Raw genomic sequence first — 144,179 nt, forward strand, 5'->3', positions numbered from 1 at the left:
ATCCTAAGTCCTTCTCCCCCATCCCACTCCTGCTTTTTTCTCTGCTGGCATTTAGATCATAAATTTCCTTCTTGGAGGACTTGCCTGTGTTGCTGTGTTACTCTGCCAAGTGCAATTTACCTGGATGGCACTGAAGACATAAATTATCAGTATGCTCAATCAATATATACAGTCTTTCAGAAATTCATTGTTGATGAAACCTATAGAAAGAAATGTAACTAGTAAAGCACATAAATGACAATGTTAGAGTTTTATTACAATATTTTATTATGTGTCTCTGTAAGGAAAAGACCAACAACCATATAAAAGCTTACAAAGATGGTTAACCTCCAACACTATAAATGTGTTAATGTGACAAAAGAAGCTCATGATTCTGCATCTTTATTGACTTTTACAGAGGGAAGGAAGAAAAGGCCTCAGCAATGGCCTACCAACGATACAACTTTCGAGGAGAGACATTTACAATTGTTGTCAAGCCTTGATGTTTTAATGCAAGCTAATAAACCTGGCTTGCAGATTTAGATGTGAAAATCACACAACTAGCACCATCACATTAATCTTTTTACACTTCCCTAATTTTAGTGGTCTTGACCAGCAATGACAGGAAAGTATAGGAGCACCCTTTTTTTAAAAAAAGCAACGCAGTCCAGCAATAACATTATATTAGTCTGTTGACTCTAAGGGCATTCACTTTTTCGGATGGACTGTACTCTCTTCATCATTAATCAGTACAGAAACAAAACAATTTGACCAGATGTAGTCATTGGTTCTTCCAACTTATTTCGATTTAGCTTTCTCTGTGTGAATCATCAAACCCATCCCAGTTTCTGTCCATGTTGAGGTAGTTGAAACGGGGAATTCTCTCTAGCTTTGTGAACTGCATCTTACAATGGAGGGTAAACTTGGATGCTGGAATCCGTCAGTGCTTGACTGGTGGGCACGCGTTCAACTAAAATTACAGTTTTGCTGTACTGAGTGTTGAAGTTGTAATGTAGCACCATGGAGATATTGTTGGAAGATGAATGTTCAATTTTGGTGAAAGAAAATAGAGCAGAAGGCATTTTGCTGTATTTTGTGTAAAGAGCAAAATAAGAAAATGGTAACCCTTTTTGTCAATTTTTCCTCTTTTTTTTCCCCTCTCTAGAATTTTTTGCAAATAAATAACTGGGATACAGTTCATTTGACTCTTAACAGCTGACACAGTTAAAACAAGAAGAGCAAAGATGGAGTGTGAATTTGTTTGTTGGGGTTCAGAATGAGCATGATTCTTGGTTTATAAGAAGCAAACTGGGCCAACGTCCACACCGAATTCCTGATTGGGAGCACCGATATCAAAGGGTGCAATATCTATCACAGGCAACCTCATAGTCTTGCGTGTTCTGTACTCGAAGACTGTTTTACCCCATTCGTCAGTGTGTTTCTGTGAAAGTAAAACAGAAAGTAATTTCAAAACTATTCTCTTAGAGACACTTCTGAATAATATCTATTGGATGTGGACCCATTTTTAGACTGTGTAACACAAAGGTCTGCACCAATTTTCTGTGTTTGGTTGAAAGTGCTTAGAAAGCTCCCTGTGAAGAGAAACCCCATCTTTTACAATCATGGGAATGTTTCTACATGCATTTTGTTGAATGCACATTGAAACTCTGTGCAAATTTCTGCATCAAATGCACAAAAGTCTAAAAAAGAAGCTTGTGCGCCTATGGACATTGTGACCAGGGCTTGTTGCACCTCCCTGCTCTATCCACAGTATAAGCCCATACTGGTGCAGGGAATTGCCAGAACGGGGCTCAAGTTGCTATTGTTTATGTCTAAAGTAGGGGCACAGCTGTGAATTTCTACTGAAACAACAAAAGTTGCAGTTGTTGAAATGCCCTATAACATCCTTCTCCCTTCTTTGGAGAACATATAGGTATAGATCTCAAATGGTGTGATCCAGCATAGTATTCTGTCCATATAAGTAGTAGTCTTGAAGGTTGCAGCCTATACTTTTTGAGGCTTCAGTCTCCCAACTATCTCATAACAAGGTTGCAAGAGGAAGGATGGAAGAGGAAGCACACGTGACTTAATATGTACAAGCTGGGAGCAAGACCCATTGACCTACCTCATTGAGTAGACATGCATGGGCACTGCAAAATGACTAGAACTAAAAACTAGGTATGCAGAACTATTGAATTCTGGGTACAATGGTAACATGCTTACTTTTTAAGAGTTTTTTCTCAGTGCCAGAATTAGACTACATATTGTTCTCAATCTCAGAGGAGTACCAGTCAGAGCACAGCCGAGCCACTAAGGGCTAGAAGTGAGCCCAACACTGCGAATGGTTGCAGTTATGCCAGGACTACTGGCTGCCCCTACAGCTCACTTGCATCCACTGCCAGAGCTCCTGCAGCTGCCAGAGAAGTGGAGTGGAAGGGAATTGGGGAGGGGATCTGGAGGTAAGTGGAAGAAATGGGGACTCGGGTAGACAGAAGAGGGTTTGGGGTGAAAGCAATCCAAATATGGATTGACATAAAACTAAGCCCTCTTTCCCCTGTTTTTGGTAAACATTGTCTGATCCTACCGGATCAGACCAAAGGTCCATCTAGTCCAGCATCCTGTTCTCACAGTGGCCAACCATGTTATTTATTTATGTATATGCTACTATCTAATAAAATAAAACATAAAACACCATAAAATGTACATGCCGATGGGAAGCCTGCAAACAGGACATGAGTGGAACAGCACTCTCTCCACTTGTGATTCCCAGCAACTGGAATTCAGAGCATATGACCTCTGATAATAGAAGTCATACATAGCCATCATGATGTAGCCATTGATATCCTTCCCACTGATAGCCTTATATGCCAATCCAATTTGAGCCAATCCAATCTGATCTGGAGGTAGCTTGCTTTTCACTAATCTTAGACCTGTTACAGAAGATGGGATGTGTCTATACACAAACCTACGTGTGGAATCCTGAGTAAAAGTTTTTGCCACCCTCCTAGCCAACGCTGTACTAATTGTTGAATTGGTGTTCCAATTTTGACTCTGGGAACATGTGAAAATATTTTGCAAATGCAAATGATTAGGAGTTTTTGCATCAGCGTAGGTGTGTAAAATGAAATGCATAATGGAAAAAAGGAACTGAATCTCTGTCTACAAAAAACTATTTTTTTGCAATGCTGAAGTTCTGTTTACTTACAGTACAGCCATCTTCCAGAACTGTGTATGTGAATTTGCTGTTTCCTTCTGCCTTGATTTCGCTGTCAGTAGAACTCATAAGCTTAAGTGCTCTCTTTACATTTCCACTGGCCTCATCCATGTAAGCTATACTGTTTTTGCAGTGATAGGTGATATTCTGAGAGGCTCGACTAGAAAGAATTCTAAGGAATGCCAATTGAACATCTGCAACTTCTTCTGGAAGATCTGGATCTCCGTAGCTGAACTGTGGTGCAAACACAAAAGGTTGTTTATTGTATAACAACTGATTCACTGAAATCATTCACTCGTTCTTCCAGCTCTAGAATTCATTAGACTGGTGGTGCCCCCATACCTGTGGAATTCATTCTCCCATGAAATGTGTGGCCCAGATCTTCAACAGTTTTAAGATAAATCCTTCAGATCTGCCTCTGCTATCTCCCCCGCTTTTTAAATCCAATAATTTAAGTTTAGAAATGAACACAAATATATGAATACATATACACACAATACTATATCTAAAATACATAGTTATTTATATTAATTATATAATTAAGTCTGATAAAAATGTTCACCCTATCAGTATCAGAGCCCTGATATTGGCAGGGCAAGGGCCACAGAAGCTGTTGCAGTGGGAGGGAGAGGGAATCCGACAACCAAGATCAGAGCTCTCTACTCACTTGCGCGCGCACACACACACGCACACACGCATGCACGCACGCACGAACGCACGCACGCACACAGACAGAAAGACAGACAGACAGAGAGGAAGATCTGATGCATACTCCAATGCATGGATGCCCAGGGGTCATTGGATCGCAGGGCCCATAAATCATTCAACTACCTATTTATTTAATTTAATAAGAAATGGATACAGAATTAGCTTTCTTGAGAAGCAACTTAAATACAGTCTCTAGTCAAGGCTACTTGTCCAAATTATATAGTTCTTCTTACCTGGAAGCCTCCATTCATAGACTCTCCAAACCAAATATGTTTCTTTTCAGGTCCTGTGATTGTCCACCAATTCTTCTTGGGAACACTAATGGGATTGGCACTGATGCATGATTCTCCAGTTTCCATATTGCAGTATACTTTAATTGCGTCTAATTTGCAACCTTGGTTAGGATCAATCCAGTACTCCCCTAAAGTGGCATAGTAAAAAGACATTCTTTACTTGACCTATGTAGGAATTAGATTCGTCATTGTTTCTGAGGCAAATCCCTCCGTTGCCTAAATGGTTAAGGTGGGAATAATGCAAACCTAAACAATAATATTACTTTACACTTGTGTCTTTTCTTCAGTCTGATTTCACTGAATGACAGCCATCCCTCTTCCTCCTTTTTAGTTTTTTTCTATTACCAGGCACACTGAGTACTTTGGTTACATGGTCACAGGATCCTAAGCCCAATCACTCTCCGGATTTTCCCTCAACCAGGCCCTGAAACTACACCAGCCCAGGAGCTAGCATAGTTAATTCCCTCCCACTGTGGTTAGTGGGAGGGTAAAAAAGAAATGGAAAGAAAAAAAAGTTAGAAAAAGCTGCCCTCTCCTGCCCTGGCACCTACTAGCCAGCAGGGATTGGGATATAACAGTTGCTCTGCCATGGATTCTAACCCCATCCCCCAAATTAAAGGATTGCTCTGTAAGTCTCCATCAATGTGTTCATTACAACGCTGTGAGGAGAAAAGCACATGCAAGCATCCATGCTCTCTATTGTTTAATTAGATGTTAACTTGTATTTGTGAGAATTGCAAGTCTTTTCGCATATTGTATCCTCAGGGCAAATTCATTGTTAGACAAATCAGAAACAATTTTGCAAAGTGTAAAGTTCTGCTTGCTCCCTCTGAAAAGTTTTCTCAATAACCTTTATAACTTTTAGCCAGCATTATCTATCTATAATCTGCCCTATATCCATGCATCTGCTATTTCTAGGTATATCAGTAAAACCACCCAACTAAGTCATACTCACAGCAGACCCATTGAAATGAATGGACTTAAGTTTGTTATGTCCATTGAATCCAATGTGTCTACTCTGAGTATGACTGAGTTGGAAACAATCTATTATATCCAAGACACAGATAAAATATTATTACTGTGATACTATATTAATTTGGCACCCATTAGGCATCAGCCGCTAGGCAATTTCTCCTTCTCTCCTCTTCATGGAAATATCTAATATTTTGCATTACATGGTGCAACATTGTTGATTGTCATTGATGAAGAAACACATGGTGTACTGAGGGCATATCACATTTTGTATTACTTGATGTTATCAGAAAGAGAAGAGAGAGAGATACACGGAGTGGTGACAGGTCTGCATCTGCAACAATGCTCGGTTCTTCACCTTAGACTGCATATTTCTCAAGGGCCATTTCCTTCTCTATATTCTAGGTAAGAATAGAAAGGAACATACCACTCTTAAGTTCAGGATGACAGAACTTCAGATCTCTGCAATTACGGGCTGGGTTTTTCTGTGTGCCGTCGGGGCTAATGATGTTTTCAATTTGGTTATTGATTGATTTCAGTGAACTCAAAACTTCACTCATGGCGATTTTGTCATCATCTGGCTGATCTCTGTAGTAGCTTGGTCCTTTCTCACCAGTTAAACCCATGATATCACCGCCGCCACCACCACAACATGGACCAGGAGCTCCAGGTTGACCAGGAGGCCCTGGAGGACCACCATGACCAGGGGGACCCTATAAAATAAAATCATTCCCCCAATAAATCCAAGAAACACTAAAAAAGAGATTCAATGTTACTAGCACTTTTAGCCTTGTTCTGCAAAACATCATACTGATTATCCCCACAGAAGTTTGGACTCAATATTTATTCATTTATCAAGCTTATTTTTGCTTGATCTTGCATGTGGCTCATTAGATAGGAAGGGCTTCAGACTAGTCCTCTTTCCAGTAACGTGTATGTGCAGAACTGTACCTTGTTCAGCGTCATCCAATGGAAAGAACAGATAAAATAAAAATAGCGTTCCAATATTGATGAAATAGACAAGAACCTTCTGACACCTGAGATGATCCTTAAGATCTATGAATCTATATAAATTTGAATGTTGCAGTCAACTGAGTGAGACACTTTCACTATCGTTCTAAGTGGCCCTGCACACATGTGTGGTCATCTAAATTGGTTATAGGGAGGTAGCTGTCTGGCTAGCACCAATTACTTTCCACACTAAAAGACTGGTTGTCATAACTGTGGTCCTGCCTCTTTTTTATAGAGCTATTAAGGCAAAGATATTTGCCTGCATTTCAGTATAGTTAGGTGTGTATACTAAGCTCTGTGGCTTTTAATTTCATCACTCTTTATTGCGCAACGTTGTTCAGATCCTTTTTAGCATGGCCTTTATCTCACTCGTTTTGCTTATCAAGTCTTGTGCTAGGTTCCCTGACTGGATATACAGCTTTCCAGATGATGTTTCTCACTTTTCATTGTCCTAAAGAGTGTTGATTCCCTTACCGAAGCTCCAGTTTCACCTCTGCCTCCACGAGGACCTGGAGGACCAATGGGACCTGGGTATCCACTTGTACCATCTTTTCCCGGTGGACCATTTGGTCCAGGGGGACCCTAAATAGTACACAAAATCAAGCATTATCTGCAATGACCATATATTGTGAAGTACTAAAATGAAATGACATAGGTTTAGAGGCCATCAGTTGTCTCTTATTTATCTAGCCATAATTTGAGCATGCACGATCAGTTTAGACTGAATAAGGAGACTACTTACTCTAGCACCTGCAGGTCCTGGGCTTCCATTTGGACCTTGGGGACCCAAGGCACCCTGTCAAAAACAAGAATGACATTGAGGTAGTAAAATCCAGTTTTGACATTTCTCTCCCTATATTGCATCACCTGCTTTTTTGCACTTGCTACAAGATCTGCAATCCATAGAGGATGAATATATATCAGCAGCTATTAGCCATGCTAGGAAAGTGGAACCTCTAACTCCAGAGGCAGAATCACTCTAAATGCTAGATTTTTGGACAAACAGGGGAGGAATGCTCTTCTTCATATAAGCTTCTAAGAAGGATCGCTGTTGGAACAAAGGTAGTAGCTTATCAGCAAAGAGACTGAACTATGGATCTGGAAGTCTCCGGTTTGCCTCTGCCATGAACTCACTAAGCGGACTTAGGATAAGCTTTGTTGTACTGAGCTTAAAGGTTTTCCTATCTTCTAAATATTAAAAGGAAGTCTGCAGTGCTGATGAAAGGTGCTGCAGAACAGTTATTGTATGAGGTCTGTGCAAATTAACTTGCAAAGAATAGGCACGAGAAAATTCCAAGAACAGACCTTTTTCCAAGTCAGGAAATTTGTACTCAGAATTCTCATCAGTGCTGGACCCTGGCAGTGCTGGACCCAGTGCTGGATCTCTTGCCAGTGCTGGACACTGGCAGGGTCAAACATAAATACAGGGGTTCTCTATTTTCATTATTATGGTTTTGTATTGATCCATAAGCTCTGATAATGGGCATGATTTAGAGAGCCAAATGTTCTCAAAATCAGCAGGACTGTAATGGTACCAGTGGCCTTAAAGGGAGATCACACAGGGATTATCTCTTGGTTTCAGGGTTGGGCTCCTTTGAGTTTTGTACTGATGTCACTCTCATCAAAGAAAGCTGGTCGCTCTTAAGTCCTGTTAAAATCAACAGGACTTAAGTTGGTTGTGTGACTAACTTTTTACATTGATTTCAATATGCAGTTTTCAATGTTAGACCTACTCAGGGTAGACCCATTGAAGTTGACGGACATGGCTAACTTGGGTTCATTAATTTCAGTGGGCGTACTCTGACTAGAACTTAGTGGAATACCACCGACTGGGACTTATGCATAATTAACTTTCTCTGGGCTGGAGGCATGGTACATACATGGCATCAGAAAACTGAAATGCCATTTTAATTTCTTTGTATATATTTTATTGTTTTAAATATTCTTATGAAGATCTTATGAATGGGTGGTCTATAATGCCAGAAATAAAATAAAAATAAATACATAAAATAAATGTGCAGTAAGGAATTTCTTTCATGCATTGCTTCCAAGGATTTAGGAATGTGTCAGAAGGTTCACATTTACTCCTACAAAAATGAAACAATTATATTCTAAAGTGATATTGCTAAGCATGTTTCGAATGTGAAACATATCTGAGACTCAAGCAACAGAGTGGGAAATCCCAAAATATCTGCAATCTCACTCCTGGTTTCTTCCAATTAAACATACAACTGTGTATCAGTTTTAAGATGAAAATTGCTGGATCGTGCATCCATTTTAATATAGGAATATTGAATATTAAATATTCTTGTCAAAGTTATGTATTTCACTTATCTTTGGGATCATATAGACAATCCAGCATTTTTCTCCTATGCAAGAAAAACAAGAGAGTTCTAAAAACTTACAGCTGGACCAGGGGATCCTGGGTTACCAGGGAATCCTCGATGACCCTTGAGCCCATTGCTACCACGTTCGCCAGCTTCACCTTTGTCACCACGTGAACCAGCAGGACCCTTTAGAAATACATTGGTAAAGAGTTTTTTAAAGTACATTTAGGATCAATGAGAATTAGCAATATATGATGAGCTGAAGTTCTAAAGTGGAGACTTACAGGACCACCACGAGCACCAGCAGGGCCAACAGGGCCAACTGGACCAGAAGGTCCCTATAAAACAAACAAACAAACAAACAAACAGACAAACAAACAAACAGGATGTGCATTAGGATTACATCTACGTCCAGCATAAATTTTCTGGATATAAATTGGGTGTATCAGAGTACAGGGTAAATATTTAAATCCCAACTAGTACCATTATGCTCCTAAATATACCATTGAATATAATTTGCAGTTATTGCTTCAATGACTTAGATTTTCAAAGGCATCTACATATCATAGTTTTACACAAAGCATACTTATATCAGTTTGGAGTATATCACTGGATTTAGCTTTGCATAGTTTGTTATTGGCAAAAATGATACTAGGTTGTTTAAGAAACCAGATTAATTTATTTCAGTGGAGGAATGTTTTCAGCATTTCAAAGGAAATGGCATTACAAATATGTAACTCAATTTGAAACTTGAAAATCCCTGATTACAGATATTTGCAGGGTCCCTCCCCCAGTATGTGATGACTCTGTAATTGCTTAATAGTGGGACCAACTGGAATGAGTTCACCTAAAGAAAATCCACAAGCACTGAATGGACAAACTAAATCACTTTGTAGAGTATCATCCTCTCTGTGGCATTGCTGATAGGTTTTCCCTTTTAAAATTAAAGGTTGCAATGTCAGGTGAGGGTGGATAAAATATGGCATATTGTTAATACTCTGCTACTTTACTATCACACAGATGATAAGCAACAACATAGAAGGTGGCATTGTTTTCATACTTACTGCATGTCCTCTTTCACCTGGTTTTCCAGCTGGACCACTGTTACCTGGGGGGCCAAGATGACCTGGAGCCCCTGGTAAACCAGGAGAGCCATTTTCACCGCGATCACCCTGAGGAGAAAATCAATCACAGCCAATGTGAGGAATACATTTATTTTCTAAATGACAAGTCAATTCAACTCAGGCAAATGCTACTGTTGATTAGGCCTTGCAGCAGCAGCCACAATCACTGAGATCTCAAAGCCCTTCTCACCTTTGGTCCTGGAGATCCATCCCGACCTGGCAAACCATCTGATCCAGAGTTACCCTGAGAAATATTGGATAAGAAGTGTTTAAATGTAAGAATAGAGGCCCAATGGGAAAAACTACAAAAAAGTAAAGACCTAAACATTTGACAGGTGGTATTTCTACAAAAAGTTTAACTTTGAAATTATCATGGTTAAAAAGACCAATCAAAGATGTTGCCACTGCACTTCTAAGATTGCTCACTTCAGGATGAATGCAGCATCACATGGTGTTATGCATGTGTGAATAGGTTGTCACAGATACATCCAAAGTCAAACTCATTGAATCCATTTACATATTCAGCTGTGAGTCTGAATTAAACAGTAATCAAATGTAGAGAAATCAAATGTAAAGGTGCACAAACCAGCCTTTAAGGCCCAGGTCAACTTTCAGGCCCTACCCTACCCTCCACAGAGCTAGCTGGTGCAGCTGATTGGCCCCAGAAGTGCAGGATGAGCCATACCACAGCCAAGCAAAACCCACATAGACATACCAGAGGAAACGTCTCCAGGTCTTCCTCCACCCAACTCTGACAGACATGAATGGGCCTCCAGTACGCAAGGACCCTTGTCTTATATAGTAATAAAATTTAAATAAGTCAAGCAATGTATATGCATGCGTGTGAATCAGCCTTCAGCTTCCTACAAAAGGAACTTTAAGTACTTTGTAGTCTCTGTATTAGGATGTACAACAGGATGAGTGAATGAGATAAATTTGTCTCACTCTGGGCGGACAGCACTTCTAGGTACAGTGAGTGTTTATCCCTAGGATACCACTAATATGAAAACATTCACTTACGTCCCTGCCTGGTTCTCCAGCTGCTCCATTAATGCCAGGTGGACCTTGTCCACCGTGAGGTCCTCGTTCTCCTGGGCTGCCATTGGATCCTGGTTTGCCATCTTCACCCTGCATTGGAAAAATAGATGGACTGATGACATACTGACTTTTGTTAAAAAAAAGGTTCTGGTAAATTCATAAGTTGCTGAGATGCTGTTATTGGACAGAGCAAAAAGCTAGTTGCTAACAACAATTAACAACATATTCATTCATCTGAAGTGACTGAGCTTTAGCAAAAGGTGGAAGAGAGCTAGCTCATGCACACATCAGTTCAAGCCAAACATTCAAAAGCTCAAAACTTTTGTTCTGTTAGATATTTTGAATGATTTAAAATAATGGAATAAGGCCTTACCTTTGGACCAGATTGACCAGAGGGGCCTGGTAGACCTCTCATGCCTGGCAATCCTACAATACCACGTTGCCCAGGCGGACCCAAAATTCCCGCAGGACCTGGTGTACCCTATGGAACATAAATCCCATAAACAAATTTGTATTTGTATTTATTTACTTATCGTAAATTGCTCTGGACAATGAATGCAGGGCAATACTGTAAATATTTAGCTACATATGTAGAAAATGGGTTTTGAGGCAGAGTATTATCTATGTTTATATTGCAGAACATGTTCAGCTGAGCAGAGATAGTATATGTGGAAGTGTACTCAATGCATTGCAGAGCATAAAGGAGACCATTTACAGGTGGACACGGGCACACAGAGGCTTTCCCTGGCACCACAGAGTCCCCTTCCCTCACTGAAATTAGGCTTAAAAGAAGCATTCCATTATAGCCATTAGAATAGGTTGCAGTGTGTGCTTGGTTGTAGTGTGTGTGTGGTTGTGAGGCAGGTGCGTGCAGCGTCCCCCTTTAGCAATGGGAATAAAACAGCCAACAATGGTCTGTGGGTGAAAACAGGCCACAGCTTTATTGATTAAAGCACATAAACAGGGTTGGCATGGCAGTAGGGCAGGGATCTGCTTCATTCCAGCAGCCCATGCTGAGGGAATGCTGAGTTATCCAACGAGCAGCTGGCAATCACTATTGAAAGTTGGCCAGCATTAGACTCAAGTGGGTAGCACCCAAGGGACCTGTGGTCCCGCTGACCAACCAGTTGGGGGTGTGTGAGCTGGATGAGGTGATGCCCCTCCTGAGCAAAGGCCATGGCCAGCGAGTACCCCACTAGGCCCTTTATTGGAGTCCCTATTCTGGGCGTTCCCTATATGTTTGATCCTGCCCAGTCCCATTTCCACAGAATTTGTGACAGAAGCATAAGAACACCTAACAATTACACAGCAAACCTCTGAGGGATAGGCAAAAAAGCCTGCTCAATTGAGGCCTGATTTGATTGACAGGAAAAAATCCTATCTGCCCTGTCAACCTGTGAGCCTGTTAGAAACAGCTCAGTGACACACTAGAACTGAGGGAGGGAGGGTGGATGGGAAAGCCAGTGCACGGAACTGGTGTTCGGCAGTTCCGGTCCTGTCCCCGCCTCTTTGTAGCTCTCACGGGATTGCCAAGGACTACAGGCAGCCCTGCGAGAACATGCATGGTTGGGAGGAGGAAATTCCTCCTCCTGTCACTAACTGGGGCTGCACTCTGCCCCACAAAAGCACCCTGCGCCAAGGGCACAAAGGCTTGGCTTCTCACAACAGTTTCTCCAGTGCGCAATTTGACTTAACCTGAGAGGCTCATATTACAAAGGGTGAGTGATATAAAATAAAATATTCAGAGAGGAAAAATTAAGATTCCTTTATGAGGTATTCTAACTGTATTTTTCTATAACTTACTCTAGATTTAAAACATCAATCGACCAGTTCTATACCGAGTAGGATACATATATATTATATGGTATAGGTGTGTGGGTTTTTCTGCAAATATATACATTTTTGTGTGTATATATATATATATATATATATATATATATATGTAAGTAAGTGCAAATGGTCATACTTGACTTTCGCTCTATCTATAGGTCATATTCACTATATTCATCTATAGGTCATATTAATTAAAGTCAACACTGAAAAGGAGCTAAGTAATATACAGCCAATAATTATTCATATTGTCCACTGAAGAAGACCTGCTTTTGGTTAGAGACTTAGTCTAAGATTAGACTGTCTTGACAGTGTGCATTGTTCTTTTACAAAGTCCTCACAATAGGACTCCCTTGTGAAGCTGCCATGTTCAGATACATAGGATAGTGAGAAATCATGTTTGCTATGCAGGCTTTCCATCTCTCTATGGATTGATATTTTGTTTATTTTGGTTGTTTCAAATCATGTTCAACTGTGTTATTTATTAAATTTACATTAAAATTATATTAATCATTTTCAGGAAAACTGTACATATTTCACTGTTTTTTTAATCTCTATTTTTAAGTAAGACTCAAATAATGTACTTACTGGTTCTCCTCTTGAACCTGATGGACCTTTTTCACCGGGTTGGCCAGGCTCACCTTTGGGACCAGCACCACCTGAGGGACCAGGGGCACCACTAGAACCAGCTGGACCAGGAGGCCCATCCTTGCCTGAAGGGCCTGCATTGCCAGGTGGCCCGGGGCTACCCTATCAAGCAATATTTGAAAGTGATGCTTGAAATACAATATTTGAATTAACACTCATAACATTTCAAAAGAAAGGAGAATATATGAGTAAAAGAGATAAACTTCCTCGATTTAGACTGCCCTCTTCCCTCAAAATAACTCGAACATAGTTATGATTGTCGTCTGCAAACACATTAGCAAGTTTCATATATAAAAAATACAGAAGAGCTACTTTTAGGGCTACAGGAAGAACAACATAATAGTAAATGGGCTTTGTTAGCAGAACTTAGTTAGCTGTTTTTAAAAAACTCTCTTTTTAAAAATATATTTGGTCCTTGTCCTAAGTCCCACTGGAATTGGCTTCAGGGATCTTTTTTTGTTTGCAGTGTGGATTGAATTCAAGCTGGTTTGCAAAAGGAACATTTTCCTTTACAGAAATGGCTTCAACTCAAGCTGGGTTGCAAAGAAACAAAGGAAAGAATTGGGACCAGACTTGGTGTGCACTCAAAATTCTTGCCTTGGATGTTAGGTCACCTGATATCATGACTGACAGGTGGACAGCCATGTCTGTCTTTCAGGGTGGCCCATGGAGGGTGGGTGGGGGCTTAGAATCTGTCCTGCTGGCTGGTTCCTGTTCCCCACCCCTTCCGAAGGGCACCTCTTACTTTCTGTTTCTGGCAAACCATAACATGAACAGAATTTCAAAGGTTTGCCTTCCTATGATTTGTGAGTTATGAACTTTGTAAGTACTGCATTTTTTTTTTTTAATACAGGTAGGACAAGAGACTTTTCAGGGGAATTGGGCATGATGACTTGGAAACAGGGATTTGTTCCTCACAGCTTTGATGCAGGTGAGTCTAGGAAAGACCTAAGTTAATATTTGAGGCTCTGTAGTTTGGGGCCAGAATGTTTAATAATTTACTAAACCAAATCAGTTGATGAAGAATTCAAGAGCGTATGTGTTCTAACACATGCAGCTTCTGTGCAAGTGAATTTTCATATTTATTTCCACGGAAGAGACAGCTGGACCCCCCACTTGAGAACTCTAGGTCAGAGGAAAGGCATCTGAAAACATTTGTGGCATGGAAAGGATTAAGAAATGGTAGATATTCTTACATTGTTACCCTGAGGACCAGGTAAGCCGCGACCACCAGGAAAGCCAGCCTGACCCTAAAAAACATTGGTAATGCTAATGTTAGCATGTCATAAAACATTGCTATTTTCCAATATGGAAAAGGTAGACATCAAGAAACTGGGATATCCTTAACTACATAAGTAAACCACCTATATTTGACAACGATGTTAGAAGTTACTACATGAGGGTGAAAAATAACCACATCTTTTGAATGGCAACTAACCGAGAGTCAATTAACTGAATGTATATGGTAAACATGCCACTCAAAGACAGCTTCCACAGTGAAGAGTCTCATGGCACCTTAAACATGGATGTATTGCAGCAGAACCTTTCACAGACTACAGTCCATTTTATCGGATGCAAAAAGTGTTATCCTCAGTTGGCAGATACAGTATATACTCAGACAGATACTAAAGCAATATGCAGACATTTTGTGAAATGCTATAAATACATTTCCTTTGTATTTGCATGTATGAACCACGTTAATATTTTGCAATGGAAAAGTCTAACTGAAGGGCAGGTGACAAAAGTACTTTGTCCATTAGAGTTTTCAGGACCAAAATGGCAGGTGAATTGAAGCACACCATATTAAAACTACTTTCTTACTTTATCTACAGCTCTTTGTCAGAATTTGGTATGCTGTTTTAAGATGATAGCATAGTTTAGAAATCATAGCGGTTTACATCTAGCTGGGCCTGGAACATGCAATAGGATTACTTACTGACTGAAAAAGTAATACTCACTGGAGGACCTTGGCCACCTCGCTCTCCTTTTCCTCCTTGAGGACCAGCTGGACCCTAGACAGGATGTGAGAATGTTACATCATAATGCCAGAAAACAACAGGCCAGCAGCACATTAAATTCTATGGAATCAATGTATTGCAAGGAGGGTTTTTTTAATATAAAGGATATAAGGACAATGAAATGACAGAACAGTACATTACAATGGAATACATACTGGTGCACCAGGGCCTCCTGGTGGACCCGCAGCCCCTGAGGTTCCAGGTTCGCCTCGTTCACCAGCAGGGCCTTTCTCTCCTTTTCCACCAGGTTCTCCATTTTGTCCCTATATAAAAATTAGTTGTTAGACATGTTGAACTTTAATATTATCATTATGAGACTTAGTAATGTCTGCTATTCAGTGACTAATGAGACCTAATAACAGCTAAGACCTGATTTTTTTTTGGTTAGTCCTGCCAGGGATAGTGCAGGTAGAAACTGGGATTGAAAACTAATTCTCTGTCAGGTTCATTGTTGGTTTTGCTATTGATGCAATTAAAGATACTTATCAGAAACAAGTGTGCACAGTGTTAATGTTTTGCTAATCGCCCTGCCAATTTCACTCAAAGATTTCCCTTTTCATAGCCTATGATTCATTCATTGCTCCACATCCCCCTCCCCCAGCATTTATTACCTGCAGAGAATCTCAGCGCAGGAAGGATAGAGTTGTCTAAATAAGCTACTGGCTGCAGCAACATTGGTTGGACTATAAAGAGGCATTCAATTATTATTTTTGGAGGAGTTCTCAAACTCTAACTGAAGACATCATTGCAGGGATTATTGCAGTTTACATGTCACAAGTGTTTTGCCATTTGTTAAATCACTGTATTGTTAGAAGCAACACCCATTTTATTCAGGGAACAAGCAACTAATAAATGTGATAATGATGATAATAATAATATTCAAAGGGTCGCCATAAGTCGTAATCGACTTGAAGGCACACAAATAATAATAATAATAATAATAATAATAATAAACAATCTATAAGTGGAAGCAAACATTTCTGAATTACTGTTAGACAAGTGGGGCTTGTGCCAAAAGGTTGCAGTGTGTCCTCCCTCCCAAAAGGAGTGCTCTTGCCCAGGTTTCTAGGCAGCCATTCTCACAGTTGTTCAGGGTTTTAGTCAGCTGTTCCTTTTTTTCTTTTCAAATTTTACTCAACCTTCCATGGCTCCTGAGCATGCTCAGTCATGACTAGTACTTTTAAGAAATATTTTTGTACTTCTGCAAACCTCAGGGTTCCACAGAGCATGCTCATACCTCCCTCTTGTTTCTGTGGCTTCAGTGTAGCTATAGTTCTGTTTGCACTCACTGCCTGCGTTTGTTATTGGAAAGAACATAATGCTTCTATGAATCATGCTATGCAGAGGAGAGAGTGAAGATGGGGTAATAATGATCTTCTTAATGTATAGGTGAAATACAGAGCTTATATAGGACAACAGGAAAATGTGAAACTGTCTGTCTGTGTCTCTCTTTCTCTATACTTACAGGAGCTCCAGGGAAGCCAGCTGGACCAGCAGGACCTTGTTCACCTCGATCACCCTGCAAATATAAAGAGGGTTAAGAATGAGCAACCCACCATAGAAGCTTGAAAAATATTTGTTTGGGGATATTCTGCATTTGCAGTGTCCTACCTACTCTCTCCTCTCAGACTTCAAACAACTTACAACATCCAAGAAGGTCTGAGAAAGGTTAGATGTCCTTTTGCAACTGGTTCTGTTTTGTTAGCTTGGCAGCTTCTTATGGAAGTGACTTGATGGAGAGTAGCAAATGCCTAAAACCGGACTGTGCTTGATTGCCCCATACACCAACGCTTTCCACCTGTTGTATTATTTATTTCCTTTCTTATTTCTTTATCCTTTTCATATTCCTATGCAAGTAAGCTACACATTTCCCACCACCACCCCCTTGTGAGATTTTGGTATGTCACATGTGCTTTATGAGGCAGGAAAGTGAAATAAACCCACAAGGGGGCATTCTAATAATGAATCATTATTGAAAAAGCAGCTACCCAATGACCAATGATATTTCATACTAAGAAAGAAAATTAATGTCTCTGATAGGGAAGAAAAAATAAGAGGCATAAATGGGAACCACATGTACATCATCTTAGGCTTCATGATGGAAGAAAGGTGGAATAAAAATGTAAGAAAATAAAATTAAAATAGATGTTGATCATATTCCTGTACTTGACTGAAACCTCATACATGGCTGTTTTGCTAATGATGTTAATTTTGACAATTATCAATGCTATGTGTTAGATGTAGATTTTAGTTACATGATTTTATGTCATCAGTGGAGTTAAAAGTTTTAAATGCTACATTAGAGATCAGCATTTGGGTTCATTATAAGAAAAATGAACCAGTCAAAGTTAAAACTATAAATCCTTAAATTTGTTTAAGTGTAAAATATAATGGGAAAAAAGGGAAAGGAGAGAGAAATACAATATTTGCAAATAATGTTTTTGAAATACTTATACAAGTTCTTAATTGTTATTTGTAAAATTATGCATAAAATACAACTTGATACAGAAGAAGGATCAATGCTTTCAAGTTTTAAAATCTATTCAGAAAAGTAAAAATGTTCTACCACCCTCCATTATATATGGATTTCTTCCATCAAAGTAAAAGTCCATTAACATATAATCTAATGCCCAAACCAACTACAAGTCTGTGAGGTCAATGGGTTCTACCAGGCTACATTTCTTCTTGAGTAAAATATATTAAGAGCAGCACAAAATTATCTAGGTCTGAATTATGATTGCACATAGGAAAAAAAAGGATCTCTTACGGGACCACCACGGGGACCTGTTGGACCATGAGGTCCAGCTGGACCAGACTCTCCCTAAAAGAAAAGAAGAATGCTTTTGTTCAGAATTTGACTCTTTAGGATGAGCACAGTTAACTTTTACAAATGAATAACAGTTGTCATTTTGGAATGAGACCTATACCTTATCTCCAGGTTGACCAGATGGACCAGGGGGTCCAATGGAACCTACAGGACCCTGCAGAATTAGAAAAGAAATACTCAGCATTATGACAACAGTAGAAGATATGAACACATCAGTCAACAAAGCCTGAAATGCAAAAGCGTTCATTATACTCCTCTTCTCCAAAAAGATAAAGTTAGATCTCAGGCAGCCTATACCACATTTATTTGAATGCAGCAGGGATCCAAGGGTCTGACAGTTTTGGTTCTCTCCATTTTTCTAATCTCCAGTTCTCCACATTTCTGCAGTAACTGGTAGGGGTTTTTTTTAATCCTCATGAAAATTCTCTAGCATTTAAGTGCAAATTTATGCTAATAAAATTTTTTGTTTGCAGTTTTGACTAATGTACACAGTTTTGCAAGAAAACTATCCTAACAGAATGCATTTATGTATATTATTTTCACTACTATATTCATGTTATGCACACCTTCCCCTCAATATATGCATCTTTGTAAACACTGATTAAGGCATTGCTTTGCACAATTTGGATAAGTGCAAATTTTAAAGGATGCCTCTGTTTAGGTTCTCATATTGTTTTGCAAACTGTGTATTTGATAGATTCAGCTTTATATGCAAACTGAATCAAATGTCTCCCTCATCTCTAGAAAGCAGTACTTCCAGTGGCAAAAAGCCCCCATTTCTTTCAGGGGATAGATTGGGAGCAGGATAATATCATGTCAAATAAGCATGGTACAATCCAGGTAGTTTGTTGCTGCCTCCCTAGAAGGGATTGGGATTCTTAACAGGCAAATTAATATTTATTTCTGGTAAATAACATTTGAACTAACCCCGTGAGAATCCTTTAATATGGAATGAAATGAATAGGAATTTTGCTGTGACATCTCCTTAATCTTAAATAGAATAGAATAGAATAGAAAAGAAAAGAGCTGGTACAAATGAACTGGTCTTGAATTTGATCCGCTTAAAGTCCAATTGCTCTTGTTATGAGAATGAGTGATGATGCTGAAATTCAGAACTGGGCAAGGCACAATGAATTCTCCACGTTGGAAATATCAAGCTGAGCCCAAATCGCTCCAAACTTTGGATCTATCTCAATTAGACTCACCCACTCCCAGCTGTCCCAGCTGATCCTCCTTCCTCACCCCCCCACTCCTGCACAAATATTAAGTAAAGGACTAATGGCTAGGAGGGTTCAAAGCAGCAACAAAGGTCTGGACACTTGTGTGGAACATCTGCTAATACTAAGTAGCATGAGATATATAGTAGCTTACAAGCTCTCCCAACTCAGGAGCAGAGCTTGGAAAAGTTACTTTTTTGAACCAAAACTCCCATCAGCCCAATCCAGTGGCCATGCTGGCCGGGGCTGATGGGAGTTATAGTTCAAAAAAGTAACTTTTCCAAGCTCTGCTCAGTAGCTTCCACTGCTGTAGGTGACCATGGGAAATGTGGGTTATAATGCCTGCCAGCTTAACCCATTGAGCTGAGAAATATAGGAAAAATACACTCCTCATGCAATAAAGGCTCCTGAGCATGCTCATGATTGTCCATTGCCAAACACGCGAGTCCTCTGCTATTGCTACCAGCTCCCTGTTGCCCTCTGCGGCTGCTTCCTGCCCTGCTGGCTGCTGGTCCTTCCCTTGACAAGCTAGAAAGTGGGTGAACTGATGGGGAAGGTTAGCGAAGAGCTGGAAGAGAACTCTGGACAATTCTACCCCCTCCCCAAGAGTTGTCAACTAGGAAATACCAGGTCAATTATGAACTGAGCGAAGCAGGGTTCACACTTGGCAGCCAGTTCACTATGGATCTCATATCCCCCTCAACCAGCTCCTTTTGTGGAAGTCATCAACAGTCCTTCCTATCTGAAACTCAACAGATGTTCTGACAGATTCGGTTACATGATTTTTGTTGTTCAAAATGAGGTGTAGTAGGTAAGTTATCAAAAAAATGAACATATTCAAATGGCATGGGAGATTTTACTCACTCGTACACCATCTTTACCAGGTAAGCCATCTCCACCTCTGCCGCCAGGCTCTCCCTGTCAAATAAAAGGCAAACATGCTTACATACTTACAACAACAACAGCAACAGCAAAACACCTAAAACGGCATCACTGTTACTTCTTAGTATTACTAAATCACCTGGAGTCTGATAGCTGCATTCAACTGTTTCACTATGACTGTCTTTATATGAAACAGGACAAGCATGATTGGGCCCTTGTAGATACTTCAAGCCTTCTTGCGGAGTCAGTGTCAGGCTGCCTAGTGCCTCAATGGGGGATAGAGCCTTTGCCCCTCCCACAATGGTACCCCCCCAAAGAACAATGCCTTTTCTTTCCCCATGACAGCTAAAAAAGGTAAGAAAAGGGAAACATTCCATATTGTAGGGTGAAGGGGTAGATCTCATAACAGTCTTGCCAGTCGAAACCTCTCTACTTTCTCCCCCATGTACAAAACTAGAGCTTTTGAAGAAATACTGAAGAAGTTAAGTAGGCTACAGCTGTCACTGGGGAATCTCTCCTTCCCCAAACATTGGAGATCTCGTCAGGCAGTTTTTATTATCTCCCCTCCCCCACAATAAACTTGTCTCATAGGAGCCATTGGGTACTGAATCTACCTTATCTAAATAGTGCCCCCTATGGGCATCCTAGGATGTGAGAAATAGAGATTACTCAGGAATTGGCAGAAAATGCTGGTTTTCACATCATAGTTTAAAATCATACAAGCACGGAATGGGTTTATTTTGAAGCATTTAGACTTGGGAGTATTTAGTATTAAGACAATTTGGAAGGCATAGGTAAGAATCAGAACATTGAATCAGTCATGGAACTCAAGTGAGGATCTCTTCAATAGATTTAGGGTTAAAAGAGTCAAACTGAACCAATCCCACTAATATAAAGATAATGATGGTAATAATGTTGTTGTTGTGATGTGACTTCAAGTCGATTACAACTTATGGTGACCCTATGAATCAGCGACCTCCAATAGCATCTGTCATGAACCACCCTATTCAGATCTTGTAAGTTCAGATCTGTGGCTTCCTTTATGGAATCAATCCATCTCTTGTTTGGCCTTCCTCTTTTTCTACTCCCTTCCGTTTTTCCCAGCATTATGGTCTTTTCTAGTGAATCATGTCTTCTCATGATGTGTCCAAAGTATGATAACCTCAGTTTCATCATTTTGGCCTCTAGTGATAGTTCTGGTTTAATTTGTTCTAACACCCAATTATTTGTTTTTTTTGCAGTCCATGGTATCCGCAAAGCTCTCCTCCAACACCACATTTCAAATGAGTTGATTTTTCTCTTATCCACTTTTTTCACTGTCCAACTTTCACATCCATACACAGAGATTGGGAATACCATGGTCTGAATGATCCCGACTTTAGTGTTCAGTGATACATCTTTGCATCTGAGGACCTTTTCTAGTTCTCTCATAGCTGTCCTCCCCAGTCCTAGCCTTCTTCTGATTTCTTGATTATTGTCTCCATTTTGGTTAATGACTGTGCTGAGGTATTGATAATCCTTGACAAGTTCAATGTCCTCATTATCAACTTTAAAGTTGATAATTACTTTAGTTGTCATTACTTTAGTCTTTTTGACGTTCAGCTGTAGTCCTGCTTTTGTGCTTTCCTCTTTAACTTTCATCAGCATTCATTTTAAATCATTACTAGTTTCTGCTAAGAGTATGGTATTGTCTGCATATCTTAAATTATTGATATTTCTCCCTCCAATTTTCACACCTCCTTCTTCTTGGGCCAATCCCGCTTTCCGTATGATCTGCATATAGATTAAACAAGTAGAGTGATAAAATACACCCCTGTCTCACACCCTTTCCGATTGGGAACCAATCGGTTTCTCTATATTCTGTCCTTACAGTAGCCTCTTGTCCAGAGTATAGGTTGCGCATCAGAACAATCAGATGCTGTGGCACCCCCATTTCTTTTAAGGCATTCCATAGTTTTTCATGATCTACACAATCAAAGGCTTTGCTGTACTCTATAAAGCACAGGGTGATTTCCTTCTGAAATTCCTTGGTCTGTTCCATTATCCAACGTATGCTTGTGATATGATCTCTGGTGCCTCTTCCCTTTCTAAATCCAGCTTGGACATCTGGCATTTCTCACTCCATATATGGTAAGAGCCTTTGTTGTAGAATTTTGAACATTACTTTACTTGCATGGGATATTAAAGCAATAGTTCGATAATTACTGCATTCCCTGGGATCCCCTTTCTTTGGAATTGGGATGTATATTGAATGCTTCCAGTCTGTGGGCCATTGTTTAGTTTTCCAGATTTGTTGACAATTTTTTTGTCAAAATTTGATGGTGATAATAGACCAGTCCTAAACCTTTTTTTTCAGTTAGAGTCCTACTGACTCCAGTGGTAGCTATCTCCATGTACGTATACTTAATGGTACAGGGGAGAGAGCTATGCTACCTGAGGATTTGACTCAATAGTTTCATGTGTTACTTGTATGTGAAAAATGGCTTTTTGGTTTTCAGGAAAGATGAGTACTTGCAGCTTTCAGCTGCCTCACCTGGAAATGCAGTTTTTCAATAAACCTATAAATTATTTATGTCTTTATTTAATTTATATCCCGCCCTTCCTCCCAGTAGGAGCACATTGGCCATAATCAGGCCAATAGTAATGCTAGCCAGTTGATCATTATGATTTCAGAATGATGTGCACTATATTATTATTCAGCTAAGTACAAACGTGCATTACCTTTTCCCCCTTGGGTCCAGGACTTCCAGAGCCTCCTCTCTCTCCGGGCATTCCTTGTAAACCTGGTGATCCCATACCCCCAGGAGGACCTGGAGGACCAGCAGGGCCCTAGAGGAATATTTTAAGGAAAAGCTATTGAATGACAACAAAAAGAAAGATCTGAAATATACTTTGAGCCTTTAATTTTACGGTATGCACAAAAATCAATAAATCTCTACGTACCTTTCCACCTTCTGGTCCAGCAGGGCCAGCTCCACCTCTCGATCCTGGGGGACCTTGAGGTCCTTGTGCACCTCGTTCTCCTGGGACACCATTTTCGCCCTAATATAAATAAAATCATTTAGCTTGGTGGTCTCCAAAGTCCACAGCATGCATTTGTTTGGTTTTTCCCCTGTTCCATATTTTAAGAAGCATTTGAAAATTTACCTTGGACCCTGGGAGACCAGGAAGTCCATTTTCACCTCGTGGACCCTGTTATGAACCAAATGCAAATAGATTACTTAGAAGTTTCATGAATTACATATTAATTAATATTCAACATGAACCTAGGATTTTCTCTTGAGCTGTCTATGCAGTCTATTACCTAACATATGCAGTCAGCATACAAATATACTCAATTAGAAAGAGATAGACCTTGTCACCTTTTATCATATTGATCCATTTTAATTATTCTGTATTAATCTAGAGCAGCCTTTCCCAACCGGTGTGCCTCCAGATGTTGTTGGACCACAACTACCATCAGCCTCAGCCATTGGCAATGCTGGCTGAGGCTGATAGGAGTTGTGGTCCAACAACATCTGGAGGCACACTGGTTGGGAAAGACTGATCTAGAGACTAGTATTGTCAGCTGTTTACACTTTTTGCTGAAGTATTATTAGGAGACATTGCAATACAAAATTAATTTGTGGGCTTATTACAATATTTACTGTTGATATTTGACAATAGCTTTAGTGTTTCCAATTGTTCCAATCCCTTCTTAAGTTTTCTGAAAAGTAAATTAGAATTAAATGTCTATAAATCTTTGTCATTCAGAGTAAATAATGCTCCTAATTACAGCATGTTCTCGACTTCAAATTGACCAATTTTTAAAGATCACTGTTTTAAAATTATTTTTAAAGTTATGGACAGCTAGCAAATCTGTCTTTTCTTTGTAAGCTTTTATACCATCAAGTGTAAACATTATCTGTCCAAATAGAAAAGTTATTATAATGTCTTTAATTAGTATAATGGACAGCTTTCAGACTTACTAGGAAGCAATTTGCAATGAACACAGAGTCTTACTTGCAAGTAAACATGTATAAGATTGCATTGCCAGTCATCTTAATATAAACTGGCAATACAACCCTGTATGTGTGTGTTTAGAGAGAGAGAGAGATTGATTTATGTACCACTTCATGGCCAGAGCTATCAGATGATGGATTGCTCTTACTTCAGTGCTAAAGGTTCTGTGAACAGTACAAACAATAAACTATACAATCTTTTAATTGTCTCACAGTGCATCTAATTGTCCAATATTCTGGCTTTAAGTAAACTATACATTATCTGGATCCAGAAATAGAACCAGTACTGAATTTCTTTAAGGTTTCAAAAAGAATTTATTAAAAGCCTTCTTGACATGTGGGAAAATGCTGACATCCCCCTTTCTGTCCTCATGTTAATAACTTTCTGTGTCTTACAGTTCAAAAGGAATCCTGTCAGATCAAGATTAAAATAGAATGTTATTCAGTTAAGAACAACCAAAGTAGTTTAATTCCATTAATTAAAAATGAATTCCAGGTTCTGGGAGCTTTAATGCTTCTACTGTACAGCGAACTCTTTTTCTGGATATGGCAAGAAGTTTTGATGAACAGTGCTTCCAAAAGCCATTTCTAGTTCATGGTTCATGTGCACTCTCTCTCCCCCCCCCCCGTGAATATTAGGGACATGCTTGGAAACTCAAAGCCTTCCAAGTTTTTAAAGTTCTATTTCAGAGTAATGCTCTATAAATCTCTTATATGTCAGCATACACTCAGGAATGAGGAATCATTGTAACAAACTTGGAATTTTCTTTGTATCTCAGGTCTGCTAGGGCTGATGTTACTGCTGTAATGTGTGTTACCAATTCAAGATAATATTTAGTCATGACTAGATCGCTGGTCTGGTTGAAGAGTACACAGCTGTGATAGTATATGAAGAAGGATAAATGGTTTCCCCCCCACCAACTAGTATTGTGTATCTGAACATCATTTTTTTCATTTGATTTCTGAAGAAGGAGGAGGAGAAAAGACAACTTACACCGTCTCCAGGCTTTCCATTCTCTCCAGGTGGTCCTCCAGGACCAGGCAGTCCCTAGGGGAGACAAAACTACTACTTAAAACATATTCCTGTATGCTTTTTCAACACACACAAAACCCCCATGGGATTGCATAACATTTTTGAAAAACAAAGCAGAAAGTATTCTGAGACTAGTTTATTCTACTTGTGAGTTCCATCTGAACATATAAAGCTGTATTGTACCATGTCAGGCCTCAGGCCCGTCTATTCATTTATTGATTGCCAGTGGGCCTTAGGATATCTAAGATTCTTTAGCTAGAGATGCCATGGAATAAACCTTAAGCATGCAAAGCAGCTGCTCTGTCTCTGAGCCATTATCATTTCCCTTCCATGATAGAACATAATTGTGCAGTTTGTGAGTAACCTTGACAAAGAATATATTACAGCTGTTCGCTAGGATTTCTGTATACACTCAAATATGAGGCTAATGTGGAGGACCTGTGTCAAGCATAACATATGTAGGAAAACCTACAAGAAATTTTATATGACTGGATCATTGAGAAAACTTTTTCACTTTACTAATAGGGTCTACTCCTTGTAGATGATCAGGAGCTAAATTTAATAACCTGATGGTCTGTTCCTGCTTGGTTAGTTTAGGAATGTAGAATAGGGAAGGGCATAATACTTATACATGATATGGAGGGGTATGACACATTGGTTGTTTTTTATGGTAGAAATCTTGCTCAGAGTTCGGTTACTCAGATCCTACTGATTTTGATGGGATTTAAGCAAGCTGAGTTCAGGATCGCAGAGTTGAACTTCACAAAATAATTCAATGGTCCTAAACAGTTATAATTACATTTCCGTTTTTCTGACTTTTCATGAAGCAATAACAGGGGAATGTCAAACTACCTGGAATCCAGATGGTCCTGTTGCTCCTGGCTCTCCCCTTTCACCAGTAGGACCCTAGAAAAAAAGAGAAAAACAGTCATAATACTTTGCCATCACACTCTACCATTCTGTCACTGGCACATTTACATTGTGTTGTGATAACTTCTCTGTTCCTGAATCTGTTGAGTTGATGAAACAATAAGAGTGCAATACCAAAGAGTGCAAAAAAAAAAAGGGAAAAGTTAAAATAATATTATAAAAGTATTCAAGTAATGAGCAATTCCCTGCCCTGCTGCCCCTGCATTCTAATTCCCAGTGGCCTTGTTTCAAATCCCAAAGTATCAGAAAATAATTTCCATTGTTTCCAAATGAAGTTTGGACCCATTGTCCACTGATGGGGGTCAAGTGGAGTTCCAGCCAGCATTGCAGATATCGTCAGTGATAAATTTTCCAGTTACTAGTTTAGTACATATGATATTAATAGTGAAGTGGCCAAGTTTGCTGACGACACTAAATTGTTCAGGGTTGTTAAAACAAAAAGGGATTGCGAAGAGCTCCAAAAAGACCTCTCCAAACTGAGTAAATGGGCGGAAAAATGGCAAATGCAATTCAATATGAACAAGTGTAAAATTATGCATATTGGGGCAAAAAATCTTAATTTCACATATACGCTCATGGGGTCTGAACTGGCGGTGACCGACCAGGAGAGAGACCTCGGGGTTGCAGTGGACAGCACGATGAAAATGTCGACCCAGTGTGCGGCAGCTGTGAAAAAGGCAAATTCCATGCTAGCAATAATTAGGAAAGGTATTGAAAATAAAACAGCCGATATCATAATGCCATTGTATAAATCTATGGTGCGGCCGCATTTGGAATACTGTGTACAGTTCTGGTCGCCTCATCTCAAAAAGGATATTATAGAGTTGGAAAAGGTTCAGAAGAGGGCAACCAGAATGATCAAGGGGATGGAGCGACTCCCTTACGAGGAAAGGTTGCAGCATTTGGGGCTTTTTAGTTTAGAGAAAAGGCGGGTCAGAGGAGACATGATAGAAGTGTATAAAATTATGCATGGCATTGAGAAAGTAGATAGAGAAAATTTCTTCTCCCTCTCTCATAATACTAGAACTCGTGGACATTCAAAGAAGCTGAATGTTGGAAGATTCAGGACAGACAAAAGGAAGTACTTCTTCACTCAGCGCATAGTTAAACTATGGAATTTGCTCCCACAAGATGCAGTAATGGCCACCAGCTTGGATGGCTTTAAAAGAAGATTAGACAAATTCATGGAGGACACGGCTATCAATGGCTACTAGCCATGATGGCTGTGCTCTGCCACCCTAGTCAGAGGCAGCATGCTTCTGAAAACCAGTTGCCGGAAGCCTCAGGAGGGGAGAGTGTTCTTGCACTCGGGTCCTGCTTGCGGGCTTCCCCCAGGCACCTGGTTGGCCACTGTGAGAACAGGATGCTGGACTAGATGGGCCACTGGCCTGATCCAGCAGGCTCTTCTTATGTTCTTATGTTCTTATAGGATGCTGCAGCAGTTAATAGACGGTTGGACTAAATGGCTATTAAGGCCCCTTCCACCTTTGAATCTAGGAAATGGCTGTCAAGGGTCTCACTGTAGTTAACTTACAGCAGGTCCTTGGAGGCCTGGTGCTCCTGCTTCACCATCCTTTCCAGGTTGTCCCTGTTAAATAATAAGAATTGGTTATTATAGTCAACATACATACATACATACATACATACATACACACACACACACACATATATATATATATATATATATATATATAGAGAGAGAGAGAGAGAGAGAGAGAGAGTTTGGAATTACTAAAAGGTTGATTTATTCTACTCACGACTCCACCAGGCGGTCCAGGTGAACCTCTTTCTCCGTTTTTACCTGGCCCACCCTAAAAAAGGCAAAATATATGTCATAGTTGAGATGTATCTCTGAAATCTATTTTCTGGAAAGTTGCAATGGCTGGAGCAATAAAAAACTACTGGACTATATTATACTTATCAATAAAGTGATTGTACTAAAATTAATGACCAATCACTCACATCTATGGTGCCATGCTAAAGGTAGACTTGGATATTCTGTTATCAGCCCCATTGGTATAATGGTTAAGCTCCTCAAAAAGCAAACTTTCCTTCCATTTATGATTACTGTTAGCACATCTTAAAATAGTTGGACACATGGTGTCCCACATGAGATTACCATGTGTTAATAGAAGCTGTAAATGTGGTCTCTACAGTATCTATTCTTTAGATTATACTAACCTCATTACCCTTTGGACCAGGAAAACCCATCACGCCTGGTTGACCTCGTGGACCTGCTGGTCCTGGGGGACCACTTCGCCCTGATTCTCCTGAGGGACCCTGATGCAAACAAATGATAATTGGAGGTATAGTGGCATATAAAGAAACAATTGTATGAAGAACAGAGAAATAAGAAAACCCACAGGGGTGATATTGCTATTGTGAATTAAACTAAGACAGTTTTAGATTATCCTGTCATTTTAAATGTATCTGAACGTGTGTTTTTTTAAACTAAGATACTGAAAATAAACTTCCATCTAATAATATTTGGCGTACCCATGAACACTATGTAAGTAAGGCTGGTAATGCCAATAAGTAAAACACAGAGTAAAAGCTTTGCTAATATAACTTCAGAGCAAATCAGTATATTCAGTGAATTTAAATAAGCGACAATGTTTATCTTAGTCTAGTAGTTGATAACAAGGTCCGGGATAGTGATAGGAGAGGCATGTAGTGATTTACATACGGAAGGGCCTGGTTTTCCATCTGCTCCTGGGGCTCCTGGACTTCCTGTTAAGCCCTGCACAAGAAAATAAAGGTAGTATTTGTGCAAACAGTATATTTTGTCGGACAACATTTTAGGGATCTAATTCATTTTTCCTTCTGTTACAGCATTAGCTTTAAAAACAAGTTTTATTAAAGGGCAATGGAGTTTAGAATAAAATCTGGAGACATACAACTGGCAGATCAATAATATATAAGAATTCTTTTCTGTGCAGCAATGTTTGAACAAATAGGTTTAGGTACTAAAAGTAGTGAGTATGCTTTTGCTTTTTTTTTTTTAAAGGAAGCTGCTTTAGCTGAGCTTTGGAGTCAATTACATTGATCATGGGATGCTTGCCATCAGTTAACAAGGAAGTAGGCAAGACCTTCTTGTTTCATGTTCTTCTTTCCTCTTATTTAAGGACAACACCCCGCCCCGATCTCTCAGAGCTATATAGAAAATCAGAGAGGATTTATCTGACACTTCCATTATGTGTGTAAGGTAGCTTACAATTCTTTTAAGCAATTTTAATTTTTTAAAAAGACATTTCCAGACATTAGTTACACTAAATTCAAATGTAAGCAATTCAAAAACATATGAATTTACAAATATCTTACACTAATATGATTGTGGGTCAAATTTTTAAGATATATTGAGAAACAGAATAAAGAAATTAAAGAAAACAAGAGAAGAAAAGGAGGAATAGCAACCTAGAAAGTGTACAGTAACCGTTCTGGAACTAATAAATGTATAGCAGACACATTTAATTGATTATGAAGCTTCAGCATCATTACTTTTTGAACTCTAATGAAAATGAGTGGGCTGATGAAGAACTCTGAAATGGTACAGTCAAGAAACAGGTCCATCATTTCCACTTTATACTGAAGCACAGCTCTTTATAAGCATCAACCACTAATGAGAAAGGTATATATGGATTCCAAAGACTTGAAAACTGGTGGGAAATACCTTAAAAAGATGCTTATGTGATTTCTAAATATTTTAATGTTATATATAATAAATGTGTGAAATCTAAAAATTAGGTATCTGGGCATTAGCACAAGAAAGTATTGGCACTGGGACTCTTTATATCTAGTTATTTCAGCCATCCCTAATAAGGATCATATTATTTTCTGTTTCCCACGCAGAAGTTTTAACTTACTCTCATTCCTGGAAGACCAGGGCCGCCATCACGCCCTGATTCACCAGGAGCACCTCTTTGTCCTGGACTGCCTGGACCACCTCGTTCACCAGGAGCACCCTTAAATGATATTGGAACAAATTACAATATAGGATTATTAATGAAATATGGAAATATAATTTGAATTATAATCTGAACAAAAAGCAATAAACATTCTAATAAGAAGGGAAGGCTATACCTTTTCACCTGGAGGTCCATTACTACCACCAGGCCCACGGAAACCTGGAGCACCCTGATGGAGAAAAAACAAACATAAAGTTTCATTTTGTGGGTCAAGTAATAGAAGGGAAAGGTCTTGAACAATTTCCAAAGGGATCCATTGAAGTGTGTCACATTCCAACCAAGCAGAGGCCAAAATGAATTTTCAGTTTTTTGCACTAAGATGTCCCTATAACAATATATATGAAATATGAGATGTATATGAGATGTAGTTAAAAGAATAACTGTAAGTGACATTTCATCTTGGCTAAAACAAACCTAACTTAATAATAATAATAAAATAATAAATTTAATTTTTGTGTCGCCTATCTGGCCGAAACCACTCTAGGCGACGTACAACATTAAAGTTCAAATACAATATAAATACATAATAAAATACAGTGCAGTCAACAATAATCATTTTAAAAGCAGCAGTACAGAACAGTTTAGGGCCATCAATAGACAGTTTTAAAACAATATAAAGAAATTAGCCCACCCCGGGGATCCCAAAGGCCTGTCCAAAGAGCCATGTTTTCAAGGCTCGGCGAAATGTATCTAGGGAAGGGGCATGGCGAAGATCGAATGGGAGGGAGTTCCAGAGAGTGGGGGCCGCCACTGAGAATGCCCTCTCTCTAGTCCCCACCAACCTAGCTGTTTTTGTTGGTGAGACGGAGAGAAGGCCCTGTGTGGCTGATCTGGTCGGGCGGCTTAGTTGGTGGTACTGGAGGTGCTCCTTCAGGTAAACTGGGCCGAGACCATATAGGGATTTAAAGGTTAAGACCAACACCTTGAATTGGGCCCGGAAAACAACTGGAAGCCAATGTAGATGAATTAACACCGGCGTGATGTGATCACGGCGGCGGCTGTTTGTAAGCAGGCATGCCGCCGCATTCTGCACCAGTTGTAGTTTCTGGACCGTTTTCAAGGGTAACCCCACGTAGAGCGCATTGCAGTAGTCTAATCGAGAGGTGACCAGGGCATGTACCACCAGTGGGAGCTGATGAATAGGGAGGTAGGGTGGCAACCTCCATATGAGGTGTAGTTGATACCAAGCTGCCCGGCTCACTGCCGAAATTTGAGCCTCCATGGACAGCTTGGAATCAAGAACAACCCCGAGGCTGCGGACCTGATCCCTCAGGGGTAATCTTACCCCATTAAGATTCAGGTCAGCAACACCCAACTTTCCCCTGTCACCCACAAGTAGCACCTCGGTCTTATCAGGATTGAGCTTCAGCCTGTTTCTTCCCATCCACCCACTCACGGATTCCAGGCACTTGGACAAGGTCTCTGCAGCCAACTCCGGTGAAGATTTAAAGGAGAGAGAGAGCTGCGTGTCATCAGCATATTGGTGACATCGCAGCCCAAAACTCCTGATGATAGCTCCCAGCGGTTTTACACAGATGTTAAATAGCATGGGAGAGAGGATAGAACCCTGTGGCACTCCACAAGTGAGGGGCCAAGGGTCTGAAACCTCATCTCCCAATGCTACCTGTTGATGCCTGTCAGAGAGAAAGGAACGGAACCACTGTAAAACAGTGCCTCCTATTCCCAATCCCTCCAGGTGATCTAACAGGATACCGTGGTCGACGGTATCAAAAGCCGCTGAGAGATCCAGGAGGACAAGAAAGGTGAATTCTCCCCTGTCTAGTGCCCTCCTCATATCATCTACCAGAGCGACCAAGGCTGTTTCAGTACCATGTCCAGTCCTGAAACCCGATTGGTATGGATCTAAATAATCCGTTTCATCCAAGTGTGCTGACAACTGGTTAGCCACCACTCGCTCAATGACCTTGCCCCAAAATGGCAAATTCGAAATGGGGCGAAAGTTGTTCAAAATTTGGGGATCCAAGGAGGACTTTTTTAGAATGGGTTTTATAATTGCCTCCTTGAGGGCCGGTGGCATTACACCCTCCTTCAAGGATGCATTTACCACTGCCCTAATCCCTTCGCCCAATTTCTCCTTGCAGTTCATAAGGAACCATGATGGGCAAGGATCAGTCAGACAGGTGGTAGGCTTCACCGTTGAAAGTACCTTGTCCACATCCTCAGAAGGAAGAGGCCGAAACCAATCCCACTGAACCGGATTACAACTGGTCAACTCTGGATCCTCTACTGCATCCACAGCGTACGGAATCGAGTTCTTCAGATGTTCGACTTTATCGGCAAAGTGCCTAGCCAATTTGTCACAGGAAGCCTTTGAATGCTCCAAGGGTTCCTGAGTGACTGGACCGACCAGGCTTCGGACCACTTGGAACAGCTTCCTGGGACAGCACTCTGCAGATGCAATAGAGGCAGCAAATAAATCTTTCTTTGTTGCCTTTATTGCCACCTGGTAGGCAGCTATTGCTGCTCTAACCTGTGTTTGAGCATCTTCAGAGCGGGATTTCCGCCACCGGCGTTCTAGTCGTCTCACCTCCTGTCTCAGACTACGCAACCGAGGTGTATACCATGGTGCTGTCTGAGTTCTGTTCAGGGGGAGAGGACGTTTCGGAGCCACCCGGTCTAGTGCCCTGGTGATTCCCTCGTTCCACTCCGTCACCAGGGTTTCGACCGGACGACCTTCAGCAGTTTCCAAATCCCCAAGCGCAGTCAGGAATCCATCCGGATCCATCAGGCGTCTGGGGCGGACCATTCTAATAGGTCCTTTACCCCTGCGGAGGGTGTGTGGCATCGAGAAGTCAAAATTCACCAGATAGTGATCTGACCATGACACGGGGGTAAAAGAAAAGGCCCCCAACTTCAGAACACTCCCCACCACTCCCAGGACAAATACAAGGTCGAGAGCATGACCGGCTACATGGGTGGGCTCAGTGTTACTAAGGTGCAGTTCCCAGGAAGCCATGGTTTCCAGGAAATCCCGAGGGGCTCCAATGAGAGTGGTCTCAGCGTGTATGTTAAAATCCCCCAGTACTAAAAGTTCTGGGGTCAACTTTCACACATCCGAGACCACTTCCAGCACCTCGGTCAGGGAGTCTGCCGTGCAGCGGGGCGGGCGGTACACAAGCAGGATCCCCAGACTGCCCTTCGGGCCCAACCTCCAGTACATGCAATCAACAAACTTGGTCCTTGGGAGCAGAGGCCTGGTGAACATCAAGGACTCCCGATAGATGACTGCCACTCCCCTCCCCGCCTTCCCACCCTCGGTTGCTGCGCATAGCGGAAACCTGGCGGACACATGGCCTCAAGAGTGGGAGCTAAGGCCTCGTCCAGCCAGGTCTCCGTAATACATACCAGGTCTGTGCACTCATCCAGTATCATATCATGGATGACAGATGTTTTAGGCCTCGTCCAGCCAGGTCTCCGTAATACATACCAGGTCTGTGCACTCATCCAGTATCATATCATGGATGACAGATGTTTTATGTGTCACAGACCTGGCGTTACATAGCAGCAATTGAAGGTCGGTGGGAATCCTGCTTCCCCCAGTTAACTTCTGGGTATTACGCATCTATCCCCTGTTCTTCTGGATTGACGTGGTTTGCCCTTAGCATCAGTCCAGCGCCTGCCGCCCAATCTTGATATAACTTGGCCCCCATCCTTCTCTGTTCCATCCCCCCTTGGTTTACACATGCCCCTATCCCTACAGCCTAATGGACAGGCCTACCTAAGACAATAATAAAGGCAAGACCCACCCCATACACCCCGGAGACTACCAGCCACTCCTTTAGGACTGCAATAAAAATGAAATGATTTAAATCATAAACTATCCACTTATATGTGCAACCAATTTATAAATGCAAACATACACACTCACTCACAACACACACTCATATGCACATTCACACCTCCAATTCAAACCAACACATCAGACATAGTCCCATACTCTGTGCACACAAACGTCGGCTCCAGAATCTCTCTTCTTCCCATGACAATGCCACCCTCGGATATCCAGACAATAATGGTGGCAAGGAGGCATGGGCCACCAATTTATTTATTTATTTTATTTCATTTTTAAACCGCCCATAGCGAATAGCTCTCTGGGCGGTGTACAAAAGATTAAAAGTACAGAAATACAAAATATCACAATAAATAAACTGAAACAAAGAGATTTAAAATTGTAACATTAAACGCTTTAAAATGCCTGGGAGCATAGCCAGGTCTTAACCTGGCGACGAAAAGATAGAAGCGTCGGCGCCAGGCGTATTTCTTCGGGGAGGCTATTCCACAATTCGGGGGCCACTACAGAAAAGGCCCTAGATCGAGTAACTGTCCTCCGGGCTTCCCGATGGGTTGGTACCCGGAGGAGGGCCTTAGACGCTGAGCGAAGTGACCGGGTCGGTTCATAGCGGGAGAGGCGTTCCACAAGATACTGCGGTCCCACGCTGTGTAAGGCTTTATAGGTCAAAACCAGCACCTTGAATCTGGCTCGGAAGCAAATAGGTAGCCAGTGCAAACGGGCCAGAACAGGTGTTATATGCGCTGACCGGCTGGTCCTCGTCAGCAGTCTGGCTGCTGCGTTTTGCACTAGCTGAAGCTTCCGAACTGTCTTCAAGGGCAGCCCTACGTAGAGCGCATTACAGTAATCCAACCTAGAAGTTACCAGAGCATGAACAACTGAGGCGAGGTCATCCCTGTCCAGATAGGGGCGTAGCTGGGCTACCAACCGAAGGTGGTAGAATGCATTCCTTGCCACCGTGGCCACTTGCGCCTCCAGAGACAAGGAAGGATCGAAAAGAACCCCAAGACTACGAACCTGTTCCTTCAAGGGGAGTGTAACCCCATCTAGAACAGGGTAAGCATCCACCATCTGGGCAGGGAAGGCATTCACCAACAGTGTCTCAGTCTTGTCTGGATTGAGTCTCAGTTTATTAGCTCTCATCCAGTCCATTATCGCGGTCAGGCAGTGATTCAGCACATCCACAGACTCACCTGTAGAAGATGAAAAGGAGAAATAGAGCTGCGTGTCATCAGCGTACTGGTGGCAACGCACTCCAAAACTCCTGATGACGGCACCCAGAGGCTGCATGTAGATGTTAAAAAGCATGGGGGACAAAACCGACCCCTGAGGGACTCCACAATGGAGAGTCCAAGGAGTTGAGCAATGTTCCCCAAGTACTACCTTCTGGTGACGATCCGCCAAGTAGGAGCGGAACCACTGCCAAACAGTGCCTCCAACTCCCAACTCCGCGAGTCTCCCCAGAAGGATACCATGGTCGATGGTATCAAACGCCGCTGAGAGATCAAGGAGAATCAACAGAGTCACACTCCCTCTGTCCCTCTCCCGACAAAGGTCATCATACAGGGCGACCAAGGCTGTTTCAGTGCCAAAACCAGGCCTAAAACCGGATTGAAACGGATCCAGATAATCGGTCTCATCCAAGAGCACCAATAAAAGCATAAACCGCAACGGCGGGGACGGAAAGAATGTTTGTTGTATATCTATTGTTATATTGTTCATGTACATGGCACTTGATCCAGCTAACGAAAAGACAAGGTCCTTTCCCCAAGGGGCTTACAGTTTAACTGAACTGATAATGAAAAGTGTTATAGTCAGGATGCAAATCCTAGGGATCAGCTCAATTTCCTGCTCTATCCCAAGCCTCTTTTATCATCATTGACAGTCTCATTGGCATTGACAATCTCCAGTAAAAAACCCTCTTTCTGCCTTTCATTCTCCTGAATTTTCATTCTTCTGAACAGTCCTTTCGACCTCAATGACATTAAGATGGTCACAACTAATGTTTCATTGCTTCATTGGGACTTAGACGGCAATCCTATCCATACTTAGCTAGAAGTAAGACTGCTGAACTCAATAAGACTTACTTCTAATTGAGTAGACATGGATGGGGTTGCGCTGCTGTAAGTAATTTTAGCTTGATTGGGACAAGTGTGTTTCTCTTTGTCAAAAATCTGATGTATTGAGTGCTTACCCTTTCCCCTGGACTTCCGGGTATGCCATTTGTGCCAGGTTGACCAGGACCCCCTGCCTTGCCTTCTTCCCCTGGAGGACCAGCAGCACCAGGAGTGCCATTTTCACCCTTAAAATTAAATGCAATAAAACACTGTTAACTGGCAAAGCTAACAAAGTTCCACAGATACAATCTCATTGCAGCAGTATATCTTCTGAAATCAATATTCTTCATGAGAAGGAACTGCAGGTTTTCCCCAATCCAAACCTACTAGGTACAGGGTCAACAAATACTCACACGTTCACCTCTTATTCCTGGCTCTCCTTTTGCGCCGTTCTTACCAGGTTCACCCTGAAGAGAACATAGGGTTATTCAAATCCTACCAAAAGGCTTATTAAACACGAACTGTTCCAACAGATGAAACACAAGCACCTACAGTGTTTTAGAGTCATACAGTGCTTTAGAACCAGCTAGTGGGACAGCATGTTTAGATTTAAGTCATTATCTTTACATTTAGGTTCTTCAGGGTTAATGGCTGAGACAACAAAGTCTCGGGAAACCTTGAAGACAAACAAATGTATTATGGAATAAGCTTTTGTGGACCAGAACTCACTTCATCAGATGCATGAAGTGCAATCCTTCATAGACAGGCACATATACACAAGGGTGTAATTGAAAAAATATGTAAATTCAAGAATACAATGGCAATGAAATACAAAAAGTATGATAAATTCAATCAGAGTTTACATGCAAAATAAGCGTATTTAAGCTATTACTAAATTGCCATAGACTGTCCTTTATGCATTTCATTACCATTTAACTCCAACTGCTACATTTTCCTCTTTACACCCATGTGTATATACATCTACTCCTGTCAATACAGGATTATACTTTATATATAAAGTATATGTACTTTATATGTAGAAGGCACCTACCCTGTGGAATTCCCTCCCCTTATATATTAGACAGAGAGCCAGTGTGGTGTAGTGGTTAAGGTGCTGGACTACGACCTGGGAGTCCAGGGTTTGAATCCCCACACAATTATGAAGCTCACTGGGTGACCTTAGGCCAGTCACTGCCTCTTGGCCTCAGGGGAAGGCAGTGGAAAAAGCCCTCTGAATACCGCTTACCATGAAAACCGTATTCATAGGGTCGCCATAAGTCGGAATCGACTTGAAGGCAGTCCATTTCATTTTTTTCATATATTAGACAGGCGCCATCTCTGTTATCTTTTCGGCGCCTATTGAAGACCTTAAAGTAGAGACCTTAAAGACAGTCTGTGTCTGTGTTGGAATTGCTTTTTAATATGTTCTTAAACCTTTTTTAATATGTTTTTTAATCTTAGAAGATCTTTTGAGAGCTTTTTTAAGAAAGCTTTTAAAGATGTTTTGTTTTAATATATTTTAAAGTCTGTTTTTATGATGTTTAAAAGTGTTTTTAGTGCTTTTGTTTGCCGCCCTGGTGGGAGGAAGAGCGGGATAGAAATCAAATAATAAATAAATAAATAAATATCTGATGAAGTGGATTCTGGTCCACAGAAGCTTCTGCCATAATGCATTGTAGTCTTTATTAGTCTACACAGCTCTTTGTTGTGCTGCTGCAACAGACTAACACATCTACCCCTGTGGAAAAGATTAATGGCTGTTTCACACATGCATGTTTGATGCTTGACTTGCACATTTGAATGAGCCAGCGAAGATCAAACATGGAAGTCACACCTTTAACAAAATCTCACTTCATACTGAATACAGCAGGTTGGACTGAATCATAATTAGAGTAGACCTAGAGAAATTAATGGGACTTGAGTTAGTCACAACTAACTCTAAATCAACTCTAAGCATGATTATGTCTGGATCCAACTCATTGTTGTTCAATGCACTTGGGTCACACATTCAGGCTTAAGTAAGGAAGTGAATAGAAATCAAGTGATGCTCATGTAAGCATGAATAGACCCACCCTAAAGTTAGAAATTACTCATTAGAAATTATAATCACTATACCTTTAAAATATTTTCTTATTAATATTTTGAACATCTAGTGCCATCCCTATTTGCATTATATGGATAGTAATAATAACATGGCAGAGATCAGATGTAATGGCTTTCAGATTTCAGGAGGAAACATGGAAAGTGGTAAACTCAAATGTTAATAATCCCCCCCCAATTATGTCTACATCATATCTTCCTGCCAATATGTACTCTATAGGTTTTCATGGTATTCCAGTTGTTTTCCTGAATCCAGTTTTCATGTGAACTTGACAAAAAAGAGCCAGCTAGTGACTTACACCTGGGCCTCTTTGTCCTGGGATTCCATTGGTACCAGCAGGGCCAGGAGGACCACGGCCTCCGCTGAGTCCGGGAGGACCAGACATGCCAGCAGCGCCCTGTGTGTAAAGAAAATATGCTCAAATTTTAAAAATCCCAACTGATATTGAGCAGGGCTCAAACTGCAGCGGGACTGAAGCCAAAGCCATGTTAAATATGGCACAACAGCAGTATTACTTACAGGTAGACCTCTTGTGCCTGGACTTCCATCTCTTCCTGCAGGACCCTATAGAGATAATAAGTAACAATAATGACATTTATGATAACAGAATATGCAAGATTTTAGTGCTTTTGAAATGTCATCAATTTAATAAAACAGACTTTAGTAGGTTGCAAGTATGTATGGTTTTGTAAAGTATGTATTACACTTACGGGAGGACCAGCACCACCAGGCTGCCCTTGAGCACCAGGTTCTCCTCTTGCTCCAGGGGACCCACTGGAGCCTGGGGGACCAACTGGACCATTTTCACCCTGAAAAGCAGAGATCATGTGATCAGTTAAATGGACTGACTGCTTTATTAATCACATATCCTGGGGGACATTTGAATCTGCTGCTGCTGAATATCCTTCTTGAGCATAAGTGTTGTCAGCAAATACATCCCAGTGTGTGTCATGATCTCACACTACTGCTACTTACAATGTGAGAAAAAGGCTATATGGAATTATTTTCCAAATGGATAAAGGGAACTAAGGATGTATCAACACCATAAACTTACATTCGTGTTTACTATTTTAACTGACTTCCCTCACAAAGGGATATTAGATGACGAGGTACTGAGAATCCTCTCTTAGATTATCCACAGAGTGCCTTCCTATGATTGCATCAATCAAGAGGATTTTAAATCTAGAGCTAGGCCATTTGAAGCTACAAGTGTAGCAATTAAAATCATAGTGTATGATTTGCGGGGAGGGCATACCTTTCTGAAAAATATGCTAGATATGAAATACCTACAGTAGTTAGTGAAAAATCCATACCCAAGAGCTACTCTAGCACTCCCATCCTAACTTAATCTACTTCAGTGAAATGTCTTCAGGATCACAGAAGCATATATGAAACACATATTTAAAGAAGAACATGTAGAATGAATAGATAGATAGACTGATACCTTAAAACCTGGAGAACCTGGAAATCCTGAAGGTCCAGGAGGGCCTGGTGGACCCTTAAGACAACAGCAAAACGTCATCATTATTATTATTGTTATTATTATTATTAAAATATTGATTGTCTCACATCATATTCTCATGTGAATAACTAGTTGCTAACAAAGACAAACAAACGAGAGACTATGTTTTAGAATAGGCTTGCACAATATTTTGCCGATGCATGGGCAAAATGTTTCCCTTTCTGAATTTGTGGCCACAGAGGTTTGTCCTTACCAACACGAACTATTACCCACTGAATACAAGATGGTTGCAGGAAGTGACCTATCAAGCACGGAGCTTGTGCCTGCTCCAAAACAAGGTGGCTGAGGGAAGTGGTTATAGCGTGAGCCCAAGAGCCTATTCCAAGATCTCTCACAACACCACATGCTGTATTTGATTACCCCTAACCATCGAGAGACTTCTCTGTGGTTGCACCTAGGCTGTGGAATTGCTCACCAAGAGAGGCTCACCTTGCTCATCCCTGATGGCCTTCTGTCATCTTGTTAACGTGATTGTTTTGGGGGCAGGCTTTGGAAGTTCATTCTTAGTACATTGTTGAATAAAACAGAAGATTACGGGTGGTATTCAATGCTAGTTCTACAAAGAGTAGACCCATTGAAGTTAATAGACATGATTAACTCAAGTTCATTCATTTCAGCTGATTTACGCTGAGTAGGATTTAGTTGAATGAACCCCTAAGTATGAGGATGTGGAATGAATACGCAGTAGCGGAAGATATCAATGTGAAAAACAGTAGGTTAGTGCATTGTTTTAATGATTCAGATTGTTTGGCACTTCTGATTCTCGACAGCGAACATAATAGCTGAAGTGGAATTTAGGTGGCTTGAGAACCATGAGTTTTACTTCAGCCATTACCTTCCTCTTGGAAGCCAAGAAGAATGAAGCATCTGTGCTTTTTGACTTGCCCGGAATTAATCTGCATTTAAAGTAATGTAAGAGCCAGATGTAGGCAGAGTTATAAAGAGGCCAGCATTTGGGTACATGGCTCATAGCTATGTAAAGTAATGCTACTTACAGGTTGGCCAGCTCCTCCAGGAGCACCATCGTTACCACGACCACCCTGTCAATGAAATTTCATACATTAGAAACAAACAAAATCTGGCAATGAACCATATTAACATATTTGCCCTTTTTAAACAAGCAAACAAGCAATCAAACCATCAAACAAACAAGGAAAAAAGCCCTATGTCTGGAGTGCTGTTATCCTTTCATGAGCACTGAATTTGTTCCCCAGTTGAAGCCTTGGAGGTGGGGAATTTTATGTGCATATCAGAGCTCTAGTTGAATCTGGAACTGATTGATTTGGGAGGGGGCAAAATCTACAATAAATACAGTTTTAAAAATGCCTTTTAGATAATGGCTGGCAAGAACATCAAGTAAACAAGCTGTAATCTGTGGTACATGTGGGACAGGGTGAGCATAAGTGCATTCTTACTCCAGACACGGGATATACAGGAAAAAAATAAAACACAGAACTTGGGGACAACGTTGCAACGGGAGTTGAGGATATGTAATTCATTCACCACTCTTGACAGTCAGTGGCCAGGCCTCCAAGAAGGATATCATGGAGAATACAAACCTATACAGGAATGTTCCTAGTCCCCCCCCCTTATTATGAATGTTATGGTATGTGTGTATTGATTATATTTTAATAGTAATATAACAAAACAAATAAATCTCTGTGCACATAACATGTAGAGATTCATTCTATCTTCACTGAGCTGTTTGGGTCATTCTCCCACCTAGCATAAAGAGTTTTCCTCCCTAAATATTTTTATTCTTCTATGATCCTTGAGGTTTCCTCTGAAATTCTTGGGGTTACTCTTGAGATTGCCAATACTCCCCCCTTGTGCACAGGTGGTACTTTTGGAATACACAGGTACTTTCTCCAAACACACCCATGCCACTCATTACAATAATGGGCAATTTACTGCTTACTTGATTAACAAGATTTGTATATGGCTTCATCAATAAAAAACTCTAAGAGGTTTACATAAATTACTAGAAAATAGGCAGGTCTGGTAGCAGAAGATGGCAAGGTTGGGAACTTGCTGGGGCTCCAAGAATGTCACAAATCTCACTTTGTACAGGGCACCCACGAAAAGTAGAAGCACCTTGAGAGCATTCTTGGGCTGCTTTCACACATGGGGCTAATAGCGCTAGTTTAACGGATTAAAAAGGTAGCGCTTCATTCCGGATTTCAAAAATCCCTTTCACGCTCCAGTACCTGTTATCCCGGCATTTTGCGCAACAGTCTTTCACACACAGAGCAGAGTTTTTCTCCCCCCCCCTTCATTCGGCCTCACGCGACACCGGGTGAGCAGGTCTTCATCTACCTTTGGTTTGAGGCCTGTTCTTTCGGTGTGTGGGGGGGTTGAAAGAGGCACAATCGTGATTGTGATCAGCTGAGAGGTGCGGCAGCACAGCAGCAGAGGCTCTGGTTGAGCACAGCAGCAGCAGCACAGGCTGAGCGAAGGCTGCATGCTGGGAGGGCTGTTGGTAAGGGAGGGAACGCACTGCATGCTGGGATGGCTGTTACGTGAGCAGTGGCAGCTAGCGCAAAACTCCCGCAATCTTCCAGGTTCCCAGCCTGCTATCAGAATTTTTCTGGTATCATTTATTGCGGAAATTAGCGCTAAACTTCCACTACATTCCACCAGAATTCCGGAGCTACCTCTTATGTCATGTGAAAGCTCAGATTTAATGCGCAAATTAACAGGAAATAAATGGTCAGAATAACGGAATAAAGTGCAGTGTGAAAGCACCCTTGGATTGCGTGTTACCTTCCAAGATTCTGAAGATGCCCTGCCTGAGGGGCTAAAAATATCATTCAATATATAGCTTTGGTCCAGTTACTTACAGCAGCTCCTGGAAGTCCTGCTCTTCCTCTTTCCCCAGGTTGACCTCTTGGACCCTAATGAACATATATTACATTCAGGGAAGGAATGCCAATCAAACAGAATTATTCATCAATGAATGGATAGCTCTGAAATCTATATTAAAGAAATATCGCCAATGAATCCTAAGATTTTGGGTCAGTAGCCAAGACTGTTTTGCTTTATGTATTGGGCTGCACATAGCAGCTGGAATGGAATAGAGGCAGCAGTGCCTATGGATTGAATTTAGGAGAACACCACTCCCACACTTCCATCTTGCCATTGTTTTCTAGATCTACCACCTCTATATATTCACTGCTAAGGAATAATTGAATGTGTAGTAGGAAGCACTTTCAGACATGAAAAGATATGGGTACCAGACAACAGATATGGATACCAGCATGGAATCTCTTCACTAAGGGAAAGACATACAAAGTCAAGAAGACTAGCAGATTGGAACATATTTTACTGGTTCTTAAACATCTTCACTAGTTAACAGTCCATTTCAAAGAGCAGGTGCTTACCTTTGAATTCCTACGCAGCTTGGGTCATGGAAACCTAAAGAAATGCCCTGCCTCCACATGAGCCTGTCCATGAACTGATACCATCACCGTTGGAGGCCCTCAAATGGATATCCCCAACCTTTGAAGTAAGGCAGGTGGGGAGATGGTTTTCTCTGTTGTGGCACCCCATTTATGCAATCCTCTTCCCAGATAGGCTCACCTGACACTTACTTTGCTATTGTATTGTACCAGGAAAATCTATTTTAATCTGCCAGGTTTTTAATTGTTCATATAATTGTGATTATTTTATATTTAATGTTCCTAGTTTTATTTACAGGGGTTCCTCCCCCCCAAAAATTATTGGATTTTTTTCTGATTTTTTCCCCTCAGGCCTTCACATCTCTGGGTCAGGCACACAATAGGCAGCATCCCTGCCTTCTGCACTTACAGGTAAGTCCAGCCAAGAGTGTCATAGAGGTTTCAGGAAGTGCAGGTACCCAGGAAGGCTACAGAGTGCAGACCATTAGAGAGAAGATTTGTAGAGTAAAAGAAAGAACACTCCCAAACACCCTTTGGCCACCTTGAAAGTAAGCTAAGCTCAACAAAAACTTTGCATTCTTTGCAAGATAATTTCTCTGAAATGCTCTCTTCCCTTTGATAATTTTTAAATGCAGTTTCTGTTCTCATTAATTGATGCACAAGGACTGAAAAATGCAGGAAAATGTTCTGCAGAGCACAGAATGTTTGCTCAGTCTGGCTGTGACACCAGAATTGGGCAAACATATGTTTCAGATACACATGATTGCCCCATATGTCTCATTTGGCCAGGGCTGACATCACTGCCTGGGCAACCTGGCTAGCTATCCATTATTCAGGCACATTTCTATTCTTGGAACCCCTATATTCACAGTTCTGGGGGAGTGTATGCCTTCCTAGCTAGGTGGCAATGCAAGAACCAGTTCTTTATTATCTGAGAAATGTCACAACAGACTTGTTTCCATTCATAAATTTATTAAATATGAAAAAGGGTCATTTAACAGAATCAGAGCTTAATTGTCATTCATTATATGAATGCTCTATTATGTTTTTTTTATCTTGAAACTTCCTACTCAATTATTTTGAAATAAAGTAATTACCATTGGTCCGGGGGATCCATTTTCTCCTGGAAGACCGTTTTCACCCTATTTAATAAAAAGAACACCTGATTAATATACAGCATGTATTATTTTTCACATTTGGGATGGTGCATCTTAAAAGCCATCTTTTCATATCATTAAACATTGTTATTCTGATCCAGCAGGGACAAGAAGTGCATGGATCCTTTTTGGATCAAACCGCATATTGAGAAAAAAAAAGTGATGCATAGCGTATGCCTGCTTGCACCATTTAGGGCTGTATATGAAGTGAGTGATTCTTGCTTGGGTAGTGTCTGCCGGGAAATTGAGTACAGGCACCTTCTTTCCCCCTTCATTCCCACAACAAAATGATCAGCATTGTCAAAGAAGTCAGGGCGCGTGTGTAAAGAGATAATTGTGCATTGTATTTATTAATTCTATTTCTATGCTGCCGTTTGGCCAAAAGGCCCTCAAGGCGGCTCACAAGGTCGTGGATCTGCAGGACACTATGGCTACTTGTTCCCCTGGCACTCCTCCAAAAAGCTCCTTAGAAGTGGTGCAAGTTAATTCCCTCCCATTGGAAGAGCAAAAAACAAACAACAAAACAAAAGAGAATAAACTACCAACCCCACCACTTCCTGCCCTGCTTGCCCCAGATCTCTGCCCCCATCCCTTCTCCTCCAAGTAGGTAGGCTTCCTCCCTGAAAGTGCTCTATGCTTTGCAATCCCCACTCCCTTTTTCTTATATATGCCACAAAATTTCACAGCTGGAGCTTAAGCAAATTGCTTATTAGAACTACAAAGGATTTATAGTTTTAAAGTAGTAGTGGTGAGCCTTCTCCTTGATATGCTGGTTTTGTGTGTGCAGAAAGGAGGAAAGGAGGAAAAATCTGCAGAACTTGGATTCTAAACCAGACTCACTTGATTCTATCAGGGTGGCTCAACCCAGTTTGGATCATGAGTCTACTTGTACCCTTAGAATCTGCAGATCTCATGCTGAGGGGGTCTGAGAACTCCAGTGCTACCTCTACCTATTTTTTTTTTTAAAAAATGGTTTCCTTTTAGAAAGCTCCAGCAGCCTTCCAGCCAGTCATAGCCTAGAGCAGCTAGCACAGGGGGCTTCTTGCCACCATGCACATTGACCAGAACAGAGGGGTCCCCTTGTGAGAGATGGGACTTGAAGACTTTCAGGCACTCTGAGGGAATTGTATGGGGAAAAAACTGGGGGCAGTCAGTTTTTTTCTCTGCAATTGCCCCTGAAAGCGAGAGAAAACCATCGAGTCCCGTTGCTCCCAGGGGGGCTTGCTTTATTTTATTCGAAGGTGCAGTATAAAGTCGTCATCCCCCCCACTAGCTGCTGCAGGCTGTGAGTTGCTGAAAGACCTCTGGAGCTTTGTAAAAGGATTTTTAAAAGGGCAGATTCAGTTCTGGACTCATAGGTACTTTTACTTGTTTTACATTTGTGTTTCCACACAGTTACCCTTTCAAATTTGCACTTTGTTCCGTCCCCATGCAGATCTGGGATGGACCAGACTGTAATGGGTCTATCCATCCCTAGCAGGAAACTTTTAATGTATATGGGAAGCATCCAGACATCCAGTTTAAGGATAATTATTGCATGTTTTAGCTCCCTTTCACTTGCTTCACACAGTAACAGAAGCAGATCCTGTAATCAACTGTTACGTGGCTCTGGAATATTGGAGAATATATTTTGAATATTGATTAAAAATACAGGCTCCAAAAACTGCCAACTCAAAGTGGGCAATGACATTCTCCTTCATTTACATATCTTGCCATCAATCCTGTATTTCCTTCTACAGGTCAACTTGAGATTTGCAACCTTGGTAATGTCATGTGTTTGTAAGTGTAGAAGAAGAAGAAACTTCACCAGCTCAATCTTAGCAGACTTTAAGCAGATCTTCATGGGGAAAAATGTATCATATATGAAGCACATTTGCCCTGGAGTCTTCAGGCTCTGTATAATGTAAACTGTTAGTTTCTGTATGATATATAATATATAATATATATAATGTATCATATAAGCCTTTGTTATACACAGGGATCTCTGGAATGAGAATCTAGATTGAGATAGTAAATATCCCATTCTACTTAAATCAATTACAGGTGTGTGGAGATGTTCAAAAAATAATACATTTAGGTGGAAAAATAATGAAATAAATAAGGCTGTGTATTTCTTACTACAGTACAATCCTATACATATACTCAGTTGTACGCTCCATTGAGTTCAGTGGTACTTGCTGCTAGGTAGGGATGGTCAAATCTGTCAGTTTCACTTTTTTTCTCAGTTTCTCATTTTTCCAATCTTAAATTCAGTTCACCACATTTTTGTATCACTTTGAGATTTTCTTTTCAAATTGATTGGCACATTTCTCTTAATAATTTCTCTTGATTATGCACCATTTTGAATGTAATTTTGCCTAATACACACATTTTTGCAACCAAACGTTCCTTGATATAATGCAATTCTGTGTGTTTTTCCACTAATATATGCATTTCATGACACTTTCCTATAATATAGACTTTTTGCACACCTTTTTTGTTGTTGTCGGAGGACTGTACTTCAAAACTCAGAGTAGAACAAATTTCCAAGGACAGTTGAATTTTGGTTCAGGTATTCTTTTGGGAAGTACGAATGACAGAATATGAATCATACTGTATTTTTTCCCTATCCCTGCTTCCAGGTAAGTGTGTATAGAACTGCTGCCTAATGTTCTATTCAGGCATTTCTAAATCTGTGAACGGAGGCGATGTGGGGCTGTGTGTGCTGCCCTGCCCCCTCCACCCTAACCGTGCATTTGGCAGAGCATGCTTACAGTCCTCCCTGTCTTTGGTAATTTATGTTTAGCCAAATGCATTTAAAAATCCCATCTTCAGACCTTCCAGCTCAGTTTGAGAAGGATGGAAGTGATTAAGTGAAGGTTGCCATGCCTGGCCCCATGGCTCCTTCATGGATACTCTAGCATACATTTGAAGCAGTGCTTAATCTGGTAGAAATATCTTTCTATAATACATAGAACAAACATGTTTTACCTTCAGACCAGGAGCTCCTGAATCACCTTTAGCACCATCTCTTCCATCAAAGCCCTTTGTGAAAGAAAAGAAATAATATATGAGTTCATCACAATGGAAAATGTCATTTTTCAAATTTTTGAAAAACCTGGACAGTTGAGTATGCTGTGTCCCGTTTTGCCTACATCTGAGCAGAACTGTGCACCAATGATAATTCTCCACTCCATTTGCATGCAGGGAGAATGAAGATACCATTTCACTGAATTTCTATTTATTTATTATCTATTCTACAGGGGGAGGTAAAGTTCTCCAACAGTTTCTTGGGGATGGGGCTCACCATTAGCAGCGGTGACAAGAGCACAGGTTCTCTCTTTTCCCCCCTAAAAAAGTGTTTTTGCAACTGTGTTGGCAGACTGACCACAATTTCAGATTGTCCATAATGCACAGAACCTAGCATCATTCTAGGGGATTGTGGGAGGGAAACAGCAGCCAAAATAAAATAAAATAAAAGGTGGGGAATCTTCAGTGGAAATTCTGCAAAATGACCTTCTTTGTTTGGGGATGGAGAGCAAAAACTATCTTCGACCTTTACTCAGAAAAAATTAGGCTTAACTCTAGAAGAATATGCTTGTTCTTAATGTCAGAGAAAATGTAATGCAAAACTCAAGGAAATGGGCTTGCATTTCTCAAAAATCAATCTATATGGAAAAAAGAATTCTCCATACTGAACACTATAGCATAAACACAGCAATGCAAATGAAAAATCATACTTTCTTTAGGAGAGTTCCACATTTCACTGTCTCTGCCTGTGAATGCTTACTAACATAACTGGGCCCAATCCAGCTAAGGTTAATTGCAGCTACCTTCTCCTAACTAATGTGACTGGTTGAATTGGGGCCACAGTGTTTTGGCTTCAGTGATTGCAGTGATGAGTTCAGTCAGAAAAGCGTTTGAGTTAACAAACATCTCATTGGCTTGAGTAAGAGTCTGCTCTATTGAGGTACTTGGATAATGATTGCTTGTTGATATACCTTCAACCAAGCATTGGTTGAAGTTAAAATAATTTCCATTAAAATGTTTCTTTTAAAATACTTACTCTGTGACCTTTCATTCCGGGCAATCCAGACATGCCAGCTGGACCTTTGTGGCCCTAAATAAAAATGAGAGGTAGCAGACGAAGAAACCCAGAAGATGAATGTTAAATGGAGAATGTTACATAAATATTAACAGAAAGAGTTTGTATTGTATTCTCATTTCTGTGCTAAACAGCAAAAGTTTTGTTTTTCAAGACTTTTTTTAAAAAAACCGCAGCCCACTGAACATCGTATATATCCAGATAGTGTAATGTATGCAGAGAAACAAGGAACATGGACAAATCTATATGTGCCCCTATGAAAGGAGCAATGAAATAAACTAACTAGGTAAAAGCAAAATAATGAACAATTCAACAATTCAATATCACCCACCCTTTGAAAAGATTCTGTCTGAACACATTGTTATTTGGAGTTCCCACATTTCAAAAGATGGAATTTGCCATTAGACCGAAATTAATAGTTTTCATGCAGAACACATATCTAGTCCTTTAGAAAGTTATGGCTGTTTTCAAGAATTAAAATTCAGATAGTGATGGATCTCTTCATGAATTGTTTAGCAGCTAAGATATCTTCATTACCTGGTAAAAAATTGGGCTTCACTGAATTTTGATATTTGAAGCACAAGTCACCTCACAGAATACTCACATTGTTTGCATCGTGTTTTGTGCCCTTTCTTATTTAACATCTGCTTCATTTGCCCTCACAACTGATTGATTGTGTTGGCCCATATGTTTGAGGTATTGTGACATGGCTTTATTTATTTATTTAATATCAATATTTATATATCGCCCGTTGCCTTATAGTGACAGAGAGGTGTACAGAAATTAAACATGTACACACTTCATCACAACTGTACCAAACTGGCAAACTTGCATGGCTTTCCACAGCCAACCAGATTAAATGGCAGGGAGGACAAATGAATCTGAGAAGAAGAAAAATAGACCTAAAAAGAAGTGGTAGCCAGGGGGCCATTAGGATGCAGAATAGCAGTGGGACAACAAGGAATGGTCTGTTTGAATAAGGAATTGAATCAAGGCATCTTGTTTTGCTTCTCCCAAACAGGTGATCATTTGTGGCTAGTTATTGTCTGAAGCCGCATGATGGAGTTCTGTGGCTGAAGCTAAGTTGTTTTGACCCTGTGAGCTGCCTAGGAAAGACGTCACTTTGGGCTCTTCAGAGGAAAAATGGGATAAAGGCATAATCAGTAAATCATTCATTTAATAGAGAAAGGAGAAAGGAAACCTTGCTCATAGCAATAGCTCTGAATTATGCTTCTGTGGAAATAAATCTATGAATTGGGGAGTTTTGTTTTCCATTGGAACAATTCTGAAAGGCATGGCTTCCAAAAAGGGGTTCAGGCAACCCTGCAATGCAATGAAACAATGCATGAGGGGGATTTCAGGGGTATGTGGGCTAGCCTTGTCACTGCTTTCATACAGAATAATACACACTCTGGTGTCGGACTACAACCTGGGAGACCAGGGTTCGAATCCCCACACAGCCATGAAGCTCACTGGGTGACCTTGAGCCAGTCACTATCTCTCAGCCTGGAGGCAATAGTAAACCCCCTCTGAATACCGCTTACCATGAAAACCTTATTCATAGGGTCGCCATAAGTTGGAATCGACTTGAAGGCAGTCCATTTCATTTCATTGTCACCTGCATGTTCGGCCAGCATGTGAAGGGGCTTTATGCACCTAGTAATGTTCATTTGTAGAGGTTCTCCTTAGGAGGGAAGACCTTGATTGGGCCAGGATTCCCCTTCACGCTGAGGAGCTCTACATGCTTGGCTCAGTACATGAGTAGAGCTCTTTCATATGCTTACTGTCCAGGTGGACAGTGATGGCTATGGCTGCTGCATATAACAGTAGTGGAACAAGTCATGTTTCACAAAGATGGCAGCACACATCTGAATAGTCCTAATGATAATTGGTACTTCAAGACTTTTCTCAGATACACCCAGACTGGACCATGTTTCTAGATTCATCCATACTCAAAACCAAGAAGATTTTTTTCCCCTTACAGGAGCGCCAGGTAATCCACGTTCACCAGGTCTGCCAGGTCTTCCAGATTCTCCCTGAAGAGAGAGAAAATAAATAAATAAACATTTATATTGTCTTGCTCTAGTGTCTGAATAAATTAATGACAGCAAAGGCAATGGGTTGTAGCATCTGCCATCATATGATACTCTTCTGTGGGTGCTTGTGAAGCAGGCACATATGCCTTTTGGATAGTCTATGCAAACACATAATTGAATGTCTCATGACCACTCATTGAAGTGTCGGTATTATAGGCTAGCAGACCCAAACACCTTGCATACATCACCATAAGTATTTATGCTATCTTTGTTGCCAAGATGGAACCCAGAAAATCCTCATCTCTCTTTAACAGCCCTGCAGCTGCAAAGGAAGAAGCAGGGGCAGCTTTTCATGCTCTGCTCCTTTCCATGTTCTCCAGGTCACTGCCTAGCAATGTTATACATTGGGTAGAACTAGGTGCCTTCTAGGTATTTTGTGGCAGTTATTCATTAACAGTGAAAACAGACAAAAACATACAGCTGAGGCCTTGTGCTCAGTTACATGTAGAGGAGTTCCATTGAAGTTAACTGGACAAGTGTAGCATCTGCAGGATTGGACAAGTGTAGCATCTGCAGGATTGTGACCCAACTGAAATGCCCATTTGAAAGAAAGAAAGGAAGGAAGGAAGGAAGGAAGGAAGGAAGGAAGGAAGGAAGGAAGGAAGAAAGAAAGAAAGAAAGAAAGAAAGAAAGAAAGAAAGAAAGAAAGAAAGAAAGAAAGAAAGAAAGAAAGAAAGAAAGAAAGAAAGAAAGAAAGAAAGGACTTTGGATTGGATCCAGAGATCCTGTGAGTGGATCAAGATATGTGGCACCTCAAGCAATGGATCTGAGGTTTTGAAGATCTGAGGGCTCACAATGAAGTGTGAGCAGAATGCCACTTGCACAATGGGCCTTCCTTGCCCTCTTTTCCTCATTGCAGCCTTCTGCTCACCTGAAAAGATACTTTTATATGCTGGGAACACTTTGGATGGGATGTAGTATAAGGCACTGGAGTGGGAGGGGGAATTGGCAGAAATAGGAGACACCTTGCATGAATAGAAGTGCTTTTTTCTTGTACAATACATCATTGGATCCAAGTCAGTATGCTGGTAGATCATAGAGGGGAACAGCTCTTCATAGATAACCTTAGGCAATATTATTTGCATATTGCTAACTATGAACTTAACTTACATCTTTTCCAGATGGGCCAGGTGGGCCAATCATTCCAGGTGGACCAGGGGAGCCCTGAAAAGAAAAAGCAAATAAAAGATTAATTAATACGTTAATTCACTTATTTAGTAGAATTACCAGGGACATGGTAGAACCTTCTGAGGCCTGCTGTAATGAATTTGCTAGGCACGTCCAGGATAAAATCTTTAGCATCTGCCAGGACTTAGACTCCAGTGTTATAGCAGGTGAATCAAGCGAGGTATCCAGAGCACAGCCTTGTCCCGATTTCTTGGATGAGTTTCAGTTGGTGCAGCTTGAGGATGTTGACAAGGTGCTTGGACAGGTTCGTGCAACCACTTCTGTGCTGGATCCTTGTCCTTCTTGGCTAATAAAAGCTAGCAGGGATGGAACAGCTGGCTGGGCCAGGGAGGTGATTAATGCTTCTCTGCGAGAGGGGGTGGTCCCTGGCTGCCTGAAAGAGGCGGTAGTGAGACCACTCTTGAAGAAACCCTCCCTGGAACCCGAAAATCTTAATAACTATAGGCCGGTAGCAAATGTTCCATTCCTGGGCAAGGTCCTTGAACGTGTGGTTGCAGGCCACCTCCAGACACTCTTGGATGAGACCGATTATCCGGATCCATTTCAGTCGGGTTTCAGGCCTGGTTTTGGCACAGAAACAGCCTTGGTCGCCCTGTATGATGACCTTTGTCGGGAGAGAGACAGGGGGAGTGTGACTCTGTTGATTCTCCTTGATCTCTCAGTGGCTTTCGATACCATCGACCATGGTATCCTTCTGGGGAGACTGGCTGAGTTGGGAGTGGGAGGTACTGCATGGCAGTGGTTACGCTCCTACTTGGCAGGTTGCCTCCAGAAAGTGGTGCTTGGGGAACATTGCTCGGCACCCTGGACTCTCCAGTATGGGGTTCCGCAGGGGTCAGTTCTGTCCCCCATGCTGTTCAAAATCTACATGAAACCGTTGGGTGTGGTCATCCGGAGCTTTGGAGTGCATTGCCATCAGTTTGCTGATGACACGCAGCTCTATTTCTCCTTTTCATCTTCTTCAGGTGAGGCTGTCAATGTGCTGAACCAGTGCCTGGCTGTGACAATGGACTGGATGAGGGCTAATAAACTGAGGCTCAATCCAGACAAGACTGAGATGCTGCTAGTGGGTGGTTCTTCTGACCAGATGGTGGATGTCCAACCTGTCCTGGATGGGGTTGCACTCCCCCTGAAGGAGCAGGTTCATAGCTTGGGGGTTCTCCTAGAATCATCTCTGTCACTTGAGACTCAGGTAGCCTCAGTGGCACAGAGTGCCTTCTACCAACTTCGGTTGGTGGCCCAACTACGTCCCTATCTGGACAGGGATAACCTGGCTTCAGTTGTCCATGCTCTGGTAACCTCTAAATTAGATTACTGCAATGCACTCTACGTGGGGCTGCCTTTGAAGACGGTTTGGAAACTGCAGCTTGTGAAAAATGCGGCGGCCAGAGTGGTAACAGGGACCAGACGGTCTGAACATATAAAACCGATTCTGGCCCGCTTGCACTGGCTGCCTTTATGTTTCCAAGTTCGATTCAAGGTGCTGGTTTTGACCTATAAGGCCTTACACGGCTTGGGACCACAATACCTGATGGAACGCCTCTCCTGATACGAACCCACCCATACACTACGTTCAAGATCAAAGGCCCTCCTCCGGGTGCCTACTCCGAGGGAAGCTTGGAGAATGGCAACAAGGGAGAGGGTCTTCTCAGAGGTGGCCCCCAAATTATGTAATGATCCAACTGATGAGGTGCGCCTGGCACTCCGAGGGAAGCTTGGAGAATGGCAACAAGGGAGAGGGTCTTCTCAGAGGTGGCCCCCAAATTATGTAATGATCCAACTGATGAGGTGCGCCTGGCACCAACAATGTTATCTTTTGGGTGCCAGGTCAAGACTTTCCTCTTCTCCCAGGCATTTTAGCGTGTGTTCTATATTGTTTTAAATTTTTTAATTGTGTTTTAAATTGTTTTTTAAAAGATGTATTTTAAATTGTATTTGTTTTTAGTTATTGTAAACCGCCCAGAGAGCTTCGGCTATGGGGCGGTATACAAGTTTAATAAATAAATTAAAGAAAAAGAGGTCAAGACTCTCTCTTTCTGTGGTGAAATGAAATTCAATGGAAATCTAAAGAGCTTTAGAATCAACAGAGAATATAAAGTTTGTATTTCGTTCAAAGAGGAGAATGTTTGAATCCAGACAGGCTTCTCTACTTCACAGTGACAGGTTACAACCTTGGATAATGGCATCTCTGTGGAATTCTGTGTTGGAGACTGTAGTCATTCTCAGGCTTTGACTAGAGTGAATTTCACTTTTGTGAATTAAATTAGGCATGAACATCATCCTCAGTTAATGTTGTAAGGGCATAACTCCATTCAATTAAACTACAAAATATTAACTCAGATGATGATTTGTTCTTTTATGCTGTCATATATTTTAAAGTGAACAATTATTGTATTATATTTTTACCATCAGTCTGATATTACCTTTAAAATCATGGTCCCAAATCATTAAATGTGCATGTGGGCAAGACCTATGGCACAGCTGGAGCTTTTTAAAATCAAAACATACATTTGCTATTTTTACCTTAGCAGAGTGATGGTGCAATCTCATGATCCCTGGAAAGACATTTAAGGAGGCATAGGAAAAAATGGACCTACCACTCCACCATCTGAGACACATCTCTGACATCAGATTCACCTTCTGTAATGCCACTGACTCCAATGTCAGTAAGCCCCCCTCCCAAAAAGGGAAATCTTGAGGGCATTCTAGGGGTGTGACTGGAAGAGACTTGGGTCTGAAGGATATGAAGCAGTCACATTTACCTGATATATTCACAAACTGGTTAGAAATTTAGTCATGGTTGTGACTAAATCTCTCTCTCATCTTTTTTCCCTATTGTTCCCAATAGGAGAAGCATTTTTTTAGAAAAAGAAAAATGTTCAAAGCCTCCAAAATTGGATAGAAGAATGCCTCACTCTAGCTTTCACTTTGCCATCAGAGCCTGGTAGAGCATAGGATAAGGGGGTAGGCCTGCATTTGTATTTCTCCCCAGTGCTTTACCCTAAATAATCCAATAGGAATCTGCTTTTCCAGCTTGGCTAAAATCTATTTCCACAGTCCTAAGAAAATTAACATTACTAGTTTTATTCCGAATATTGTAGCAAACTGTCTAATAACATTCACTGCTCTTAATGAATTCTGGAAGAATTTAATCCACAATTTTGTACAGAATGATAATTTGCCAAAAGAGAGTTGTGAGGCCCATTATGCAACCATGCACAGATACTTACTGGACTGCCAGCTTGCCCAGGTTCACCAGGAGAGCCTTGGTATCCATGGGATCCCTATTAGGCAAGACAAATTGCATACTTTAGAGATCATGGGTTGCTTTCTTTGTTAGATCATTGAATATCTTAATCACAATTTATTACAAACATTCTTAATTTGTGAACAATCAGTTTCTGAGAGATCAAGAGGGAACCAGATAATGAATTCCTTCTTCATCATTAAACAGATTCCATTGTGGAAATTAAACATGCAACAGTTAGTGATATTTGAATTTTAAAAAAATCAAAATTATATTTTACAGAATAATGGCTCAGCTTGGACATAGTGCTAAACCATAGTGTAATGCTATAGGAAGGAGCCTCAGTGAGCCTTGGGCTCGCATGTACCCTTTCTGCTCTTCTCTTCCGGCATGCAACAGAGGAGTAGAAGAATCCATTATGCTTGTTTGTGTCATGTCCCTTGTTCTGTTATGTCTGAACTTGGAGAATTCTGGTTAGTTTAAAAAACAGTGGTTTGACAAGCCAGGTTTGATACTGGCTTGTTTAAGTTAACAAAATTCCTGGAGATTGGGTGAAATGGGGAACTCCTTTGTAGAAGTAGATGTTTCCAGTCTCTCCCTCTGGTGCCCCTCTGGTGCTTGAGGAGAAGAGAGAAGAGGAGAGTGTTCCAGCTCAAAGCTTGTTTACATAGCACTAAACTATGGTTTAGCATTACTTTTGGAAAGAATTTGGTACAACTTGCTGACTTTTTGTTTTGACATTCTGTTCAGAAATGTTCAGAGATTTAAATTTCAGACTTTTTTTAAAAAAAAAAACAGCACAGTGTCTGTATCAATTTTTCCCTCCTTGCTCCCAGTATGGCCTTGCTATTTGCTAACAACTGTACAGCTGCACTTTCTGTGTTAACTTGATGCAAGATATCATTTTTTAAAAAATGTAAGACAAATTTAAATAGCTTAAATGGCAAATAGTTTCAGTAATTCACCACAGTGATTCAATTTGGTGAATTGCAATAACATCAGTGAGATGATAGCAGGGCTACAATCCACCTTGTTTCCTTCCCCTGTACATTCTCCCTAGAGCAGCCTTTCTCAGCCTTTGGGTCCCCAGATGTTGCTGGACCACAGTTCCCATAATTCCAGACCATTGGTCACACTGACTTGGGCTGACGAGAGTTGTAGTCCAGCCCTCTGGAGACCCAAAGATTGGTAAAGGCTGCCCTGGAGTATAATATCATGTGTGGCATAGTCATAGGGTATAGCCTGAAGGCACAGATGTAGCTGAAGCTAAGCAGGTCTGAGTCTGGTCAGTGTTTGGAGGGGTGACAACTGCCTTGGATTGCACAGTGGAAGAAAGGTAGGATAAAAATATAAGAAAATAAATAAATAAAATTAAATAACCCAAAGAATGTGTATGCCTGAAAACAGGTTTACATGTGCACAGGAGTCCCCATAGGAATATGGGAAATAAATAGGTCATGATTCAGATGCCCACTGATTCTTTGTAAGCCACAGCAGTGGTTAAGAAAAATAGTTATCACATAAGCTTATCACATATGCTGGACTACACTTGGTGTTTCCTTTCCCATATACTGTATATAAGTACTGGCAGACTACAAAAAGTAAGAAGGGAGAGCAGCGGTTATATCCAGGACAAAAGGAGGGGTACCTAACTCTATGCTTCTTTTCTGAATGACTCTTCCTTCTGTAATATGCATGAACTTTGGGAGGGTGATCCAGGGGAACATGGGGATCTGGCTTATACTGAATCAGGCCATAGATCCATCTAGTTTAATATTGTCTACACAGACTAGCAATGGCTCAGATTAGGAGACAGCCCCAGCTCTATCTGGAGATGCCAGGGATTCCTTCTATGTGCAAGGCAGATACTCTACCACTGAACTACAGTCCTTCCCCAAAGGACCCCAATCCAGTAATTGGCTAATATACATTCCAGGGCCTAGCTCCCATGGGACATTAGTTCATGCATGTTGCCATGGACATCCTCCGAATATGATTGGTGCAATGCAACTTCAGCAAGATGAACGAGAGTATAATTTCCCCTTTGTCTCTCTATTGGGCTATGAATGTGAATTTAAACTGCACATCTTCTGGGTAATCGCTGGTTTGGCCCTTATTCATGAAATGTGGTGCCATTAATCAGTGAGAAAATACATTATATAATAGAAACATTAATTGTACTTACAGGTGGACCGGGCTGACCAACAGGACCAGGGAGACCAGGTGGGCCAGGAGCTCCAAGTCCACCACCCTACGAAGAACATTTTAAAGATAATGCCATTAGTATTAAATACAGTGAACTTAGAAAACTCTAGTGAGGAAGAGCGTAGAGGCCATTTACAAGCTGAAACAAAAGCTAGTTAGTATATTGGAAAAGACAAAGCAAAACGCAAAACGTGCTTTAACTGAACAATTTTGAAGCCAAATTTGTATTTCAGTCACTACCTGTTCCATGAGGAACAGAATGGCAGCTTCTGTTGGTGAGAATCCATTCCACAGAAAGCACAGAACAATGTTGCTTTATTGTGGCAACTGGGCACGTTCTTCTCTGCAAATGATGCCAACTCTATACTACCTAGGATTCATCCTATTTGCCGTGCTGATGGACTGTGGGAAGGCTATGCACAGAGAGACCGTATGGACTTGCTGGCCTGAACCTGCTTGTCAGGTGCTCACCTGGAAACTTTGCCTCTTTCATTAAGGCCTTGGAAGTAATGGGAACATCTGCAGCTGCTACACTCTCTGCCCCAGTATTCCAATGGGCCCCTACGAAAGCCAGTCTGGCGTAGTGGTTAGGTCTAGGACTGGGGAGACCCAGATTCAAATCCCCCTTGAGCCATGAAACTCTCAAGGTGATCTTGGGTCAGTCGCTATCTCTCAGCCAAACCTGGCTGGGAGGATAACATGCAGGGATGGAAGAAGTATGCATGCTACCCTGAGCTCCAAGGTGGGATATTAATGCAAATAATCATCCAGTGGGCCCTTTGCCTCCTATAATTAAAAATTATCTCAAAGCTATGAATGTATACAATGTTTTATCATATCAGCTAGTACTAAAATTATACTCATGTTGAATTTTTATATAATAGTTGAGCAATTTTTGTTAATTCTACACTGACCAGCAGCATGTTCTAGGGTTTTGGGCAGGGGTTTCTCTTAGTCCTATCTGGAGAACCCTGGGATTGAATTTGGGATCTTCTAAACAGATGATCGACTTCTGAGCTACACCATTTCCCCATATATCTACAACCCCCCCTCCAAAAAAAAGGTTTAAAGATTTGATGGGAAATGAACAAATTTGTACATGGATATTTGATATTTAGCCAAAGTCCCACATTTTCCCACCCAGTTCATATTCAGTTATATTTTTCATTGTGTACTAAAGGCATACTGAGCATTTATAATTTCTCTGGGGCAGGAAAGCCCCATCCACCCTTGGCTTCTGCAGGTTAAAGCACAACAAAATATATATTCCTGAGCACTGGAAATATATCTTATGACTTACAGAACAGATAAAATATATTTCACAAACCAGGAAATATTTATTTTTCATCACTTAAACACAGACTGTGTTGACAGCAGGACAGAAGACATACTGCAAGAACTACAACTTCAGATGATATACTCCATAGCGCAAGAAATGGGTTGTATGGCAATAACAATAGCAAAATGGGCAATATCCAGTAAGATATGCCATAATGCAGTTAATGGATCCATTGATTTTCAACAATTATATTTGGCAGCTGTTACATTCCATTTATATGTCATTCTTACTGAATGTTGTTCATTCATATGTGGTAAATATTCATTGACAAATTGGCCCAGTGTAAATAAATAAAGCTGTGAAGTAAAGTGCAGTTTGATGCACAAACCAGTAAGCTAAGCTGATCATTGGGCTTCAGTCAGAGCAACTTATATGGTATGTGGATCAAGAACTAAATCAGAAAGTATACACAATATGGCATAGATATGGATTTGTATCGATGCATTTGCTTTGATTTTATCAACACAACAAGGAATCTCCCATCATTGATTACTGCAGTGTGGATAGCTCTTCACACACTCTTATGTCACTTGATTATCATGTATGTGGCCAATAACATGTGTGATTCTTTTGCAATTGGTACTGTCTGCACTTGAAGAAAAGGCATTTCTGTTAAAGCTGGTATGATGGTTGTATTCATCACAGGCAAAAAGGGACTTGAGAATCTACTTTTAGAGTAACTGGGCTGGTATTGCTTTAATGCACTGTACACAATATTTCTCAAAGTAAATGATGAAATGCCAGATACAGACTGCATTTACATATTTATTTTCTACAAACTTTGCAAAAACTGTAAGATTTTTATTTATTTTTTAGTTAGCATTTGGATTTTATTTGCAAGATGCAGATTCAGCATATTCTAGGAAAATATAAAAACGGTAAGGCTATTCAAAGTTATAAGGTCAGCTTAGATTCTATGTACACTGGTACATCACAATGGCATGAATAAATGATGTAGAGATGTGCTGAGAAAGAACTAGTTAATTGCTATTGTGGGAAAATCTTATATCAGTTTGGCTGATTCTCATTTTTAGGAGCACTTCAAGTCATTTGGGTTGACTATTGTTCTGATTTAGCAGAAAGCATGCAATAACATATGAATAACCAATGAGATGCTAAGATTCACTGTGTGTCAGAGAATCTTAGTTCTAGTTGTGTAGAGCCTTTTATGTGTGATATGGTATAATGGTAGCCAATGGGTTCCAGGCATAGTTAAGAGCTTTGCATGCACAGTGACACACATACATGAAGTTCTTCTACATGTGCGTGACTCCATTAATTTCAGTGGAAGAAGCTTTGTTTATGTAAAGGAAAGATTTTCCTTCATTGAAATAAACTCTGCAGCAAAGGAGTTCTGAGTGTGCATTAGTGTTCCAAGACATGCAAATATATACTGCACAAAAATGTAAGCATCAATAGCATCATTTTGGACACAAACCCAGGTTTTAACGTGATTTATTTCTTTATTAAATTTATATCCCGCCCTTCCTCCCAGAAGAAGCCCAGGTGCAGTACCAACTAGTTATCTATGTCCAATGAAGCTCTGGACATATCTGCAATACATATCAAAAACTCAGTCAAAAGCCAAACAAAAAGCTCATAAGCAATGTAACAATCAAGCATATGAAATGGTACAGTATTTCTTTTCCCTCTCGGCTTCAGCACATCTCGGATGAGGAAGCCAAGCAGTAGAATGGAAATAACACAAACTGTGAGAAAAATATGGTAAGCAAATGGAAATGAATGAATGAATTAGGAAATAGATGGATGAATGGATCGATGGATTAATAAACAAATAAACTGAAATGAAGACAAGAAAACCTGTGAAGAACAGAAGATGAATGAATATGATGATTAATGAGCATATTAATACATGGACAAAGTAGGAAAGATGTAGGAAACAATCACAATTCTTATATCCTTTATAGACCATTTCCAATAATCCAGTACATGGTGAAGGCCCTTGTCATAGAATATGTAGAGGACCAGCAGTGGCGTAGCTGGGGGGGGGGCGGAGGGGGCGGTCTGCCCCGGGTGGCACTTTTTTGGGGGCGGCACTTTTCACATGAGACACAATTTTATTTTATTTATACTGCTGTGTGTTTGCGGCATTTACGGCAATTTTACATTATTCTTCGTTTTTCTGAGGTGAGTCACTCAGCCTGTCTGCCTGGAGCCTCCACATCTCCACCATCACCATGGAGGGAAGGAAAGATGGGCTGACGGGGAGGGGAGGGGAGGGGAGAGGGGAGGGGGAGGCAGCCCCCCTGTCGGTCACCCTCCCATGACGGGAAAAGGCGCAAGCGGCGACTTGCCCACCCGCCAGCTCTGTTTCTTAAAATCGCACCAAGCGGCTTAAAAAAGAGGCGCGGGGCAGAAATCCCCGGCGCTCAGTGCCCACGGAAGGACTGGCATCTTCTGGCATCCAGCATCCTCTCAGCAAGGCATCCTCAGGCGGCGGAGACGGCAAGGCGTACGGAAGGAAGGAAGGAGGGAGGGGAGGGGGACAGTTGGGAAGGGAAAAGCCCCCGCAGTGGCATAGCTGGGGGGGGCGGAGGTATTTTTGGAGTGTATTGAGAGGGGCGGCAAACTCAGGGACCGTCCCGGGCGGCAAAAGCTCTAGCTACCCCACTGAGGACCAGCCTGATTGCTACAGGGCCAGTCCTGCCATGCAGCATTGTGAAACCACCTGCTTCAAGAGGCATCATTAAGGTTGGCGATGGTAGAGGAAGGCAGGATGAAAGTTGGCCCTTATTTGATTGGGTGAGGGGTCATTTGGGACCTGTTTAAGGCAGCAAAATGTCTTTGGCTCGGAATGCAACCTTCAGTTTGCGCTGTTCTTCTAAACATATGCTCCATTCATGTAAATAGGGATGGAGAATTGAAGGGGGATATTGCTCACTGATGGGAAAATAAATGACAGTGCAATCCAAACCCAAGATCCACCGGGATGAGGGAGTTTGGATTTGGTGGATCTTGGACTTTCCCAGCTGAGCTATGGCTCAGCCTGTATAAGTCCCTCACCTCAGCTAAGCTGGATATATACTGGTGTAAGTCTGTCATCCAAGTTTATTTGGGGCTCAGCCAATGGAACTTAAGCCAGTGTAATGTATTCTGGGGCATGACAGGTGTAGGTCATGCAGCTAGCAACTCAGTGACTTATGATTGCAAAAAGGGTGGTGTAAGTCAAATTCCCCCATAGAAATCAAGGGAGAGGGCCCGATCCTCAAAACGTGGGCTCACAGTCAACCCCCGGTTCAGCCAGCAGTAGTGCCTCCCAGAGGCTCCTGAAGAGAGTTTGGAATGGGGATAACTGATGCCATCGTAAGTTACGTCAGATTCCTGTAGTTAGGACAGTACTGTCCATCGCATACTTTGCATGTAAAGAGGAAATTACAGGAATGCCTCTTCTATGACAAAGTTTTACTGAGGAAATTTCATGTTGGTTTTATTACATCACAATAATTCAAGGGACATCCCACCCCGCAAAAAATACTCTTTTACCATGCAAAATTAGTGGTTTCAAAATCCTTACTGGGGGAACCTAGGCAGCTGTAGATAAGAAAAATGCATTAAAAGGCTGCTTATGTGAAAAGAGATATTAGCAATGAATGCTTTGATTTCAGGTGACACTTGAATTGTTGCTGCTGGGGTGAGGGAAAGTAAGGGAAGAAAAAATAGCTGAAGGACAGAAATTAATGAAGCAAGCAATGATGACTAAACATAACTGAAAGTGGAAAAATATAGGAACAAAAAAGAAGGTAAGAAGGCAGAAGTTGAATAAGGGAACAAGGAAGCAATAAAGTAAAAACAGAAGAAAGGGGGTGAGAAATGTAGAAGGGAAAGAAGGGAAGAGAAGATAAAGGTGAGAGAGAGATGTCAAGGAAAAGTCTGACTGTAATCTTTTAAAAGAATGGTTCAAATCAGAGTCCAGAGTAATATGTCCTGGAAAATGTCTTATGTTCCTAAGCAGTAACTAAACAGTATTTGTTCGATTCAATCTGTACAAGGGGGGAAAAATCAGTAATTTCAAAAGGGCCTCAATGCAAAGATGAGAGACAGTGTTGTTGTCTTACAAGTGGCATTGGATATTGTCCTCCACCAGCCTTGACATCAAAGGATTCATACTGAGGAGAAAAGGCCTGTAATAAAAAAAATCAAAAGAGAAGTAGCCATTATACATAAAACAGGTAAACAACACGTACAATTGCAAAAGCATACAAAATGGACACATTTAAATATATAATGGGGAGTGGACAGCTGGCAGCAGCTCCAATGGCAATACAATATGTTTGCAATGGTGTCCCACCTTAAAGTCCATAGGACACATCTTCCTGCATCTGAATGATCAGTCAATCCAGATAAAGTTATAATTTCTTTTAGGGGTAGATAATGCTATTGCTGTCAATTTCTCCAATAGGGTTGACCAAAATATGTCTTGGGAGCCTGCAATTTTGTCTCTTCAATTGCTAAAGTTCAGCTTCCAGGCAGGCAATTGTCCACTTTCACACCTCTCCTCCAAACATCATCATCATCCTTATTAATTATTATTATTACACTCAGTATTGCATCTTATGTTGGGAAAGAGGCAACTTGGGAGAAGGAACTGATAAAAAAAAATTCTAAGGGCCTCACATTATGACAGCCCAGGGATCATATGTTGCTTTAGTGAAGAAAGAGAAAATGAATCTTGCAGGTAGTCCAAGGCCTGGGTAGAAGATGTGCAAGGAGAACTGTGGTAAGGAGAACTCATACCATGGGCACATAGAAAAGGCAAACAACAGTAAGATCAGCTGTAGAAGGCCATGGACAGGGCCGGTTCTAAAGGGCGGCCAGGTGGGGCACTGGCCCGAGGGCTCCTGGAGCTACGGGGGGGCCCTCAGCTGCCCCTCCACTCCCCTTCTGCGATCCGTGCCCCCCCACCTACCTGTCCTGTCTTTTACCATTGCCCTTAACGAAGATGGTGGCTGTGGTTTCCGTAAGGCACTGAAGCCCCTGCCGCCATCTTAGTTGATGGCAGAGATGCGAGCGCGTAGCACGCACACATGCCATCAACAAAGATGGCGGTGGAGGCGTCATCCCCTTAGGGAAACCACGGCCACCATCTTCGTTAAGGGCAATGGTAAAAGACAGGAGACAGGTGGGGGGGCGCGTGCGTGCATGCTCATGCGCACACATGCCAGGGCCCAGGACAAGCTGATGCCTGGAGCCGGCCCTGGCCATGGAGGTGAAAAATATCATGAAGAGGAGGCCACACAGAGGTTGCATAAAGAAAAACAAATTTTAAATATAATTTTTGGATGTTTTGGTTGGGAAAAATGATGCAGCAGACAGCTGGCTGCTTGTATGGCAGAAATGGAACCAAAAGTCCAGTGCCTGACAGCTGACTCAGACAGTTCCTGATAGGGCATGTCAGGAGGCCAATGCACTATAGGGGGCGTGGAGAGATTTTTCTGGAGCTCTCGGACTCCTGGCTGGAGACACCATTCATGTTTATGGAGGGAAGTCTTCAGAACAGTTGCAGCAGGATTCAGTTCAGCAAGGGGCAAAGTCCTGCTCTTCAATTCATTCAAATTAATTTGTGGCTTCATAATAACTATACTCAGTTATAGGCCCATTTAATGATTTGTAATGATAGCAGAAGACACCCGGTGTGTAGAATGAGCAAGGTGAACTGCCAAAATGGAAAGGGTTCCACAAAACAACCACACAAAGAGAGGCAGAAGTCACTACCAGTACATGAATGAATGGGCAAAGAAGACAAGAGGCAATGCATGTAATTGTGAGATAATAGAAACAAATAGTCAAAATGAATGAGCAAGGTGACCAGAAATATAAGTGTGCTCATGGACTGAAATGCAAGGTGAGCGGATAGGGAGACTTCTCAGTCTTCTGTAAATGGTGACTCTTGCAGACCCCTCCTCATTTAGATTTTACTTTTTCACCTGCCCCAACATTTTGAAATATATATTACATTAATCAATTATTTTATGACAGGTTGATTTTGGCATGGGCAGAAGTGTACCGCATGGTAGTAAAATGCAGTATTACCTACAGATGCTGTAGAAAGAGACATGACTGTCAACACAGGTAACAGTAAAAATTATATTTTATTGCTTGGAAAAACATAACTTTTTTGAATGCGTTTTGCAGATGGTAGACAAGCTTATTGGTTCTCAGATGCAGTGGGAAATGAAAATTCAATGGAACGGGTCAGTACCAGGGCCAGCCCTGCCATTAGGCAAAATAAGACAACTGCCTCAGGTGGGGGATGCTTGGGGGTAGTGGTGGCAGCCCTCTTTCTGCTTGCTCTTCCCAAGCTCCTCCCTGGCTATTCTGCTTTGTTTGAGGATAGAGCTGCTTTTGCTACACAACATGCCCTGGACCTCCCTAAATGAGTCTGCTGTCTCAGGTGTGGTGATGGGCGCTATCCCCTCATCAATGTTGATGTAAGATTTAACTGCTAGTTCAGTTGGCTTCTATATGTGGAGTAAGTACCATCTTGTTATTAATCTAAGGCAGCAAAATGCCTCGGACCAACCCTGGCCAGAAACCTTGACCATTCTGAACTAGGGTTGCCTGGTTCAAGGCCTGAGACTGTTCCTGCATCTTTAGGAGAAGAGAAGGTCAGCCAAGTGCAGGTGTTCTTGCAACTCTGTAATGAGAAAAACCACAAGATGGAATTCTCCCGTCTCCCTGCACAACTTTTAAAGATACGGAAGACCTCTTGGTTGCCAGGCCCGGCCTCCAAGAGGTCTTCTGTATCTTTAAAAGTTGTGGAGGAGGGAGGGAGAATTCCACCTTGTGGTTTTTCCCATTACAGAGTTGCAAGAACACCTGCACTTGGCTGACCTTCTTTTCTCCTAAAGATACAGGATCAGTCTCAGGCCATGGATCTGGCAACCCTAAATATCCCTTTAATAAACAGTCTTAGGTAATAGATCATCCTGTCTCCAGTGGTGGTGTCAATCTCATGACTAAGGCTATCATACCAAACTACCAGGAGGCTTTAAAAGCATTCTGAGTAAATGGGTGGTGGGAAAGGGTTACCTCAAGGAACTCACTGAGTTATTGTGGCAGGGATCTGGAATATAAAAATTAAAGAAGCACAAATATCTAAAAGGGACTAAGGAAACCTTTCCCCCTATAGGTGGTGACAGTGGATGAATCTGTTTTCCAGTTGGTAGTGGCAGTGGAGGGTCTATTTCCCCATAGGATAAAAGGTCAGAACTTGTTTTGACAACACTTTCTTACTGGAAATTATCCATTGACCCTTTGGATACCCATTTTCATCCTGTATACTGTGACCTTTGACAAAGCACTGTTCTGTGGAGGGACATCTCTCTTAACTATATGGCATGCATATAGTATTATCTCACATAAATCAAATTCAAAGTAAAAACAAAAAAAGGACAAAGGCACTTACATGTCCTCCACTGATACTGGGGCAATTTTGGCAGACTCCAGGGGACCCAGGATTGCCAGGAATTCCTGGCTGACCAGGTGAACCAGGTGAACCATTTCTTCCAGGAGTACCAGGTGGACCCTAAATGTTATTTTTTTTAAAAAAAGATTATTTTAAAAAGATATTTGAGGCATGCACCAAGTGCTTACGTCCTTTCTCATCAAAATAACTAGAATGGAATGCTTTAAAATGTAAACTATTGTATGTACCATGCTCAGACAAACACACACAATATTAACTGCTGCCAATGGTTCATTTAGACTTGCATCCTCTATTTGACAATAGACCTATCCAAACATTTACATAAAAGAGTGTTCTGATTCCTTTACTCCTTACATCAGCTCACATCCACTCTAGTACTTTAGGGAATGGCATTGGCTACAAATTTCTGAGTGGCCTACAGTCAACTCATGTAATATTTGCTGTCACAGGTTCTTAAGGATCATGGAAGAAACTGTTTGGGGAAAAAAGTATTTTGGCTATAACATCCAAAGATGCATCTTTTCCATGGTGAGATGTTATCAGCTCCATCCAGGTGCAGGAACACAATGAACTATCTAGAGAGACTAAAGCGTGCTCCCTTTGATTGTTACGCTAGAAGTTTGATAAGCAGATGAGCAAGTCACTCACTCATCTATTTTCCCTGTTTTGGTGTAGTAAGCCTCTTATACCAACTCTGTATTCAAAGTCACAACCCCAAATAAAGGTGAATGCAAACCAGTTTGTCTGTAGATTGGGTGACTATCTTGTACATTGCTACTTTTGTGCAGAAACATGCTGGCAGAAATGAAAGATCAAGGAATGCCACTGGCCTCCCTCTCATAATATCAAAAGCCAAGGGGAGGCAGAGCAGCAGGATAGAGACCAGGCATTTACCTGCCTTTAATAAACTTCCCTCCATCATGACTGTTGTTACAGTTCTAATTGGCATTCCTCTTTCCCTTCTCTTCCTCTTTCCCTTCCAGCTCGCAGGAGCAAAAACATTCCCCAAGGCTGATAGTTCAAATACCTAGATGGAAGAACTGGGCCTGATGTCAGAATGAAAGTGAGATGGCAAGTGGCCAAAATAAAGGTTAACTCTTCTGCAACCACTCTTTGTTCTGCTCATGCCCTCTGCTGTGTCTCTCTCCAGGATACATAACATTATCCTTTCTTTTCATAGGAACACAGAAATTGTTTTCTACCCAGTGATTCTGTTGGTTCATCTAGCTCAGTACTGTCTACTCATAATGGTTGTCCAGGATATCAGACAGGAATCTTTTCCCAGCCCTATCTGGAGATGTCAGGAATTGAGCCTGGGAGCTTCTGCTTACAAAGCAAGTGATAATTGTGTTTTCTTCATCCACATTTGTGCCACTTTATGATTGTCCACACAATGGCCCCTCCCACATGTATGGCGAATGCATAGAGGGGCAGTGAGGACATGCCTGATAGTCCTGCTTCTAGTCCCCCCAAATCTTCACATTGAACCTTAAGTGCATAGCCCTCTTGAAGCTCCATAAAACATGTGGACATCAGGGACAAGGATAGGAATCAGTGTAAACATTAGAGGCACACCCAGTGGGCACAACCCACCTTGCCTCCGTGTCTGTTTGCATGGAGCAGTCTGTTGTAAATAACCATGAATTGAAATAAGTATGGTCTACAGAAACAGGACATGTTTTTGTACAGAGAAACATTCAGTTATGTGGGTATCCATCAGAAGCTTTCTCCTAGTGTGAAGAACTAAGAACTAAGAAAGAAGCTATGCTGATCTGTAGTAGGAGACCAATATCAGAAGCAAGGGGCCTGAGTCTTTCATTCTTCCATTGTGTTACTATTATTGGACACTGAGGTTCTCTTGCAATTTTTTTTTATGGGATGTAAGGACATCCTTTTATAGTTATTGAACTTACAGGATCTCCCTTAGGGCCTTGGGGACCACGTGGAACAATATCATCAGGACCCTAGAGGAAAAAGGGGAAAAAAAGAAGTCAAGGTGGGCAATAAAAGTTTGTACAAATTTAAAGAAAATGTGTGTTGAGAAGTTGACCAGGTTTTTAGACATGGCAGGGAATATACATCCACATCTGCTCTTTCCAAAATGATTGTATTGTTTCCCCTCACAAACAAGTGAAAGAAAGTATTTGGGTTTGGCTAGCTTATCCCCAAGAGCAACCTTCCCCAACCTAGTGCCCTCCAGAAGTTAATTGGGCTACTGCCATCTCATGCCATCGGCCATGCTGACTGGGGCTTATGGGACTTGGAGCAACGACATCTGGAAGGCCACAGGTGGAGAAAGGCTGCCCTAGAAGCACATTGCCAAGAGCTATTAAAAAGAAGTATGTTCTCTTTATGAACACATAAAACCAGAATTAAAGTCGAGGAGTGTAACAAACCAGGCAGCTATCTGACACAAAGAAAAGGAGTTGCTGAGTTAGCCACCAGAAGGAGGCATAATCAACCATCTCAGGCCCTTTTGGTGGTGGTGCTGCTGCTGCTTCTAGAAGCTGACCCATGACAGGGCCCTCTCAGTGGTGGTTCCCCATTTGTGGAATGTCTGCCCTGTGAGGTGCATCTCTCCCACATTAACATTCAGGAGGAATTTTAAAACACTTATGTTCACCCAGGCATTTGATAGCTGAAATAGACTGTTCCTGGCACCTGCACAATTTTTAGTTGTGAGGGTATGTGACTGTTTTTAGATGTTCTTAATATTCTAAATGATTTTATTTGTTTTATTTTTAAATATATTCTTTTGTTGGCTTGTTGTTTGCCACCCTGGGCTCCTTTGGGTGGAGGGAAATTTTTTTTTTAATAAATAAATTTAATGTTCTCTTTCTTTTTCTTATTTTTCCTGCTGCTCCTCCCCTCTTCCTTTTCCTCATCCTCCTGCGCTCAGTGTCTCTATTTAAACAGCTAGGCACTTCATTTGAGGACAATAAAATGCAGAAAAAGACTATTTTATGCTGTTCACGTACAACTCCAGTAAAATCCATGGACATGAATACCTCTTTCAATACAGTCTGTAAATTCAATACAGAATTTATAATATAAATTCTGGTTTATATTATAACTCATGCCACCCTGTTTATCAAATGGAGCTGCTTAGCTTTTCAGAAAAGGCAATACATTGCCCAAATGTCTTCAAGCAATGTGAGGAGGCAATCCAGATAGGCAGTACTTTGAGAGAAAAATAAGTTTGAAAATATGTATTTAAATGTTGTTCTTATACATATTTTTAAATGACAGATGAATGTGGAAATGGGACATCCATGCTGCTCCAGAAATGTGTATCCATGTGATTTGCATGGTTACATATCATGCCTACACAGGGCGTTGCCAGCATGGCACATAATCAAGCAATCCGCCCTAACCACATGGGCAGAGGTGTAAAAAAAGTGCACCTGTGTAATGGGAGGAGCATAAGTCTACTTCTAGTGCTTTTTCATGTATATAGGGTTTTTTTAAGGAGATAGTTAAATTGGCAATACGGGGCTACCTTGGTGTAAAAAGTTAGCTTTTGTGATAACATAAAGGTCATTTAGACAGAAGCCCATTTATATTTTGATAGCTCCTTTTGTTTCAAGACGTAACTGCAGTGCTTGTGAAAATGATAGTTCACCTATTTCTAATTTGCCTCATTCAATTATTGTACAAAGAAAGTTTATGATTGTTTTAAGGAATTGTGCAAAATTAGAATAGTTTGTAGTAGATTTATAAGATGTACAGTTTGAATGACAAGAGGGTTTCCTGTACAATCATTGTCACAATGATAATGATCTGACTCCAGATTTAGACTATTGTAAGCAAAGAGCAATTACAGTAAAATAAAAGGAGTCATAGATTGTACGCTCTTTGAGTAGCAGAGACCTATCTGTTTTTGCACATGTACCACTGTCAGGTGCCATGTACACTGATAGCATGATGTCTTTATTAGTGGTCAATAGTATCCCTTGTGCTGCTTGTAAATCATACTGCTGTAGAGACAAATACTGTTGGAAGAGGTTATGGTTGGCTGATTACATCAACATTGGTTTTAATTTTGTTGGCATATTGTAAGTAAGGGTTGGGTGCTTATAGACCACATATCTTGCATCTAACACACAAGCATTCTGTGACAACAGAACTAGTGCTATGTGATAGTTGCTTTCTGCAACTGTTACATGCTCGAACTATGAACCCTGATCTCTTTTTCAGTCAGTTGGGCCCTGATAGTCATGACTAAGCCACATGTAAAACAATGGAATAATTAAGTGTGACTTACTATTATTATCATCATTATTAATTAGATTTATTAGCAGCTTGTTACCAAGGTCTCCAAGCAACTTAGAATAAATAGTGCAAATGGGCACACTGACCACATAGGAGGGCAGTAGGCTTGCAGTGGTAAGCTCCACCATTGATCTATGCAAAACATCCTATGTGCATGCAAATTGTACACACTTAGGACTTGTTAATATCCCCAATTGTGCACACAGAGCCGATGCATGTACATGGTTTATCTGTGTGAAGAATTAGTTCAGACCTTCAAATGAATGCATGTAGGTCAGGACGGGGCTCGTTGCCACAGTCCCATTACCTTCAAGCATGTTCAGTGTGCACATGCTGTACTTAACATAAGTGCCCTTGCTTTCATGTTGCTCATGAACTAACTTTAGAGCCTTGGAATTCAAGGCACAGCCATTCCAAGTGGGTGGGTTTTTTCCCTTATGTTTGCAGTCAGGCCTGACATCAACACACAGCATTCCTGGGCAGCTGCCAGGGCCCAGCAGGGCCCATTACTAATCCCTACCCTGTGCCTTCATTTTAAAAAGCATTGGGCAGCTGACAGATGCCATTTTAATTTTCCACAATGCCCTGGAGCATTGTTATATCAAGGCATTGTCCTACATCAAGGCATTGTGAGAAATTAAATGGTCCCTAGCTGCCCAGCAGAGTGCTGAACTGCTTTACTGCCATCAGAATAGAAGGGAACCCATCAGATCTGAAGCCAGCTCCATTTGCAGACACAGAATAATCTCAAAGTTAAGGTGAAACCACTTTTACAGAAAGGTCAAATTCAGGCAAAGGAGTAATAACAGAGATTTCACATTTCAATGTGAGATAGCAATTTAAATTTAATCCATAAATTTTAATCTAAAAATACTCTCTATATATCAGAGGTAGGGATGGAGGAGAAATTCAATCAGTTCATATTTAAAATCAAATATATCAAATTCACACTTTCCCAAAAAATATGAGAACAGAAACGTAGCCATTCTTTGAAATTTGCACTTATCCAACTTTTGTGTTGCAGTTCTCCAAACAAGCAATGTTTACCAAAAATGTATATCTTAGGGGAAAGTGTGCATAAAAATGAATATATGAGTGAAAATGACATGCAAAAATGCATCATATTTGGAGAAAGTGCTTGCAAAAATGTGTACATTAGTCAAAATTGCATACAAAAATGTGTTAGGAGAAATCCACACTAAAATGCTAAAGAATGCAGAGAAATAGAGAACCAAATATCAGATTAGAAAAATTAGAAACTGAGAGAACTGAATTTGACAGATCCTTCCATTCCCAATCAAAGATGGAGACTCTGTGGTCCAAAGGGTGCTTGTGGCCCTCTGCCTGATTTCATTTAGGTGGGAGGAGCCTGGAGGGAAAAGGAGGTCACCTGGCTCTGAGAATGTGGCTTTTGTCAGAAAAAAGTTTTCCCATCTCTACTGTATACAGTCTCATCTTATGCATGTTTACTCAGAAGGAAGCCCCATTGTAATGGAGCTTACTCCTAAGTATTTGTGCATCATTCATAAGGTTTTGGCTTTAAGCATTTCCTTTTTTATTTTATTAACACCACAAAATTATCACAGTATTTTTAAAATATTGAAAGGAGGTGGGGTAAACAACATAAAAATTTCAAAAATTAACAAACAAAAATAATTTTGAAGAGAAATAGTTTGTAAATTTCCATTTTGATTCAGATCTGGATTTTGAGCGAGCAATGCTAAACATTAATTTTGTTCCAACCATCCACACACTATGGGAAAATTCCAGTTGAAATTTATACTTGGCAATGTCAATTGTGGAGAAAGGGGACTTACTCTTGGGACAGAGTTCAGTGTTCTTTGGATCCAAAGTTTTTGGCCTGAGAAGATATCCATGATACTTGCCAGGCTTTATTTGTATTCAAGTGAATAACATGCCCAACCTGATTTTTATATGCTTAACAGTTTGCAGCATCTCTTCATTTCTAGTGAGAACAGATTTTGGGGGGAGATTGCTGAGACACTTCCTTGTTGATGTTTGGCTGGAAAATATTGCAAAAACAATGCTTCTCAGTATATCCTGGCAGTTCAAATTCTAACCCTTTATCAGCCCAGGAAGTGCAGCATTCCCTGTTCAATGTAAATATGGAAGAAATCAGCCTTCCAGGACCTCCATGAAAAATCCAGCTTGGGAAATGGCTTTATTTTGAAGATTTTTCTTTTACCTCTAATAGATTGGCCCTCTTTAGCTCTTGATAACACAAATCCTAAATCGGTACCTGGATATTTTGAACATATCAGATAGGAGTTTTGAGTATATGCTGATCAACAGCAGTACCTGATAGCTTAAGCCCTAAATAAATATTTTTAACCCAGTATAATCCCTTTGAAGTCAGTAGGATCAACAGTGCAATCCTATACATGTCCAAATAAGCCCCACTGAATTCAGTGGAACTTTCTCCCATGTAAGTGTTCGCAGGACTGTAGCCTAAACCACTTTTGAGTTTAAGTATTGAGCCGTAATTGATGTTGGATTCAGGCTGCTCCAAAGCATAGTAAGTTTAAACAAGATCTTACAGGTGTTGTTGTTGGCTGAGGACAAACTGGGCAACATTCTCCAAATGGAATCTCTGGACTGGGGCAATCTAATTCCTGGTCATCGCAGATGATGTCATCACAAAGAACAGATCCTGAGTCACACACACAGATTTGGCATGGTTCCGGTTTCCACACATCCCTGTCGGCATACACTTGGCCAAGGTGGGTGCATGATCCTAGGATAACTGGAAAAGAAAAGGGTGGGGGAAAAGAAACAGTAAATATTAGGTATTTGGTGGGCACATTATGAATGAATGAAAGAACTACCAAATAGCTTTAACAGATTATACACATTTGATTACTGATAAAGTTTAAAACAACAAATCCGATTTCATGGCCTTCTGTGTGAAAGGCAGAGGTGGTGATGAGCTGTTTAACAGCACAAGAGGAAACACGGTGGGATTCTATGTTTTTTGGGTCTAGGATATGTTTTCACATGGCACAGAATGGTGAACACTTAATGAACAATTTTGCACTACATAATAAGAGAAGAATGTGAAATCTTTGATGACAAGTAGCTAGGCAGGATGACAGATGGGCATCTACAATAAAATAAAAAAACCCTCCAGATTCATGTACAAACTGAAAAAAAATTGCTGGACATTAAGCTCTACAAGAGTTATGTTCTTGATTGTTTCTGCTTGCAATATTTTAAAACCATAGTCAAGCCCAATGTCAGAACCTGGCACTCTTAGGTAATCAGTAGTGGTCCAGAACATTGTGGGAAATTAAAATGGCAGCTCATAGCTGTTCAAGTAAACTCATGGCTGGGGACAAGCAGAAGGTACTGACTTAGGGTGCAATCCAACTCGCATTTACACTGGGCTGAGGGGAGTTGGACGTGGCAGACTCCAGGCTGAGCCAGCAGGGTCCTGGCTCAGCTGGGCTCCACCAGGCTCTGCTAGAAGCCCTTCATCCCAGCTCAGCTGTAGTGGAGCCGGCACCCTGCTAGCTCAGCTGGGGGTCCGCTGGGGAAGTGCAGCCTGGTGGAAGGGGTACCAGGGGAAGCCGGCATCAGGCCTGAAAAGGGGGCATTCTGAGGGTGTGCCGGTGGAGGGGCTGTGTGTGTGTGTGTGTGCAATATCGAAGTTGCGTTCTGAGCTTTCCTGCAGGTCCTGATCCAGGTAAAAGTTACACTGGGAAAAAGGTCAGTCTAAGAAAATAATTACAATGGGAGCCTATGGAGAGCACTTTCTCCCTGGTAGGTGCATTCATGGGAGCTGGCTTTTACATTCTGGTCCCTGTGTGCAGCTCTCGGCTGAGCCAGCATTCAGCTGGCCTGGAGGTTCCCTAACAGCAAGTGGATGCCACGGACCTTCCCACTGGCTCCTCCTTTGCCTGAACCCCTTCGGCTGGTTTCCCCCGAGTTGGATTGCTCTGCCTGGAGTGGTGACCACCGACTTAATTTCATTTGTTTGAAAGAATGTACTACTTTAGCAGGGTAGTAGCTGCATGGGAAGCAATCTTTTAAAAAAGATTATCAATGAAGTTTGCTGACATTATTTCCAATCTTTTCAACATCAACAGCAACCTCTCTTGTTAATATCTCGAAACAATAAGTGAAGCTGTTTTATTTTGTTTAGAAAGAAAGAGGGAGAGGAGGAGGTGATCCAGCCCTAAATACCTGGCTGGCACCACTCCTTCTATTGGGCATTGCTGCCCATGTGGCCTCCAGACCCCCTACCTGAAGGAGACAAACATGTACAAGTCTCTTCCAGGTAAAAGGCTACAGCAAACCCCACTCTCTCTATGGTGGGAACGCTATTGCTAATATCTTGCAACAATAAGTGATGCTGTTTGGGGTTTTTTTTAGAAAAAAAGAAATACTGTATCTCTAAATATGAGAATAATGGAATCTTTTAATGTTTATTAGTCTGTGTTTTAAATTGTAAAGTAAGCTTAATTACCTCAAAGTACAGTACAGGTATTATAATACCAGCAATTTGTTATCATTTGTCCTAGCGAGAAATGATATGCATCTTTAAGGCATGCAGTTCAGAACATTTAACTTAAAAAAATGGGAAAGTATGGTGAAAAACTAATATAATGGTACATTGTTACACGCCCCCCCCCCAACATTTCACATGATAATAAGGACACAACTGTATATTTATTTTTGCTACCGGGAACAATTTAAGGTGTAACGTTGGTTGGCCCCAAGTATCTGAAGGACTACCTTTCTTATAACCAGAGAGCCTGTACCTTAAGACGCATGGGAGAAGCTGTGCCATACGTCTATCAACAATGGTACAACTATGAGGAAGAAGGCCTTCCCCTTTAAGTCATCCCAGATGTGGAATTCCCTCCCTGCAGAGATTCAGCTGTCTCTTACATTAATTACTTTTAGGCATGAGCTCAAGGCACATCTGTTTTCTCAAGCCTATGATATTGGTTGAGAACTTTTGGACTGGTTGCTGGACTGTCTGTAATTTCTTATTCTTCCTCTTTTAATTTTTCTGGGGTTATTTGATTTGATACCATTTTAGGGCCTTTGTACTGATTTTCACATTTTATATGTACCACCCTGAGAACTTTCAGGTTGAAAGGTGAAAGTGAAATATAAATCTAACTATTACTATTACTGCTGCTGCTGCTGCTGCTGCGTGTACACCTCTGTTCTTACAAGAGTCAGCCTTCAAGTGCTTTCCTCTACAATTGTATATTGATAAATGTTCTGCCTGCCATATGTTATTTTCTGTATGTTGTATTGCTAAAGGCTACATCTGCTGTATGTTGCCTTACTTAGACTATAGTCAGGGGGGAGGGGATGGTTGTAGGCTGTAGCTCAGTGGTAGAGCATCTGCTTTGCATGCAGAAGGTCCCAGGTTCAACCCCCAGCATCTCCACATAGGGCTGGGAGAGGGTCCCTATCTAAAATCCTGGGAAGTTGCTGCCAGTCAGTGTAGACAATACTGAACTACATGGTATGATTCAGTAAAAAGCAGGTTCCTGTATTAAACACACATATCTGGAAGTCTGTATCACTGAACTCAGCAGGGCTTATTTCTGACAGATGTAGGATTGCACAACATCTGAAACAACATGTCTTCTGGTTTCTAAAAGAGGTGGGTTAATGTCATCCTAATGGTGCAATCCAATCCTTTTTCTCATGGGCACAACTCAGGCAGATTTCCTGTAATGTTTCGTGTCAGAACCAGCAGTGATGGGAATGGAAGAGAAGCTACTACAATTACTTCTTTTGCTTGTTGTTGTTAATTTTATTAAAAATGGGTTCCCTGGTATCTCCTCAAAATGTAAAATAGGGACAAAATAGGAACAGAGATTTATAAGGGATAAGTATTAGCAAACAGAGATGGTTACTAATAAACTTTGAAAGACAATTTCCAGTACTTAGAAGGATCTGGATAGAAGTGGCCCAGTTAATTAAGATGCTGTTACTTATGCCCAGATACTTGATTTAAGGTAACACAAGATTTAATGTGTCCAAAAACCAATCAACCAAACATTTGGGTGCTGGCAATTCCTGGACCAGTTTTGCCCAGAGAGGAGGGAACTGGGTTGGCATGAAATCCATCAGCAGTTCAGACTACAATGTTGTTATTTACCCTCATTGTCTAGGAGTAAAGTTAATTTAATACATAAATAGACCCCTACAGTCTTGTCCATGTTATGTCTGATCCAACCACATACTCACTTCATTGGCATTTTGGCCTTTCTTGGACATGATACTGTACTTTTGCCAGCTAGATTGATTAATTAATCAAGTCAGGCACTTACATTGGTCAATACTGCTATTAAACTTTTAAGGAACTTGCTCATCTAGAAAAATGTAGGAATCATAAGAATGGGGAAATAGTAGAGCTGTTCATTTATATCCGTACTTAAAATAGAGTCCAGGATCTCAGAATCATTTTATGAAGCACAGGATCTTTGGGTTTCTGCATAGTGGTAACACTTATTCATTCCATAAACATTATTCAGGTTGAATAATTCTGCCCATCCAATAGTATGACCACTCAAAATATGGATATGCATGATTTGTACAACATGGTTATATTCATGGTTTTGTAGCCTTGTATAAAGGATGTTATATTGCAATATTGCAGCTGTACTGCAGCAGAAGGATTCCTAAGGGTGCTGAAGATTTGCTTCTCTGTCACCTTATTGTACTAACACATGGTATATATTTTACAAGATTCAGTCATAATTATGTTTTAAAGTGACAGGTTCAGGATAACATTTTCTTCCACCTTGCTGCTGGAAAAAAATGTGGCAATGATTAGACAGGAAATGTGCTGAACAGCTGTTTTGTTCCTCTATCAAGAATTCAGAAGTAAGACCTGCAATAAAATGTTGCAGTTGGAGTGCTGCTCTTCAGAATTGCAGCCATTCCATTCAGTGCCTCTCCTTCTCCCTCTATTTTTCTGTTTTGCCTCCCAACAGTTAGCATTGCATGGCCAATGAGTGAACTTGCTCATTGTCTTCATATATAAAATCTGGTGAAAGAAATTAGTTCAGGCTTCCATGCATGCATAAATCTCCTAATATTATCATTCTTTTATTTGCATTTGTACTGTGATGACACCAGCTATCATGTGCATGAATTTGGGGAAACTTAGGCTACAGCCTTTCAATCCAGTCAAATTTTAATTTCCCCATCTTTAACAGTAGTCATAAAGGGCAGAAATGAAATAAAATGTGAATGTTCAAAAATAAAATGTGTTGAGTCCTGAAATTAATTGAAACTTATTGAAGAATTATGTTAATTAAGAAAAATCCTTTCTTTAATCCTGATGAACTTTTAAGTACTACTTAAAATCTCTGCTTATGGTTGTTGACCTTTAATGACCTTTACAATTAACAACACTATTTTGTTATATTTTCCTGAGGAAACAAGAGGGCTATATCTTCCTCCATTAGATATTTATGGCAAAGTTCCCAGTATAGTCCATGAGTTAAAGTCCCACTGTCACTATTATTATTATTATTATTATTAGATAAAATGCTGGAGCTTATAGATTCCTGGAACACATCTCAATCTAACCATGAACTTTAGTGGACAAATTTGTGGGTTGCGTGCTGAATTTGTTCCCATCAGCTATGGGATACCTGTGGTGCTGGCTGGGGGGAGGCAACTTTTGTTGATTTCTCTTTTCCCATGCAGTCCCCAGTGCTGCTACCTCCCACACTGTTCCGGGAGGTTGGGGAACCTGCCAGAACAATGTAGGAAGGCCCAGAGAGCTGCATTGGGAGGAGTGAATTAGCAAAAGTCACCTCCCCTCATGGCCAGTAGGGTCTTTCCACTGGATCAAAAGCTTTCTGTAGACTGATGGAGCCTTTCCATCTATGGAACGTGAAGTAATGAGGTCTGCTGTTTCATTACCCCCATTTCCCATAATCAAATGGAAATGACGAGAGAGAGAGAGAGAGAGACAGACAGACAGACAGACAGAGACAGAGAGAGAGGAGGGCTGTTATAATTATGGGAATGCATGAACTACTTTAAGGCTGTAGTCCTAAGCACATTTATCTGGGAATAAATTCTATGGAACTCAGGGGGGATTGCTTCTGAACAAATATGGTTCATTGTGCAGTGTAACGTGCTCAATGAAAAGGGGTATGGTTTTACTTACTGAAAATATGATTGGGTCAGGCAGCATAATATATAATGTTCAAATTCATTCTGTGTCCTACTATATTGCATCATTCTACCCCAGAACCCATGTATGTTTTGATGCTCAAATGGAGCTCCAGTGATCTTAGCACAAGGGGCAGCTCTACATTCATATTGTAGGTATGTATGTAAGATCTTAATTTCTCCCCCACCTTTTAGTCCCAAAAGTGCTCCCAAGGTGGCTTCCAGATTAAAACATAAAACTACAACAAAAATAATGAGATAAAAGCACATACAGTACAATTACTGGGAGTGAGCCACAATGAAAACAATTGAATTTACAAACAGTGAAAGAGAGGAGCGTAACATGGCTTTATTATCTCACTTTGTCCAAGGAGGTATTATCTCCAGCAAAAATAATCTGAAAGCCTTTGAGAGGCGGGCAAGGAAGGACCCTGCCTGCAAGAGACTGTTGGAATAAGATGGTTATTTCTGTTCTGCTAAATCTCTTTAGAAAAGTGAGCTATTTCTGCCAACTAAAGCCATTAGAAACAATGGATTTAAATAAAATTGCTGTCAGTCACCAGAATTAGTCAAATAGTCGCCGACTGTTCACCGAATAGTCTACTCTAGGAGCATTGACATTCACTGAGTATACAGTAGGTGGTGGTATTGACCAGAATGAAGGCAATGTTGCCTAGACATCTGGTTATAATGACTTTCAGCCTTCTTCCTAACTTTCTGGATATTGTTAAATCAGTTAAGAACTAAACTGGAACTGCTGTGCTACAAATCTCTGTGGCTTTTGGCAGACTGAAAGTATCAAATACATTTTTCCAGGAGAACCTTCCATCTGGGCTGATCTGCCAGTTTAAGAACCCCCTGCTAGCTTAAGATGTAGATCTCAGTGTCAGCTCACGATGACATAATGCCCTGTAAGTTGCATGTAACAATTTTCTTTTTATAAAGGTGAAAAATACTCTGCAAAATTGTTTACCAATATTGGCAAAGACTTAGTAAAAACAATGGGAAGTTATTTCTACAGCCCTGAAGCTAAAAGGATGAAACAAAAACAATGCTTGGGCAGACTTTTTACAGTTGTAGCTGAGGCTATGAGGCTTTGTGCGTGGCTTACCCTGGGTTCCTGTACCAAGGGGTACTGCTGCATTTACATTTAGATAACAGCAAGCCTACTTAGAATCAATGGCTACATCTTGTCATGAACAAGAGGGAAGAGAGTCTGTTTATAGATTCAGGAGATAACACAGCCTACCTCCAGTGCAATGGTAAGGATTTCACAAAAGGCCAAAAAGCACTGTTAGGATTTGGGCCCTGGAAACTTTCCTAATCACACAGCGACTTTCCTTTGTGTTGTGGCTGGATTGGTAATTCATAAAACATGGCCTGGAGCAGTGTTCTTTAACCATGGGTTCCCAGATAATGTTGGACTAACAACTCCCATCATCCCTAATAATTGGCTAAGATGGCTGAGGATAATGGAAGTACTAGTACAGCAATATCTGGGAAGTAAGGTTTGAAGAACAGTGCCTGGAGGACTGAATCAGAATCCCAATTAGCCAAATGCTCATTCTTGCAAATTTCATGTATCTCTCATGGTTATTGTGATACAGGGTGTAATGAGCATATGGGGAAGAGAAATGTTGATCACAATCCAAGATATTGACCACAATCCAACACAGAGGTTGGTGTATTGAAACCCATTTATTCCAGTTGGTTTACTAACTTTATAAAATAGCAAGGTCTTGTTTTGTGCCCACAGGAAGCTTGTTCCCAACACATGATGTATCATTTATTAGAGTTGCTGTATACGAGTTTACTTTTTAGATAATTATTGTGATTGCTGGCCAGCAATTGTGTAAGTAAATTACAAGTTATCGAACATTTGGAAAGCATTGCCACAAAACATTAAAATATTTTTTTTAAGTATTGGAAAATTTATGTAGCACGTTACAACTGCATTTCTGAAGTTTTCAGATATTAATGTCGCTTGTTGCTAGCGATATGTTTGAGAGACTTTTGACATAGTGCCAATTTCTATATATACCACTAAAGAAACAGAACAGTGTGATATCAAGAAGGGGCAGAAATGATTACTGATTTTTCAAAAGCTACGTTTCATTTCATTTCACCATGTAATGGAACAATGCAAGGAAAACATATCAGGGAACAACATTTAGCAAATTGAAGGAAGGAGTATTGCTATGGCATAGGAGATAATCTTGGCCCACAGAAGCCAATGGGAATTTTGTCATTGAGTCATTAAGGCTGTAATCCTATACATATTTCTCTGAGAAAAACTCTCACAAAAGTCAGTGGAGCTTACTTCTAAGTAGACATTTATAGGATTGCACCAAGAACCTGTGGGTGGCATACTTGGGTTTAGTTTGTTTTCACCTTACAACTCTGTGAGGAAGATTAGGCTGAGAGAGAGTGACTGGTCTAAGGTCACCCAGTGAGCTTCATGACTGAGTTTTGAATCCAGGTCTCCTCAGTTTAAATCTAATGGTAAGGTCTTGGCGAATACATTTTGCTGTCTGAGGCAAAGGAAAAGATGGCACCCACGCCCCATTCCACATACTGAAGCTGACTTCAACACTGGTGATGGGATAGCATCCTCCCACTGTACCTGAGGTAGCAGGCCAGTTAGTAGTCCAAAATGTCTGAGGAGACCTGGTTGGCGAAGTCTGCAGTAGAGTCTTGAGCATATGTCAGGGAGGAGGTGAATGGCCGTTTCCCTGTCAGCTGATTCTCCATTCAAAATTACCCCCCAAGCTGCCTTTGCCCCTGCAGTGGAAATGATGCGGGTGCCAAGAAGCCATCTGGAGTAGGTGGGGCAATTTTGAGGAAAAGAAGTCCAGCAGGGCAATGAGTAAGGCCTTCCTCCTCTCTCTGCCCACCAGTCGTCTGCTCAAGACTGCAGTGTCCGGCAGCTGTTTTAATAAGTCGTTTGGGCCAATATAATGAGTTTTACTGCACCTACAGAGGAGCACAATGGCTACCTGTATGTCTATGAGCCATGGTCTTCCTCTGCTTCAGATCAAATGTTAGAACACCAGATGCCTCATTAGTAGTAGCATTCACTGTTGTCAATCTTGTTGTTAATGGATGAGAACAAATATATTTGTTTCTATTGAACTGAAAGTAATGACTACACTGGTACGTTGCCATATATATTACAGTGTAATTCTAAGTAGGGTTGGGGGGTATGAGATATAGGGGTTGTCTGCCACATGCAGTGTCCTGGCACCTCATGCTGGCCAGATGGGAGATGTGGCCCACAATTTATTTCCTTTTCCCCCTGCACAGATTTTCTTTATCCCCCTCTATTACGTCTCCAGGATCCATGACTACCTTTGCCCCCCCCCAAATGCCCTACTTCAAGGCCTAATGACAGCTGGTAAAAGAACCACCAACAGTAGCTCTATACCTGCAAGACAATTCATAGGCGTAGTGGAGGCCTCTGTGGCAGACATTCCTCTCTGCCGATGAAGCACTTCTCCACTGGTGGAGAGGCACCTTCGCTCCTTCCAAACTGCCTCCAGTTAATGGATGTGAGGATTAGGATTACTCTGTTACGGTGGGATTGGAGTGCCAGTGATGGAGACCTATGAAAAATCTCTCAAGTCAAGCTAAGTGTTTATGTGCCTAACCTGCAGAGCATGACTTAGCTTGCTTACTTGAATTACCATTAGTTATTTGAGAGAAGATTATGACACTCGTCCTCCACACCAGGTGTGCCCTGGTGTTACTAGGCAGGGTATGTATATGCAATACATGCATACATATTATAGAATGTGCATGTGAGTGTGTGCACAGAGGTAAATGTGTCTGTGTGAAGGGGAGATGGGCACAGAAAGGGTATTTAAAAACAACAACACAAAAACTGTCCATGGATTTGTATAGATTTCCACTGGCACCTTGAGAGACATTTATGGGCAATGTTATAAATGGTATTCCTTTTCATTTACCCGACAAAAAAGAACACGATTAAATCTGTTTTCCCTTGGAGTGAGCAATAAGAGTCCTATGTCTGTTAATATGGCAATGTTTACAAGAAAAGTTAAGACGTTCTTTCCATACCGAGATTCGTAATACAAGCAAAGCATATTCTCAAAATGAACTCATGGAGTTGCTGAGCCAAAATGCAGAGTGTTTTCAGTCTGGGGCAATTAGATAAGTGCTGAGTGCAGGGAAGTGGGAACATTTTGCTCATAAGACAAATAATTAGACATGAATATAACACAAGAGCAAAGAAGGGCATCTTTTTGCCTTTCTATGGGTTATTTTCCTCTTGCAGAACTGCAAAGAAATAAGCAGAATAATATTTTAACAAAATAGATTGTTAAAATTTTGACAGAATTCTACAGGTCTTCAGCCTGATCCACCAATAGCTAGGGATGAAAAATCATGGGTGTACCCATGGAGCTCCTTAAAAGACAACTGTTAGTTCCTTCCCCCATTGCAATTGCTTCCTCATTCACCCCAGTGGAGAACGAAAATATGCATGCTCAAAGCAGAGAGCTTTCCCCACTACTGAAGTGATTGGGTAAGCTAACTCGCATTAGAGCTGCATGTATACCATGAAGTGCACCTGAGGCTCTGTACTGGGAGATGCCCTTAACAGAACCTTGTAACTCAGTTGTAGCCTATATCTAGGAACATATGAAGCTGCCTTACACTGAGTCTGACAGTACTGTCAACACTGACTGGCAGTGGTTTTCCAGGATTTCAGACAGTGGTGTGTCTCGCCCAGCTCTACCCAGAGATGCCAGGTATTGAACCTGGAACCTTCCTACTCTAAAGCTACAGACCTTCCAAGGAACATGGTAATCGCTTTGATTACTTTCAGAACTGTAAAATGGTTGTCTTGTCCAGGAATTATGGAAAAAATTAAAATACTAGTAAAACAATATGTACCATTTCATTGTAGTCAACCAATTATTTGTTAAAATAAATGTAGAATAATTCATAGATGGTTGAGGAAATCAGATTCATTCTTCTAATATATCAACAATTCCATTTTTAAGAGTCACATACTCTTTTCCTACACATAGGTACTTGAACATAAGGCCTCAGTGCTTGTGATGGCAGCCTTAACTTTAGTAAGTTAGCATTATTCAGTTCTCTGAAATAATAATTTTAAATTATTGTATGTTCAGTTTTCAGTATTTGAAGACAAATCTCAGGCAGTCTCCACCAAAAGAAGCATAGGTCCATTTTACACAAGATGTTTTGTTGTATAGGTGATGTGAGCAATCCCAGCTGACCCCGGACATGTGCCGATGTGGGCAACATGTGAACTGGCCCATTGCTGCAGGTTGTATCCATGATCACCTTTTACATGTTAAGTTGTTTATACAGATGCATCTTCAGAGATGGTAAGGAATATTCATGTATAGAAGAAAATGTCTTATGCAAGCCTGCCATATATCATGCCTTATTGATCTTGACGTGAACTTACAAGATCTGAACAGAGTGGTTCATGATAGATGCTATTGGAGGTCACTGATTCATAGGGTCACTATAAGCCATAATCAGCTTGAAGGCACATAACAACAACAACATCATTGATCATAAATAATTACACTCCTAGCGCCTGGGCATTAATGTTTTTAAATCATAATTTATCATGGGGAACTGAGTGTTTTTTGCTCTGATATTTTGCAGTTAATAAAGGCTTCCTTGAAAATTAATTTTGAGCGCAAACAGAGAGAAATATTCTGCAAAGACAAACATATGAATCACGAAAATAATTGTATTTTATAAATCCAAATGGAAGAACACCCACCTAACCTCTTTCCCTGGAACGCATAGGTGACCATTCTCTTTGCTGGTCTAGGGATTATATTCTGGGTGACTACATGCAAAGGAGGATGAGTCTTCTGTATCTTTAACGCTTGTAGAGAAGACAGAGATCCAAACTATATGTTCACTGGTATCAACGGAAACTTCCCTTGAAATGTAACTGGCCGCTTTGGAGAGACAATTTTTGTCAGGATCGTGTAGCAGGGAGAGAATGAACTCTCCCTCTCCAGGTCCTGTAGCTGCTAAGGCTTCACCATGGCTGCTAGTTACATAACAAAAAACATGCAAGATTGCATTCATGCAATCATCCTCATGTTTATTTTGGCCCTCAGTTTTGGCCAGGCCTGCAGCTTACTACAGCATAGGGTTGCCAGGCTCAGGGCCTGAGAATGATTCTGTATCTTTAAGAGAAGTGAAAATCCAGCCAAGTGCAGATGTTCTTGCAACACTGTAATGGGAAAAACCACAAGATGGAATTCTCCCTTTCCCCTGCACAACTTTTAAAGATACAGAAAACATCTTGGTTGCCAGGCCCAGCCTGCAAGAGGTCTTCTGTATCTTTAAAAGTTGTGCAGGAGGAAGGGAGAATTCCACCTTGTGGTTTTCCCCATTAGGCCTTTGAGTTTCTCTCTCTCCAGAACAGCCTTCACTAACTTAGTGTTCTCCAGATATTTTGGACTACAAACCTCATCACCCCCAGCTCTAGAGAACCAAAAGTGAAATTAGCAAACCATGGTGTAGCTATTCTTTCCCCTTGCCACTATTGTATCTGATCAGCCAGGTCGTGAAGGCTTTTTGTAGTGATTAAAAAAAAACCTGCTTGACCAAAGGGAAGCTGAAAGGAACAGGCAATAGTTGAACTCTCTTTAGAACTATCATCTACCTCAAGATGAAAAATACTGTGTCTACAGTAGAGCTGGGATTCCTCCTCTGATGTGATAAACACTTTTGTTTATACCAAATATTTGCTTTGTAAGCCTGCTAGAACAACTACAGTGCTTTCCCATTCATCTTGCAGTTATTGCTGCAGTAAACTGCAGTGATTTCTAACTCACTTTTCCACAGAGATCATAGAATCTGTTTGAGTCATGCATAGTTTTTCCCCACTCCTCTTCTTCTCTTTTTAATAAATGAAACATCAGTGGGAAAAATCTATTTTATAACCAATATTTATGGTGCCATAGGAATGTCTCACAGCCATCAGTTGCTATGGTTAGGCAATCTTTATACAATAAATCCTACATACAAAATTACAGAAGTTGATGACATTGGCAGTTTTGTGTCTCTTAATGGTCCCATTGCATCAGATGACTATGAGGATGAATTTCTATATGGAGTGGGAAGTAAAATTTGGCTCCTCAAGCAAACACATCCCAACACCTACTCAAGGCCTGGAATTTTGGACTCATGCCCCAAAACATTTTCAGTACTCCCAATGCTATCTCTCTAGGGCTTATGCCAGAGTCCTAAATAAAATGCTTTCTTTTTGCACAGATGCACATAATCATGTGAATGATACCTATGATGTCATTTGGGGGAACAGTCAGCACTTAAATGTACCTAGATGTTTTATCAATTTTTCTCTTTCTCATTGTTTTTTCCCTTCTCTCTCTCTGCCAAGATAGCGCATTGTTTTAGTTTATGAGTGGCATAATGAGTGAAGCAAAAATGACAGATGATGACATTATAATGATTATGCATTTAATCAATTGTGTGAATTTTAAGTCTTGTACGCGACAGTTTAAATGGCCTGATTGAAGAACAGAAGTAACATCAAGCAGGAACTTTTAACAACTAGTTTTTCTAGAGCAGGAAAGGGAGTTTAGGGTAGCAAGCAAAAGTCCTGCCCAGCCCAACTGCCATGTAGCTTGCTGGTTTGTCTTAACCCCATAGATTACACTATTGTTATGCCCTTCTTTGGCCTCTGAATTGTCCAACTTGGTGTGACTCCTCTAGTTGCTGACCCCTATTTTAGGATGCTTCTATTCGTCATAACATCATGCAATACAATCTCATGCCAGTGTTGAAACCAGATGTGGCAGTGTAAATGTTCAGGGCTGTTTCTTTCCTTTGGTGGCAAAGAAATTTCCAAGAACTCAGCAAAGGTCCCTGTCTGAGGATATTGGGCAAAGTGAAAGTAATGTACAGTTTAATCAGATTTATCATTTGTTGCTTCATTTGTTTCACTTCAACATCAGTTGTTTGATTTTGGATTAACACATCTTAGTTGGGCTGCAATCTTTCATTGGCTTAATTGGTACATTCACCAAGTAAAACTAGCTTTAGATGATTAATGGGCAGGGCCAATTTTAAGCAGTAGTGGCCCATTTTAATTGGTGGGACTGCAAATTCAATACATGCTTGTTAATTTTCTCTCTCTCAGCTTATTATGCTTATGGTGCATCATTGTAATGGGAAATGAAGAGAAAATGTGAAAGATGGCTCTTTCTCTGGCAACAAATGTTTGATTTGATTAAAGCGTACATTATTTTCACTTTGCACAATATCCTCAAACAGGGAGCTTTGTTCAGCTCTTGGAAACATGCCAATTTATTGAAATTGAATGGATGAATTAATCAATCCATTAAAATCATATGATTTTTAATTGGTTGACAGTCCATAATGACAAGAAGTGGTAATTATCCACACAGAATGGCTAGTACAAATAGAACCACTCCATCCTGTCATGTTTACATGACATAAGAAAATGTCCTCATCCATGAGCTATTGCATGCATACTATTGGTCTACTACGTGGTAGCAGCTCCATGTGGAATGCTTTAGAGTAGCCTCCACGTGGCAGCCCTTAAGATGTACACTAGGCCGGAGAAGAGGGAAGAAAATGTGGAGAAAAGAAAGGATAAAAGGAGAGCCAAACTTCACACAGGAAAGCAAGTTTGAATTTTTTATAACTCTGCATACAATGCTTCTAATAAAGCACTCCACACCTTTGAGATTTATTAAAATGAAGCAGGAGATTAAAGATATAAGGGTCCCTGTGAGAGAGGTGACCCTGGAAGGGGTCCCTGTGAGAGAGGAGACCCCGGAGATTGGAACAGGGGTCCCTGTGAGAGAGGAGACCCTGGAGACTGGAATAGGGGTCCCTGTGAGAGAGGAGATCCCGGAGATTGGAACAAACGTGGAACAGGAACAAGATTTGGAGTCTATGGACTTTAGAAATAAAATCTATTGTTTGGAACTCAATGTTATCTCTGAAGAAATTAATGAAGATTCTAGAGATAAAGTTATCAATGGCATGGATTATCTTCTGGACTGGAATGATGTGATGGAGCCCAATATAGAGAAAATCTATGGAATTAACTGCAGCCATGTGACAATGGAAAAACTTTTAAGAGATGACCCAGTGTATTTTGAAAAAAAGAACAGAGATATGATTTTACAGCAGTATTTCAGCAACCTATTCAGAATGGATGGCAAGAAAATATTTGGGATAGAGGTAATTCCCATCAGACTCTTACTATATGACTATGGCTTTGACAGCAAGATTATTATGGAATACTGATAATGGAAGATTGGATATTGAAATTACTGGACTTAACAAGACTACTGAAGATGGAAGATGGAAAATGGAACTAATAGAGATAATAGAACAATGGCTACTGAAATTACTGAACCTAACAGATTCTGATGTGATGGATTAATTGAAATGTTTATTTTGACTATGGTTATGACAATAAGATTATCATAATTAGTAATGAGATGGATTAATCGATATGCTTATCTGGAAAAAAAAATTGATAGATATATTTCTTAAAGAATTGAAACCTCTCTTTGACTTTTTGTGGAAAGAATAAAGTAATGTTTATGAGATTTGATGATTAAGTAAGATAACTACTGGAGGAAAGTGATTTTATAATATGACTTAAGAGACAGGATTGTTATATATTATAGACTTATAACTGATTTGATCTTTGACAAATGGGAAGTCAATATTTTACTCTTTATTTTTTATTTTTGTTTTTTTTTTTCTTTTTTTCTTTTTGTTTAACTATTTTTGATTTTGTTTTTTGTCTTTGAATGTTTTATGATTTTGTTTTGTATGTTTTATGAAAATCTGAATAAAAATTATTGAAAAAAAAAAAAAAGAGATTTATTTTTCCTGGAATTTCCCCACTAGCTCTGCATCATTCTTTCCATCCACCATGTCTGCATACCAGACACGACTCCTGGCGCTTGGATTTCTGGCTGATACTTAATTTAATTTAATTTAATTAATTAAGCTTATATACCGCCCGACTAGCAACAGCTCTCTGGGCGGTGAACATTAAAAATACAATAAAAATAACACAATACAGTATATCACAATACAAAACTGTACAAAAAACTGTACAGTCTAAAATCAAATTATAATAATTTAAAATTAACAGGAATTAAAATGCCTCAGAGAAGAGAAAGGTTTTAACCTGGCGCCGAAAAGATGATAGTGTCGGCGCCAGGTGCACCTCCTCGGGAAGACCATTCCATAGTTCGGGGACCACCACTGAGAAGGCCCTAGATCTTGTCACCACTCTCTGGGCTTCCCTATGAGTCGGAACCCGGAGGAGGGCCTTCGTAGTACACCGTAGTGTACGGGCCAGTTCATATCGGGAGAGGTGTTCTGACAGATATCGTGGTCCCACGACGTATAAGGCTTTATAGGTAAGTACCAACACTTTGAATCCGGACCGGAAGCATATTGGAAGCCAGTGCAAACGGGCTAGCACAGGTGTTATATGCTCAGACCGCTTAGTTCTTGTTAGCAGTCTGGCCGCCGCATTTTGCACTAGCTGTAGCTTCCGAATCGTCTTCAAAGGTAGCCCTACGTAAAGCGCATTGCAGTACTCCAGACGCGAAGTTACCATAGCATGTACCACTGATGTGAGATCCTCCTTACTCAGATAGGGACGTAGCTGGGCTACCAACGGAAGTTGGTAGAACGCATTCCGGGCCACCGAGGCTACATGAGCCTCAAGTGTGAGGGAAGAGTCTAAGATGACTCCCAGACTACGCACCTGTTCCTTTAGGGGGAGTGTAACCCCATCCAGGACAGGGTATATATCCACCATCCGATCAGAGAAACCATCCACCAACAGCATCTCAGTCTTGTCAGGATTGAGTCTCAGTTTGTTAGTTCTCATCCAGTCCATTGTCGCAGCCAGGCAACGGTTCAGCACGTCGACTGCCTCACCTGAAGAAGATGTAAAGGAGAAGTAGAGCTGCGTGTCATCAGCATACTGATGACAACACACTCCAAAACTCCTGATGACCGCCACCAGCGGCTTCATATAAATGTTAAAAAGCATGGGAGACAGAACCGAACCCTGCGGGACCCCTCATTGGAGAACCCACGGTGTCGAGCAATGTTCCCCAAGCACTATCTTCTGAAGACTACCCGCTAAGTAGGAGCGGAACCACTGCCAAGCAGTGCCTCCAACTCCCAATTCCGCAAGCCTCTCCAGAAGGATACCATGGTCGATGGTATCAAAAGCCGCTGAGAGGTCAAGGAGAATCAACAGAGTTACACTCCCTCTGTCCCTCTCCCGACATAGGTCATCAAACAGGGCGACCAAGGCAGTCTCAGTGCCAAAATCAGGCCTGAACCCCGATTGAAATGGATCTAGATAATCGGTTTCATCCAATGTACTTGACTACATACATCATGAACATACATAGCTAGTTAGCCCCATTGATTTCAATGAAACTTGCTTCCAAGTACCCATGCTTAGAGCAGAGGTAACAGCAGGATTTTTTTTGGGGGGGGAGAAGCTTCTAGAACAGGGCTTCCCAAACTGTGGTCTGTGGACCACCAGCTTCATTGTAGTCCATGGCATTTTTCTGCATTAAATATTCATATTGGGTTTTAACTGTATTTTTATTGCTTCTTTTATTTCTTATATTGTATTTTATGGCATTAGAATTTGAATTCTATGGAATGAAAATTGTAATACAATAAGAGAAGCAAAACAAAAATACAATTAAAAACCATACAGCACCTAGCACCGTGCATTACAGATGCTACAACAGGCAGAAACATTGTGGTCCACCAAGACCATCAGGAATATTCCAGTGGTTCGTGGGTGGTGGTGGTTGGGAACTGCTATTCTAGAACATTGCTAAATCTCTCAATCTGTATTTGCATTTTAATTCTATCTACCATGGCTAGATTTGTACAGCTATGGTGCGGTCTTTTTCTTCTTTTCCTAGTAAAAATAAAGTAACGTGACTCAGTATTGCACAGCTGCCCTGCCCCACCTTGCTACAAAGGTACAGAAAGAAATAACACAATGAAGACCTTGATTGGTAGATGTCTCAGTCTACTCAGTGCAGGCATTCATCGCTTCCTTTTTTGTGGAACCACTTGATGTCAAGTGAAATATCAAAACAGAAGCTACCAATGGCAGGGACAATTTAAGCGCAAGACTGATAGGCTAACATTAACACCAGCCCTCTTCCTGCAATTTCCTGCTTGTTGCCCGACTAACATCTATAGCTAGCTGGGTGGTGATGTGTGGCCCCCAAGTTATGGAACTCTCTACTGGATTATGTCTGGTTGTCTCCCATGTTGCCTATTTTCAGGCACAATGTAAAAAGCTGTTTTTATTTTGCCAGGAATTTGGGATGTAAGTAATATGTTTGCTGATGCTGCTGTTTCTTCTGTTGTTGTCTTAACTTGACTGTATGTTTTGATATTTTAAGGCTGCAATCCAGTACACACTTACTTGGGAGTAAGTCTCATTGAACTCAATGATGCTTACTTCTGAGTAGATATGTATTGGATTGCAGCCTAAGTGAGGTACGATGATGATGATGATGCCTGTCTGTGTTGTTAGCCACCCTGCATTCTCCTTGGGAGGAAGGTTGGGATATAAATGTGTTGAAATACATAAAATAATCAAGAGTAGGTTCTTCCTACATACTTTGTGATTCCCATGCTGAAGAAGCCTACATGACTGCATGTACAAGAAAAGTTTGTATTATACAATTTGCAAGTTGAGATTCAAATACATGTGTTTAACAATGCTTCTTTGCCATGTGCCTCTGCACTTGATTTATGATTTATGAACATGAGTGACACTAATTTTCGACAAGGCTGCTCACAGAATCTCTCGCTCATTCTGTCATCTCCTGAATTCCCCAGTTCCAGACTTGAAAAAGCAAATTAAGCAATTAGCACTTACAAAAGTTGGATAGGATTAGATATTGTGGTGTTAGTGACACAGTAAGGAATAAATCATTTCTTTTATGTGAAAGGGAGAGGAGCACAAGGAGGGGCTCCTATCCATGGATGCCTAAGTATTGGGAGGAGGCCTTTGGCACTTCTAAGGTGTATGTCGTTGAATCACCAGATGGAAGTGACATTCTCTGCCATTTAAGGGTGATTTTGGTGCTGGCTAAAGACTAGCAGTAGGGTAACAGTAGGCAGAAGATACATGGTGATATAGTGAGGCAAGCACGGAACAGACAAAAGGCAAGGTTGCCTAGCAGGTAGCCTGTTAGGTCCTTGGTGTCAAGGATGGGACCACAGAGAAGAGCACAAACGGAGGGTGACTGCTTGCAAAACTGCAGGAAAGTGTGTGTGTGTGTGTGAGTGAGTGAGAGAGTGAGAGAGTGAGAGAGTGCGCATGTGAATAAGGTAACACCACATGGATGGAGCTGATTATGTAGAGCCTTAGAAATTGGGTTAACTTCATAACATCACGCTAGATGATTCTGTCACCCTTGTGCACTCCCTAGACATGGGACACAGTGGCTTTCAGAAACAGCAACTACTCATTATGATGAAATCCAACAAGTAAAAAGGATAGGTCCGTAGGGACCTAGACTCTGATGTTATGACAGATGAATCCACTGAAGTGTCCAGAACACGGTCTTGTCCTTTATTATGGGATGAGTTTCAGTTGGTGCAGCTTGAGGAAGTGGACAAGGTGCTTGGAATGGTGCGGGCAACCACGTCTGCACTAGATCCTTGTCCATCTTGGCTAGTGAAGGCTAGTAGGACTGGTACCACCGGCTGGGCTAAGGAAGTGATAAAAGCCTCATTGAGTGAGGAAGTAGTCCCTAGTAGCCTCAAGGAGGCAGTAGTAAGACCTCTTTTAAAGAAACCTTCCTTAGACCCAGATAACTTGAACAACTATAGACCGGTGGCGAATGTCCCCTTTTTGGGCAAGGTTCTGGAGCGGGTGGTTGCCGGTCAGCTCCAGGCGCTCTTGGATGAGACCGATTATCTGGATCCGTTTCAATCCGGTTTTAGGCCTGGTTTTGGCACTGAAACAGCCTTGGTCGCCCTGTACGATGACCTTCGTCGGGAGAGGGACAGAGGGAGCGTGACTCTGTTGATTCTCCTTGATCTCTCAGCGGCGTTTGATACCATCGACCATGGTATCCTTCTGGGGAGACTCACAGAGTTGGGAGTTGGAGGCACTGCTTGGCAGTGGTTCCGCTCCTACTTGGCGGATCGTCACCAGAAGGTAGTACTTGGGGAACATTGCTCGACACCTTGGACTCTCCATTGTGGAGTCCCTCAGGGGTCGGTTTTGTCCCCCATGCTTTTTAACATCTACATGCAGCCTCTGGGTGCCGTCATCAGGAGTTTTGGAGTGCGTTGCCACCAGTATGCTGATGACACGCAGCTCTATTTCTCCTTTTCATCTTATACAGGTGAGTCTGTGGATGTGCTGAACCATTGCCTGACCGCGATAATGGACTGGATGAGAGCTAATAAACTGAGACTCAATCCAGACAAGACTGAGACACTGTTGGTGAGTGCCTTCCCTGTACAGATGGTGGATGTTTACCCTGTTCTAGATGGGGTTACACTCCCCTTGAAGGAACAGGTTCGTAGTCTGGGGGTGCTTCTCGATCCTTCCCTGTCTCTTGAGGCGCAAGTGGCCTCGGTGGCAAGGAATGCGTTCTACCATCTTCGGTTGGTAGCCCAGCTACGCCCCTATCTAGACAGGGATGACCTCGCCTCAGTTGTTCATGCTCTGGTAACTTCTAGGCTGGATTACTGTAATGCGCTCTACGTAGGGCTGCCCTTGAAGACAGTTCGGAAACTTCAGCTAGTGCAAAATGCAGCAGCCAGACTGCTGACGAGGACCAGCCGGTCAGCACATATAACACCTGTTCTGGCTCATTTGCACTGGCTACCTATCTGTTTCTGAGCCAGATTCAAGGTGCTGGTTCTTACCTATAAAGCCTTACACGGCGTGGGACCGCAATATCTTGTGGAACGCCTCTCCCACTATGAACCTACCCGGTCACTTCGCTCAGCAACTAAGGCCCTCCTCCGGGTACCAAATCATCAGGAAGCCCGGAGGACAGTTACTCGATCTAGGGCCTTTTCTGTAGTGGTCCCTGAATTGTGGAATAGCCTCCCCGAAGAAATACGCCTGGCGCCTACACTTCTATCTTTTCGGCGCCAGGTTAAGACCTGGCTATGCTCCCAGGCATTTTAATGTGTTTAACTTTTATATTTTTGTTTTCCTTGTTTGTATTTATTATGTTTGGTTGATTTTATTATGATATTTTGTATTTTAATCTTTTTGTACACCGTCCAGAGAGCTATTCGCTATGGGCGGTTTAAAAATGAAACAAATAAAAAATAAATAAATAGGTAAACAAACAAAAATTAATGGATGCTCCTCATCGTGAGAAACAGCTGAGACGACCATTCCTCTCAGTAATGCTTTAGTACCTTGGATAAAATGCATATATTAATTGGATGTTGTGATGACAGTAACCTTGTTCAGGCATTTGCCTCCAAGTGTTCCCAGAATGCATGGAAAGAAGAGCAGTGCCTTGTCCACTAGCCCTCTTGCCCAACCTCTGCTCTCACTGTCTCCATCACAACCTTTGCATATTGAGCAGGAGGATCTGAAGTGCGATATGTTTTAACTGAGCACACTTAGTAATTAGGAGTGTATGTCATGCAGGGTTCCTGGTTCCCATAGCATGGAGGATTCTAAATGTGTTCAGTTGGACATAAGAAGATTAACCCTCAAGATCTTCCTGCTCAACCACAAAGGTCTGAGACTGCAGTCAGCAGGAATTGGGGGCCTTGGGGCTAGCTTGTATTGTGCCGCTCCTACCTCCACATATTCTCAGTGAACTTCTGAACAGGGCTAGTGTGTTAGATGCTTTTCACATTGGAATCTAGGAATCTACTGAATAAAACCACATTTGAATCTTAGTTTCTGAGTCTGATTTTGTAATCGGCAACTTCAGTTAAACTCAGTGGCTCTAATCCAGAGAAATTCATTGCATTTAACAAGTGTATTACAACAAATTCAAATTCTGTTGACTTTATTGGGATTGAGAAGTAATTAATTTTCTCTAAAGCCATGACACTGACTAATGCAAGTACCATAATCATTTTTCACAGCTGTCTTTTTCAGACAGTTATAATGGCTATAATGTATCATTATGAATGTTTTGTATTTTTAAATTTATGTAATCCACCTTTGGATATGCATTCCGGGTGAGAGACAGACACCAAAAATAAATAATAAGTATTAGTAATAGTGGAATCATAAATCTGTGTGTATGTATGTGTGGAGGTGAGGTTGGCAGCATTCTGACCATTTGCTGCAGAGCCTAAAGCAGGAGTGGCTAACATGTGGCCTTCTAGATGTTGTTGGACTCCAACTCCCATCAGCTGCAATCAGCATGGCCAAAGATCAAATATGCTGGGAGGTATAATTCAGTGACATCGGAGGGCCACAGGTTAGCTATGCCTGATTTAAAGTAAATCTAAGGATCTCTACATATAAGCAGAAGTTCACTGGTATGTGAGTAAGCTTGCTTCAGATGTGGAAACAATCATGTGTAGGTCAGATGCTGAACCTTCTCTTATGAAGCCACTCCTCCTACATGTGTTTGTTATATGCACATAAGGGTTTAAGTCATTAATCCATAATCTCCAGGGAGTTGAGAGTCTGGAGCAATCCTTTTCTTTGACTGAAACTTTTCTGGAATAAATGGGTTGGCCACTGCAACCAAAGACAACAGTCCTAAAATCAATTTACTCATAATTAAGTCCTGACGGAATCAAGTAAACATTCTCATGCATGCAGGAATTTAAGAATTACAACACAACAGTCATGTTTAGTTGCTTGCATCAAGATTATAACATGTGCTTTCAATCATTGCCATCATCATTAATTTGTCTGAACACTGTAATTTGCCTATTCCCACAGTGAAGTCCTCTTCAGGTGGTCATAATTTGTGTTAAGGGAACATGCGAGAGGGAGAGGATCACAGGGAGAAGCCTACTAGCTCCATCCCTTGCTGTTTTCAGGGTGACCTTCTGAAACAGGGAAACTCCTGTACTCATGGAAGCTACCAGCATATTTTAGAACCCCAGAAAAAATCAGGATTCTAAAACATAGGTGGGGCATGCAAGCGTAGTGTAGGGCAAGAAAAATGTTGAGCGTGGGTGGACTCATCCCCTTAGCCCACCTCACTTATTTCCTTAATACAGGTAACAAGTGTCTGAAGATGGCTAGAATGTTGGTTTGTTCCTACAATGGTATGATGTTGACATTCTGGGTCATGGTCATGTGTCTCTGGGACATCTACCTTGGCATGGTTGCCATCTCTCTACATTAGACTAAATTAATATTTGCCATCAGTTACTACTTTATAGTAGAGAAAAGTGACAGGAAGTTATTATTATTATTTATTAAATTTATATCCCTCCCTTCCTCCCAGTACGAGCCCAGGGCGGCAAACAAAAACACTAAAAAGACTCTAAAACATATTTAAAACAGACTTTAAAATATATTAAAACAAAACATCTTTAAAAACATATTAAACAAAACAACTTTAAAAAACCTTTTTAAAAAAAGCTTTAAAAACATCTCAAAAAGCAATTCCAACGCAGATGCAGACTAGGATAATGTCTCTACTTAAAAGGCTTGTTGAAAGAGGAAGGTCGGCACCGAAAAGATGATAGAGATGGTGCCCGTCTAATATTTAATGGGAGGGAATTCCAAATTACTAGAAAGCTGTCACAAAGAAACAGGTTCATAGATAATTAGAGATAAAACTAAGGCACAACTGTTTCAAACTGAGTTTTATTGTACCCTGCCGTGAGATCACTTACAAATGTCATTTATAACAGTTTTCAGGAAATCAGTCAACACATTGCCATTTGCTATAGCAATCCATAAGGCAAAAGAAATGAAAAAATGCATGTAGAGGTCCTGATATGTCCCAAGTATGCCAGCATTGAAATATGCAAGTAAAACCAGGAGTGTTTAATCAACCTTTTCCAAATGTACACTTGTTGATTTTTTTTACGGTCTGCAACAGACCTTATATGTATCCACACTCCTGTTACTGCTTTCCCCTAAGAAAGCCTTGTCAAAGACTTTTCTTATTTTGTGAACTACGCCAGAATGAGTAGGAATAATTAAAAAGACAATATTCCATATGATAGAATTCCTTACCACCAGGTAACCTTCTGCGGGTATTCAGAAGAACTTGTGTTGGCTTAAATTGCCCCACCCACAATGGCGGGGGCTCCTGTCCCAACCTCCGTGTGTTGAGTGCGAAGTACTGAAGAGGGAAGTCTGACTATGTTCAGTTGAATGTGATTACACTCCTCCCCACAACTGGAGCCCTCTGCAGGGCTGACCCAAGACATTTTGCTGCCACCCTGCATTGCCTGTACAGAAGTCGATGGGACTGGCAACTGAATCTGACTGCCATGCTGGCAAGTCAGGATAACATCCTCCACTGCATGTGAGGGCAGCAGGCTAGTTTAGAGGATACACGACAGAGTGTGTGACACACAGCTCTGACTTGCAACAGATGGAAAAGGCTATTGGATTCAGGAAGAACAGCTGGGGGCAGGTCTGTCACTGCTGCCCCCCCCAGCATCTGCTGCTTGAGGCTATTGCTTTACTCTGCATATCTCATGTAGGACTGGCCCTGACCCTGTGCAACTAGGGGTCCTGATCAACGGAGGATTTTATGAATGTTCACCTGCATGCAGTTAGATTCTCCCTGCAGACCTTCACACTCACTCCACAAATGTTGGGAGAGGGGAGTGCATCAATGGATAGATCTATCAGTGGCTGCTAACTGTCAGACCTAGGAACCTCCATGTTTAAAGGCAGGTCACCTCTGAATACCAGACCTGTCGGATAAGCATAAGGGCAAAGTTGTACCCTTCAAGCCCACTTGTAAGCTTCCCAGAAGCATCTGGCTGACCATGACTGGAAACAGGATGCTGGATTAGATGACTTTAGTCTCATCCAACAGGCAGGCTCTGTTTTTAATGTTCTTAGCTTATAATACATATTTCCGTTTGGAGGACCTGGAAACCCAAACATGCTCACATAAAAATATGAGCTGCTTCAAGTCTGGTTTTGCCAAATGTGTTTCCTGTTCAGCAGGAGAAATGGGAAATAATCTGAAGGGGGGGGGAATGCTGTTCTTCTGCCCAGAAGAAGAGTTACGTATTTTATGCAGGGAGCTTTTAAATGACTTCTATGGAGATACCTTACTTTACTCAATACTTTCCTCCCAGAGGTGTTCCCTCACACAGATATTAATTTCCGGTCTGTTTCAAACTGCAGCACTATTTCACCCATCACACAAGACTAATTCTGGGCTAATTTATAACTGGATGGATGATTTATAAGTCAGTGAAGAATTTAGCTCAGGTAATTCATTTTGATGTATATTAAAGTGATCCAGCTCACTATCTAAAACAAATGACTACAAAATGAAATGGAAGTATTTGGAAGTCTTCTGTTACAGGGCACAGCAACTAAATACTTATTACATCAACAGCTGGCCATTCAAATTTCTTTGTGCATCTATCCTGATCTTCTAGGCTAGATATGTACAGTATTTTGGGAGGTTTTCTTTATCCTGATACTTTAAAAAATAAATAACATGCCACACTGTTACAATCATATTTTAATATGATCCCTGGCTATGGTCTGAAGGCACATGAGGCCAGCAGGTCTGGTCAGTGCCTGGATGGGAGACAGCCTGGGAACCATATGCCAGCTACCTTGGGTTTCTACGATGAAAAGAAAGGCCAGGTATAAATGTAATAAATAAATAATATTTTAAAATATTAAAAGTTTGTTGCAGCATGAACCCTTATTCTAATTCATTTATTTCTCCTTCATCGAACAACCAAATGGAGGCCATTTGAAAGGCTTCTGCAACAAAACTCCTTCTGCACTTTGATGCAGCTGTACTGAATAGGGTTGCCAGGTTCAAGGCCTGAGACTGATCCTGTATCTTTAGGAGAAGAGAAAGTCAAGCAAGTGCAGGTGTTCTTGCAACCCTGTAATGGGAAAAACCACAATGTGGAAATCTCCCTTCCCCCTGCACAACTTTTAAAGATACAAAAGACCTCTTGGAGGCTGGGCCTGGCAACCAAGGGGTCTTCTGTATCTTTAAAAGTTGTGCAGGGGAAAGGAAGAATTCCACCTTGTGGTTTTTCCCATTACAGTGTTGCAAGAAAACCTGCACTTGGCTGACTTTCTCTTCTCCTAAAGATACAGGATCAGTCTCAGGCCCTGGACCTGGCAACCCTAGATAAGAGGTAGACTTTGGCACATGATACCCCCCCACCCTACCCCCAAGTTGGCATGTATTTGTGTAGATATTTTATGTAACTAACCCAGAGAGAACAAATAGGCATTACTAAAGGGCACTGCATATTTATTCTAATGGTCTTACATTCATTTTTTTTTAATAAAAAAAATATACAGTGTCCATTCAACATGAAATCTTGGAAAATTGAAGTGGTTTATTTGCTAATATGAAAGGAATCTCCTTTGCTGTGTTTCATTAAATGCAGCCAAAAAACCCAGCGGTTGAAGCACTTCCAAAGAAAATCTAAGAAATGTCTCTTGTTTGAAGGATTATATCGTGTTTTCCATTGTCATCTTGACATGAAACAGGCAAAGTTTCCGAACTTTGGAAATCAGACCCAGCTGACTGATGTTACGAATAATAAAGAAAGAGGGCATGTAACTTTTCATACAACAGGAGAGAACTATGTTTGTAAACAATTGCTCCTATGGCATTTTTTTTATCTAGGGGGCGGAATGGGGGAGGCATTAACTCTAAAAGATGTATCTGTATACATCGTTACAATGCTCTGGAGTTATTATGGAACAGCTATTCTTGAGAGAAAAAATGCTGCTATGTTACTTTTAGCAGTGATTTTGAACTGGGAGAGAGGGAAGTAGGTTGAATGATGATGCCATAAAGACATTGAGAGGTACAGCCCATACAAGTTCACAAAAAAGTAAAGTCAGCCCTGTTTTGGGAATTTAGTAAAAAAATAACAAGTGTAATGTAGCTGAAATGTCTTGGTGTAGCTGAAATGGTGCTCCTGATATTTGTATCAATAGCTGGACTCCATTAGGAAAGGCTGCTCACCTGGATAAAGAATGAGCTTAGAATAAGACCACCACTCTGGATTGAAACTTTGGCTGCTTGTTCTAATTAGCAATATAAAGCTGGAGCAAAAGGATAAAACGTAGGAATTGCACAACAATTGGTGGCATTTACTCTGCTATACTATACTGTATATGTAACTCTCATTAGTATCATTGTGAATGGAAATAATATAAGAGAGGAGGGAGTTTCAATTTCATTTTGCAACCACAGTACACACATTTGCTGGTATCCTTGCTAGATCTCTGTCAATTGTTCTACTGGTGATACTTCTGTGATCCTAAACAAAAGGTGGAACTAGATATTACAGGACCATTCCATGTCTCTTTCTCCATCCTCCTTGTAACATCTAGTAGGACACATTTATTTTTCCCCACCTCACATCTTTAGCTGTTGGTTGTGAGGTTTGTGACAAAATATGCAGAACATGATGCGCTGTGTTAAAACTAGACATTAGCAGGAAGAGGGCAGAAAGAAACTGAGGCAGGCACCAGATAAGGGGATGCATTCATTTCATAGTGCATGAGAAACTGAACTGAATGAAGCCCACTGAGTCCAAGTTTCATTCATTTCAAAATCAATACTGCAAGGAAGAAATCACTTTGTTTTCAGTATCCTATGCGTTGCTCACTCAGAGTGGAGGAGTTAGCATTTTCTTGGAGTAGCAATGGTCCCCTGAGATATTTTTCTGGGAGAAATGGGAAATGCCAGTGGGTACCCTCATTTTTTTTAATGGTGACCACAAATTTATCCCAGAATGTTGCAACATCTGGGACATTCTGGAGAAATAAAATGGTAGCCACAAGGAGGTCGCCACCAAAATCATTCCTGCAGCTTCTGCTAATGTTTAAAAGAAAGAAAGCACAATGAACCAAATGTGAGTAGCCAAAACAAATCAATAATGAAATAAATGAAGGGTTTTTTAAAATAATGCAAATAAATGGAATAACAACAAAATGCACCCCTGGCAACACTGTTTATCTAGTTCTACCCACAAAATACAGCTATAAATTCTTTATTGTATCCTTTATCCATCATTTAGGCAATAAGGAGGGGTTTGAGAAAGATGAGTATGAAAGTTGAAGAGTTTGACTAAGGCTCAAATTTATTGACGAAACGTTTTGAGCAGGCTGCATAATTTATTACTTTGGCTTTTGGATCAATACATGTAACACTAATTAAAAGCAGTTATTTAACATTTTGAGGAAGGCAGGCCAAATTTATCACATCTTTAGCACTCAGCAGTGTGCAAAAATAGAAAGTCAGCCAGCCACCATATACTTCTCAAGAGTATATCCTTTTGCAAGGGTAATTGTTGCAAAACTAGAAACCTTGAATGCTTAAATTTGGGGTTTCTTTATTTAAAAAATGTGTGCATTCCTTGTAGCTCATCAGAATGTAGACCTGTATTCTTTCAAAATGGCCAAGCAAATCAGCTAGTGTGATACTTCTTGGGAATGGACCAGATCCATGGAGGAGGGTGTCAGCAAGAGCCAGTGTAATGACTGGACTTGGCCTGTGGAGATCTGGGTTCAAAGCCTTGCTCAGACTATCCCTTCCCATAACCTGCTCTGCAGGGCTTCTGCTTGAATATAATTAGATAAATATCATGAGATAACTGAGATGCCAAACCCCATGGAGGAAATGTGATAAATATTAAAGATGAAAAAAGTGATAAATAAATGTTACTGTGGTGGTAAGGCAGAACAATAGAGTGAAATAACTATTTGTCTATAATTATATGGGAAATACTGAAACAATTTCATGATGTATTTGATTTTTATCTGTAAGTTCAATATGCTCCACCTATGTCACACATTCTTAGTACAGATAGCTACTTACGATATGTAACAATTGACATTCATTGTACATACATATAATTAACTTTAGGTTGCTTCACACATGAAGTCTGTCTTCTTATCTCTCCTCCCTCAGTAAAAATCATTAGCATGGACGAGGCCATAAAGCAGCCCTAGTGACTTTCATTATTACCAGGACTGGGGATAGGGGAAGTATTGTGTTTGCACCCTCAGCCTTTTATACTCATCAAACTGAGTCCATACCAATGACTAGAATCTAGCAAAGTGTTAGATGGGAAGTCAATTGGTTTAAGCACATCTAATTATGTGGTGGGCTATAGTCAGCATGTTTGGTGTGAGGGAGCTTGACAGTAACATCCTCTCACCCCTATTATTATTTCTCTCAAGGATTTTGCAATCCAGGCACATTACATCATATCTAATAGACATGGAATAGAGGGCGGAACCACACTGTAAAAAGGAGTGATCGACCATACTATTAGACACCATATAACAGAAGAACATCTGAACAGGTTTTGTTGCATGCTACACATGTTATAACTATTCACTATTTATCCCAGGGATGGGCAACTGTGTCCCTTCAGGTTTTGTTAGATACCAACTCCTTTCAACCCTAGCCAGCATGCCCAATGATTGGCGGTGATGGGAGTTGTAGTCCAACAACAACTAGAGGGCACCATGTTGGTAACTTCTGCAATAAGCCATTGCTTCAATCTATAGAGTCAGTCAGCTTATTAAGCAGGGATCTTAATCACACTCATTTTGGAAGTGGAGCCCTCTGCACTCTAGGGGCTTCCAAGAGTTGTTTAAGATCAGAATGTTTGGCTGCAAACCTTCAGCCATTTATAGTCTGAGTAGACCTTCCATATGCATCGCGACTACTCTGGAGTGAATGGGCTGAGGACCATTGAGCCTTAAAAGGCCTTGTGGAACCATGTTGCTTGCAGCTGTCATTGTTCTGCTAAGTGTCACTTGGTAACAATTTGGTCACATAATGTATCCATTGTTCACATGACTTTACTGTATAGCCTGAGCAAACATGCCAGTTTTGACAGCCTGACAAACAAACTTACATTAAATTACATTTCACAGGGGTAGAGAAGTTTTAAAACATATTAGCGACTTGAAGACCAATGCACGTCAGTGCCTAGATTGCATGTACTGAACTTAACATGTTGAACTTAACATGGACTTTTCAGGCCCAGGTCTCACTTTTAATTATCTTAAATATGATTTCCCCCCTTAACACCTTCTTTCTAGGTCTCTCCTCATAACAACATAAGAAGAACCTGTTGGATCTGGCCAATGGCCCATCTAGTCCAGCATCCTGCTCTTGCAATGGCCAACCAGATGCCCATGGGAAGCACGCAAGCAGGACCTGAGCGCCACATTGCTCTCCCCCCCCATGGTTCCCAGCAACTGGGCCTTAGCAACACACCATCTCCGACAGTGGAGGCAGAACACAGTCATCATGGCTAGTAGCCTTTGATAGCCCTATCATCCATGAATTGTCTAACCTCTTTGAAAGAAGTACATTCTTTTGTGCATGACAACATAGGACTAGGTGATGATTCATTTGTGAGTCATCAGGACACAAGAAATGAAGGCTAATTTTTAAAATCAAGGTAGAAATTAAGAAGGTAATAGAAGAGCCTTGGTTCCTGAATAGATGTAGAATCCATATCAGCAGAAAAAGTGTGCATACTGTAGAAAACCTTCAGGGCCAGGGGCACTTATTGTTTTAAGGCCTTGTCACTTATAGAGGGACATGTAATTTCCTAATGAAATGGCATGGGAGGAAAAAAAACCAGCAAAAGGCCTGCTAGTACCTATACTTTAAGCATGTCAAAGGTGACAGCCAGTATTAGACTTGAAGCCATCTTTTTGAAAGAAACAACCCCTCCATCTGAATTCTTGTTCTCCATCTTCTTTTTGACCACTAAATTCCAAAGTCAAAGATGAAATTGGAAAGGGAGAGAGGTTCTGCTTATAACATAAAGTCCTATCAAACACTTACGGCATTGATTCAACATTGTTAAAAATATGTGAAATAATATCAGTGCCAGTGAAAAAGAAACTTAATCTCTTCCTTGCTTCAATAAAGCAATGGATTTCTTCCCCATCAACTTGGCCTCCTTCTTAAGGAAAATGTTTGATGGATCTTGGTCTCAAGTTAAAAAGCACATATGGAAAGTCATGCAAGGGAAAGGTACTTATCTAATTTTCATTAAACCACCAGCCGCCTCAAACTTATGAAACTGGCCTAATTTCCAAGAACACCTACTCACCTAGAGAAGGTAGATTCCCTAGAACTTAATTTAGATTTCCTTTTTTTAAAAAATCACAGGAAATCACAGACCATTTTCTGAATTGGTTCAATTGTGCAACAATTTGAATCCCCAGACACCAACTTTCGAGAATGCTCTCATTTTAACTGTGGTAATCAGCATTGCACAAACCAGCTATGTACAGCTGTGTGTTCTTATGTGGGAGTCTTTACAACAGGGATTCTCAGACTTTTCTTGTTTAGCCCTCTTCCAGTGATTCATAGCCAAGCTCCCCCACTCAAAATACAACACAAAAATAAGTCATTCATTATTAGGTCTGGGTGAAGATGGGTGGCTTCAGGGGAAATGGGACAGTGTTGTGCTGCAGAAGAAGGGGCAAGCTAAATAAATAAGCCACAAGAGTCGTTAAGGAATGAAATCAGAGAGTAAACCATCCTCCTGAGCACTCTAGGAGTAGAACCATCTAGAAGCTGTAACCTCCACACACCCTGTAGTGAACCAATGTGCACCTTTTCCTGCTTGACTTTGGGGAATGCTGCTCCATAGGAAGCCAAGATTCCAAATCTAGTGCTTATTGAAAGCTGGCAGCTTTTGTTCCCATCCCTGGTTCCCCCTTAACAGACGAAAGCTCAGGCTTGCCCTTCTGACCCATAGCTCCAGATGAGCACAAACTCGATCATTGGGAAAGCATTTTGCTTACTCTTAGCTCAGTCCATATTCATGAAAGTATTTAAGACTGAGCTGTTTTTACCCAACGGTCAGGATTTTAACTAGCATATGATTAAGAGTTTTTAATGCACTGTGGTCAGGCTGTTTCAACATAATGTTTTTATGGAAAGTAAACAATAGGACTGAATGAAATTTTTATGGAAAGTATTCTGTGAATATGGTTTCAGCTGCATCTGTGAATAGCTCATGCACACTTTGGGGTATAATATAAATGCATTTTTAAAAAATGGATTGGCAGTCCATGACTACTTCATTTTGTATATTTTGTACTTATTGACTGATTCCAGAATATACATGCCCAGCATAATTTATGATTGGTGTTCACATAATACTCCATTTGCTTTTTTTAGAACAGGATCAATCCCTGTTTACATGTAATGATTTACACCGGGGTTGGGGAACCTTTTTGAGACTGAGGGCCACACTCCCCCCTGGGAAACCTTCCGAGGGCCAGATACCAGTGTTGGTGGGTGGGCAGAGGCAACAAGTGGGCAGAGTAACGAATGTACATTTTATCTTTGTACAGTAGACTAGTCTTACACAAAAGCTCAGACCCCTCTCTCTCACACCTTCATCCAGGAAGCAAGAGGCATTATCAAGGTTCAAGAATACATTTCAGCCAGGAAAAAATGCTCAAGGAGAGCTAGTGAGTGGTGTTGCCTGGGGACAGGGAGTGTGGCTGAGGACATATAGCCTGGGAAGAGTCCCAAGAGCTAGAGAGAGAGAGCTGAAGGGCTGCATTTGCCCCCCAGGCCTGAGCTCCCCCACCCCTGATTTATACTATGCAGGAGTCCTTTAAAAACAACACTACATACATATATTGTGAAGAGAGAAATCAGTTACTGAACATGAAAGATAACATATGAAGCAGCCTTGCCTCTCAGAAGTATCCAGTGAATGTAGTCCATCCAGGCTACATCTGTATTGCTCCTTGCCTGCATCATGCTGGCAGTTTTGTGTTTGGCCTATTTTCTGGACCTTCGGTTTCATCATTTAATGCTTCAATGCCAACAGCAATAATCAATGCTAGGGGTTGTGCAAGCCAGCAAACACTTAGATTGTAATTGAAGATCACATTGGGCTGCATCACTGTGAGTTGAAGTCTGCTCATGCAATGCAACTTCTATTTCCTCTCCCCACCCACACCCACCAAATCTGCTCTGCCCCCCCCCATCCCTCCTGAACTGGTTTGGAGAACACTCAGGGAGCTGGAATTCTGTTGCACTCTGTGGAAGTCTGTTGCACAAGCGGAGCTATAGGACTGGATAACCCCCTTATACTCTTATTGCAGATAACATCATCTTTCGTGCAGGTGACATTAGACCATGTCTATTCAACCTTTCTCTTCAGGTGTGGAAATCTGAAGCTGATTTATACATTACCTCTTTTGCATGTGGTTGCTGCTTCCCCATGGATAGACCCCAACACTGACATATGATAATCAGATGGGATGGGTGGATTATGCGGGGCGTTATCTATCTACTGCTGGTAACCCTCAGGAAGGTGTGGTGCTGGTGGGGTCCCACTTGCCCTTGTTGTCTCCCAAATGGGTTAGTTGCCCGGTGCGCAGTACAGCCAAATGACCACACCCAGGTTGAAGGGTCCAACAAGCTTTATTTCATTCTGGCCAGAAGAGGTGCAAGGTGATAACTCGCAAAACAAGCACACCCCTTATGGGAATGCTACACTTTTATACATTGCAAGCAAAAATTCATGGCACATTCTAATTGGCCCCCTAATGCCATCCTGCCACCTTTCCATTGGTCCATCTTCTAACTTATGCATGCCCATCATTTCTTATGCACCCGGCACATTAATTTCTCCACCCATATCTGCATTCCAAGCTAGCCATCACACAACAGGTTCCCAGCACGTATTTTACTGATAAGCTTCAGCAAGTCATGTAACTCCTCTAGGCCTCCTAAACTTAATTTCTTTTTTCTTAAAAATGCTGGCCCTTGAAAACGCTGGCCCTGAGTCATCACCCTGACAATACCACATGATGATCATATTTAACCATTACTGCTGTGGTATGAGATCAAGCCACAAGGAAATGGCAAATGCAACATAGAGGTATCACATAAATCAGATCCCAGAGGAGATTATGGGGGGGGGGGAATGAAACACCATAATCTTGGAAGTAGAGCTGTTATGTGTAATCAGTTCTATATCACATCACTTTTTTCCACTCAAAAGGGGACATCAGACATGAAGAGACAAGACTGCAACGAACCCCCAAGCCTCTTACACATGGCTGCAGACCAATTATATGTTGCATCTTTTCATGTTAATTGGCTGAAGCTTTGTAGTTATTGATATGTTCAGATTACTCCAAGGGGAAAATAACAACTCAGGAATCATTTACTTATTGCTTTGTGAATGTACTATTGAATTAAAAACCTTTCGGGTGTATTTATCCAATAACAGAAATGCCAGTCATTTCTATGGGTACAAAAATGAGGATCACATGGTACAGTGGGCAGACGACTACAACATTAATGGGAGCATGCATAATGAGATGCAGCCTTTATGAAGGAGAATGATCATCCACTAGGTGGCCCTTCATTACAGCTGATGCTTTGGTTAGTCAGAGTTGGTGGGGAGGGAGAGGGAGAGGGAAGACTCATTCAAAGAAGTATTTGTACAGACCAGAAAACTTCAGCTTAGTGAACCATCAACTAAATAAGACTTGCAAGAAAGAAAGAGCCCTAGTAAAACAGCCATAGGAACAATCAAGTACCATTGGCAGATATTTCCTATGTCTAGAACTAAGGAAAGATTTGTCATTACAGCTTGATTGCAAGATGTCCTGTATCAGCACGGAAGGATACGGGATAGGGTATCTCAGCTGCCAGATGTGGATGTCACAATTCAGGCAAGCTGTAGCGATGTAACTGTATTGTCATAGGCAGGTAGGATAGAATCATGGTGCAAGTCTGTTTTGTCTCCTCTTTTTTGTAATCATGGCAAAGAAGAAACTCATTGCCAAGGGCTACATCTGATTATCTAAGCTCAGGATGTACTCAGCAACTTCCTTAATGTCTTGCCAAACCTTGTCAGTTGGAAAAATATGCTGAGAAAAGCTGAGCACAGACATTCATTCGATACCAACCATATGGACATTCTTTCTGACACATACCGAGCACTTTAACATGTCTAGAAACCTTCTCTTCATCCCTGTAAACTTTAACACCCACTCAGCCTATTCCTGCTCCACTGTGTACATTGTATCTCTCAACACATTTTGAATAGCCTTGATCTGCTGTTAAAAATCATGTCCGTTGTGGGGAAACACAGAAAAAAAAGGGGGGAGGGAAAGATGAGATTGGTTCCAGAATACGAACCTAATCACTTCTATCTTACAGAAAGATACGTTCCTAAGAAAATACCTGATACTGTATGGGGGAGATAGGAACTATTCCATATCATTTGGTGTGTGTGTTTTAATTCCCCACTCTCACTCTCTTAAACTTAACCTTGCACTGAAATAATGACAATGGGGGAAACAAGAATATATGCAAAAGGAGGGAGGGGGTTGGAGTAGACTTTTGACTTCTTTGCTATATCAGCTCAGAATGTATTCTCACAACCAGAACTGAATGCCATGCTGGAATCCACAGCAATAACCATAAGTGCAGCCACATCCATTAAAATCTGTGGGAAATAAGCCACAGAAGCCAATGGGATGTGAAAAGCAATCAAAATACAGGAGAAGGTTCCTTCATGCAATTAAAGTACATTGAAAATCAACATACTTCTTTGTTAGGAATGATTCTCTTGTTACAATTTGGATGATGGATGACTGAATGTTAATGAGGGAAGGAATGATTGTGGATGATCATATAGACATGTATGATCCATATTTGGGGGAGTGGATGAGTCTAACAGTGCAAGCCTATGCAAATCTGCTCAGAAGTAAATGAGTTAAATGAGGCTTACTTTCAGGTAAGTCGATATAGGATTGCAGCCTAAATTGTGCCCTTTATATTAGCAATGAAATCAGAGCAATTCTTTCCTCAAAGTGGCACCATTATGTCTCTGAAAATAATCAGATTTGAATTAAAATGTTTCAGCAATACATTTTTTGCAGGGTAATGAATATTGTTATTTGCATTTCATTTTCTTATCATCTCTATTGTGCCTGGCTTCCACAAAAATAGAGCTTTGGCTATGGGGCAGTATATATATGTAATAAATAAAGAAATAATAAAATAAACCTCAAAATATATTCACTGATAAAAAAAATCTAAAAAGAAAATAGGCCTCAAAGCATCAGCTTTACCAGAGGTACAGGACATTTAATATCAATTCATTTTCAAGTGATCTTTACGTGTGCAACCCAATCCTAGGCACATTTACTCGGATGTAAGTCTCGCTGTGCTTAATCTTAAAAGAGCTTGTTATTAGCAGATCATGTAAGAGCTTGAAGCAGCCTTTGATGAATGATGAAACAAACTTTGAGCAGTATGATCTACTCGTTTGCTTATGTCTCAGAAGTAAAACACACACACACACACAGAGGAAAATCCCAGAAGCTGAATCAATCATTCCGGTTTGCAAAAGTGCTTCCTTTTACATTCAAGTCTCATTTTTAAAAGATACATATTCCTACAATATCAAAGTAAAGCTTTACTCTCACATAAAGAACGGTCATGTGGAAAAGGGCTGAAGAATGGTATAGCCTTATTAAATATGACCAATGACTTCCAAATTTCACTGAACTAGCATTCACAGATCTTATTTCCAAGAGCTAAAAGAAAGGAACATTAACATGTTTCCAGTGCTCGTCAAGGAAAGCAAGTTCAAAAGATGCAAAGAACTGAAGCTGAGAAAATGGTACATAGAATGCAGAAGCTCAAGTAAAGTTTCTTCTTCTCTTTCCTTTAAGGCTAGCACTACATGCTGCAGAACTGAGCAGAGCAGAGCAGGACCCCTTCAATAGCTCACAAATGTCGAACCAGGGAAAGGAAAATGGGTTTGCTCGATGCTGATTTTCTGGCAAGCTGAGAAACTAAAGTGTTGAAAAAAGTGGTTAAAATCCATGAAAAGTCTTAAGTGGGAATTACTCACCATCTTGTTGTGCCAAAATAACAGAGGATTGCAACACAGCAAGGAAAAGCAAAACGACTCCCTGCACACAGCTCATCATGTCTAAAGTATATTAGACATGAGACTCTATGTGCAAAAGAGAGGAAAAAAAAGTGGGGGAAAGAAAAATCAAAGGAGCACCATCAATTGTTTCCTGGCTTGTCAGCCACCGGGCCCTGCATACAACTCAGCCGCAGACATTCCTTTGCTTTGGCCTTAAATAGGAAAATCTTTGGCTTCCTCTACTTCCCAGCCCCTTTCTGAAATATGAGAGGAGGTCCCATCCCCTTAACATTAAATGCAATGATTAATATTTCTTTTGGCCTTGCAGAAGGAACAGTCAACTGCAGCAGATACGTAACACATCTGGAGCACTGGTGCTTTTGAGGTGCTGTGTGTGTATGGAACATTAACATCCACGTGTATTGTGAGACTGTTATGGATGTATGAGCCTCAGGTCTCTGGTGTGTGAGCTGAGGTTTCATTTGTGCTTGTAAATGGGAAAAAGAAGGCTGGGTTTCATTTTTCTTTACCACAGACTCCTCTGTTTTATGGAAGTATTATTATTATTATTATTAATTATTCAGGAAAACTATGATGAGGATTGAGTTTACCTACAAAGTTAGAAATCTACTCTCCCTCCCTCCCTCCTTCCCTCCCGTGCACGCACGCAAACGGGGAGAATCCAGAAAATGATGGGAGACCACACAAATCATTTTGTGAGAGATCAACCTCAAGCCACAACTTTTTAAAATGTGAAGTGGGCCTACCAAAGGTGGTGCAAGGAACAGCTATGGGAAATGTGAGCGCAATCTCACTCTCTCCTAGCCAAGATAGCGACTGTCTAGATTGGTACAGGAAGCAAGCATGCCATCATACTCCCTTGTGATCCGTCAATGAAACACCGGGAGCAATGTGGTGAACTTTTGACTACTGAATCCTTATCCTATTGAAGTATGGTTTATAACTGCTGAGGAAACATTGCCTCCTTCCTATCTCCCAAGAATGGAATCGACGAGGGCAGTTTGTGATCTATCTACACATGCAGCCATGAGGAGGGCAAGAAATGTGAAGAGTCTTGGTGTGGTAGAAGACTGTACAACGTTGGACTACAGATGGAGGAATAATGGGGTTTTTTAAAAGCTCAAGGACCCACACCCACTGCAAGAAGAAATCTAGCATGGTGGGGAACAGGCTGAGCAAGATGTTTTCCCGTCCTGTGCTAGCTTGTTTTACCAGAGATATGTTTTGCTAGTTTTAACATGGTGGAGCAGTACAAACAATATGACACCTCACAGCAGCAATCTCAAGTAGTACAGTCTATCCTATCACCTCAGGATTCTACCACCCTTTTCTGTTGCATATCACAGCTATGGAGAAAGTGAGAGGTACTGGAGAGGTTTGTTAAACTGCCCCCCCCCCGGATGCATGGAGGGCAACTATGATTCAATCCAAGCCCTCAGACACCTTCCAAACTGATTCTTTTTAGGAACCCATTGAAGTTAATGGGCATAACTAATTTAGGTTGATGAATTTCATTGTGTCTACTCTGAGTAGGACTAACCACCAGCTGCCCTGCGGAAAGGATTGCAGGTGAAGGCGACCTCAGAGCCTGCTCCAACTGGACTATTGCCCCACTCTGGGCCATCCCCACCCTGGGCCATCTGTTACCAGCTGCCTTCTGAGAAGGATCCTTGTGACTTTCTATCTCTCGTTATTGTTTATCATAGTTTTCAAAAGTGTATTTTAATATAGGCTGCATTGGAAGAATTTGTACCCCGAAAGGTGGGATATGAATAATGGTCATAAATAATAAATAAATAAAATCCCACCCATTTAACACAATGCATTTTGTTCCTTTTTATTTTATTTTTAATAGTGGTTTATGATCACCCTTGACTCTTAGGCATTACTTGTGTTGAAATATTTCAGCAAGGTCATCACTAAGAGGAGCACAACAATGTTAGTAGCAGGGAATCAATTTACAGGGAACATTTTGCACATAAAAATAATATATGAGCCAGAGGCTAGCATTTTAGCTGATATGGGCCTAGTAATGGGGTCATGATCATCTCAATTATGGAAAATTTAGTTTCACTTAATGCATGCCTGTGACCTGCTAAGGTCAACTGGGGTTCTGTAGATAGGGAAAATAAATTAAAAATTCCAAAAATGCTTGGATATGGTTGACTTAGGATTATTTTCACTAAGTTTATGGAAAGCATATATAAGGTTGTGCTGAGACTGTTGCTGGGATCATAAAATACTTAAGACAAGACAGACAATAGATTTTCATATCAATTTAAATGAACTCTAGCCTATTCCTTGTACAATCACATAGCATACTGACATTTTTAAAAACAGAACATCGCCAGTGTTCACAATTCCTGTCATCAAGCAGCATACGCAGAATAAAACTGATATTGATCAAATGGTGCTATTACTGTTGACTGAATTTGATTAGGTTACATGCCTATTTCTAATCAGAGGGTTAGAAATTGGCATGGCTGTGACAATGCGAGAGAATGTAATTGCTATTTAGAATTTTAATTTACTTAAAAGAAGCAAGTTGCTAGTCCTCAGAGTTCTGTAGAAAAATCTAAAAATGAGCTAGCAGTATGAAGCTAGCTCAATGACACTTTCTCCTTTGCAAAACATCCTGAGGAAAGACTGCCTTGCTGTGAAGAAGGTGTGTGGGAGGAGCAGTGCTTAACTCTTACCCTGCCAGCTAGTTTTTCCTAAACCCCCTCCCATGAGCTGCCAGATCTGTGGATGCAAAGTAAACTTGGGTTCAGAACGCTGGTGGTGGTAAAGATAGATGGGAAGCCATTTCTGGGGAAATGTAGCTTGCCCCATCCCTTCTGTGCAAATAAGAATGAGAATGTATCAAGAAAGAAACTGAAGCTGAGGTGGTTGAAGATATGTACATTCTTGTGAGCAGATCTAAGGCAGACAGCCTGCTGAGAGCAGTTGACCCACCTTCATTCTGCTCACACCCACAATCCCCTTTGTTCCCTGTTACCCCTCCCCCAATGGGAAAAATCTCAACTTGGGAAAGGAAGACAACATAACAGGTACCAGGAGATCTCCCTCAAAGCTGGGATAGTCCATTCAAGCCTCTCCTCCTGCCCAGACTGAGACCAGGTAAAGGTACTGGCAGGATAACGATACTAGAAGGTTTTGCTGCCAGATATTGGAGTTGAACTCCAATCCATGATCTCAGCGGAAAACAAGTAGGGTGGCCAGAAACAAAAGAGGACTCCTGCACCTTTAATAGTTGTGTCGATGAAGTAATGCCAGCAGCAGTTCATTGCAAGCTACACCTGCTGAAATCCAGTCTCCTACACAACTATTAAAGGTGCAGGAGCCCTGCCTACTCTTGCATCTGGCCACCTAGAAATGACAAGGCCAACATAATGTACGGTAACGAGAGACCTCTAGCAGGTAGCCGATGGACCTGGACCCTTCAAAAGGAGCAATTAAAGGGCCCAATTTAATTGGGACAAATCGCATAACGTGGGTTGAACTAGGGCAATGTTTTGTCAATAAAATCTGCATGGAAAAGAGGCATGCAGGAAGCTATGTCTACCTTGGGTGAGCCAGGCCCTGCCCGTGGCAAGGGGTGTGACAGTGCATAGTCACCCCAAAGCCTGGAGCTTCCAAGATGTAGGGAGGCCTTCTTGACCTCAACATCCTCCAGGACATAGTTGCAACTGTGTTATTACTCCAGTTTTTATAAAGGGCACAAGAAGCAAAAGTACCCAACTATTATGATGCTTTGCAATGAACATATAACCTCACCTGGTAGGTCTGGCAAATGAATACTTTGGGAAAATGGCAAAGAATCCATCAGCCCCTCTCTCAACACATCTCTTAGTGTTCCACTCCATTTATAAATGAGTGCTTGATGTTTTACAGGCGAGATAGAGCATGTCTGAGCTGGATCTTTCCAATCTTCCCTTGGTCAAGAAATGAGAGTCTGCACTCCATGGGCCAGGGGGAGGACACGGGCCGGATGGGGATGCAGCAAGTGTGCAGACAGTTCTCCTCCCCCATAAAGAGCTTGGAATGGTGCCTGTGCATGTACTGATGGGGCAATGAGGAAAATGGGGCTCTGCTCTGCCCTATGTGAATCCCTCCAGCAAAGGCTTGTGCCCCTTACTTATTATAAGATCCCTGCACTTAGGCTCTGTATTTTTAAATGCTCATACATTTGTGTTTGAGGTGGGGGAGAAAGAGAAAGAAATCTAATGAAGATAATATGGAATGCAATTATTCATCTGAATCACGTTGAGGACCTAATGTGGTGTCCAACACAGCTGTGAAGGCTCCTAAAATGCAGCCAAAATTATGACTATAAACGGATGAACCAGAGAAGACCAACAATCAGTTGAGAATGAAAAAGCTGTAGTTAGAGGCGCATTTGGTAAGCATGCATAGTCTTGACCCTTGAGATTTAGAGATGTCGGCAGGGTGGAGCCCTGTTTGTTTGCAGCTACAGTATTAGCCAGTGATGAATCAGATAATTTGGAATACTACACCAAACTGCTGTCCTAAAGAATGTACATCTTTCAAACTGAATGTGTGGCTTTGTGTTTTTCAAAGTTATCCCCCCCCTCTGGAAATGACCTATGTGGACACTGAAAGTAAGTAAGGTGTGGGCCAACAACTCTATAAAAGCCCAAAACCTTAAAGGACCAAAAGAAAGATCATGAATATTCTATTAAACTTTTTTGTAAAAAAAAATGTGGCTCAGTTATAGAGTTGTATCCCAACTGTGTCCCATCTCTGACTGAAAGCTGTTTAATCCAGGAAAGAGGCTATCATGAGCAGAAAGGGGGGGGAAGGTTATTTTCATTTATTCCCTACTCCTTCTGCCCCCCCCTTTGCTGGGCCCTTTGTGGAAGGTGCCATGGAGGGGGGGGACTGCAAGAGAAAGGGGGCATTTTTTGAAAATTGCCTCCTCCCCTTTTTCAGTTATGAAAAGCTTCTGCTGAAACAAAGAGAGCCTTCCAACAGTGGACAGACACAATCCATAGCATGTTCATGTAATTTGATATATATACATTAGCATGCTCACACAAAACCAGTTTGCCAAGGAATTACTAAGCCAGCAAGTTGCACTGTCTTAGATTAAGTATAAGCATATCTTGATAAACCCTTCCAGGAACAGAAAGTTAGCAATGAAGATCCTAAATTAAAGTATACAGAAAATGACATTTCCGCTCTCTGCAGGGGTGTGTTTTTGCCTCCACCCTCCCCTCCTTATCAAAGGAGACTCAGAGGATCCCTCCTAAAGGAAGGAGGGTTGAGTGCACTGTGAGGTCGCATGAGGTGAGTGTCAGCCTACTGCGAAGGGGCAGAGCATGGTTTATAAGCCAACTCCACCCCATCTCTCCCTCTTTTGCACTTGCTTCACCACCCACCATATGTAATATGGGCTTTTTGCCAGTCGTTGCTTAGGGAGTGAGTAGGCTTTTGTTGTTGCTTGCGTCTGCTTTTAAGGATCCTTCTCATTTAGCTTACTACATTCTGCGAGGCTACAAATTCAGTTAGCTTTGGAGCAGTTGGATGTTTGCCTTTTGGCAGGTGAGAAAATTGGTGGGTAAATAGGAGCTATATTGAGGCATTCTGGGGTTAAGGAGCACCCTTTAGGGAACTGCCAACACTTTGTGCCTGGGTGGGTGGGAATCTGGCTTGTGCATTAGGATGAACACCAGTACAGCAGAGCCATGGTTCACTGGTTGGGTGCAAGCCCAAAGCTCACTTAGCAAGGAGGGAGGAATTCCTTCCTCCTCCTTGGCTGGGGAGCCACAGCAGTTGGCTATAGAACAGCTTGAATTTGGTGAGTTTGGTTTATTTGGACTGCAGGTTCTCCAAATTTCTGTTATATTTTAATAAATAAAACATTATTCCAATCGACAGTTTCATGAGATTTCTTTGGGGCATGGGGGGGAAAAGCATTTTATGTGAAACAATCAGCAGGCATACAAACAGCAAAGAAAAAGAATAATCTTATGGATAAAATTCTTTGATATCCTTTCTCAACAGAATGAGGAAGCAGAATAGAATACTGTTCTACATGTGTTGTTCTTTGAGTCATATGGAGTTATAATGCATTAATTGCAGAGCTTGGAAAAGTTACTTTTTTGAACTACAACTCCCATCAGCCCCAGCCAGCATGGCGCTGGCTGGGGCTGATGGGAGTTGTAGTTCAAAAAAGTAACTTTTCCAAGCTCTGATTGCAATCATTTTTTTTTAAAGATTTTTGCCAATCATTAATTGTTTTTTAAAGTATGGTTTAGATGTTGTAATAAAACTAATATATATGTATTTAATATGCTGCATTTAAAGAAGCCCTCCTTGGATCCCCAAGATCTGAACAACTTTTGCCCAGTCTCAAATCTGCCATTCCTGGGCAAGACGGTTGAGAGGGTGGTGGTGAAGCAGTTGCAAGCGCAATTGGAGGAAGAGGATTATCTGGATCCATTTCAGTCGGGTTTCAGGCCTGGACATGGGACTGAAACGGCCTTGGTTGCCTTGGTGGATGATATGAGGAGGGCGTTGGATGGGGCGAATGCACCTTCCTTGTCTTCCTGGATCTCTCAGCAGCTTTTGATACCGTTGACCACGGTATCCTCCTGGACCTCCTGAAGAGGTTAGGCATAGGGGGCACTGTATTGCAGTGGTTCCGTTCCTTCCTCTCTGGTAGGTACCAGAGAGTGGCATTGGGGGATGAGGTTTCGGATCCTTGGCCTCTGACTTGTGGGGTGCCACAGGGCTCCATCCTCTCCCCGATGCTGTTCAACATCTATATAAAGCCACTGGGGGCTATCATCAGAAGATTTGGGCTGCAATGTCACCTGTATGCTGATGACACGCAGCTCTATCTCTCATTCAAATCTTCACCGAGGTTGGCTGTAGAAACCCTATCCAAGTGCCTGGAGTTGGTGAGTGGCTGGATGGGAAGGAATAACCTCAAGCTGAACCCTGACAAAACTGAGGTACTGTTTGTGGGAGACAAGGGAAGGTTGGGGGATGCTGACCTAGTGCTCAATGGGGTACAATTGCCTGTCTACAGCCTGGGGGTCATTCTTGACTCCCAGCTGTCCATGGAGGCTCAGGTCTCGGATGTGAGCCGGGTGGAGCTGTATCAACTCCATCTGATACGGAGGCTGCGCCCCTACCTTCCCAACCATCTGCTCCCATCTGTGGTACATGCCCTGGTCTCCTCTCGCCTAGACTACTGTAATGTGCTCTACGTGGGGTTACCCTTGAAAATGGTCTGGAAGCTGCAACTGGTACAGAATGTGGCAGCTCGCCTGATTAAAGGCAGCCACTGGCGCTATCACATCACTCCAGTGCTGAAGGAGTTGCACTGGTTACCAGTTGTTTTCCGGGCCCAATTCAAGGTATTGGTTCTGACCTTTAAAACCCTATACGGTTTTGGCCCAGTCTATCTGAAGGAGCGCCTCCAACATCATCAGGGATGCCGCTCAACAAGATCAGCCTCAAAAGGCCTTCCCTCTATCCCACAGCTAGACTGGTGAGGACTAGGGAGAGGGCTTTTTCAATTGTGGCCCCCACTTTGTGGAATTCCCTCCCAAATGATCTCTGCCATGCCCCCTCTATGATGAGCTTCTGCCAGGCCTTGAAGACCTGGCTCTTCAGGCAGGCTTTTGGGGTGGGTTAGGTTTTATTATTATTGTTGAGATTTTTAATGTTTTAATGTATTTGTATGTTTTTACTTTGTACGTCGCCCAGAGTGGCTGGACAGCCAGCCAGATGGGCGACTAATAAATTTAATAAATAAATAAATAAATAAAGAGTGGTAGGAACAGGGATGCCAACAGGATTTCCTGGGTCTGGTACATGGTATGTAGACTGGGCTTCCTACAGTTCCACCCCCCCCACCTCCCAGCAATCTGTTGGCAAGAACATATATTACCAATATGAACAGTTATTTTGAATCCAGTCTTGATGTATTTATTTAACAGATTTTTAACCTGCCTTTCAGAGTTCCTGCCCTAACAAGGCATTTTACAACAGTTATTGTAAACCATAACCATATAATTATTACATAATATTTAAACATGAAAATAACATTAAAATGATTGGAGCAGCTAAAAAACTTGTGCAGTTTGACTGCACCAACTCTCAGCCTAACCTACGTCACAGGGTTGTTGCGAAGATAAAAGAGGGAGAGAGGACCTAGGATGAAATGCAATGTGTAAATGTATTATGTCAAATTCACAAACCATGCAGTGAGGGCAAAAAACATACAGAAATGAAGACCCCCCCAATTGCTTTAACTGCAATATTCCACAGTCCTGATATTTTATAGCAAACTACAAAAAATCCCAAACACTTGCCAACAAACACACCTCACAAATACTCTAAGCAAGTGCAGCTAGACTGAACTAACTCTCAGCCTAACCTACCTCACAGGTTTGTTGGAAAAACTCCATACACACACGATGGAGATATAAAAATACATAGCCCCCATATAATAGTCTATTGTCAAAATTAGTTGGTCATTGCAGAATATTTTTTTTAAAAAATCAGTAACATTTCCTACCAAATAACAGCAGTGACACCTAAGTAAGCACCGCTTAATTTTCTTAAAATAGGATGGGGGGGGGGAGGGAAGTGTGTGTGTGGTATTAGGATTGCAGCTTTACTTCCAGAAAAGTGAGTATAGGATTAAAGCCTCATTTGGGAAGGTTTTCAAAACAGGTTATGAATTAGATAAATAAACTGTCCTGTTCAGCAGCCCAGGAAAATTTAAACTTGTCTAACTCCTTATATTTAGAAAACTAAAACATATTGTAATGGCATGTGCCTGTACACTTTTTTATTTCTCTTCAGAAATTATTTGATAGATAAAATGTATAATATGCTAATTTTTGCAAATAATTTTTCAAAACTTGCATGCACACTTTTATTATCATCATCACTGAAATTGTTTACTGTGCATGCCTACCAATATCCTGCTGTGCTGTGTGTGTTTCTTTGATCTTCTGGACCTCGTGCTAGATGTGCACAGAGAGAGGAAAGTGGGCTGGCAGGCACATACATTGCTGCTGAAAATGATAAAGTTACTCAACTCATGTGATGTGCACACGCACACCATTAACCAAAATGCAGAGACAATCCAGAAAAGGCAGCTCTTCTCAGGAAATGCAAAGATTTCTAGCTATTCATTGATGTTCAACAAGTCCCTCATCCACCACAGCTCTGACTTCACTAATTGGATTAAAAACCTGAAAGAGAGGGGATTGGAGTGACCAGCTAGCTCCTTTCAGCAGGGCCAGTTATAAGTTGTAATTGTTGTTTTTTAATAATGTTGTAATTGCAGGTTTTTAAATAATGATATTTGTTATTTAATTTTTGTAGATTGTATTGCCTTCACTGGTGTATTTTTATGCTTGCGCCTATTTTTTTTGTAAGCCGCCTTGAGGGCCTTTGGCCAAAAGGCAGGGTAGAAATAAATTTAATAATAACAATAACAATAACAATAACAACAACAATAATAATAATAGGCATGACTGGGCCCTTGGGCACCAGCCTGCCCTGGGCCTGCAGCACCTGCCTGCATGCCACACCTACCTCTACCATCGCTTCATGTGAGTACCATATGCGCTGTGCATGCATGCCTGCTATTAACCAAGATTAACTAAAGGGCTGATGCCTCTGCTGCCATCTTGGTTGATGGTAGGTATTCACCGCAACAGGAAAGGTAGGTGGGGAAGTTGAATTGGTGTCATAGGCCCCTGTGGTCTGTATGGGTGTGTGTGTCTGGGAGCTCCCTCTCTGCCATCTGTGGCAGGGTTAGGAGCCACTGCTGCTGCAGATTGGGGAATGGGAGCACTACCCTCCCATCCTAAGCAGGGCCCCCTCTGGGCCACAGGGGCCCTCAGCCAGGACTTGACCTGGCTGCCCTCTGGCGCTGGCCCTACCTTTCAGAGAAATTGTGGGAGGGGCGTGGCTTACATTTTGGTGTAAAACTTTTGATCTAGACCACTTAGAAATTTACTTTTAAAAAAAGATAGCTAAGGATCTGGACCGGTACTGGCCCTGACCCTGGTAGAAATGGTCCCTTTTTATTTAGCTGTCAGTGACAAAATCTTCTTAAAAATATATTTATATGCACTAAAAGGTGCTTACCTTTATATAAACCAAACTTTACTAGGACAAAATTACAAAAATGTATTTTATTATTATTATTATTATTTAAGCCATTTCTATACCACTTAATATATATAAAAATCTCTAAGTGGTGTACAGAAGATAAAACAGCAAATATTATAAAAATATACAATAAAACCACAATACAAATGCATACATAATACAAATTAACAAATAAATATTAAAACAATTGCCTTGCACTTCTCCACTTAACATCTCTCAACCTCCTGGCTCCCACCCAGGACTCCACCCATCCACCCTGGCTCTCACCCAGGGTCCAACACATAGAAATCACCCCCAAAGTCTCACAAGCTTCCCAGGGTATCCCAAAAATGGCTAACAGAAGGATGTGGGGGCAGCTGGAGGCCTGGGATGCCTCTGTGTTGGAAGACACTGAACGTCGTTCTTGCCAAGGCAGCATAGGTAAAAGTGTGGGGTGCAGAAGGTGAGCTCCAGGTGGCAGCGTGAGATGAAGCTGGAGTGGCCCATGTTGAAATCCACCAAGTCCTGTGACATCACTGATACTTCAACAGCTCACCTAGTTTTTATAACCTAATTTTAAATCATCAACTGTTGGACCACTAACAATGGATTGCACTTCCTGTTTCAGTCTCCATTCTGCTGTATAAGTAGTTAAACTGCCAACCCAACATCCCTGTGGAATCACCTAGGACAGAACCAAGAACCTTCAGCTCTGTATGCCGCTTTTCCAAGTATGTTGAGCCAGGATAGGAATGGTTTGGAACACCTTCTAGGGCACAAATATACCAGCCTTCCCCAGCCTGATGCCTCCAGATGTTGTTGGACTCCAACTCTTGTCATCTCTAATCACTGACCATGCTTTCTTGAGGCAATGGACAGTCCAACAACATCTGGATGGCTCCAGGTTGGGGAAGGCTGATCTATGTGATATGATTCTTCATGAGAGAATGAACTATTCCAGCCTTCCCTGACCCAGTGTCCTTTTGGACTACAATCTCATAATCCGTACCATTGGCCATGCTGAATAGGGCTGATGGGAACTGTAGCCTAAGAATACCTGGAGGACACTGGTTTGGGTAAGACTGAATTAACCCCTCAGAATGGAAAGGGTTAAAGGACAAAACTTTGCTATCATGGAAATGGGGAATTTAGTATATAATCTCTTGACTCTAACATGGATTATCAGAGCAAACACGGTATTTTAGTTATCACTTTTATAGGCTATTTACCAGACATTTAATCTTCAGTTTGTCTTCCCTTTGTCAAAGTATTGACTATAATTCACTAATAGGCAAAAAAACCTTGCAGTTTAAGAATGTACCTATAGTCCACAGATATTTCTATCAAACTTTAAAAAGCAGGGAAATTGGGCAGCTATAGTGAATGCACCAGGGGAGCAGGAGAACTGACCTCCTCTCTGAGATATTGTACTGCCCTACAAATTTGCGAGTCCTAGTTCCACACTCTAAAATTACATCACACTGTGTCATGAGGCAATGAAGAAATCAGCAAGAAGAAATGAGTTTATTTATTTATTTGTTATACTTGTATACCGCCGAAGCTCTCTGGGGAATTTACAGTAACTAAAAACAAATACAATTTAAAATACATCTTTTAAAAAAACAATTTAAAACACAATTTAAAAATTTAAAACAATATAAAACACATGCTAAAATGCCTGGGAGAAGAGGAAAGTCTTGACCTGGCGCCGAAAAGATAACAGTGTTGGCACCAGGCACACCTCGTCAGGAAAAACATTCCATAATTTGGGGCCACCACTGAGAAGGCCCTCTCCCTTGTTGCCAGACTCCCAACTTCCTTCGCAATAGGCACCCGGAGGAGGGCCTTGGATATTGAACGTAGTGTACGGGGGGGGGTTCGTATCAGGAGAGGCATTCCATCAGGTATTGTGGTCCCAAGCCATGTAAGGCTTTATAGGTCAAAACCAGCACCTTGAATCGAGCTCGGAAACATAAAGGCAGCCAGGGCAAGCGGGCCAGAATCGGTTTTATATGTTCTGACCGTCTGGTCCCTGTTACCACTCTGGCCGCTGCATTTTGCACAAGCTGCAGTTTCCGAACCGTCTTCAAAGGCAGCCCCACATAGAGTGCATTGCAGTAATCTAATTTAGAGGTTACCAGAGCATGGACAACTGAAGCCAGGTTATCCCTGTCCAGATAAGGACGTAGTTGGGCCACCAACCGAAGTTGGTAGAAGGCACTCCGTGCCACTGAGGCTACCTGAGCCTCAAGTGACAGAGATGATTCTAGGAGAACCCCCAAGCTACGAACCTGCTCCTTCAGGGGGAATGCAACCCCATCCAGGACAGGTTGGACATCCACCATCCGGTCAGAAGAACCACCCACTAGCAGCATCTCAGTCTTGTCAGGATTGAGCCTCAGTTTATTAGCCCTCATCCAATCCATTGTCGCAGCCAGGCACATTGACAGCCTCACCTGAAGAAGATGAAAAGGAGAAATAGAGCTGCATGTCATCAGCATACTGATGGCAATGCACTCCAAAGCTCCGGATGACCGCACCCAACGGTTTCATGTAGATGTTGAACAGCATGGGGGACAGAGCTGACCCCTGCGGAGCCCCATACTGGAGAGTCCAGGGTGCCGAGCAATGCTCCCCAAGCACCACATTCTGGAGGCAACCTGCCAAGTAGGAGCGGAACCACTGCAATGCAGTACCTCCCACTCCCAACTCAGCCAGTCTCTCCAGTAGGATACCATGGTTGATGGTATCGAAAGCCGCTGAGAGATCAAGGAGAATCAACAGAGTCACACTCCCCGTCTCTCTCCCGACAAAGGTCATCATACAGGGCGACCAAGACTGTTTCTGTGCCAAAACCAGGCCTGAAACCCGACTGAAATGGATCCAGATAATCGGTCTCATCCAAGAGTGTCTGGAGCTGGCCCGCAACCAGCTAATCCTGGTTGCTAATCCTGCATTAACCACATCTTTAGAATGCAGAACCAAGTCTGATGTTCTAATAAAGCTGGGTAAATAGTTTATGTTGTTGAGTTTTCCTTTCATAAGATTAGACTCTACTTGGTGTTTGAATGTGTGAGTCTTTATTTATTTATTATTTGATTTATATCCCGCTCTTCTCCCAGCAGGAGTGGTTTTTTTAAAAAAAAACTAAATCAAGAAGTACTTTGACTGAAGATCTGAAATGGTAAGGACTGTATTGAAGGAGAGAGGAAAGGTGGAGGAATGAATTGAAGATTTAAAACAAACACATTCCTTGAAATGAATCATACTGATTAGCAATCAATAAGATGCAAATAAAATAATAATATTTGTTAGAGATCAGCTATCAAAATTAAAAGTTGAGAGTTTATAAGCACATACCATTTCAAATACTGTTATAGCAATGACCCAAATTTCAGTGTTCTCCCAAAACTCCAGAGAAAGCTGATTTGAGCTGGAAGACTAAGGGAAAGTCTGAGTGAATGGAGCCTAACTTGTAAGCAAGCACAAGGTGTGAGACTATAGTGTTGCGCGCCACCCCAGTCTCCGAGCGGTGAGAGATACCTAGGGTCCCTTCACTTACCCAGGGCTTACGTTTCCTTGGAAAGACTGACAGCGGAGACTGCAGTGTCTTTATGAAATATGGTTTGTTTAATTGCACACATTACAACCTGAGCTTAGGATGGAGGTGTTCAAAGCATCACCAGTCCAATAGATCTTTCCTTCCCATCAGGCTTACAGGAGGCACCTTAAAGCCATGGTGCAGAGAGCCAGCCTCTCTGCTTGCCTTCAGTCCCCATCCTTTCCTCAGACTCAACTCAAAACTCAAGCCCCTCCTTGGCTTCAGGAAGGGGGGAGCTCTGCTGAAGAGTTTCAATAGCAATAGGATCTCCCTGGCCCAGTGAATGGGCACTTGACAGGCCCATTAAGTCACCTGGCCACTCTATTGGACTAACAAAGGGAACTCATCTGACCAGCAGAGTGGGTTTCGCACCCACAGGTGCAGGGTTCCAAATCAGAGGCTGGAAGGGGACTCATAGAAATCATCCATCTCAATCCCAAACCAATAACAATAGAAAGCGTTTACTGCCACGCAGCCCGGGTGCGTTCTGTTCCATGCATCTGTGTTGGAATTGCTTTTTAATATGTTTTTAACCCTTTTTTTAAAAAAGTGTTTTGAAAGCTTTTAAAAAATGTTTTTAGAGATGTTTTGTTTTAATATTTTTTTAATGGTGATTTTGTTTTAATATATTTTAAAGTCTGTTTTTATGATGTGTTAAAGTGTTTTAGTGCTTTTGTTTGCTGCCCTAGGCTCCTACTGGTAGAAAGGGCAGGATATAAATCTAATAATAATAATAAATAATAATAATAAATAACAGCAACAACAATAATAATGCTTTCTAGTGTATGAGTGAGTCTGTAGCAGCCTGAACACTTTTCATATACCATCCAGTGTAGAACTCTTCAGATATTTTGAAGTTTTGAAGTTACCACAACATGAAGTTACCCATCAGTCCCACCCAGAAAGGCCAATGGTCAGGGATTATGGGAGTTTTAGTCCTTCAGTATCTGGAGAGCATCATGTTGGCTCTCCTTGCATACATAAAACAGTTTTTTTAAAAAAAAAATAAATCTAGAATTTCCTTGTTTTTTTAAAAAGAAATTCACAGAACTGTGAGTTACTTGAACCCTCAGTGAGTTGCAGATGAGGCAAAATGTAACTTCATCCATAGCCCTGTAGTACTTGACATTTCTACTGTACTTTAAGGTGTTAAAACTAAACTCATCATATATATTATTTCAGTAATCCTGACATTAATCTTGGGTGGTGGGCCTTCCCCCCCTTTTGTTTTGTTGCTGTCCCATATTGTCTTCATTTTTAGTAAGTCCATAGCTAGGCATACAAGAACTCTGCAATGTATTTTCTTGCCCTCTGCAATGATGCTACAATTCAGAACCGGATCCATCAATTGCATAGTTCTCAACTGGCTTCAGTGGTGGGGAAATGACAGCTTGCCATCAGCAACCACCAAGAAGACCTCTGTTGGCACTGGTGATGGTGTAAGCTGCTTGTTTTGTCTGCTCCTCCAAATCATCAAAAAAAAACCCACCCCATTTTGTCACCCATGGATGGGAATCCAAAATGATGCGGGACAATTTGCTTCAGCATTACATGGTTCTACATAGCATTCATTCCTTGTGTTAAATGATTCTTGATGGGTAGGCTCTGGGGAGTTTTCCGGCTGATAAGGCTGGCGCTCCTGTCGAAACCCTGGTCGAACTGTGGCACACCGAAATGACCCGGGCAGTTGACATGATCGCCCCTGAGCGCCCTCTCCTGGGTAGAGCTCATACAGCTGCATGGTACACTCCAGAGCTGAGAGCAATGAAACAGCATAGGAGACGGCTTGAGGGCAGATGGAGACGAACTCCTGATGGATGCAGTTTTGCACTGGTACGTGCCTACACTAAATTATATTTAGTGGCAGTGCGGACGGCAAAGAAACAATATTTTGCCGCCACTATTCAATCTTCTATCTGCCGGCCGGCGGAGCTTTTTAAGATTGTCTGAGGGCTGTTACATTCTGGCCCTACGGACATGATAGATCCATCTGAAGCCCGTTGTAATGAATTTGCTAGGCACTTCCAGGACAAAATTTCTCGCATCCGTCAGGACTTGGACTCCAGTGTTATAGCAGTGGATTTAAATGAGGTATCCGGAGCACAGTCTGGTCATGCTTTGTTGGATGGGTTTCAATTGGTGCAGCTCGAGGACGTTGACAAGATGCTTGGACAGGTGCGTGCAACCACTTCTACATTGGATCCTTGCCCCTCTTGGCTGATAAAAGCTAGCAGGGTTGGAACTGCTGGCTGGGCCACGGAGGTGATTAATGCCTCATTACGAGAGGGAGTGGTCCCTGGTTGCCTGAAGGAGGTGGTGGTGAGACTACTTCTGAAAAAATCTTCCTTGGACCCAGAAATTCTTAACAATTACAGGCCGGTAGCGAATGTTCCATTCTTGGGCAAGGTCCTAGAAAGAGTGGTTGTGGATCAGCTCCAGGCACTCTTGGATGAGACCGATTATCTAGATCCATTTCAATCGGGGTTCAGGCCCGGTTTTGGCACGGAGACAGCCTTGGTCGCCCTGTATGATGACCTCTGTCGGGAGGAAGACAGGGGGAGTGTAACCCTGTTGATTCTCCTTGATCTCTCAGCGGCTTTTGATACCATCGACCATGGTATCCTTCTGGGGAGACTCGCTGATCTGGGAGTTGGAGGTACTGCTTGGCAGTGGTTCTGCTCCTATTTGGCGGGTCGTCTCCAGAAGGTGGTGCTTGGGGAGTTTTGCTCGGCACCCTGGGTCCTCCAATATGGAGTCCCACATGGGTCAGTATTATCCCCCATGCTTGTAAACATCTACATGAAGCCGCTGGGTGCGGTCATCAGGAGTTTTGGAGTGCGTTGCCACCAGTATGCTGATGACACGCAGCTCTACTTCTCCTGTTCATCTTTCTCAGGTGAGGCTGTCAAGGTGCTGAACTGATGCCTGGCTGCGGTAATGGACTGGATGAGAGCAAATAAATTGAAGCTCAATCCAGATAAGACTGAGATGCTGTTGGTGTGTGGTTCTCCTGACCAGATGGGAGAACCTGTCCTGTATGGGGTTGCACTGCCCCTGAAGGAGCAGGTTCGTAGTTTGGGAGTTCTTTTAGAACCATCCCTGTCACTGGAGGCACAGCTTGCCTCGGTGGCACGGAGTGCTTTCTATCAACTTCGGTTGGTGGCCCAACTACGCCCCTATCTGGACAGGGAAAACCTTGCTTCAGTTGTCCATGCACTGGTAACCTCAAAATTGGACTACTGCAATGCTCTCTATGTGGGGCTGCCTTTGAAGACGGTTCGGAAGCTGTAGCTTGTGCAAAACGCGGCAGCCAGATTGTTAACAGGAACTTGGAGATGTGAACATATAACACCGATTCTGGCCCGCTTGCACTGGCTGCCTATACGCTTCCGGGCTCAATTCAAAGTGCTGGTTTTGACTTATAAAGCCTTACATGGCTTGGGACCACAATACCTGATGGAGCGCCTCTCCCGATATGAACCTACCCGTACACTACGTTCAACATCAAAGGCTCTCCTTCGGGGACCCACCCAGAGAGAAGCCCGGAAGGTGACAACAAGGAAACGGGCTTTCTCTGTGGTGGCCCCCGAATTATGGAATTCTCTCCCTGATGAGGTACGCCTGGCGCCAACATTGTTATCCTTTTGGTGCCAGGTAAAAACCTTCTTGTTCTCCCAGGCATTTTAACATTTTAATATCTACTTTTAACACCTACATCTATCACTCACAATCTTAATTTTAGTAATTTTAACATTAACATCTTAAACAGCTTAATATTTTAACTGATTTAATACGTTTTTATACTTAACATTTTAGGATTGTGTCTGTTGTTGTCCATGTGTTTAACTATGTTTAGTTATTTTGTTATACTGTTTCAATGTGTTTGATATATGTTTTTAATTGTATACTGGATGTTTTTATGCTGTAAACCGCCCAGAGAGCTTCGGCTATTGGGCGGTATAGAAATATAATAAATAAATAAATAAATAAATAAATAAATAAATTCAGTGACGATGGTGCTACAATGCAGCCAACATAAGGCAAGCAGGCCCTTTGGCTTGTAAGCTACCACAGTAATGTTGGGAAGGAATAAGGATACCACTAGAGTTCCTGGTTTAAGATCCTGCCAATCCTACAGGACAGAAATAGTGACCATGGGAACAAGGTTTGGATGCTTTGTGAAGCCGTTATGTGCATCCTCAAATTTCAAGAACCCCCCCCCCCGGATTTTTCAGTTACTATCCAACTCTTGAGAAACTATAAAGGCTTTGTACTTTTACTGTAAAATTTTCACATGCTGTTGACCGATCAAAGAGATTCTAGTACTTTTGGAGGAAGAACGGATGCACTAAGACCACACATGATGTATTGGTTGCTGGGCAGTACCACTGCAGACTGTAGGTGGGTGGGGAACAAAATATCTGAATGATCTTCCACATGAAATACCCCACACACATACATTACTACTAGGATGTCGGAACAAGTCAGGCTAGAAACCTTTCTGATATTCTAGCTTTATATATGAAAGAGCATATTCTGTGGGTGGGTGGTAGTGCAAGAATCCTTGCATGATTGCTTGTGTGTGTGTGTGTGCATATGTTCATGTGGTAGAAATGAGGTAAAAACTCATCCACAACATTTCAGATGGTGCTTATTCACAGGTCAGAAAAACTGTCCTAGAGAGAGGGGGGATGGTGGAAAAGTGGAAGGCTCTTACATATTAAAGGATACAGAGAAGAAAAACCTTTCCCTGTTGCCTCCTTATAAGATTGTACAACAAGGAACTCATCTATTACAGGGATTTAGGTTGTTCCCTTTTCCATTTAAAACGTTGATCTATAATGACTAATCCACATTGTCTGGCCCGACTGCTTTTAAACTTTCTGGGAATTATGTTGTTGACTTAATATTTTATGGTAGCAACAGACTAAAACAGTCTAGGCACCACTTGTTTATAGAAAAATAACGTCAAAATATTTAGTTTAGGGCACTAGAAGCAAAAAGTCATATTGGGGATGATTTAATTCAGCCTAGATAGGGCATTGCATTATGTACTGTCCAAGTATAAGTGTATTTGCCAAGAATTGTCTTTGCTGAATAATGCTAGCAAAAATAGTTTCCTCATTGTATAAGGGAAGGCAAGAGCTGCATTGCCATGCTCTATTCCAATGGTTCCCAGTCTGGAGGCTGTGACCCCCGGGGGACACACACGAAGTAATCCAGAGAGAGCCACGAACAGTAAAGAAATAAATTATTAATTTTTTTAAAGAAAGTCTTCACTCCATGGACACTGTCTGCTCCCCACTGCCACTGCAGACAACACCTCCCCCTTACTCCAAACGAAAGAGAAAGACTTTTGCTGAAACGCCGAGTGTCTTTCAGGTGCGCTGAGGGCAGGCATCTGCCTATAAAACACATGGCAGACACCAAAAGAGGCTGAGCATGGAGCTACCAGAAAGAACAGGGGATTACTATCACTGACTCCCGTCTCCTCGCACTGCTGCTGCTAATGACACCCCTACTCAGAACAAGAGGAGAGGGCTTTTTGTGAAGCAAAAAAAGAAGCAAGACTACAAGGAAAGGCTGCTTTCCCTCTTTCTTCCTGGCAGCCAGCCCACCTGCCTTTCTTGGCTCCTGATTCACTGTCATCTCCTTTTAAAAATTATTCTTATTTGTGAGGCCACCCAGATCTCTCCTTTGGCCTAGACGGAGCCAGGAGCAGTGAGGAAGCTCAGGACTTCCTCAACCCCATCTCTGAGTGTGTTTGCCAGCATCCCCCCTTTCTTCCACCTACACTCCGCCTCCAAACTCTCTCTCCAAGATGCTGCAGCAGTTCAAGGTGTCCCCTCTAACACCTGCCCAAATGCATACATGCCTGTAGATGCTTGCAAGAGGGACAGGTGTGTTTGTATGTGTGTGTGCGTGCACTGATCTGTCTTCTGATCCACTCTTATTCCGCAAGTGCACACTAACCGAGTCATCAGTTGTGATGACCATTCCAAGGCCTAAAAGCACTAACCCCCCTACTTAATCTATCCACTCTTTTGTCTTCACAGTCTAACATCCCTACCAGTACCATACTGCTTCTTCTTCTTCTTCTTGCTTCTTCTCCTTCTTCTCCTTTATTATCATCATCATCATCATCACCATCATCATCATCATTATTAAAAAAGCTCAGCAGGTTGGCTGAGGCTGGGGTCCACATACTGTAGCTGAAATGTATGTGTTTGTTTAATTATTATTGCATTTATATCCCACCTTTCCTCCAAGTTGCTCAAGGTGGTGCAAAAGGGCCCCCCCATTCCTTTTTATCCTTACACCAACCCTGTGAGATAGGTCAGGCTAAGAGACTGTGTCTGGCCCAAGGTCACTCAATGGGCTTCATGGCTGGGTGGGGATTTGAACTTGGATCTTAGTCCAACACTGTAACCCACTGGTGTTGGGAGACAGGACTGTACATCTTTAGACTATGTGTGTGTGCAGGAGGGGCATACCAATTAGATGAAGCTTTGCATTAAGAAAAGAAAGCAACACCTCCCTGTCTGCAGGGAACTTTTTATATAAAGGGATATTTGGAGATGTGATTTTACCATGCAGCATTTTTTCAATTAAAAGAGGCTAAAATGACAATTAGCATGGGGGGTCATGGATTTTTTAAAGCTTATAAAGGGGGTCCCGTACTCATAAAGGTTGGGAACCACTGATCTATCCCATATGATGATAATAGCCTGGGCCCTGGAAGATAGCGTGCGGTAGATGCCCAAGATACTTTATCTTCCAATGCTGAGCAGATTAGGGAATGGATGGTAAACTGCCTGAGAATCCTCGCAAGTCTAACTGAAGTTCTGCCAGGAACAGTGGGTCACATTATTTCTTTATTTAAAGCATGTTTATCCCACAATTCAGCTGAAAAGGCTTCCAAACAGGGACTATTTACAAGATACAACACAAAAAGAAGGGATGGGGAGAGAGATGAGGGGAAAACATACTGTTGGAGGCAGTGTGACTCTGAATACCGGTTGCTGGGAATCACAAGTGGAGACAGTGCTGTTGCGCTCTGGTCCATGTGGGCTTCCCATAGGCATCTGGTTGGCCACTTTGAGAACAGGATGCTGGACCAGATGGGTCATTGGCCTAATCCAGCAGACTCTTCTTACGTTGTTAGATCAAATCAGGCACCTGTTTTAAAGTTGCAAGGTTCTTATACATGCCAGCTTGAATACAAACCTTTCAGGGAAAGGAGGAGCCAACAGGAAATGATATCTCAGCAGAGCTAATGAAGTAGGTCCTGCTTCCCATATCTTCCTCTGCTGCAGCCTGATGAAATGGCTGCTACCAGGAGAGAGTCGGTGGAGGAGAGAGGAGCCCTATGGAGCTGGTGTCTCAGCAGAGCCAATGGAGTGTTCCAGACCCTACATCTCATCTCTCTCTCTCAGCTGCAGCCTGATGGAATGGCTCCTGCCAGGTGAGGAACAGCTGAATGAACTGGACCTGCCACCACCATCTCTCCTGCTGCTGCCTACAAGTTGAATGGCTGTTGAGGGACAAACAGAGTCGAATGAAGCTGATCTCTCAGCAGAAGCAGTGTTATTTCCTATCTCCCCCTCTGCTGCAGCCTGATGGAATATGAGTAAATAATAAGTAAAAATGAAGTGTTCCTGCTTTATTTGCCATTGCCAGTAGGAAATGCCTACCTGACTACTGCATTTCCATATTGGGGCATCCTTTGACTTTAGAAAGGTTGCCCAAGGAAACCATGAATTGTATGTCTGCCCTTACGTCAATCTGACTTTTCTGAAAATATTATTTGCCCTTGGTCCTATGAACAGAGCCCAGTAAAGTATAACCGAGACCTGGGTGGGCGAACAGGGAGGAGTTAGTCTCTCCCAGCTCTGCCCAGCGGGGTATCTGGTTCAGCATCATGGTAGATCTGAGGGTCGGGGAGGTGGGGTTGCTGTGGTCTATAAGAGTTCCATCTCACTCACCAAGCACCATGTCCATGCAATCACTGGTCTGGAGTGTTTGCACCTTGTGCTGGGCCAGAGGGACAGACTGGGAATCCTTTTGGTGTACCGCCCACCTTGCTGCCCAATGGCTTCCCTAACTGAGCTGACGGAAGTGGTTTCGGAGATACTGTTGAGATCCCCCAGACTATTAGTACTGGGAGATCTCAACATTCACGCTGAGGCTACTTTGTCTGGGGCAGCTCAGGACTTCATGGCCGCCATGACAACCATGGGGCTGTCTCAATATGTTAGTGGCCCAACACATACATCGGGGCATACTCTTGACCTGGTCTTTGCTACTGGACATGGGGATAGTGATCTGGATGTGGGGAGTTTTACATCTCTCCCGATGTCATGGACAGATCATTGCTTGCTGAAGTTTAGACTTTCAGTAGCATTTTCCCTCTGCAAGGGTGGGGGACCTATTAAATTGGTCCGCCCCCGGAGACTAATGAATTCTGAAGGTTTTCAAAAGGCTCTGGGGGTTTTTCCGGCTGATAAGACTGGCGCTCCTGTCGAAGCCCTGGTCGATCTGTGGAATACAGAGATGACCCGGGCTGTTGACACGATCGCTCCTGCGCGCCCTCTCCTTTGTAGAGCTCATACAGCTCCTTGGTATACTCCGGAGCTGAGAGCGATGAAACAAGACAGGAGGCGGCTTGAGCAGAGATGGAGATGAACTCCCGACGAATGCAATTATGAGCTGGTTCGTGCTTCTACTAAGCTCTATGTAGGAGCGGTGAGGGCGGCAAAAAAACAACATTTCGCCGCCACTATTCAGTCATCTCTCTCACGCCCACGGGAGCTTTTTAAAGTGGTTCGTGGCCTGCTTCATCCAGGCCTACAAGATACTGCAGATACATCGGTAGCTCGATGTAATAAATTTGCTGAACACTTCCAGCATAAGATCTCATGCATTTGCCGGGACTTAGACTCCTATTTAATAGCAGTTAATCCTACTGAGGTGTCCGGAGCACAGTCTTGTCATGTTTTGTTGGATGAGTTTCAGTTGGTTCAGTTCGAGGACGTGGACAAGGTGCTTGGACAGGTTCGTGCGACCACTTCGGTACTGGATCCTTGCCCCTCTTGGCTATTTAAAACTAGCAAGGAAGGAACAGTTGGCTGTGCCAAGGAAGTGATTAATGCCTCTTTACGAGAGGGAGTGGTCCCTGGCCGCCTGAAAGAGGCGGCAGTGAGACCACTCCTGAAAAAACCTTCCTTGGACCCAGAGGATGTCAGCAGCTACAGACCAGTAGCCAATGTTCCGTTCCTGGGCAAGATCCTGGAACGTGTGGTTGCTGACCAGCTCCAGGCGCTATTGGATGAAACCGATTATCTAGATCCATTTCAGTCGGGGTTCAGGCCTGGTTTTGGCACTGAGACTGCCTTGGTTGCCCTGTTTGATGACCTATGTTGGGAGGGAGACAGAGGGAGTGTAACTCTGTTGATTCTCCTTGACCTCTCAGCGGCTTTTGATACCATCGACCATGGTATCCTTCTGGAGAGGCTTGCGGAATTGGGAGTTGGGGGCACTGCTTGGCAGTGGTTCCGCTCCTACTTAGCGGGTCGTCTCCAGAAGATAGTGCTTGGGGAACATTGCTCGACACCGTGGGTTCTCCAATGTGGGGTCCCGCAGGGTTCGGTTCTGTCTCCCATGCTTTTTAACATTTATATGAAGCCGCTGGTGGCGGTCATCAGGAGTTTTGGAGTGCGTTGTCATCAGTATGCTGATGACACGCAGCTCTACTTCTCCTTTACATCTTCTTCAGGTGAAGCAGTCGACGTGCTGAACCGTTGCCTGGCTGCGACAATGGACTGGATGAGAACTAACAAACTGAGACTCAATCCTGACAAGACTGAGATGCTGTTGGTGGATGGTTTCTCTGATCAGATGGTGGATATATACCCTGTCCTGGATGGGGTTACACTCCCCCTAAAGGAACAGGTGCGTAGTCTGGGAGTCATCTTAGACTCTTCCCTCACACTTGAGGCTCATGTAGCCTCGGTGGCCCGGAATGCGTTCTACCAACTTCAGTTGGTAGCCCAGCTACGTCCCTATCTGAGTAAGGAGGACCTCTCATCAGTGGTACATGCTATGGTAACCTCGCGTCTGGAGTACTGCAATGCACTTTACGTAGGGCTACCTTTGAAGATGATTCGGAAGCTACAGCTAGTGCAAAATGCGGCGGCCAGACTGCTAACAAGAACTAAGCGGTCTGAGCATATAACACCTGTGCTAGCCCATTTGCACTGGCTTCCAATATGCTTCCGGGCCAGATTCAAAGTGTTGGTACTTACCTATAAAGCCTTATACGGCGCAGGACCACGATATCTGTCGGAACGCCTCTCCCGATATGAACCGGCCTGTACACTACGGTCTACTACGAAGGCCCTCCTCCGGGTTCCGACTCATAGGGAAGTCCGGAGAGTGGTGACAAGATCTAGGGCCTTCTCAGTAGTGGCCCCCGAACTATGGAATGGTCTCCCTGAGGAGGTGCGCCTGGCGCCGACACTATCATCTTTTCGGCGTCAGGTTAAAACCTTTCTCTTCTCTGAGGCATTTTAATTCCTGTTAATTGTAAATTATTATATTTTGATTTTAGACTGTACAGTTTTGTGTACAGTTTTGTGTTATTTTTATTGTATTTTTAATGTTCACCGCCCAGAGAGCTGTTGCTAGTCGGGCGGTATATAAGCTTAATTAATTAATTAAATAAATAAATAAATAAAGACTGGGATGTAGAGTGTGTGTGAGTGTAGGAGGAGAAAATGTCTGAATGAGGATGTTCCATTCATTTGTCATTCTGTGCAATGTAACCTATTTTGCAAGGTCTCTTCCAGTTGAAGAGTTTGCAGGGATGTTACATGACACCCACTGTTTATTGAGGAGTAGGAACAGAGGATGCTGCCTTACACTGCGTCAGACACATTGGTTCACTTAATTCAGCATTGTCTATGCTGACTGGCAGCGGCTCTCTAGGATTTCAAACAGGATTATCTCCCAGTCCTACCTGGAGGTGCCCAGGAGTGAACCTGGGACCTTCTGCATGCACGACAGATGCTGTATCACTGAGCTATTATTTCATGTTCATTTTGATTTGCTTGCAATAAGGCTATGTGACATCACATCAAGTAATTGTTATCTCACACTTTCCAGTGTCTTTTGTCCTCAGTTTCCGTACTGCAAAAAGTCCAATTTTTTTTTTAAGGAAGCGGGTTTATTTTGCAAGAGTGCCAAAGCCACATTAATTGTACTACCTGAATGTGCTGGTATGTGATTGAATCCTACTCACAAAGTAGCAGCAGACTGGAGGCACTCTTGTCTCATGGGTTCAATGGGTGGTATTCAATGAGAGGTCTACTAGCAGAGTAGACCCATTGAAGTATGTAGACATGACTAATTTAGGTTCATTAATTTCAGTGGGTTTACTCTGAGTAAGACTTAGTTGAATATAACCCATTGAATTTTTTTTTTTAAAAAATGGGAATGTCCATATGTGAAGTATGATCTAGTCTTGTTTGGAGGTATAAATCTAGAATAAAGTAAGGATATAATCACTGATGTATCAGTTCAGTGCTACTTTCTGAGAAGATGAGACATGCCAACTACATTGATGCCAGTCAGTTCCCAAATTAATGAAGAAGAGTGAGAATATGGCAGTATTTGGACTCCACTTTAGACAGCAAAACGTCAGGTTAGCACAGTGAGCATGTGTTGTCACTAGTCCACCCACATTTTAGATGGCTAAATGCTAATTTACCAAATTCAGTTGTTACACAAAATTATGCAAAGAGGTTGTGCAAGTCATTGGTTTATTCTCTCTTGGCATTACTTTACAATGCCCCCTCACTGTACTAGTTTAGCTGTCCTTGAATTCATCACCTAGATGAACACACACCTTCAGTTTGCAAAAAAGAGAGTTCTTCTATGCATGTAGAGATCTCAGCTCTGGAGTATAGAACATGTTTCACTTGTAACTCAACAGACTGACGCGAAGAACAGTGTTTTATGACTTCAGGTTATTAATATAGTATCATTATTATTATTAATATGTTAATAATGATGATAATGGTGATAATCCCACCAAGCCCTAGATTTAAACATATGGCAGCTGTTTTTATCTCCCCTCTTCTGTTATATTGCAATATGATCACAATTTTCAAAGCCAGCGACTTCCGGGAAGGGTTGCTTTGCCTGTGCTGCCTCTGAGTCGAGCTCTCGTCTCAGAAGAAGCTTTTTCAGCTTTAAAATCAGTCAAAACGTTCTTTTTGACTGGTAAAGATTTTCTCCCGGACAGGGAGAAACGTAGAGATTAACCACAAAGCCTGTTTTTGTGGGGAGGACTGGATTTCATTTATTTATGAGAGAAGGTTCAAACTGCAATGCCGGACGGACTTTCATCAAGCTCTAGCTGATTACAGCGACACGCTTATCTTTTCTTCAAAGAAAAACGGACTCTAACAGGCAGATAAGCATCCTTCTTTCTATTTTCTTTTTTCACTTGGTTTAAATTGTTGCAGCAAAAAAGAGATTTGTCAATGAATCAGCTGTGAAGAACTTCTGGGTGAGTTATGGCTTTTCTCTTTCACTCACGAAATTAAGGAGGAAAGAAATCGAAAAAGCTTATATTTGTTTTTATTGCAAAAAGCTGTCCTGGAGGTGCATTCTAAAGATACCAACGGAAGAGGGATTTCTATTTTGAGGAGGGGAAAAAAAATTATTTTTTTTTTAGTCTATTTCATTTTGACGAATCTGCTTGTTCATGACGCCACTAATTGTTTTGATGTTGGGAACTAAGTTTGTTTTGTATTCCTGAACACATAAAAGATAAGGCAGGCTGTATTGTCTACACTGATGTCAGCAAGCCTGTAATATTAACCCAATTGTGGCTGAAATAATTTTTGTTTCTGTGGTTTTAAGAATGACAACCAGGAAAGTGATTGAGACCATGGAAGAAATTATGTTTCAGAAAATAATGGGTGAGATTGAGATAACGAAACAAACCCTGAGACAGGGTAGACAGGAGATGAAAATTGAATTTAACAAAATGACGCAGGAGCTTAAAGAAATAGGGTATTCTGTGAGAGAGGTGTTTGATGAGATTAGAGATGAGAAAAGAAAAATTAAAGGGAAGCTACAAGCCCTGGAGATTGGAACAAATGTGAAATTGGAAAAAGATTTGGAGTTTATGGATGTTAGAAATAAAGTTTACTGTTTGGAATTCAACGTTGTCTCTGAAGAAATTAATGAAGATTTTGGTGGTAAAGTTATCAATGTCTTGGATAATTTTCTGGACTGGAATGATGTGATGGAGCTTGACATAGAAAAAATCTATGGAGTTGGCTACAGATATGTGACAGTGGAGAAACTCTTAAGAAATGAGCCAGTACATTTTGTAAAAAAGAAGAACAGATATATGACTTTGCAGCAATATTTCAGCAACATATTCAGAATTCTTGACTGGAATGATGTGATGGGGCTTGACATAGAAAAAATTTATGGAATTAACTACAAATATGTGACAATGGAAAAACTTTTAAGAGATGAGCCAGTGCATTTTGTATTAAAGAAGAGCAGAGATGTGACTTTACAACAATATTTCAGCAACATATTCAGAATTGATGGCAAGGAGATATTTGTGATGGGGGAAATTCCCATCAGACTCTTGTTGTATGACTATGGCTATGACAGCAAGATCATCATGGGATACTGATAATGGATGAATGGATACTGAAACCACTGGATTTAACAGGACTATTGAAGATGGAAGATGGAATTAATATTGATAATGGAAGAATGGTTATGGAAATTATTGGACCTAACAGATTTGACGAGATGGATTAATCAATATGTTTATTTGGACTATGGCTATGACAACAAGATTATTATGGGATACTGATAATGGAAGAATGGCTACTGAAATTACTGGACTTAACAGGATTATTGAAGATGGAAGATGGAATTAATACAGATAATGGAAGAATGGCTATTGAAATTATTGGGCCTAACAGATTTGAATCAGATGGATTAAGTGACATGTTTATTTGGAGAAAAATTGAAAGATATATCTCTCAAGGAATTGAAACCTCTCTTTGACTTTTTGTGGAAAGAATAAAGTAATGTTTATGAGATTTGATGATTAATTAAGATAACTACTGGAGGAAAGTAATTTTATAATATAATTTTAGAGACAGGATTGTTATATATTGTAGACCTATAACTGATCTGCGACAAATCGGAAGTCAACATTTTATTTTATTGTTTAATTGTTTTTGTTTTGTTTTTTGTCTTTGAAAATTTGAATAAAAATTAATGATAAAAAAAAAACAATTTTCAAAGCCAGCAAGTATTTCAATAACCAAGGGTTCTATCCAACTATGTTTTTCTGTTCACAGGCAGCTTTGATACAGAGGCGATTTTGGCTGATTCCTCCTTCCTTATGCAATCCATTGTGTCCCCTCTTCCCCAATCTGCTCCCGGAGGTGGGAGGTGATGCAGTGGGATGCGGCAGAAAGGGACAATTGGCCAGAATCATCTCCCTCTTCTTTTGATTGGTGGCAGCTTCTGTTGGTTAAAATAACGTTCCATGAATGGAAGGATATCATTGGATACAGGAACACAGGAAGATGCCTTAAACTAGTCAGAGCATTGGTTCATCTAGCTTAGTACTATCTATACTGGCTGGCAACAGATGTCCATGATTTCAGACAGCTCTCACAGCCCTACCTGGAAATGCTGGAGGTTGAACCTAGGACCTTCTGCATGCAAAGCAGCTGCTCTGCCACTGAGCCATATCCCTTCCCATGTCCTATTCCATGCTTCATCAGGTAAAAAATTGAAAATGTAGTTTTAAAAAGGAACTGCCAATATACTTCACCCTGATGTTCCTGCAGTATGCAGCAAGAAGCACGAGAGTCTCTTCTGATGGTGTAATCCCAAGCTGCAGGAGGATTTTTAAATGTATGAATCAGGGACAGACATGGGCAGAGGTGGAGGGTTTATTCTGCATGGAAAGGGCTGGCTTAGAGCCACCTTGTCAATTTCTCCATGACTGTACTTTAACTAACTTTGTTGTTGTTGTTATGTGCCTTCAAGTCGATTACAACTTATGGTGACCCTATGAATCAGCGACGTCCAAGAGCATCTATCATGAACCACCCTGTTCAGATCTTGTAAGTTCAGGTCTGTGGCTTCCTTTATGGAATCAATCCATCTCTTGTTTGGCCTTCTTTTTCTACTCCCTTCGGTTTTTCCCAGCATTATTGTCTTTTCTAGTGAATCCTGTCTTCTCATTATGTGTCCAAAGTATGATAACCTCAGTTTCATCATTTCTGCTTCTACTGATAGTTCTGGTTTAATTTGTTCTAACACCCAATTATTTGTCTTTTTCACAGTCCATGGTATGCACAAAGGTCTCCTCCAACACATTTCATATGAGTTGATTTTTCTCTTATCCGCTTTTTTCACTGTCCAACTTTCACATCCATACATAGAGATCGGGAATACCATGGTCTGAATGAACCTGACTTTAGTGTTCAGTGATACATCTTTGCATTTGAGGACCTTTTCTAGTTCTCTCATAGCTGCTCTCCCCAGTCCTAACCTTCTTCTGATTTCTTGACTATTGTCTCCATTTTGGTTAATGACTGTGCCGAGGTATTGATAATCCTTGACAAGTTCAATGTCTTCATTGTCAACTTTAAAGTTACATAAATCTTCTGTTGTCATTACTACATCTCCATAAAAGCAGCCTGGGGTTTCTATTTGGAGTGTTATAAGTGAAATGTAATGGCTATGGGCAAATAAATGAGCACATTTCTCTCATGTTGTCCACATAGGTTAAGAAACCAGTGATTCATCCGTGAGAGACTGTAACCCTTTTGTAGACAACCTACTGAGATTGATTGAGTGTGCACAGGAGCCAGATCATGGCAGCTGACTCTGCCCTGCCTTACACAGATGGACACTTGATTTGGAACACAACCAAAAAGCAGAGTCGCAATCACATGAAGAAAGCTACAAGCCTGCAGTCTGCTCTGACAGCCCAAGGAGTGTGCGTAGGTCAGAGGTGGGACCTGACACCACATGCTTGCTACCTCCCCTGAAACATGTTGAGTCAAATCAAGAGAATAAGCAAAAGATATATTTCTTCCAATGATTTGGTCTGCAAAGAACACTTGATCGTGCATATCTTGGTTTCCATTCAAATCATTGCACTATTAAAACAGCACATAGACTTGCAATCTCCCTCTCCTACTTTGTCTCCTGCAGAATAGTAGTAGCAGAACCTTGGTTTATATTTTATGACCATAAGAAGAGCTCTGGTAGATCAGACCAAAGACCTATTTAGTCTAGCTTCCTGTTCTCCATAGTGACCAACCAGCAGGACGTTAGATTTGATTTAATATTTGTATTCCACTTTTCCAACAACCATGTTGAGCTCAAAGCTGTTCACAATGACAGTGGCATTAAAAATGAGCAAACGTTTCTATCAATGCAATCATATCAAAGAACAAAATATAATATAAATAAAAAAATCAGCAAACAATTAATATAGTTCAATACAAACTCATAATCATTCGATATATCAGAAATGGCTGCTGAGCACCAGCCCAGTGCCAGTTGACATGCTCTCTCTGTGAAGGGGCTTCTTCACCCAGTGCAGCAGCACAACCCCAGGCAGAAAAATATTTCATAGTTTTGGTCAGAAGGAAGGCAGGGAATGAACATTCCCTTAAAAACAATTTTTTTCTTGATGGAGGAAGAAAATCCATAAGAGATTGTTGTGCGATTCAGGTTCTATGACACTAGAGTTTGGTCCACTGACAGCTACTGCAGGAACAACTCTAGTAAGGTTCAATTCATGCCAACAACTGTATGAAACATCTTGGGTTGTATCTAATGGTGGCTTTGCACTGGTAGAAAAAAAGTTTTGCTTGTGCGTGTTGGGATACCTGAGTTTTGCTGAGCCACCTATCCACTCCACAACCTCCACACTCATCAGGTTTGGAAGACTCTCTGAAACAGTATGATATGTGGCACAGAGGGGCTGCAATAGGTAGAGGGGTTGACAAAAATCAGGCATCTCGCCTTGTACAATCAGAAGCACTTTCCACTAGTGCAAAGCCACTATTGGACATAACCTGTTGGCGTGGTTTTTCCCCTCCCTTATGCTATCCCATAAAGTCTTCCAGGAGAAAGATCCTCAGGTTGACCTTTGTAGTCTTAATTCATGGGAAATTCAGGGTTTGGCAGGGAATTATAAGAGTTCCTCACAGTCTCTTGGTACAAATAAAAGCAGAATGCCCAATAGTAGAAATAGCTGCATAATAAGAACCAATTGACTCCTGGCTGTGTGAATAAATGGAATGATCTCATGATCTGTTCCATTTCTAGTTTCCCGTATTTTCCAAAAGTGTGCCATCTGAGGATGAGTTTATTTAGACACTGACCTGTTAAGTAGAACACAGAAATGATTTTCTAGGCCAACTTACAATACTAACATAGCAGCATCTGTAGTCCTTAGGAGTAGGTATTTTCTGGAGATGGGTCAAACCAGAGAAATCTGTTGACCGGAGCTGGAACATCATGCAAAATGTCTCCCCATGCCCCAACTAAAATAACACAGGAAAGCCTCCCCCCACCCTTGGCCAGTGGCACAGGATCGGAGCTTTCCCATTAACCTATTTTTCCCTAGACTCATAAACAGCTCAGATTACATTTCCAGAAAACGTCTAGTTTACATTTAGTCTGAAATTCTGTTCCCTTCTATAGCTATATTAGAAATGATGGTTTCATTGCAGAGCATGCAGTAAAGACCATAAAATAAAAATGAAAAGGCAATTTGAGAAAAGAACCTGGACAAAGTTGACAGCTGTTAAAAACAGCAGCAACAATAAGGTTAACTCCCTTCATGGGTTTTAGAAAACCAATTTTAAAGCCCATCTGTTAAAAAAAGTGTTGAATTTGCACTAGCTACCTGCAAAAAATGCCCTAGCTACCTAAAAAAAGTCAGCATTGACAACTAATAACTAGATCACTTCATGAATTGTAGATTCTCCCTGATTCTTCTGTGGGACATACAAAGGGTTGCATAACCTCACTCTGTAACCTTCTGCATTTCAGTATTCAGCCTCTTAAAACAAAACATACAACAAAATGGGAACCCATTTCAGAGGCAGTACGCTAAGCCATCTGGGATAGCTCCCTGTGCATTGAGAGGAAATCCAGTTGAAACTGCCACCTTTCTGGTATATTTCACTGGAAAGAATACACCAGAATTATAAACAACTTTTCAGTGAATACTGGAGACAGTATGGAGAATTAGGAGTAGATTTACTCCTGTGCTGATCAAGCCTGTTTGTCCAAATGGGTTGAGTAAAAGCCCATTAAATATTAAAGACAGTATATCCATTAAGATTGCACGTTTAAAACCAGAACATATTGGTTTGAGAAACTGATCCAGTTTATGTTATTTAGGCTGCAGTCTTATGGTCCCTGGGAGCAGCAGTTCAGTGGTAAATTCAGAAGTGCAGCCATGCCCCCTTTTTCACTTTCCCTTGCTCCCCTGTCTTCTTGCAACAGATATCCCGAGGAGCAATCAGCATGAAAAGCAAGGCTGTGCGTTAGCAACTGAGAAGAGTCTGCTGAGTGGCTGACTCACCTCCTTTCACTCTGCTTGGCTCCAATCAGCACAGAAGAACAAAGAGTCATCTCTGTGGCTAACACACTCCCTTTTCATGCTGATATATATATAGGCACCTGGTTGGGATCCTGATCCCAAACAAGTAATGGGACTATGACCCCTGCAACCCCGGATGACTACACCTCTTCCTGGGAGGGCATCCCAGGGGCCGTAAAATTGTGCAGATCTCCCTCTCCATGGATGGAGAGAGTGGCCTGCCTGAAAAGCAGAGAGGGAGGTTTCCTTGTAGCTATATGGAAAGGTCTGTTGCTCCTTTGCCATCGGTGCTCTGACAACGGAGAGAGCAAAAAGGATGTGTGGTGGTAGGGACAGAGGAATCAGTCTGTTTCAGTTTCACTCAGTTCCTTATTTTTCCAGTCTCCAGGACTCCACATTTGCATGTCAGTTGGCGATTTCTTTTTTTTAGAAGTCCTCATCAACATCTGTCAGCATTTTAGTCCTCATCAACATCTGTCAGCATTTCTCCTAATATACACATTTTTACAAGCAATATCTACTGATAAAATGCACACACATATTATGCGCACACACACATATTATGCATACTTTCCCTTAATATACATACTTTTCTGTAGATTGTTTGTTTTACATTAAAATCCTAACTAAACCAAATTTCTCCCCCATCCTTTTGTGGGGGGAATCACATTTCCCCAACATGCTCCTGGAACAGACGGAAATGTGTTTGCTCTCTGGGGCTAGTGTACATATTTTTCCCATGGGACATGGAAATTAATAAATAATACTAAGTTTTTTAATCAATAAGTTGCAAATGAGAATGTTGCAACTTATGACTTCAGGCCAGGATGGAACACATAAACCAAACAAGCAAATGACATAAATCTCAGGTGTCCTTTGAACGGAAGTCCTTCTCTTTGCAGAGACCCTGAAGCTCCCTTGTGCCCCCTCTCACGCTGTTCCCTGGAGCCAATTGGCTGGAGTGTCGAGGGAGGCTAGAGTGCGCTTCGCAGGTGCTCTTTACTTATAGAGCATATGTTTGAATGTGCCTCAAGCTTTTAGGCCAAGGCAGGATAGATACAGGAAGGAAGGACTTTTTAGTCAGGATTGTTTCCAATTTGTCAAAATTATTCCTCCCTCAAAATGAAAATGGGTCTTTGGGGAGCTCTTTTCCAATGGCTGTTCTAATGTGGAATCTTGGCCTTCCTTTATTTTTGATAATGTGCCTGGAATCATGCTGTGAATGTATTTCATGGAGAACATCTTTTTAAAAAATAAAAACAGGCCAGTTTGAATGTTCTTCTCAAGGGGAAAGATCTTATACTCATTTGTCTTGTGATTTGCCAGTAGTTTTTCAACTGTTGATCCTAACCCTAACTATTTTCTCCCATAACTAAGAGAAATACAAGATTTGGAGATACAGTTGCCACCTTGTTATTGGCAAATGATAGCTATTTATTGGATCAGAGGGACAAATCAAGTGGGACAAAAGGAGGTCTTATGGAACAAGTAACCAGTATTTAATGGTTACTGGTCTAATGGTTTTTAGATCCTAGTAAGTGTGGCCCAAATATTTGCAGTGTGGGGTGCTCCTGTCCAGGCTTTCAGCCACTTGATCCTATTGATTTTACTTTCTCTCCCCCAGTTTTCATACCCAGTCCAGCATTCTGTGACTATTAAATGTACTCTGTGGGATGTTTGGGTTCCTTATCCATTTTTTTTTTGAGTGGGGAGGGTGAGATGGACACACTGGTGCTCATTTCCAGCTACCTTAATCTTGAATTTTCCACTGATTCCTTTGGGCAGCTCTCACTTCCATCTGTGAGAACATGTTAAGATAGTGTAAACCAAGAAGTAACCTATCCAGGCAATGAATGGTTCTTTCTACCCTTTGTAGATTTACGTCTTCCTTCCTCCTTCTTGTTCAGCTATTCCATTCCATTTGCCTTTCCCCTGGTTTTACATATTTCTAAGCTTAGTCAGCAATCTTTAGCCACTGAGCATGCTCAGTTTTCATTGTGATTCCCCCCTCCTTAGTTTTGTTGCTGTTGTTCTGAAAACAGCGGGTTACCCATAAGCCTGCTGATACCTCTCCCTTGTGCATGGGTGGTGTCACTTTGGTTACCTGCACTTGGAGAATTGAATCAGAAACAGAACATAACAGCAGTTTAACAGCAGAATCCTATCAGTATTTAAATCCCAAGTCCCGACTTGCCAGGCCGGCAGAAAGGGAGGAAGCAGGCCTTTCTTGCTGCACAGCTGATTATTGCTGCAGTGTCCTGGCGTTCTTGCCAGCTGCACTGAAACATGTGGGAGTCCTCCCCAAATAAACCTTTGAGAAACTCCAGTTGGCTCCTGGAGGTGGAGCCTGGGACCGGACTAGACAGATGACTCCTTATGGTCCGGTCTGCCCCCAGGACATAAATAGTTAGTGCCTGGCTGAGCATGCACAATGGGGCTTGAT

General features: G+C 41.6%; 1 protein-coding gene across 1 annotated transcript; it reads right to left on the reverse strand.

Moving 5' to 3' along the window:
* Positions 1-243: 243 nt before the first annotated feature.
* Positions 244-109,475, reverse strand: COL3A1 (collagen type III alpha 1 chain). The gene is made up of 51 exons (XM_061608233.1): positions 109,260-109,475; positions 72,500-72,705; positions 67,583-67,633; positions 65,649-65,768; positions 62,299-62,364; positions 56,864-56,929; positions 54,662-54,715; positions 51,354-51,407; positions 50,130-50,183; positions 48,109-48,162; positions 47,034-47,087; positions 44,004-44,048; positions 42,349-42,402; positions 40,504-40,548; positions 39,431-39,484; positions 38,697-38,795; positions 38,506-38,550; positions 38,285-38,383; positions 36,299-36,352; positions 36,023-36,130; positions 30,133-30,186; positions 29,916-30,014; positions 28,739-28,792; positions 28,234-28,332; positions 27,810-27,863; positions 27,587-27,640; positions 25,975-26,028; positions 25,084-25,137; positions 23,236-23,280; positions 23,032-23,130; positions 22,810-22,917; positions 20,071-20,124; positions 18,090-18,143; positions 17,930-17,983; positions 16,628-16,681; positions 15,318-15,425; positions 15,103-15,156; positions 14,341-14,394; positions 13,085-13,246; positions 11,040-11,147; positions 10,649-10,756; positions 9,819-9,872; positions 9,569-9,676; positions 8,789-8,842; positions 8,583-8,690; positions 6,920-6,973; positions 6,652-6,759; positions 5,594-5,879; positions 4,135-4,322; positions 3,185-3,427; positions 244-1,420 (listed from the first exon to the last, which is right to left on the reverse strand). Exons 1-51 carry the CDS (start codon positions 109,336-109,338, stop codon positions 1,274-1,276), a joined length of 4,395 nt encoding a protein of 1,464 aa, XP_061464217.1. The 5' UTR covers positions 109,339-109,475; the 3' UTR covers positions 244-1,273.
* Positions 109,476-144,179: the final 34,704 nt, after the last annotated feature.

The sequence above is a fragment of the Rhineura floridana genome, chromosome 2 (genome assembly GCF_030035675.1).
Source record: "Rhineura floridana isolate rRhiFlo1 chromosome 2, rRhiFlo1.hap2, whole genome shotgun sequence".
NCBI lineage: Eukaryota > Metazoa > Chordata > Lepidosauria > Squamata > Rhineuridae > Rhineura > Rhineura floridana.

Excerpts from the sequence above, each read along its gene's own strand:
- COL3A1 (XM_061608233.1), bottom strand. The coding sequence starts at position 109,338 with ATGATGAGCTGTGTGCAGGGAGTCGTTTTGCTTTTCCTTGCTGTGTTG. Across the intron at positions 38,551-38,696 it reads CTGGTGGTGCTGGTCCTCCC|GGTCCTGCAGGAAGAGATGG; the intron begins GTAAGTGTAATA and ends TTATCTCTATAG. Across the intron at positions 4,323-5,593 it reads TCATCCTGAACTTAAGAGTG|GGGAGTACTGGATTGATCCT; the intron begins GTATGTTCCTTT and ends ATGCCACTTTAG.